Source organism: Phocoena phocoena, chromosome 18, assembly GCF_963924675.1.
Source record: "Phocoena phocoena chromosome 18, mPhoPho1.1, whole genome shotgun sequence".
Taxonomy (NCBI): Eukaryota; Metazoa; Chordata; class Mammalia; order Artiodactyla; family Phocoenidae; genus Phocoena; species Phocoena phocoena.
The window spans coordinates 54289127-54433305 of record NC_089236.1 but is presented as its reverse complement, the minus strand read 5'-3'; the positions used below and the strand labels follow the sequence as shown (position 1 = coordinate 54433305).

The 144179-nt window shown below is 39.0% G+C and overlaps 1 protein-coding gene across 3 annotated transcripts; it reads right to left on the bottom strand.

Annotated features, from left to right (window-relative positions):
* Nucleotides 1-76521: 76521 nt before the first annotated feature.
* On the bottom strand, nt 76522-140130 carry NDFIP2 (Nedd4 family interacting protein 2). 3 transcript variants are annotated; one of them, XM_065896007.1, is made up of 8 exons: nt 139793-140130; nt 104441-104606; nt 100337-100470; nt 94157-94250; nt 86117-86241; nt 81116-81182; nt 78342-78447; nt 76522-76931 (listed from the first exon to the last, which is right to left on the bottom strand). In XM_065896007.1, the coding sequence occupies exons 1-7, from the start codon at nt 140111-140113 to the stop codon at nt 78344-78346; spliced, it is 1011 nt and encodes a 336-aa protein (XP_065752079.1). In that variant the 5' UTR covers nt 140114-140130; the 3' UTR covers nt 76522-76931; nt 78342-78343. The 3 variants fall into 3 exon arrangements, with proteins under 3 accessions (XP_065752079.1, XP_065752081.1, XP_065752080.1); XM_065896009.1 differs by lacking the exon at nt 76522-76931 and having other exon boundaries at nt 78344-78447; nt 86117-86181; nt 139793-140113; XM_065896008.1 differs by lacking the exon at nt 76522-76931 and having other exon boundaries at nt 78344-78447; nt 139796-140113.
* Between the last annotated feature and the right edge of the window lie 4049 nt (nt 140131-144179).

Here is a 144179-nt window from a genome sequence, read left to right as displayed (position 1 = left end):
ATATACAGATTTCACCCTGGTAACACTTTTTTTTTTAATTTCTTTCATTTATTTATTTTTGGCTGCGCTGGGTCTTCATTACTGCGCGCAGGCTTTCTCTAGTTGCAGCGAGTGGGGGCCACTCCTTGCTGCGGTGTGTGGGCTTCTCACTGCGGTGGCTTCATTTGTTGCAGAGCACTGGCTCTAGGCACACGGGTTTCAGTAGTTGTGGCTCGCAGGCCCAGTAGTTGTGGCACACAAGCTCTAGAGCGCAGGCTCAGTAGTTGTGGCGCACGGGCTTAGTTGCTCCGTGGCATGTGGGATCTTCCCAGACCAGGACTCGAACCTGTGTCCCTGCATTGGCAGGTGGACTCCCAACCACTGCACCACCAGGGAAGCACCCAGGTAACACTTTAACAAGCTGCATGATTTCTGTGTGCCACCAAGAAGACTCCCTGTTTCGCCCTGCCGTTATTAGTGTAGCTTCCAAGGGAAAAAGCCAGTTTCTTGCCAGGGGCCTCAGTAACATGTAGATTTCTCAGAAACACTGAATTCTAATGCCAGTGTTAATCCTCGGCGATCTTTTTGAAACTCTGCATGGTTTAGCTTCACCTACAAAAGCCCTAACAGAGATTTTCTACAGAACAAACATCAGCATAGAGAATAATTATAAGGCCTTTTACAAAAACAAATGTTAAGACTATTTAGAGACAGCCAGCAACGTACAAACCTGTCCCCACTTGCTGAGAAACCCAGAAGCTGTTCTGCTGAACCAGCCTAACTCACCCAGTAGACAAGCCTCCCAGCCTAGCTCATGACGGGTCTTGTCATAATTCAGCTGGAGCCACTGGTAAATATCCACCTGTCTATTACTCATTAATAGAGACAGGATGTCAGCTGTTTCCATGACTTGGAGAAACATAGGCTTTTACCACCTTCTGGCTTACTCTCAAAGTAATATTAGAAACAATAAGGCAGACAAAGAAAAGAAGGACAGGAAGATGCAATGTCAAAAATTAAAATAAATCATCATTGTCTGATGGATACAAAGATTACAAAGCAAGCCTTTAACTTGCTTTACAGGTTTTCGTAATTCAACTTCGGCAGTTTGGTCACCTTCTTAGGAGATGGAGAAAAATAAAAGTCTCCAAACTGATTTATGTATTAGCACATTTTATTCTGCTAAGGCTGATAGGTATTTTGATCTTGGGAAGTTACTAACCCCCATCGGTGATCTTTCGATTACATAACTGGTGCTGACATCTGTTTGGGCAGTAAATAATTTGTCACACAATGTTTACTTATGATATGATTAGAGATCTTCTAATCTGAATATTAAACAGAATTGCTTCCTGTCTTCAATTTTAATCTCAGGATGTACTTTCTGTGTCAGGTACCACACCGGTGGTTGTAACAAATAAGTGTACATATTCAATGGTTCAACCAAACACAAGTTTATCTCTCACTCATCTAGCAGTCCAGGGTGTGTGTTCTGGGACAGCAATGAGCTTTCCATCACACGAGGAGTCAAGGACCCAGGCTCTGCCCGGGCCATGGCTCTCCCCTTCTCCCATTCCTTAGAAACATGTCATCATCGGCATTCAGCAGTGGGAAGGGACAAGAAGCATGAAGAAGGTACAGCCCTGATCAGATGCCTTGGCGTTGAAGCAACACACATCACACGTGGGCAAGGGAACTAGAATCAAGGGGACTCTCACGTGCAGTCCCTACTGGGAAGCCACTTCCATGGCGTCTACACCTTGGAAGGAGGAACACAAATTCTAAGAGACAAGTGAGCGCCCCCTCTGCCGCAAGCACAAACCTATAGGGAAGAGACACACAAAGCAAATTATGCCCAAATGCCTTCCAATTCATTGGGCAATGCCTGAAATTTTACAAAGTCTTTTATTTAGGTCCAGACTGTGACCACCTGTTACAAGGTAAACGTGCTTCCAGCTGTTCAGTTATTTACATCGTGAACGACTCTCTACTCCTTTCTTTAGAGAAGATATTGGTAGCGTGAAAGAGGCATGAGAAGAGGAGAGCCTGAGTACATGGAGGGGAGTAAAAGGACCAGGAGGATGGCTGTGGAATTCCTTCCTCTGAGGTCTTCTCAAACCTATAGCCAGAGCCCTGGGACCCACAGAGATACCTTCATCCTCAGCGAAACTGCAGACAAATTCTGACCTTAACAATGAAAACTAAGGATCCTGAATTAAGTAGTTCTGGAAACTCAAGATCAGTCACACCTGCAGCCACTCAGGCTCTGGTCCTATAACCAAGACTTGTGTTTGGCCTTCGGTCAGCTGCCGTGACAAAGTCCCCGCCTTAAACAATTCCTATAACTGGCTCTTTGCCTCCATATCAGAGTAATGACTTAACTTTGAGTGGCAAGTTCATGGGCATCAGTCTTATATAATCTTTGCAATAATTAATGCATAGAGGAGACATTAGTATTCCCTTCATAAAAATGAAGTAGCAGAATCATAAGCAGGTTAAGTACTCATTCAATTAATGCAGCTATTACATGGCAGAGCCAAGAGCTGAAATCAGACCTCTCATTCTCCATCCAGTATTCCTTCCACTAGGAAATACTGTCTTACTGAATATGCTTCTTCCTCTAGGCCTCAGGTTTTGGGCCTATTTGCTGGCACAGTCCCCTAGCCCTCTCTGTGTCTAGAGTTCTGTTTCTTTGATGCCTTTATCCCATAGATAATTAATTATGGATCATTACTATCTGCCAAGCACTTCCAAACCAAACAGGCTGCTTCTCCTTACAGAGGTTAGTCTATTCACCAACAAATAAGTGTATACTTTCAGATAATAAGTGCTACAAAGGAAACAAATGGTAAAATATAAGAAATGCAAGTGGCAGATGTAGAGACATGGGAGGAGGAAACCTACTTGGACAGGGCTGTCAGGAAAGCCTCTCTATGGTGTCATTTAAGCCAAGACCTGAGAGATGCTGGGTCAGCAGTGAGAAAAAAGTGGTGGTATTTGTGGGTGGGAGTCTCTGGACCAAGAAAGAGACAGACAGGAACAAGGAAGGGAAAGGGAATCCATGGAACTGAAGCAGGGTGGGGGAGAGGAGCAAAGATGTGTTTGGAGAAGTAGCAAGGTCCAATCATGGAGGAGTTTGGATTCTATCTGGTTTACAGTTGGGATCCACTGAAAGGTTTTTTAAACAGGAAAGTGATGTGATCACATGTATTAAAAGATTAGTCTCCCTGTGCTAAGGAGAACAGAGGGGGAGAGGGAACAGATGAAGGCACAGAGGCATTCAGTGGCTCAAGGATGAGAGGATGGTATCTTGGAATATGATCGTGGCAGACAGATGGAGCTCAGAGCAGAGCTGAGATGTACTTTGGAGGGAGATTGACAGGACTTGCTGATGGAATGGCTTTGAGCACCAAGAGAAAGGGAAGAATTTTCTCTTTTCCAGCCTTTGGCTTGTGCAACAAGTTTCTAAAGGTAGTATCTTTCTTTTTTGATATAACTTTATTTTTAAAATTTTTATTGGAGTATAGTTGATTTACAACATTGTGTTAGTTTCAGGTGTACAGCAAAGTGAATCAGTTATACATATACATATATCCACTTTTTTTTTTAGGCCATATAGGCCATTACAGATTATTGAGTAGACTTCCCTGTGCTATACAGCAGGTTCTTATTAGTTATCTATTTTATATACAGTAGTGTGTATATATCAATCCCAGTCTCTCAATTTATCCCTTCCCCCCATGCCCTGGTAACCGTAAGTTTTCTTCTACATCTGTGACTCTACTTCTGTTTTGTAGATAAGTTCATCTGTACACTTTTTTTAAGATTCCACGTATAAGCAATATCATATGATATTTGTCTTTCTGTGTCTGACTTACTTCACTCAGTATGACAACCTCTAGGTTCATCCATGTTGCTGCAAATGGAATTTTTTTGTGTGTGTGTGGTATGCGGGCCTCTCACTGTTGTGGCCTCTCCCATTGCAGAGCACAGGCTCCGGACGTGCAGGCTCAGCGGCCATGGCTCACGGGCCCAGCTGCTCCGCGGCATGTGGGATCCTCCCGGACCGGGGCACAAACCTGCGTCCCCTGCATCGGCAGGCGGGCTCTCAACCACTGCACCATCAGGGAAGCCCCAAATGGAATCATTTTGTTCTTTTTTATGGCTGAGTAATATTCCATTGTATATATGTACCACATCTTCTTTATCTATTCCTCTGTTGATGGACATTTAGGTTGCTTTGATGCGCTGGCTATTGTAAATAGTGCTGCAATGAACATTGGGGTGCATGTATCTTTTTGAATCATGGTTTTCTCTAGGCATATGTCCAGGAGTGGGATTGCTGGGTCATATGATAGCTCTATTTTTAGTTTTTTAAGGAACCTCCATACTGTTCTCCATAGCGACTGTACCAATTTACATTCCCACCAACACTGTAGGAGGGTTCCCTTTTCTCCACACCCTCTCCAGTATCTATTGTTTGTAGATTTTTTGATGACGGCCATTCTGACCTGTGTGAGGGGATACCTCATTGTAGTTTTTATTTGGATTTGCATTTCTCTAATAATTAGTGATGTTGAACATCACTTTTATGTGCTTTTTGGCCATCTGTATGTCTTCTTTGGAGAAATGTCTATTTAGATCTTCAGGCAGTATCTTCTTCAAGTGCTCACTCACCCTGATAGTAAACCTTGGTTACACTTTTGGATTGGGGAGGGATGGGACTTGGCTCATTTTACAGTGACTGTATTTCTCAATTCTAAGATGCATTTTTTCCATATTTTTATGCGTCTTAACGTTGATATCAAAGGAAAGCTCCAGAGCAGTAAGCTGTAACAATACTGTCATCGCTTGTAAATATGTGAACTTAGCCTAGAGTAGAAGCTATCTGCTCAGACTGTCAAGTCACCTAGGTTATTCACACTAATTGCACAACAAATGGTGCGTTTTAACGTCTTATTTAACATGTTTGCATAGAGATTACACTATAAAGCTGTCTTGAAACAATAAGGTATTGTGCAGAAGAATAAGAAATAAATAAAATAAAGCTGGAAGACACAAATTTACCATAAGTGAACCACATATTTGACTCTGGAAAACTGTTTGTTTTAACATCAAACAATGAGCTAGTGTTTTCCAGGCTCTAAAACAAAAAAAGAGCCCAAGAAGATAAACTGGGGCTGAGAGGGTGGGGAGTGGCTGGAAGAGCTGTCATTGAGAAATGTATAAATGTATTGTCTGTCATATGGCAGGTAATGTATTAAAGACAGTATAAGTTGCTCAATCCATCCATTTTGTGATTTCATCATAGAATTTTCAACGCTAGTAAAGGTTAATTTGAGCCATTCAAGTACTGAACATCTATCTGACTAAAACATTCAGCTGACTTTCAAAGAAGCTACTTGAACTCCAGTGAGATGAAATTCAATTAATTGTAGGAAGATGATATGCCAGACATTTTACTTGTACAGTAAGCCCCCTACATACGAACCTTCAAGTTGCAAACTTTCAAAGATGCGACCGTGCAGTCGCCTGTCCAGTCACGTAAGTTAGCTCACATGTCTGGGGTACGTTGTCACGTGCGTGCATCCTCTACAAGTGGTTGTGCTTTTGTGTACTTTACTGTACAGTAGTACAGTATCTTATTTTTGAGGCACAGGACCTAAACGTAGAACGGTACACAAAGGTTGTAACAGCCGTTCAGAATGCAATCCAGTGCTACTGTGTCATCTATGATGAGAAAAAAAGAGCTACTACCCAGACATCATTAGATCGTTTTTTAAAGAAGGTCGATAGAATTGAATCCAGCAAGGAGCCAGAACCTGTGCCATCCACGTCAGGCGTGAGTGAAATTGCAGCTTGCCCTCCGTCTCCTGTTGCTGACGATCCTTCAGCTCTGCCACCTCCCACCTCCTCTCCCTCCTCCAGTCAGTAACTCTTCTTGCCTGTTCCCTCGATGCCAGCCCCCGTATGCCTGCTGTTGTACTGGACTCCTGTGCTTTTCAAGGTACTGTGCTGTGAGACTAAAAATGTTTTCTTTATTTTTTGTGTTTGTTTTTTATGTATTATTTGTGTGAAAAGTATTATAAACCTATTACAGTACAGTACTGTATAGACAACTGTTAGTTGGGTACCTAGGCTAACTTTGTTGGACTTACGAACGCGCTCTCAGAACAGGACTCGTTCATGTGTAGGGAACTTACTGTACTTTGATTTTCTCTGCTTTAGCAAGTAAGAAATGATTTTGATTGTCTTGTTGTGGGGAGGAACATCTTCACCCAGGAAAGCTAAACAGACATTGGGTGTCTAATGTCTAAACCCTACCCAGTATGCTATCACGCATGACAATAAGAGAAAGAACCAACTATCTGTATTCAGAGGGTTAATGCAACCTGATCTCTAGGTGGGTGACCAGAGAGGATAAGGGGCAACCAACCTGCATACAGTAGCTCTGGGCTGAGGGGGCAACACCTCAGCACTGATGCAAGGACCAGCCTTGACAAACCATGCTGACCCATGCCAGGAACTAGGTATGAAAATAAACAAATATCAATGATGGCCTCACATGCAGTGTTCTTGGACACACCCATGGTTCTTAATTCAGGTAGCATGGAATTATATACAGGCTTCACTGTTAGAAAAGCAATTACAAAAATCCCAATTCAGGGAATAAAAATGGCATCAATTTTATGATATTAATGTAAAGTACCAATAAGCATCAGATATGCAGATAATGCTAATGGGATTAAGGATTTCCTTGAGGAAGGATCTATTCCTCTTTAACAATGTTTTAGTTGAGGACCACATCAATGAAAAATAATTTTGTTGACCCTTTTTTTTTTGCGGTACGCAGGCTTCTCACCATCGTGGCCCCTCCCACTGCAGAGCAACAGGCTCCAGACGCGCAGGCCAGCGGCCATGGCTCACGGGCCCAGCCACTCTGTGGCATGTGGGATCTTCCCAGACCGGGGCACGAACCTGCGTCCCCTGCATCGGCAGGTGGACTCTCAACCACTGTGCCACCAGGGAAGCCCTGTTAACCCATTTTTGATAATTATTTGAAGATGCCCAGTAATTGGTCTGGGTTGACATCACAGGTACCAATACTGCATTCATTGTTTGCCTATTCTGAGCAAGACACGGTCAGTGTCATTCATTCTTCCTTAAATATCATAATTCTGTTACGACCCACTGTGTTAGCTCAGGAAATGTTTTCTAATAAATGTCAGACCACCCCCACACAAAAGATTCTATTCCCATTTTACTGGTATGGAAACTGAGGCTTAGAGAGGCTTTGAGACTAAAGTCACCCAACTAATAAGCACGAGAGCCAAACTCAAACAGTTTTTTCTCCTTCTTCAAAACTCTTCCTATTCTTGTTTCCATGTGGCAATCTTCCTGAGAGGTGGAAATATTTGAATGGGATTCTTATCAGATATACCAGAACATATGGTTATTGTGCTTCAAAGTATACTTCAGGGGGCTAGTTAGCCCCTAACCACCAGTTTCAACTTAGAACTCTTTCCTGGAAACTGCCTTCAGAGCCTGTTTACAAACTGCAGAAGATAACGAGTCTGAAGTTTATAATCATCTCTCAGAAAGAGAATAAGTAGCTGCCTCCTCTGTGTGAGTTTAGGGACATGAAAAATGCCTCAATATCTTCCCCAGATAACTCTCTCACCCACTGGGTGAAGCCTGAAATCCCCCCAATAAGAGCTTAATCCCTTTAATTTAAAAGTTTGATCCCATGTTAAAATGGAAAACCCTGCAAGAAGAGTAACAAAGGATCTAAAAGCAAAGTGCCAAGCTGGCTCATTCTCACTGCAATTATTCTAATTCTCTCTTATCCTATTGTGAATGCTCACTTATTCACGTTTTTTTTTTTTTCTCACTTTTGCTCCTGAGTTTGAGAAACAAACTCATGCTGGAACGCTAATATCTATGTTTGTAATTAATGTCTTATTTGCCCTAAGTCATTTGCATATTTTAATAGCAGTTTTCTGGAAATACCTTTTTTTTTTTTGGAAATACATTCTGATTGGTAAAATTTTCAAGCCAATAGAAACTATTCTTGCTGATGTATCATCCCATGCTGATCATCATTTTTCAATCTCTTAAATTCCATTTCTTCTAATTAGAATATGATTTTGGAGAATCAATCAGGTTTCGTATGGAAACTTGTTTTGCAGTCAAAAATTCCTAGGAAATTTCAATCTATCCCAATTGTTTTCTACAAGAAGAAAAGCAGAATTACTGTGACTCTTTGTTTGGCATGAGTAGAGGTCTTTTAAAAAATAATTGATACAATGCATTTGCTATTCCTTTTAGCAACCATGCAGAACTATTTATTTTACTACCTATAACTGAAATACCGTAAAAAATCTTATTTCCAAACCACAGAATGACATTTTAGAATTTAGAACATGGATGTTTTTATCCTCTTGCACGACCAAACAGAAAGTAGTAAGTCCAAGCATTCAAATTAGTAGTGCATAAAATATCCTAAATACTCATCAAATATCGCCTTCACTTTGTGCTGCACAGACATGCACGCAGATATGAACAGAAGAAACACAGCCACGTCTGTGTTTGTGAGAACAGGACCTCATACATCAAAAAAGACCATATTACATTCCCATTTTCTTGTTTCCTCAAGTTCTGTCACTCATTTAACATTGACTTAATACTTACAAAAGATAATTGACAGAAAGTCTTTCTATCGGAAAGCCACAATTTAGGTCACATACTTTGCTTATTCTGTTTCTAAGTCTTGAAGCAAGGGGCAGTGAAAAAAGTTATTCTCACACCCAGCCTGCGGTGATCAGTATTTGAAACAAAAGGGAAAAACAAATCTATAACCACCCCACTTAATCTTTAACCTTGACTTTGTCCCTATCCAATTCTTATAACTAAGAATATTCAGAGGAATTATTTTAGATTGGAAGGAATAAAGCAAAGACAGAGAAAGAGAAAGAGGAAAGAAAATAAAATCAGTGTTCTGGACAGAGTTACACCTACTTACAGTAAAGCAAAATAATTAAAGACAGACCCTCTTTGCTTTCCCCCCCTCAAGCACACGGTTAAATAATTTGCAAAATGGTGGGGCAAAGAATCTTTGCTTTCTTCTTGCATTCTCCGCTTTCAATGTCTCAATACCTTCAGCAAGTTTTTTGGTTCATCAAATCCCCTCCTCGTATTCTATTTAAATGACATTAACATTTGCCCACTGGGAATAGGACTGATATTATCAACTTACTTGTAACAAAAGCTATGAAATTTGAAACAGACTGTGGGAAAATGTTGGCTCAATGGACAGTACTATATTTCTGTTTCTCTTTTCTGGGCCAGAATGTCAAAGAGATAAGTCTCTGAATTCACACAAGTTACTTTCCCTGCCCTGGTTGAACATTGCATGGCAGATGGCCGAGTGTGGACTAATGTTCTTTAGTAACTTAAGTGTGGGATGGAACCAAAGCCAAGTTATTATCTTCACTTTTTTTTTTTCTCTTGATCAGAGAAACAGCTTCAAAACTCATGACCCCATTCTTAAACAGTGAAATGTCTTCTTTTAAAAAATCCTGGGTCATTTTAAGTAACAAACCAGGGAGAGACTATAGTCTATGCTTTTGTCACAAAGCTACAAGAGCAAGAGGTTTTTAATAAATAGCTATTTTCCAGGCAATATTTTTCTTTCATTGAAAAATGTTTTTATAATCTACCTACCAAATAGTATGTAAAACATTCTTTTGTATACATTTTATATAGAATGTATATAGAGAAATAGATGTTACCAATATAGCACACGACTCCTGGGTGCCCCTCCTTGAACACCTCTCCCTTCCCTCCAAGGACAATCACCATCCTGAATTTATTAATCATTCCTTCCCTTTTATAGTTTTATTTTGTATATGTGGTCCTTTCCTTTTATAGTTTTACTTTGTATATGTGGATCACTAAACAATTTGTTAGTTTTGTCAGCTTTGAGCTTTACATAAATAAAATCATGGAGTATGCATGCTTACATGATTTGCTTCTTCCACTTAATATATTTTAAGATTCATCTATGTTGACATTGTAGCTTTCATTCATTTATATATACTGCTATATAGTATAAATACACCAGAATTTATTTATACATTCTATAGTTGGTGAACATTTAGGGGTTTTTTTCTGGTTCTTAACTCCTCAGAATCACGCTACTATGAACATTCTTGTACATGTCTGATAATGTTGCCGTGCAGGAATTCTTCCAGGAGTTTTATCAAAGGGTCCTAAACACAAATTCTACCTTTACTGGATAGAGGTAAACTCTTTTGCAAAGAGACTCTACCAGTTAACACTCCCACCAGCAGTGGATGAGGTTTCCATTGATCCACATCCTTTCCAACACTTGGTACTATCTAACTTTTCATTTTTGCCAGTTTAATAAGTATTATATGGTATTTCATTGGAGTTTTATGCTTCATTTTAGTGATTACTAATAAAAGTAAACATTTTCATATGTGTGTCAGCCAGTCAAGTATCCTTTTCTATAAAAGACAAGTTTGTTCATGTCTTACCTACTTTACTATTGAAGAAATTTGTGTATGTCTCTCTTCTTTATTAGTAGGAACTCTTTATATATTTACAGTACCAATCCTTTGTAGCTGTAGATGTTCATAATATCTTCTCCCAGCTTTTTGCTCATCTTTTCATTTTCTTTGTAGTTATCAAAAGTTGTTCACTTTAATGTGGTAATTCATCAATTATTCTATGTATGGTTTGAATGTTTAACGTCTTAAAAAATCCTTTCTTGCACAAAGACTATAAAATCATATGAAATAAGTGATGTGCTTGTTTCCTTTACAGTTCTTTTCCTCCCTTCCTCTTCTGTCTGCCACCTAGCCCATGCTAGGACCACTTTCTTGATTATAGCCCAGTCTAGTCCTACTCCCTGGGAACAATTCTCTATAACTCCTGGCTCTGTGCTCTTGGTTCTACCCTCTGAGTCATCCTTCCTTTTCCATAAAAATAGCCCAAGGTTATAGCAGAGTAGAATTCTAAGCTTGTTCCTGTTAGCAGTAATTTGGAAATCCAAAGTCCTCTTTTCACTTTGTGCTGGCTCTGTGCTCTTCGTTCCAAGTTAGTATGAACAGATATTTAACTTACCAGTATAAAATGCTAAGACAGATAGCAATAAATTAAAAGTATACTCAATACTTATATAAAGAGATAATTAAGAAAATATGCAGTTTTAATCTCCAATGCCAGGCAGACTTTAGTCAAACACAATCAACCACTTGCTAGCTCTGTAAACACGGGCTCCTGTTAAGTTCTCTTTATTTCAGTTCTATTATCCTAAAATGTGGATAAGGAATGTAAATGAGTCAACATTTAAAATACTTTCAGGACCTGCTAAGTGGTGAAAACGAAATACATTTTGGTTATTGAACAATGACTCTTATTCCTTCCCACATAGCATTTATGTTCAGATTAACAAGAAAAAGTTGACAGTAAGCAAAGAAGAATCACAAGCTATTTAGCCATTTTAACCAAGATTTAAAAAAATATAATAAGTAGTGGTAGAATTGTTTTTGCAGTTTTATATTGTTTCATTTTATTTATTTATTCGGGGGGGTAAAAGCAGTACTGTTTAATGAAAAAAAGCACTGAACAGAGTTAGAAGTCTTGGCTTTTCATACTAGTTCCTCCTCTGACCAATAACTATTTGATGTGAGTAACTCACAACCCTCTTGAGGCTTAGTTTTTATATCTGCAGAATAGGAATTCTACCCCTGCTCTGTTTTCTCTCCGTGGTTATTGTCACTATCAAATGATACAAAGAGGCTGTCCAAAGGAGACAGAACCATCACTGAGTTCTGTGATGTGTGGTCTCCCTTTTAGACCTCTCAAATACCCTGATTTTGAGCAACTCACATATAATGAAACAGACTCAGAAAGTTTAAGTAACTTGTTTCGGCTTACTTGCTAAATAGTGGAGCTGGATTTGAATCGAGATGTGTCTCCAGCCCACACACTTTCTCATGACACTGCACTTGAAAAACGATCATCCTTTTGGCATTACGTCCTGGATCGTGTTAACCAGGATGAATGAGGCGGACTCGGGAAGACACACCTGGAAGCAGGTGTGCTCACAGAGGTGAGGGTGGGGAGTGAGTGGGGCAAAGCCAGTGCTGGAATGAGAGTCAGAGAGCCAGAGCCTAGGTGGGTAGCAGCAGAACAGTCGGATAGATGTAGGAAATCTAAAAGAAGGGAGTCAAACACCTGGATGGAATGGCAGCCATGAGGAACCCACAGGTGAAGAGGCTTGCAATCAAGACAGATCAATTAGCTTCAGCATAAGGACACCAGCAGCAGACAGGTGAACCCCTGAGTTAGAGATCACAGGGAGGGAGAGATTTTTATCTGTTTTGCTCACTGCTGTACTCCCTATGCCTGGTAGATAGTAGGTGCTCAATAAGTAATTGTTGGATAAATTTGGGGGCTCTAAGAAGAAGACAACAGAGTTCCAGAAAGTTACTGAGACAGTGAAGCTCAGTTATCAGAACTAAAAGATCACTGCCCCCTAATCAGCAGGAATGACCTACAGCCAAGTCAAGAAACCCTGTCCTACAGGGACCTCTGATTTAAAGTCAAAAATAAACCTTGGAATTCAGGTAAGGTTAGACCAGCAGGTGGGAGTCAAATGACTTGACTACAGGGTGGGAGAAAGGACTAGGGGAGAAAAATCAAGCCCATCCCCTTCTCAATCTTACCTCACGTTGCTTCATTCAAGTCCTACCTGTCCTAACCCCATTCCAGCTGCCACCTCCTCGCTGGATCAGTGAGCACGGGCATCCCGGTACATTTGTAACTGGGCTCTGAAAACATTATCTTCAGGTAGCCAGATCCTAGTCCTTGCTCAAAGCTCTCTTTGGAGGAAGAACCCTAGCTCTCAATTCCAGCTGGTTCCTGCAGAATTCAGTCTGTGTTTCTGTGGCCTCAATTCTCTGGTGGCCCTTTCGTTGATACGAAACGCAAATTCATAATGCGATTGTCTTTTGATACAGAGCGTTGCCATCACTGAAAAGGAACTATCAGAATGTACCTTTAACTCTCCCTGGCAGAGAAGAATGTCCATACTGACCCCTCCCTAGAGCCGGACCCAAGTCTGTCCTTGATGTGTGAACTTATGGGAAAGGACTGTGCTTCACACAGGCCCATCCTCAGTTTTCACTTTCTCCCCTCCATCCCCTCCGTGTCAGTGATCTCTCTCTCCTCACTCCATCCCTAGAGCTTAGCAGGAATTGCCATCTTGTTTCATGGCCAGAACGGACTTTACGATGTGCAGATGGTATCCTTATCCTGCTAACTGTTCCCAAATATGAGTTCTGGAAAGCTGCTTTATTTTCAGAACCTCTTAACTCAGGATAAGGTATGGGTCCTACAAACTGCTAGAAAGCTTTGGACTTTGGTTTAAGGGAACTACTCATAATCTGCTCCAGTTATTGAAAATAGCAAAATAAAGGTCCCTGTGGTCTTTTAGTATGTCGGTCTCCAAATACCGAGAAAATAATGTATCAGCTGAGTTGGACAAATGAGTTGGTTAACAATGCTCTGAAAGGAGATAACACTTAACCAACATCACCCTCTGTGCAGTAGAAAAAGAAGGGCCATAATTAGCACAGAGGATTCATATTTATTTTTCCGTTATGACCTGAGCTTAATCAAAATATACACTGGTCTTATTTATGTCTATCCAACACAAAATAATTGAGTAAAAGCAATCATTATCTATCTTTATTTTAACACCTGATGTAGATGCAAATACTCCTAGAATGTCTACTGAAGCTTAACGATCAAATTAACCATAGCAATTCCCCACAGCAGAATATTTAATTATATTCTAAAATGTGGATAAAGGGAAACAGTAAAAACATTGATTTGGAGACAGCATAAAAGGCAGATGTCATCAGTAAGATTACACTTTGAATTTTATTTAATGTAGGGCAAAAAAGAAAAAAATGCTTTTCTCCCAACTGTATTTTTTCATAGAGGACATTGGCACTTTTTGTCCCTCAGAAAATTACTGAATGGAGGAATACAAATGCTAATAAAAACCTTTTGGCTTCTTTTCAGTTCCTAACACATACTCTAGAGTTCATGCTACGGTTATCAGGAGAAATCTATGGAAAATAAAGCTGAACAGAACTGCAGATCATCACCTGGCTTAACCTTGTCAAGCAGGGATGAGACCGGAAGTGCCAGGTGACACTGACTGACAGAAATGAAAACCCGTGAAGAAAACACACTGAGGAAAGGATAGTGAAAAACTTAATGAGATCTGTACCCTACCATGGCCAAGATCAGAGAAAAGTGATATACGCATTATGTGTTCCAGCAAACAGATAAGTTCCAGCAGCATTTTTGAGCCTTTCCACAACCCTCTTTACACAGTCTTGATGATGTGCAGAGGGTCATTTGGAGAGATAATATTTCTAATTGTATAAATTATATTCCTGATGTCCTAATACCAAGGTTATTACAGTTCAAAAATCATTCAGTGGATTATGCAAGGTCATAAATTAAAGAAAAAAGATTTGGAAACCACAGGAATTTTTAATTTCCTAGGATTTTTTATTATATTCTTTTTTTTAAATTGTGGTAAAATATGCAGAATATAAACTGTACATTTTTAAATGTACAGTTCAGTAGTATTAAGTACAGTCACACTGACATACAACCAACCTCCAGAACTCTTTTAATCTTGCAGAAAACTGAAACTCTATTTCTATACCCACTAAACAACAACTCCCTCCCCCCAGCCCCTGACAAACACCATTCTACTCTCTATCTCCATTAATTTGACTTCTCTAGATATTTCATATAAGTAGAATCATACAGTATTTGTCTTTTTGTGTCGGGCTTATTTCACTTAGCATTATGTCCTCAGTGTTCATCCATGTTGCATATGTGTCAGAATTTCCTTCCTTTTTAAGGCTGAATAATATTCAGTTGTAGCATGTATCACATTTAACCATTCATCTATCGTTGGACACTTGGGCTGCTTCCACCGTTTGGCTGTTGTGAACAACACTGCTACAAACTAGTCTTTCCACTTAAATCCTATGTTTGTGCCTCAGACCTGCAATCATGAAAAACTGCCATATCAAGTCCCTCACATTCCTGCTGAATGGGAAGACTGACCACAAAAATGTGATGCATCTCCTACTAAGATACTGAATTCTATTAAAGAACCCTGCCCCATCCCTCCTCCCTTCTGTTGTTTTAATGTGTACCTATAAGACACTTACAAAAACCTTAGGGAAGAGGCATAACATATGAACTTTGAAAAATTATATCCCACCTGGGGAGAAGGAGGTGTGTCAGAATCTGGGGCAAGGGGCCAATGTGTATGACTTGAAAAATCCTGTACTTTATCCTGACACACATAACGTCTTGAGACCTATACCAATGGCTCCCTGGCTTTAAGATTTGACTGCCCAGTTAAATGTAAAAAAAATATTCCTTAAAGAAAAACATTAAAGTAGTTTGGAATTTAAGGAAATTCCTTAACTGTAAAAGATTTAACTCAATGAAAAATTCATTTCTTTGCTAGAACAAATAAAAACTATCTCAAGCACATCCCACAGGAACCATTTCACCCATATGGTCTGTAACGTGAAATTAGCACCTCACTAGTTACAAGTCAAGTTCCTCCCTTCCTGCCACATGACCTTCACCAGACCCAAGAGAAAGAGCAGGAGCTGTTAGATCCGTTTCAGGGGTAAGAAAACTCATGCGCTGGGTGGGTAAATGAGCTGCCATAGGCACCATGATCAGCAAATGGCAAAAATCAAATGTAGAACCCTAGACTTTTCTGTGGAACACAGAACTGAGAGTGTTTAGAAACCTTTATAGCAATTTACAAAGCACATTCTGTCTGTTGAATCTACAAAATAAATTAGGGTTTGTACTTTATGTCCTGGGAGTTTTCTTTTTTTTTTTTTTTTTTTTAGCATCTTTATTGGAGTATAATTGCTTTACAATGGTGTGTTAGTTTCTGCTTCACAACAAAATGAATCAGTTATATATATACAGATGTTCCCATATCTCTTCCCGCTTGCATCTCCCTCCCTCCCACCCTCCCTATCCCACCCCTCCAGGCGGTCACAGAGCACAGAGCTGATCTCTGTCCTGGGAGTTTTCATTTCATTTCTCATAATTAATTTCACTGTATTCTAAAAAGTATATCAGCCCACAAAAATTTGAGAGTTAAAGGAACTAATCCTTCACCACAAAGAGTTTGAGAAGCACGGTTGGACTCAAATTCCTCTCAAAAGCAAATCAACCCCTAATGGGTGTCGGTGAAAATAAGCATGTATCAGGAATTCTATACAGCATCTCAAAATACTTTATAAGTAATAGTTAAGAAATGCAAATATTCACAAAATATGAGAATTTTCTAACCAGCTTATCAAAAACAGCATACAATGCACAAAGAGGTAAAGACTGAACTTCAAAATAGCAGATGTCAAGGACAGAATCTGAAAGTGAAGGTTAAACGTTACCATCAAGGACACAAGATGGTTTGACAAGGCATAGTTCCTTCTTCATGGCACATAGAAGAAACCACAGCCCTGCGCCACCACTGCCCCGTTGCTGACCATTCCAGGGGTCTCTGGTTGTCAACCATTCCTTAGGTCACTGAACCCCCCTGCTGGAGAGAACATCCAGTGTCTTCTCGTCACCTAGGGTCACTCTACAGGTCAGGAATAAATGGCAAAAGGGGCGTCTTTGGCACCCAGCTATTAAATAACCACGTCATCTGCTTAGTGCAATCCTGTAGTGTTTTCTTTTTTTCTTTTAGATAGTAGTTAAATTCAGGTTCAATACAATTTATAGCATTAAAATCAGATTCTTTTTTGAGGTAATAAACTAGGTTCTACAGTTTCTCTCTCTGGTAAATTGGTCCTTTAAAGCCGCAAAGTTTATAACAGATCTGCCATGAACACTCTTGTAAACATGAATTGTTTCATATTCAGGTTTCTTTTCATTGCCTTAATTTTCAGGTAATTATACTCTTTTGTTCCACCCCAAGCAGCACGTTACCTTCCTTGGTATTTATACATCCCAATAATTGCAGATGGTTATCAAAGCCTATCTTTGCTGTCGCTAAGCCCAGATGAACCTATTTAATTCCCTTACGTGTCCTCTTAAGTCAGTCCCTCCAGCCCCCTCAATCATCTCCCTGACTCCTTGTCGGAACGTTTTCCAAGAAAACGTCTACATCTCTCCTGGTCTCAGCCTCCCAGAACAAATGTGGTTTTCAGGTGCCATTTCATCAGGATCACTTCCCTACCCCGGGGTAAATCTCTTGAATTCTTCACATCCCTTTGGTCTTTTTCCCCCTTCCTATATCCAGCGTGGTTCCAAGGTATTTTGCTGCCCAAGGCAAAATGAGGCTTCTCTTCTTTTATGCCATGTAATTGGATTTATTTCAGAAAGTTTGACATTCTCTCCTCCACTCTCCCCACTCCTCCTTCTGTTCCTGAATTATAGATACACTGCTAAATTATCTGGCTGCAAAAGACCATCAACAAATCCAAAGTCTTGTAGTATTTGGAAAGGTCAAACGCTCTAGGAAGCAATAAGTGTGGACTCTGATAAGTCATTTCTAAAAGCCTCGGTGTCCTGTCTTTAAAAGCAGGCAATGACAAAAATAAGAAAATGTTTGTAAAAATATGAAAGAATATACAAAGTTATTTGTAACAGGGAAGGAATTCTATAAAGTAAGCTCTTTGTTCTTTTTTATAATAATTCAGGCTTTGTTAGAAATAACAAGGTCACAAAATGACTTAGCAAAAGTAAATACTGCATGTGGAAGAAATGCTACCAGTAATCCAGACTTTAGGCTTCCCCTCTCAAAAGTCTTCAAAATCATGAAAGGTCTGTTGCTTAAATATTATCCTGTATATTTAAGGACTATAAATATAGTCCTATCCGGGAAGGGATTTTGTATAAGGATGAACAGTTGGCCTGCTGGACATAAGGACTGCCTCACTGGGAGAAGGGAGAGCACAGAAAGCCCCTCCCACAGGTAGCAGTTCAATTGTTAAAACTTTCCCAAGTGGAGATCTGGGCCTCCGTACCATGCCAGGGAATGCATGCGCTGATGCCACATACCAGACATTTGGATGCATGTTGCTGGGATCAATAGATGCTTTGGGGAAAGACCATAAACTCCTGAGAGTGACTGTCACCAATTAAAGTATAACTGTTCACGCCAGGGAACTCCTTAAGCTGTACACAAAGAGACTCTCATCTTTTACAACCAGAAGGCAAGAAAAATTTAGGATCCAACCCCAGAATTACTTTAAGAGCAGCAGAGCTCCAGGAGAGGTTGTATTCTCAATCTTGACCCATTCATGACTCCAAGGTCAGGGCTCTGATTCTGAAGTAGTGGGAACGTAAGATATGGGGTGAAGATATCTGAGTGGATACATTAAAAAAAATCTTAAATCCTAAGATTTTCCTGAGCCTTCTGGGCCTGCAGAAGTGGTCCACTCCTCCCTGTTAAAGGCTAGTGTCAATGCAACTAGTCACAAAACAATCTATGATGAGGAATAGAAGAGAGTTTTGTTCGAGCCAAGTTGAGGACTCTAGCCAGGGAGACAGAGATTCGAGAAACATTCGAATTGTGTTCCACTGGACTACAAAGCAGAGGAGGCTTATCTAGGCAAAAACTGCAAAATTGCACAAATTGTTTGTCAGGAATTAGGATTGGAGCTGGCAAGAAGTAAGGGTGCTTGTTAAACAAGGATTGGTCACATAGTGACAAGGGGAGACCTCAAGACCATAAGGTTGCAGCTAGGAGCTGGTAGCAGATAACTGTTTTGAGAACAGCTGGTGGTATCCTTGAATCTGATACAGTTCAGAAAATTCAAGTTCTCAGGGATGCAGAAACACGTCCGAAACCACATCCATAATGGCCACTCGGCTCCATCTTGGATGCCTGAGCCACAGTTACTCCATTTGATTTGTAAACGATTTTAAATATGTCATCACTAGTGACAGACCTCCCTTTCTTAAAAATTATGAAGGAACTTCTGCCTTACAAGATCACACACACACACACACACACACACACAGCATTCTTGATCTACTCCCACTTCCTGGCCACCAGACAATAACTAGGACTAAGTCAAAATAAAATCCTGCTGAAGAAGTATTGGATCTGCTAACAAAGCAAAGAGATTATACCTTAATATTGCCTCAGGGCCCAAAGATGTACGAGCAGAAACTGGAGGAGTACAAGACGGAATTCCAAGTACCACATCAATAGGAGCAGAACATACAACTGGACTAGAAAGAGTTTCTAGGATGGCAGCACTCTTCTGTGATACACAACTTCACATACCGGCAAGGATCCAGGGAGATAATACTCATACATTGCTAGGACGGCTCTGGGAAGCTTGGAGAAAGTGATAGCACTCACTAAATGAGTAGAAAGGCCACAAGTATCATGGTTAATAGTAAAGAAGGGGTCAAAAGACTCAGAGACGTGGGCATGCTAGAGTGGAATATAAATGGTAAAAATGAATGCATAAATATTTTCCCTTACCTTGGAAAGACACATTTATACATTGCTGCCAGAATTTTCTTTCTAAAACTCAAATCTGATCACATGACTCTTCATTCTCACATACCAAACAAAATTTAACTGTTTTAGATTTATTCTTTTTATTTTTATTATCTGTGCCTGGCATGTATTTGCCATATCAAAAAATACTTGTTGAATAAATGAAAGGACCTGCTGAGCTCTCAAGACTCAGTTCCTCCCGCTACCTTCTCTTCTAAATACCTCTCATTTGAAAGGACAGACACGATGTCTTTCTCACCCCTCTCCAAATACTACAACCATTCACAGCCTGGACCTCTATATAAGCTGATCACTCTGCCTCAAATGCTATCTCAACCTTCTTTCATCCATTCACCCAACAAATATTTACTGAGTGCTACACACACCCTCCCTGCCAACTCCAATTCACTCTTTATGACATCCTCTCTGAGAAAGGATTCCTGTCTTCCCCAAGATAAGCGGGCTTCTCTGGGCCATGGCACCTTGAACCTTCCCCTCTAGACACCTCCCCTTTGAACTGCTATTTGTCAGTTTACACGTCTTTCTCTCCACTTCACTGAGTGCACTCAAAGCAGGAAGACCACCCTCTAGCTCGGACCCCAGTGAACAGGAAGATGTGTTGCAGATACCTATTTCTTTCATCTGCCTGGTCTCATTTTCAACGTTTTTGTAGCAACACTCCTGCTTCTTTGAGGAACTATTGCACTCTCCCCCTGCCCCCCACTCTGTGTGGCTCCAACTTCTAATCCCAGTTCATCAGTCATGGGTATCACACATGCCCTTAGTCACAGAGGTGGGCATGTGACCCAAGCAGGGACCTGTGTGGTCCCTGCACAGGAAGGAGCTCCCTCTTCCCAAGGGGTGGGGGGGGTCACTAACTTAAAGCAGCCTGTGGCCATGACCTCCTGCTCTCAACCACGTGAAGGAAGCACATCTGAAATAGGGAGAATGCGGCCAACAGGCAGAGAGAAGTAGAGCGGGGATAGCAGACCTAACATTGTTTTAGTCTCTGAAGTCCCTGAGGCCGGATGCACCCCGAGTCATTCAGGTAAATCATCCCAAAACATTGTTGAATGAACACAAATTAAATTTTTTAATATACTTTCAAAACAGTGTTCATTGTCAAAACTCAAATCGGACATATTAAATTATTCGATAAATTATTATCGAGCCTCTACTGTGGGCTGGGCCTTCTTTTAGATGTTAGGCTGGCACAAGCCACTTACTCTCTTCATAATATAATGCTAATTCGAAATTAGCACTTACCTCCAAAAAAGGAAACAAGCCCTTAGAATTTTGTTAAATATTTGTATTTTAGAGTGATAAGCCCAGTCTTTTTTACTGTATCTATTCTTGGTTATTGGGATAATTTATGTTCTAATGTGAAAGCAGATAATAGCCCTCCAAAATGGTATAGATATTGGATCAGTCATGCAAAAGTCAGCTAAACAGTAAACATAATATATCAAATGAGGTCAGGAATAAAAATGTATATTTTACCCACAATTGTATATATTTACCCACAAGAATTAAGATGGATTTGATTCTCAATAAGGCAAGAATGATAATGTAAGAATCGTATTACTTGTTAATGATCTAACTTGCCACCTAAAGGCGCTGACACATTTCCCCTGAAATAGAGTAGCATGGAGTGGAGGTACCAGATGGCACATTCAAGAGGTCAGTGTTCTCTTGGAAAGCATGCAGCCTGAAACTTAACATCCCTAAAGATGTGATCTATCCCAAACAGAATACAGGATTCCTACCACCTGGTACTGTGAATCCTGACTGTAGAATTTTGGCATTCAAGGATTAAATACATGAGGTATAAACTCTTAGAGAATAACTCAAATCAGTGACATGTATTTTTCCCAAGGCACCAAATAACAAGGCTGGTAATTTCAAGCAAATCTCTTAGCTAGACCTATGTGTGTTTCCCAAATCTGGCTATGTCTCAGAATCACAGCTTTTTAAAACTAAAGCTATCTGGGTTCCTACCTACCAGTCAGATTCTGAATCAATGGATCTAAGATAAAGCCTGAGCACCAGAATTTTTTTTTCAGTTCCCAAGATCAAAGCGATGTAAAGCCAGACTTGAGATCGAGGAAACAGCCCAGCACTCCTATCTGAATAAATCTTTCTTTTCCTCTACCAGTCATCATGCACACTCAACTTTTTTTGATGTCCATTAAGTGAGATATAAAATTTCAGCTAATATTGAAGAGATGGTTAACTTGCGTCATGAAGCTATACTTAGGAAATGTGATGTTTTTCCATATCCAAGAACTGGGGAATTCATGAAGATCTTAGAACACAACCCTCCTGAATATCAAGAGTCTACTACATCTTATAAATTTTAAGATTGCAACGGCAGCTACATTATATTTAAAAATCTTGAATTTTAGAATTCACATAGACTTGGGAACTCATTCAGTCTAACTTCCTCATTTTACAGAAGAGAAATCAGAGCTATTGATGTTAATGTATTAACATGATTAATGGATTTCATTCAGATGGCAGATGAACTCTGAAATGTATCTTTTAGTGTAAATTTTTCAAACTCTGCTTTGGTGAACACAGCAATGTCCTAAATCACAAAAGCCTTCCAAAATACTGAAACTGATCTGTGGAGTCCATTGTGCCATTGGGTCAGTAAATAAATTGGGAGCTGATTCCATCTGTAAAAGCCTCTCAGTTGGCAACCATGACTACCTTCCACCTATTAAAATGGTCAGTTGACCTGATCATTTATAAAGGCTCTAATTTGAAAAACAAGGAAATTTCTATAAATCAAGTTGAAAAAAATGTTGACAGAGTATTGTGTTCTAAGATGGAGCATATTCTAAAATGGGGTGGATCATAACATAGGTTTGTGGCTCAGGGTTACCTCCAGGAAACACTCAAGGCTTCTGAAGTTTGATTAGTGAATCTAAGCAGAACATGTAACTTTCTAATCATAACAAACATAATGTTCAAAAAGAATACTACTTATTGGTTTTCAAGAGAATTCTACATCAAGTGAAACTGATACAACATTTCTTGTAGACATGCACAAATTAGTTCATTTGTATACAGTGCCAGCTTTTATAACATTGAGAATAAATACACTACAAAGTTCTCAAAAGTTATCTTCAGATGTTTAATACCTGTATAATTGAGGAGACGTGTGGCTCTAGGTGACTTATAGTATGTCACCATTTTATATAGCAACACTCCAAAGAAATCTGTCAAGTTTAGACTAAGTTTGTACAAGGCAAGACTCAGTGTGAAACCTATCTCAGATCACTTCAGACATTTTTAGCATACATATGAAGCTGGCCAGAGATAATGCCCACACCAGATCTATAGCACCTACCATCTGTAGCATATGTCATTGGTCAACTGTGCTTCAGACCGTGGGGGAAATATTCCTGAGATGTCGGTGATTTTCTAATTTGTAACAAACAGAGACATAGAACCAGGCCCAAAAGGGTCAGAACTTGAAGGGGGATTATTTCTTTTGTTCATTAATTTGTTTATGCAATAATCCCATATTAAGCACATTCATTACAAATACAAACTAGCAACTTAGATCTGGAACTTTCCATTGATAAGTTAACAGGTTATATAGTATAACCTTGTCTGTTTGAGATTTACTGAACTGGAAAAAGAAAATTTATTATTTCAGTGTAAAAATTGACTTAGAGAAAGAAAAATACATATTCTCAACGAGTTATTCATACTGTAGAAATTATTGAAACTGTTATTTAGGAACTATCACAAGACTGTGCTCTAAGATTTTCCCAATAAGGAAAATAAATCCTCCCCTGAGTCTCAAATCAAAACCAATAAGTTCAAGTACAAAGTCAACAAGTAAGGTCATCCCATCTGAGAAGATTTCTTTAAATAGTGACATAACACAAGGTGGATCCCTCCTATTACTTATTTAGTAATTTCATCTTAGCACATCCGAAATTTTAAGAAATAGTAACTTTTTTCTATGCCATCAAGTTTACTGGTTATTCATTCATGAATAATATCAGAGGTAACAGATGCTACATTTAGGAAAAACAATGTCACATGCTATACCAGGAAGTTTTTAAAAGAAAAGAATGGTTTGGAAAAAAAAGAACTCAACATCACATTAAAGAAATTTTTATTCTAAATATATTAGAGGAAGTATTTGGAGGGCATGGGCTCATATTTCTAGTTCAGAACTTCCTTTCAACTCTTTCTACTCAGTCAACAAGTTTCTCATTCCAAAAACACGTCTAACCTCACCTAGGCTGTATAATTTTTCTAAAAGCACTCAGTTCTCAAAATGGCCAGTGTCCCAAACCTTTCTATTTGAAAAAAAAGGGCAAAAGACAAAGAAGAACTCAATCTAATCATTTGAATTTCTCTTTTTTCCTATTCAAGAATGAAAAGTATTTCAAAGTAAAAGGTTAGTGACATGTAGAAAAATCCTTGTGCCATAATGCACAGTACAGAAAATACTTAGGACACTTATAATATAATATTGTGTTACCATAAAATGTTTTATTTAAGTCCCTCATCTTTCTCAAAAATAAAAAAGCTTGGAAGAACCCAACAGAAAAAGACATCTTAACATCTTAACAATGATTAAGAAATGAAATTATAAAATAAAAACTTAAGCATTGAGGAGAAAGCAAATATTCTAAAAACATAATTGAGAGTGACATTTATCTGTGATCATCCTGAGAGGTAGGGATAAAATAAGAAACACAATCACCTATGTTGATCCTTTGAATGTAGAAGTGGAAGCACATCAATTTCTTGACTAAAATAGTATTATTAATATCATCTAGGATTTTATACTGTGTGGCTCAATAGCTAATGTTCTTGACAATGGTTTTCCAACAAATACAGAAGTCCTCTTTAAATGACTCTTACTTATATAACCCCCAGCTTTCCAGAGAACACATCCTGGAGATAAAAATAGGGTCATGAGAAGAGTATTCTCCAATTCGATGCCAACTGAGAAAGTGCAACCCATGGTAAATTCCTCAACAAATGAAAAGTCCCCAAGAAGGGCCTTCTTGGCTACAATTTGCCATCCACAATTTTCTTTCTCTCCTGTTCTATAGTGACAGCTCTGTCACTGCTGAGGCCAAAAATGGTGGCTACATCACTGTAGCTCACAGAAGTGGCCATCACCAATGGTTAGCTAGGACATTAACGTTGTTGCTAAGAGCTGATGTCTGTCCTGAGACTGCCACCTTCCATTTCAATACACTAAGCTTGACTTTACCTTAGGGGCTTGCCCTAGCTATTCCTCTGCCTGGGAAGCTTTTTCCTCATGTCTTCATATGGCTAACTCCCTCAGGAGCCCGTCTCTCTGCTCAGAGAGCCTATGTTTCCCTGAACATGCTACCTAAAGTTATCATTATCCCCCAGTCCCTCTCTATCCCATAACCCTGTTTTATTTTGGACTTGGACCAAGTCACCAAAACAATCAATCACTCCTTCTTTCTGATTCTTCCTAGAGGACCAAAACACAAAACCAATCAAATCAAAACAAACAAACAAGAAAAACACTTAAAGTTGGCCAAGTTAATGGGCAGATAGTGGGATGAGTTCCTCAAAGTTGTGCAGCATCAAATAAATAAAAAGCAGTCAGTGTCCTCCTTCTATCTGGTTTTGAAATTCAGGTTTACTTCCGATGGGTCCTGATTGGACCTTGTGCAGCAATATAGCAAAATGTTAAAAGGTAGCAAATATATTTCAGGAGGTTTTTCCCAAATTAAATATCTGCACAAGGGGCTTCCCTGGTGGTCCAGTGGTAAAGAATCTGCCTTGCAATGCAAGGGATGCAGGTTCGATCCCTGGTCAGGGAACTAAGACCCCACACATCATGGGGTAACTAAGCCTGCAGTGCCTCAACTACTGAGCTCACGCACCTCAACTAGAGAGCCCACGTGCCGCAAACTACAGAGCCCACAAGCTCTGGAACCCGCGCACCACAACTAGAGAGAAGCCCACGCACCGCAATGAAGAGCCCACGCGCCCCAACGAAAGATCCCACAGGCCTCAATGAAGATCCCACGTGCCGCAACTAAGAGCCAACGCAGCCCAAAATAAATAAATAATTAAAACAAATAAATAATAAATCTTACCCAAAAAATCTGCGCAAATTAATAAGGTTAATGTACTACTAACCTCAAATTTTCCATTTGTCCCCAAAGTACGATCAATTAAACATACTTTTTTAAAAGAAAAAGTGCTGATCTCTAGAACAGAGGTGTCGGCACATGTGGTACAAATAGGAAGAATTTTGACTGAAACAAGTACATCTCTGAGAAACAGGCACTCTAAAACTCAGAGCAGTGAGGAATCCAGAAAGTTTGGTTAGGTGTGAGAGGAAGTTCTTTACTTAATGGCAAGCCAGAGCATGTGAAGATGGCAGAACTATTTCATAAGATTACACAGTGGCTCCTTACAAACTGAAAGGATTATTTAGCCATAATCTCCTTACTTTCCAAAACAATGACACTGTGATTACAGCGCATGCCCAACACTGATAAGAATATTTTTATTACTCACCAAGCTGACCTCAAAAAGGTTCAGGATTCGTTTGCAGAATTTAAGACAAGATTTAAACAAGTAAATAAGTATTTGTTTAGGTTGTCCTTTTTGAATGTTGGCATGAAATTGAGGCTGGTTATGAAATGTTAATATGCTGACTGCCATGGTGTTACCTGAACTGGATGACCTGGCATTGCTATTGAAGTCTCAAGGCCACAACAAGGTATATTAAACTTTGGGAAATACAGCCACAGGACACACCAGCAGAACTTGCAAAACTCTGCTGTGATATCGCAAGGACTGTTTAGTTAGTATTTATAGTTGATGTTTCCCAGCCAAGTCTCTTAGTACAAAAAAGTAGACTTGGCATTGCAAGGACTCATCTACCCTCTCAGACTTCCAGGACCAAGTATTCACGAGACTTCATGAGAGTAAACTTAATTTTTTTCCATTAATGTCTGTTACAAAATTGGTGAGTGACTTGAGGAAAATATTTTGACCAAATCTAAAGATCATAAACAAAAAAGAGTTGGTGGGGGGGGATTCAAATTACACTTTTTCCTATTTCCTAAATACAAATTTGTCCTGAGAAGTAGAATCAAACATCTTTAGTTTAAAAATAAAAACTATGTTTAAAAAAAAAAAAGAAAGATATACCATGCTCTTTGATAGAAATGCAAAAGTATCAACTTGGATTTTTCCTAAATTAGTATGTAAATTTAGCTTAATTCTAATAATCATGCACATGGATTTTTTTAAATTAGATAAACTAAATGAAAAAGAAAATAAAAAATTAGAAATAAAACAAAAATTACCACAAAATTTGATGAAATAACAATAGAATATTTCTATATAGTAAAAAAATATGTGTATATATATATTAAATCAAGTCAAAATGCTAAAAACAAACTGGAAATATTATTTGCAATTCATGTACACAATGGGGAAAGGACAGTCTCTTTAACAAATTGTGTTGGGGATACTGGACAGCCACATGCAAAGGAATGTAACTGGACCACTATCTTACATTATACACAAAAATTAACTGAAAATGGATTAAAACCTTGAACCTAAGACCTGTATCCATAAAACTTGTAAAAGAAAACATAGTCGGTAAGCTCCTTGACACAGGTTTGGATGATGATTTTCTGAATCTGACACCAAAGGCTAAAGCAACAAAAGCAGAAACAAACAAGGGGGACTACATCAAGCTAAAGAGCTTTGGCACGGCAAAGGAAACCACCAACAAAATGAAAAGGCAACGTACTGAACAAATGAATGTATTTGCAATTCATATATCCGATAACGGGTTAATATCCAAAATATATAAAGAACTCATACAACTTTATAGGAAAAACAATTTTTTAAAGAGCAGAAGATGTGAAAAGACATTTTTCCAAAGAAGACATACAGATGGCCAACAGGCACATGAAAACATGTTCATCATTAATCATCAGGGAGATGCAAATCAAAACCACAATGCGATATCACCTCACACCTGTTAGAATGGATGTTATATCAAAGAGACAATAAATAACATGTTGGTGAGAATGTGGAGAAAAAGGGACTCTTGTGCACTACTGATGGGAAAGTAAATTGGTGCAGCTGCAGTGGAAAACTGTATGAAGTTTCCTTAAAAAATTAAAAATAGATCTACTGTATGATCCAGCAATTCCACTTCTGGGTATTTATCTGAAGAAAATGAAAAGACTAACTCAAAAAGATATATGTACCCTTGTGTTTATTGCAGCATTACTTACAATAGCCAAGATAACCCAAGTGTCCATCAAATGGATAACTGGATAAATAAAATGTGAGATATAAAATATATACACACACAGACACACACACGTGCACACAATGGAATATTACTCAGCCATAAAAAAGAAGGAAATCTTGCCATTTGCAACAACATGTATGAACCTTGAGGGCATTATACTAAATGAAAGAAGTCATTCAGAAAATAGAAATACCATATGATTTCTTGTATATGTGTAATCCAAAAACAAAACAAACAAACAAAAAAACCCCACAAAAAACAAACTCATAAATGCAAAGAACAGATTGGTGGTTGCAAGAGCAGGAACAGGGGATGGGGAATGGGTGAAATGAGTGAAGGGGTCATTAAGTAATTTTTTTATAAAAAGAAAAGTGGCATTCTTAGAATAGGCTGCATACTCACAAGAAGTAGAGAGATAAAAACACTAGATATACTTATTTATTATGTGATGTGATACAAAATGGTTTGTGGAAAATGCTTTTGAGACACCATATCTATGGTGGTAAGGAACTAATTTTGGATCTAATCATCATTCTTTAGAAAAGATTGTAATCCAAGTTAGAGTTAAATAAATAAGTAACCTTAAAACAAAACTTTTAAAAACTCAGTATGGAAACTTACGTTATAACACAACACAACTGAGATTTTATGGACGTGGGTGGTTAAACATGTGGGCCACTGAAAATTTAGTTAATCTGAAAACTTTCGGAATATATTTCCTTATACGTATTTGTCTATAGTAGGGTTAAAGTTTTTAATCTGTAGTCTGTCTAGTGATCAGAGAGGTAATAGTTAAGGAAAAAAAAGAAAGAAAGAAAATGCCCAAAACAAATTGAGAATAATATTTGCAATTCATGTCAAAAAAAAGTCTAATTTCTCTAATACCAGGAGCTTCTAACTATCAATAAGAAAAGACCAACAAAAAGCAAGCAAAGTTTAAAAGCAGATTAGTCACTGAACAATAAATACACATCTCCTAAAAATATGAAAAGATCTTCAATAAAGAGTAATTTTAAAATGCTAAACTCTACTGAAATTCCATTTTTCACCCACCAGATTAGCAAAGTTCAAAAAGTTTGATGAGGTACAGTGATGGCAAGTATATAGTGAACCAGGAATTAAATTGCTGCTGGTGTGTAAATGAGTCCAAACTTCATGGAAAGCGATTGGCAATATCTATCAAAATTTACATGCACATACTTATGGAAATTCCGCCTCTAGGAATTCATCCAGTGGAAATACTTGCATATGTGCAAAACAATATTTACATAAAGATCTTCACTGTAACATAGTTTGTATTAGCAAAAGTTCGGAAATTGCCATCAGTAGGGCATTGCTTAAATAAGTGACAAGTCATCTAAACCATGGCAGCACTCTTGCTTTTCTATATGATGATCATTCTCCAACATCTGTTTTGCTAACAGGCCTTACTTCGCTAATCCTCTCCCCAGCCCTAGGAGATTAGTCTTGAAGTGTGCAAATCGATCATGGTCATTCCATTCTCCCTGTTGGAATACAATAAAACCTCCAGACCACTGTCTCTGGAGGAAACCAGTGGCTGGGGGATAGGAACTGAAAGGAGATTTACTTTTCTCTAAATGCCTCTTTGAACTTTCTGAATTTTTCAACAAGGACAAGTATGTATGAAAAAAAATACATAAAATTTGTAAATAACGTCATCTTCCATTTCTAATTAAGAAAACTGAGGCCTAAAAATTATATTTTTGAAGGTTTTGAAAGTAGCAGCAGAAATGAAACCTAAGTCTATGTACTCTAGCTGTAAAGTGAGTCCCAGCAAGGCCCAGCCTATCTGGATATAAGGTCTGTTGTTATTTGCTTTAATATCATCTCTTTTCCCTGGTAAATATGCAGAATGGTTTAAAAACTGATAACCGTAAATTCAGGCAAAAGAGTTCAAATTCTGTCTCTGCCACTCCTTGAGAGCTATATGAGTTTAAACAGGTAATGTACTTATTTGCACCTCAGCTTATTCATCATCAAACAAGATAACAATGAAACCTCAGGGCTGCGAGTATTCAGTTACAGTTGACCCTTGAGCAACACAGGTTTGAACTGCAGGGGTCCATTTGTACGCGGATTTTTTTCAATAAACACAACAGTACTACTTACCCCTCCTTGGCTGAGTCTGCCCACGCAGAATCGTGGATGCGCCCACCTTGGGACTTAAGTAGCAGTGGCTTTTGATATCCATCGCGGGTCCTGGAACCAATCCCCCAAGATACCAAGGAAGGACTGTGGTTTAAATGAGATAAATTAGAAAAAGCTGTTAGCCTTGTGCTGGGCTTTAATGAGTGCTCTAGTGGACATTGGTTGTTGTAATGTGCTCACTTAGTGAAAGTAGATTCAAATGAAGTTTTGGTTCAATATTTTGGGAATTTCTCAGCACTTCTTAAAATAATCTGAAATACCGCATCAGGGATCGTAAAACGAAGATTGCGATAACTCCTTTTAAATCAGCTAAAAGAGTATTCTGAGCAGTATTTCTCACACTTAAGCTTTGCCTGAACATTGGAATTACCTGAAGAGTTTTTTAAACTACTGATGCGTGAGTCCCACCTTCAGCGACTCTGATTTAATTGGTTTGGGCTGCAGTCTGGGCAGCAGAATTTTTAAAGAATTTTAAAGGTCTAATGTGCAGCCACGGTTGAGAACCACTGGCACAGACTCTTCATAAATCATCTGCTCTTATGTTATAGCTATTCTCATGGTGTTGGTAGAGGTTTTGAGGGCTTATATATTTCCCTCAAAGATTACAAGTTTCATCAGGACAAGAATTATCTCTTTCTTTTTCTTTTCAACCTCTGCTTTCTATTTTTCCTTTCATCTTATTAAGTGCCCAGGTGAATCTTTATCTTCTTCTGTTGATTGATTGGCTATTAAAGATTGCAAACTCTGACAGCAGCTGAAAGCCTCCTCCTTAAGAGTTTTCCTCAGGCTCTTTTCTGGGGCTAATGGCGGACTCCGGGAGGACTTATGCCAAGGAGTACTTCCCAGAACTTCTACTGCCAGTGTCCTTGTTCCTGCGGTGAGCTACAACCACCCTCCGCCTCTGCAGCAGACCCTCCAACACTAGCAGGAGAGGCCCTTTAATCATCAGCACAATGTATGGCACATGCAGAAATCGTTTAGACAAAAAAGTGTTTCAAGAGAGATTCCAGGAGAGGGGGAAGATAGTGGAGGAGTAAGACGCGGAGATCACCTTCCTCCCCACAGATACATTAGAAATAAATCTACACGTGGAACAACTCCTACAGAACACCTACTGAACGCTGGCAAAAGACCTCAGACTTCCCAAAAGGCAAGAAACTCCCCACACACCTGGGTAGGGCAAAAGAAAAAAGAATAAACAGAGACAAAAGAATAGGGACGGGACCTGCACCAGTGTGAGGGAGCTGTGAAGGAGGAAAGCTTTCCACACACTAGGAAGCCCCTTCAGGGGCGGAGACTGCCGTTGGCGGAGGGGGAAAGCTTCGGAGCCACGGAGGAGAGCGCAGCAACAGGGGTGCAGAGGGCAAAACGGAGAGATTCCCACACAGAGGATCTGTGCCACCAGCACTCACCTGCCCGAGAGGCTTGTCTGCTCACCCGCCGGGGCGGGCGGGGCTGGGAGCTGAGGCTCGGGCTTCGGTCGGAGCGCAGAGAGAGGACTGGGGTTGGCGGCGTGAACACAGCCTGAAGGGGGCTAGTGTGCCACAGCTAGCCGGGAGGGAGTCCGGGAAAAGTCTGGAGCTGCCGAAGAGGCAAGAGACTTTTTCTTCCCTCTTTGTTTCCTGGTGCGCGAGGAGAGGGGATTAAGAGCTCTGCTTAAAGGAGCTCCAGAGACGGGCGCGAGCCGCGGCTAAAAGCACGGACCCCAGAGACGGGCAGGAGACGCTGAGCCTGCTGCTGCCACCGCCAAGAAGCCTGTGTGCGAGCACAGGTTATTATCCAAACCTCCCTTCCGGGGTGCCTGTGCAGCCCGCCGCTGCCAGGGCTCCGGGATCCAGGGCCAACTTCCCCGGAAGAACGCACGGCGCGCCTCAGTCTGGTGAAACGTCACGCCGGCCTCTGCCGCCGCAGGCCCGCCCCGCACTGCGTACCCATCACGCCCCGCGGCCTGAGTGAGCCAGAGCCCCCGAATCAGCGGCTCCTTTAACCCCGTCCTGTCTGACCGAAGAACAGACGCCCTCCGGCGACCTACACGCAGAGGCGGGGCCAAATCCAAAGCTGAGTACCGGGAGCTGTACGAACAAAGAAGAGAAAGTGAAATCTCTCCCAGCAGCCTCAGGAGCAGCGGATTAAATCTCCACAATCAACTTGATGTACCCTGCATCTGTGGAATACCTGAAGAGACAACGAATCATCCCAAATTGAGGAGTCTGAGCCGTGTGGATGAAAGGCTCTTGGTGCTGCAGCCAGGAGTCAGTGCTGTGCCTCTGAGGTGGGAGAGCCAACTTCAGGACACTGGTCCACAAGAGACCTCCCAGCTCCACGTAGTATCAAATGGCGAAAATCTCCCAGAGATCTCCATCTCAACACCAACACCCAGCTTCGCTCAACGACCAGCAAGCTACAGTGCTGAACACCCTATGCCAAACAACTAGCAAGACAGGAACACAACCCCACCCATTAGCAGAGAGGCTGCCTAAAATCATAATAAGGCCACAGACACCCCAAAACACACCACCAGATGTGGACCTGCCCACCAGAAAGACAAGATCCAGCCTCATCCACCAGAACACAGGCACTAGTCCCCTCCACCAGGAAGCCTACAAAACCCACTGAACCAACCTTAGCCACTGGCATCAGACACCAAAAACAATGGGAACTACGAACCTGCAGCCTGCAAAAAGGAGACCCCAAACACAGTAAGATAAGCAAAATGAGAAGACAGAAAAACACACAGCAGATGAAGGAGCAAGATAAAAACCCACCAGACCTAACAAATGAACAGAAAATAGGCAGTCTACCTGAAAAAGAATTCAGAATAATGATAGTAAAGATGATCCAAAATCTTGGAAATAGAACAGACAAAATGCAAGAAACATTTAACAAGAACCTAGAAGAACTAAAGATGAAACAAACAATGATGAACAACACAATAAATGAAATGCAAAATACTCTAGATGGGATCAATGGCAGAATAACTGAGGCAGAAGAATGGATAAGTGACCTGGAAGATAAAATAGTGGAAATAACTACTGCAGAACAGAATAAAGAAAAAAGAATGAAAAGAACTGAGGACAGTCTCAGAGACCTCTGGGACAACATTAAACGCACCAACATTCGAAATATAGGGGTTCCAGAAGAAGAAGAGAAAAAAAAAAGGGACTGAGAAAATATTTGAAGAGATTATAGTTGAAAACTTCCCTAATATGAGAAAGAAAATAGTTAATCAAGTCCAGGAAGCACAGAGAGTCCCATACAGGATAAATGCAAGGAGAAACACGCCAAGACACATATTAATCAAACTGTCAAAAATTAAATACAAAGAAAACATATTAAAAGCAGCAAGGGAAAAACAACGAATAACACACAAGGGAATCCCCATGAGGTTAACAGCTGATCTTTCAGCAGAAACTCTACAAGCCAGAAGGGACTGGCAGGACATATTTAAAGTAATGAAGGAGAACAACCTACAACCAAGATTACTCTACCCAGCAAGGATCTCATTCAGATTTGATGGAGAAATTAAAACCTTTACAGACAAGCAAAAGCTGACAGAGTTCAGCACCACCAAACCAGCTTTACAACAAATGCTAAAGGATCTTCTCTAGGCAAGAAACACAAGAGAAGGAAAAGACCTATAATAATAAACCCAAAACAATTAAGAAAATGGGAATAGGAACATACATATCAATAATTACCTTAAATGTAAATGGATTAAATGCTCCCACCAAAAGACACAGACTGGCTGAATGGATAGAAAAACAAGACCCATAAATATGCTGTCTACAAGAGACCCACTTCAGGCCTAGAGACACATACAGACTGAAAGTGAGGGGATGGAAAATGATATTCCATGCAAATGGAAACCAAAAGAAAGCTGGAGCAGCAATTCTCATATCAGACAAAATAGACTTTAAAATAAAGACTATTAGAAGGGACAAAGAAGGACACTACATAATGATCAAGAGATCGATCCAACAAGAAGACATAACAGTTGTAAATATTTATGCACCCAACATAGGAGCACCTCAATACATAAGGCAAATACTAACAGCCATAAAAGGGGAAATCCACATTAACACATTCATAGTAGGGGACTTTAACACCCCACTTTCACCAATGGACAGATCATCCAAAATGAAAATAAATAAGGAAACACAAGCTTTAAATGATACAGTAAACAAGATGGACTTAATTGATATTTATAGGACATTCCATCCAAAAACAACAGAATACACATTTTTCTCAAGTGCTCATGGAACATTCTCCAGGATAGATCATATCTTGGGTCACAAATCAAGCCTTGGTAAATTTAAGAAAATTGAAATTGTATCAAGTATCTTTTCCGACCACAACATTATGAGACTAGATATTAATTACAGGAAAAGATCTGTAAAAAATAGAAACACATGGAGGCTAAACAATACACTACTTAATAACGAAGTGATCAGTGAAGAAATCAAAGAGGAAATAAAAAAATACCTAGAAACAAATGACAATGGAGACACGACAACCCAAGACCTATGGGATGCAGCAAAAGCAGTTCTAAGACGGAATTTTCTAGCAATACAATCCTACCTTAAGAAACAGGAAACATTCGAATAAACAACCTAACCTTGCACCTAAAGCAATTAGAGAAAGAAGAACAAAAAAAACCCAAAGTTAGCAGAAGGAAAGAAATCATAAAGATCAGATCAGGAATAAATGAAAAAGAAATGAAGGAAACGATAGCAAAGATCAATAAAACTAAAAGCTGGTTCTTTGAGAAGATAAACAAAATTGATAAACCATTAGCCAGACTCATCAAGAAAAAAAGGGAGAAGACTCAAATCAATAGAATTAGAAATGAAAACAGAGAACTAACAACTGACACTGCAGAAATACAAAAGATCATGAGAGATTATTACAAGCAACTCTTTGCCAATAAAATGGACAACCTGGAAGAAATGGACAAATTCTTAGAAATGCACAACCTGCCGAGACTGAATCAGGAAGAAATAGAAAATATAAACAGCCCAATCACAAGCACTGAAATTGAAACTGTGATTAAAAATCTTCCAACAAACAAAAGCCCAGGACCAGATGGCTTCACAGGCGAATTCTATCAAACATTTAGAGAAGAGCTAACACCTATCCTTCTCAAACTCTTCCAAAATATAGCAGAGGAAGGAACACTCCCAAACTCATTCTACGAGGCCACCATCACCCTGATACCAAAACCAGACAAGGATGTCACAAAGAAAGAAAACTACAGGCCAATATCACTGATGAACATAGATGCAAAACTCCTCAACAAAATACTAGCAAACAGAATCCAACAGCACATTAAAAGGATCATACACCATGATCAAGTGGGGTTTATTCCAGGAATACAAGGATTCTTCAATATACGCAAATCAATCAATGTGATACACCATATTAACAAATTGAAGGAGAAAAACCATATGGTCATCTCAATAGATGCAGAGAAATCTTTCAACAAAATTCAACACCCATTTATGATAAAAACCCTCCAGAAAGTAGGCGTAGAGGGAACTTTCCTCAACATAATAAAGGCCATATATGACAAACCCACATCCAACATCGTCCTCAATGGTGAAAAGCTGAAAGCATTTCCACTAAGATCAGGAACAAGACAAGGTTGCCCACTTTCACCACTCTTATTCAACATAGTTTTGGGTTTTAGCCACAGCAATCAGAGAATAAAAGGAAATAAAAGGAATCCAAATCAGAAAAGAAGTAAAGCTGTTACTGTTTGCAGATGACATGATACTATACATAGAGAATCCTAAAGATGCTACCAGAAAACTACTACAGCTAATCAATGAATTTGGTAAAGTAGCAGGATACAAAATTAATGCACAGAAATCTCTGGCATTCCCATACACTAATGATGAAAAATCTGAAAGTGAAATCAAGAAAACACTCCCATTTACCACTGCAACAAATAGAATAAAATATCTAGGAATAAACCTACCTAAGGAGACAAAAGACCTGTATGCAGAAAACTATAAGACACTGATGAAAGAAATTAAAGATGATACAAATAGATGGAGAGATATACCATGTTCTTGGATTGGAGGAATCAACATTGTGAAAATGACTCTACTACCCAAAGCAATCTATAGATTCAATGCAATCCCTATCAAACTACCACTGGTATTTTTCACAGAACTAGAACAAAACCTTTCACAATTTGTATTAAACACAAAAGACCTCAAATAGCCAAAGCAATCTTGAGAACGAAGAATGGAGCTGGAGGAATCAGGCTCCCTGACTTCAGACTATACTACAAAGCTACAGTAATCAAGACAGTATGGCACTGGCACAAAAACAGAAAGATAGATCAATGGAACAGGATAGAAAGCCCAGAGATAAACCCATGCACATATGGTCACTTTATCTTTGATAAAGGAGGCAGGAATGTACAGTGGAGAAAGGACAGCCTCTTCAATAAGTGGTGCTGGAAGAAAACTGGACAGGTACATGTAAAAGTATGAGATTAGGTCACTCCCTAACACCATACACAGAAATAAGCTCAAAATGGATTAAAGACCTAAATGTAAGGCCAGAAATTATCAAACTCTTAGAGGAAAACATAGGCAGAACACTGTATGACATAAATCACAGCAAGATCCTTTTTGACCCACCTCCTAGAGAAATGGAAATAAAAACAAAAATAAACAAATGGGACCTAATGAAACTTCAAAGCTTTTGCACAGCAAAGGAAACCATAAACAAGATGAAAAGACAACCCTCAGAATGGGAGAAAATATTTGCAAATGAGGCAACTGACAAAGAATTAATCTCCAAAATTTACAAGCAGCTCATGCAGCTCAATAACAAAAAAACAAACAACCCAATCCAAAAGTGGGCAGAAGACCTAAATAAACATTCCTCCAAAGAAGATATACAGACTGCCAACAAACACATGAAAGAATGCTCAACATCATTAATCATTAGAGAAATGCAAATCAAAACTACAATGAGATATCATCTCACACCAGTCAGAATGGCCATCCTCAAAAAATCTAGGAACAATAAATGCTGGAGAGGGTGTGGAGAAAAGGGAACACTCTTGCACTGCTGGTGGGAATGTGAATTGGTACAGCCACTATGGAGAACAGTATGGAGGTTCCTTAAAAAACTACAAATAGAACTACCATACGACCCAGCAATCCCACTACTGGGCATATACCCTGAGAAAACCATAATTCAAAAAGAGTCATGTACCAAAATGTTCATTGCAGCTCTATTTACAATAGCCAGGAGATGGAACCTAAGTGTCCATCATCAGATGAATGGATAAAGATGTGGTGGGCTTCCCTGGTGGCACAGTGGTTGGGAGTCCGCCTGCCAATACGGGGGATGCGGGTTCGTGCCCCGGTCTGGGAGGATCCCACGTGCCACGGAGCTACTGGGCCCGGGAGCCATGGCCGCTGAGTCTGCGCATCCGGAGCCTGTGCTCCGCAACGGGAGAGGCCACAGCAGTGAGGGGCCCGCATACTGCCAAAAAAAGAAAGAAAAAGAAAGATGTGGCACATATATACAATGGAATATTACTCAGCCATTAAAATAAACGAAATTGCGTTATTTGTAGTGAGGTGGATGGACCTAGAGTCTGTCATACAGAGTGAAGTAAGTCAGAAAGAGAAAGACAAATACCGTATGCTAACACATATATATGGAATCTAAGAAAAAAACAATGTCATGAAGAACCTAGGGGTAAGACAGGAATAAAGACACAGACGTACTAGAGAATGGACTTGAGGATATGGGGAGGGGGAATGGTAAGCTGTGACAAAGGGAGAGAGAGGCATGGACATATATACACTACCAAACGTAAAACAGATAGCTAGTGGGAAGCAGCCGCATAGCACAGGGAGATCAGCTCGGTGCTTTGTGACCACCAGGAGGGGTGGGATAGGGAGGATGGGAGGGAGGGAGACGCAAGAGGGTAGAGATATGGGAACATATGTATATGTATAACTGATTCACTTTGTTATAAAGCAGAAACTAACACACCATTGTAAAGCAATTATACTCCAATAAAGATGTAAAAAGAAAAAATTTTTAATTAAAAAAATAAAGAGTTTTCCTCCTCAGGTGGTTACCTGCTTAGTGAGAATCACATCAGGTGGGGCACATCTGCCACACTGCTAGGGCTCCTTCTACAGGCAAATATTTCAGAGATGCATGTGGTTCTCAGCCAAAGCAGTCAAGTTCCTTGTTGTTTTTCCTTTCCTCCCATTTGTTTTCAACTTTTACTGAATTAAATAATGATGCACATGAAACTGTGCCCGGAAGTAACTATCTTGGTTCTTGCCTTCAGGCGTTTAGGGAAGGAGTGTGATACAGCAGAAGAGCACTGGATTTGAAGTCAGGGTGTGGGTTCAAGTCCTGGTCTAGCACTTACGCTGAACAATCACTTTGCATCATTGCTAGGTCTCAAATTCCTAATGCATGAGATGGGTAATAATAATATAGGGCTGTTAGGATAATGAGATTAGGTGTCTGGAAAGCACTTTATAAAATATAAAACATGTTTCAAATAATAATTATTATGATTGTGAAAGGAATAAGTGAAAACCTTAGGCAAAGGATTAAATCGGTTCCATATAACAATCATTTAGCATCCCTCATTTAGAAGAGAAATAATTTCCCTTAAGTCTTTCCTTGTTTGCCAAATCTATCAGATCCTACATCCCTGTCTAGAATTTAACGTGGTTACCCTTATTCCCAACCCTGTAAAATTTGTCAACTAAACACAAAGCAAGTATGTCATTGTTGAGATATTCCTTTTCCCAGTGAACTCTTAGAAGGAAGATATGATGTAAAAAGCAAAAGGAAGGCAGCTAGTAGGCATTCGCTCATTTATTCATTCCGCAGGTGTGTACTGAGAACCTGCCATGTGTCTTGAGAGCCTGCCGGGTGGCCAGGGCTATGTGAGGAACTGTGGTGAAGTACCAACCAGGACGAGCGGGGGAAAAGTGATAAATGTTACAACTAGGAAAGATGGCGATCATGAGCAGGAAACCTCACGGAGTCAAAAACTATAGAAGTGGGCTTCCCTGGTGGCGCAGTGGTTGAGAGTCCGCCTGCCGATGCAGGGGACACAGGTTCGTGCCCCGGTCCGGGAAGATTCCACATGCCGCGGAGCAGCTGGGCCAGTGCGCTGAGCCTGCGCGTCCGGAGCCTGTGCTCCGCAACAGGAGAGGCCACAACAGTGAGAGGCCCGCGCACCGCAAAAAAAAAAAAAAAAAAAAAAAAAACTATAGAAGTGAAGCTTGAATTCACCGTCCAAATGGGGCTGGGCAGGATTGGTGCCCAGGCATGGAGAACAGGAAGGTCTGGGTGAGAGAGAGTACGGTTCGTTAGAATAGCTTAAAGAAATTGAGCATACCTGGAGTGTGTGAGAGGGAAAGTGGTGAGAGAAGAGGCTGGAAGGGTAAACAGGAACCCTAAACCTTGGAACTCCTGTCAAGGGATTTGGATGGTATCCTAGGGGCATTGGGAAATCATTAGAAGATTTGAAACAAGAGTGGGAACCTCAGATTTCTAGGAGTTTTTTTTTTTGTGGGTTTTGCTCTGTTTGGTTGCAGTTTGGAGCATGCTTTTGAAAGGAGAAGGAACGAGGCAAGGAAACTAGTTGTAATACTCCAGGGGGAAAATGCTTGTGATCTAGTCTTGTGACAAATGGAATCAGAGAAAGGAAGGGAGCATTCTTCCTAAAACTCAAATCTGATGATGTCACTCCCACACTTGAAACTCTTCAAACTTTACCCATTGTGCTTGGGATAAAATTTCAAAAACTCTTAAGACAGCTTAAAGGGCCCTTCACGTTCTGGAACCCCCTTCCTCCCCGCTTACACACCGACCCTCTCTGCTCCTTGTATGCACTAAGCTCTTTGGACCTTGAGGTCTATTACACATAAGCCACCTAGAAACTTCATAAACTGTTTGGTTTACTGAGGAATAAATGAATGAAGTGAATGATTTAAGAGATATGTATCAGTTAGGCTTGTAATTGATAAAACTCGGAGGTGAGAAGGACATCAAGGATGAAACAGATGTTTCTGGCTTGAGCAACTGGTTGGTTTAGGGATCCTCTGAAGAAGAGGCAGAGAAGATCGTTCAGTTTGGCTTATATTGAGCTTGAGATGGCTGCAAGTTATCCAAGAGGCGATCCTAAACAGGCTATTGGACCTCAGTACTTAACATACACCTGATTCTGTGCCAGGCACTTTCACACCTATTATCTCCTGTAATTAACTAAAGCCAAATATAGGTGAAAAACAATTAACTATATGATCTAATTTTAAAACAGGCGCTGCACTAATTATGTTAATCCAGACTATGAGTAGCCCACATCTATTCATCTGGGGAAATGAGAAATTTATCCCTGGAGGAGTTTTAAACTATTGATTTCAATCGCTTCATTTCCAAAGTATCCCTATGGCACAATTATGGGAAGACTTAAAAAACAAAAACAAGCGTAGATGGGTTGGCGAATAATTTTATTCCCATGGAGCCATTTTAGCCTGTCCCAGTCTTTTGCATGAGTAATCATGGGGCCCAGCTCATTTTAAATAAGCCCAACAGAGGTAAAGAGGAAAATGCCCTACCACCTTCAGCTCAGCCAACATTCTGCATTCCATATCACCGTCAACACCAGTCCCTGCAAGGGTTCTCCCTTCCTACTTTTGACAAAGTATTAAAATCCAGACCTGTGAAATATTTCTTCTACCTCGTTTATATATTTTATGTATCTTTGTTTCATCTCCAGGTGCAACATTAGCATTCCAGAATCCATTTCCATTGCATCCTTCAAACCTGCGGACTCTAAGTTCCCCAGCAATAGAACCAAGCTCCTTGCTCCATAATATTTTAAAACAATGTTTCTCAAAATATGATCTATAGCTCAGCACACTGGAATCAACAGGGCTGATTTCTTAAAACACAGACTTGGGTCCTTACCCCCAGATCTACTAAATCATCATTTCTCAAGACAGAACCCAGGAATCTGCATTTGTAAAAAGCTACCCAGGTGCCATATATTCACACTAAAGTTTAAGAATTCGGATAATTTTTCTTAAGTAAGGTAGACAATTCTCACTACACATCTTGCTATCAGAAATAGTTATGCCTTCTCACAGAGAAGTAACATACCAGAACAATAAATACGTTCAATAAGTTAATAAAAATTTGAATCCACAAGTAAAAACAAGAGACTGTTTTAACACTCTGAATTGGACTCCTTGAAAGAGAATTTTAGAAGATTTTACCCACCTACTGCTGCCACTAGAATAATTGCTGGAGAACAAATATTTTACACATAACTACTAAATACCAGGTAAGTGTTCACTGATTACAAAAAAGTAAGCTAATTAAAGGGGGTACTTTATTTATTTTTTAAATTTTATTTCATTTTTTTTATACAGCACGTTCTTATTAGCTATCTATTTTATACGTATTGGTGTATATATGTCAATCCCAATCTCCCAATTCATCCCACTAAAGCGGGTACTTTATAATTAAGGTATCTTATTGAGAGTAGGGAAGATTCACGTTACAGAGTAATTCCTGTGTTATGAGGGTTTTGTTTTTAGATTCTGTTTTGTTTTGTGCGTATTTGTTTGGTTTTTGGTAAGTGCTTTTCACATACATTTTCTAAAAGGAATGGCAGAATTGACTCACTGAATTAAACCCTCAACTATTGCCCACAAACCTTCATTCAATGTCTGTATCTTTCCCATAGAAAGATTGTGTGCGTGTGTGTTTATATATATATTTAATACTCAACCTAAATACAGATATTTCAGTGTGTTTAAAACTCTTGTTTTCCGAGACAAATAAATACTGTTATTTGAGAGATGCTGGACAAACAGAGATATGTGAGACTTAATCTCTGCGTTCCCCTGCATTTTTTAAATTTGAAAAAGAGAAGACAAAATCACTTTTGTGAACATTTTCATTCACAAAGCTGCAGTCTTTCTTTTATTATTCAGATACTGAAAGGTTAATTTTTAAGTACTTTTCGTTTGCGAAATAAATAGAAAATTCTATTATCCATCAATTAAACATAGGTAAGAAGTAACAGACTTTGAACAGAGGAGAGATACATATTATGCATGCAAGGAAAATTAAAACTCGAGATGCTGCCGGGGTGCGGGGCACGTGCTTTGATGTACAAAAGAACCATTGTTCGTGTGGGACAAAACCTCCCCAGTATGGAACAGAGATAAAAAGGCGGGAGTTTCTAGCAGATCAAGGTCAACTGAGATCTATGAATAACATAAATGCTATTAATCTAGTACCGAATGAATCACGGGAGTTCAGCAGGGTATGGTTATGTGGCAGAGTTCGTGGCAGGAGTGTTTTATGTCACTTTTGTATTAGATAATGAGCATATTCATCCAGATTCCTAAATACCATCCAAACTGGCACAGAAGAAGCCTTAAGGAGCTTGAGAGAACAAATCAAAGAACTAGATCTGAAGCTCAGAAAGGTAATAGGGATGTTCAAACAGTGCGGCAAGTTATGTTTGCAGGCATCCGTACAATCTCACCCTGCAGGAAATAGCGTGAGAAAGGATTTCTTAGTTGGATGGCTAGCAGCTTATTATGTATAATGTTGCCTCCCTCATTATGTCCTAGTTTAATACTTAGAAACGATGCAGACAGTAATACCTTAAAAGACTGGATGCTGGAAAACATGGAATTCTTTTCCTCTGATGACTAATTTAAAATACAAAATGAGCTACTTCTTTCTTCGGGGAAACATTATAAACTCAGTAAGTATCATTCTGTTTTTTTCAGATTAGAATCTACCTAAACGCTTGGGATTCCTTTCATCTAAGTCTTATTGAAATATATATTTATTTTATATATATATATGTTTATTTATTTACATTCCACATCCATTTATATTTTTTAGTCTTTATTGGAACATAGTTGATTTACAATGTTGTGTTAGTTTCTGCTGTACAGCAAAGTGAATCAGCCATACATATACATACATCCACTCTTACTTAGACTCTCTTCCCATATAGGTCATCACAGAGTATTGAGTAGAGTTCCCTGTGCTCTACAGTAGGTCCTCATTAGTTACCTATTTACATATAGTAGTGTGCATATGTCATATATATGTGTATACATATACATATATAGTAGTTTGTATATGTCAGTGTGTATGCGTATATTTTAAAAGCACAATTAAAGGAGTTGAAAAAAAGGAAAAAAAGAGTTGAAAAGGAAGGAGAACTGGGCAGAAAACAGAGGACTTGTAACTGGTGCTAGTAAACAAATCCAACAGAAAATAGGAAGGAAACAAAAGAAAGAGAAATAAGAATAAAAGAAAGTAAAAGTAAGGAAATAATATAAAGATGAATTTTTTTAAAGTAGACTGCAAAGTAGTACACCTTTCACTAAGGGACTGCATTTCCATCTACCCAATGGAGCATAAAACCTTATAGAAATACATTAAAAACTCACAAAAAGCAAGCACCATAGAAGATTGGCCCATGATGACATCTTAATTTGAACACAGCTGGCCACATGTACTGAGCTCCTACCACTTAGACCCTGTTTCCACTTTATTCATTCTTTTATTCAATAAATATTAAATGCCCTGAATTGGGCATTGAGGATACTGCGGTGAACAAGACATACATAATTCCTACCTCATAAAGCTTGTTGCTTTAAGACTGATTTTGGTGGTTAAAGAGGGTTGAATAGTGTTCTCCAAAAATTTACATCTATCCAGAATCTCAGAATGTGACCAACTGGAAATAGGGTCTTTGTTAGGATTTTGAGATTAAGTCAACCTGGATTCAGAGTGGGCCCTAAGTCCAAGGACTGGTGTCCTTACAAGAGGAGCAGATGTAGAGACACAGAGAAGGTGGCAGAGGGAAGGTGGGGGCAGAGATTGAGGTGATGCATCCACAAGGCAGGGAAAGTCGAGAACTGCCAGCCGCCCCCAGGAGCTAAGAGGGCAGCACGGGATGGTTCTCCCTCTGCTTGCAGAAGGAACCAGCCCTGCTGACTCCTTGATTTCAGACTTCCTGGCCTCTAGAACTGTGAGAGAATGAATTTTTGTTGTTTTAAGCCACCCAATCTGTGGTCATTTGTGATGGTAGCCCTAAGAAACTCAGATAGTGATGCACAGAATTAATGCAGACGTCAAAACCCAGACTACAGCACCACTGAACATGTGAGCAGCCAGAGGAAACAAAAATGCAGACATCAACAAAATCCTTAATAAAGGAACCAAAGAATGAAGGTGGGCTCGCCAACAGAAGGGACTTTAAGATCATCTAGCATCATCCTATTCATTTTAAAGCTGAAGAAACTGAAGGGATCTGTCCTTTGGCTTCCTTTCTCCTTCGTCTCAAGTGAGATGTAGATGGTCTCTTCTGTGTCAGGCAGGAAAACTCTGGCTGGCTGACACCCCGAATGATTCAGCTGGATTCCCAGGGACTGGGAAGTTCTCACCAGTAAGATGGTAACTATAAAATGCTTTTATTCTAGAGCACTTAACCTGTAGGTCACAATGGGAGAAGCAAGAAATATGGACTCCCTGTCCTTTAGAAACACATCCACAATCCCAAATATGAGACCTGTTATGTTTAAGCTATAAGTCAAACAAGTATATTTTTGGTTCCTTGGGTTAAAACTAAAGGCTTAAAACAAGGCAGAAGGAAGGGAAAGTGTAGAATATTTCCACCAGTGGCATTTAAAACGAGGGCAGGATGTTGCTATCTGGCTGATAGCAGACCAGTTCTATCAAACCAGAAAAGCCGGACAACACACACACACACACACACACACACACACAGAGTATTTATGTTGAAGGACTACGAAAGTAGCCAAAAGCTTGAGGGGGTCAAGATCCTTGGCAGAAGGAAAGTTAATTGAGAAGCCGGAGAGAAAGTGGCTGCTGAGATGCAAAGAAACTGAGCACAACCGTGAACGGTCTCATGGGACAGGAGAGTCAACAACGGGAGCTCAAGACCATCAGGAGACCCAAGGTGTGAGGAACCAAGATCCTAGAGAGAAGGGAAACACAGGAAAATAAGCCGCTTTTGCTCTTGAGACACTCATCCGTTCGTCTGTGGTGCAGTCCAAGAGATGAGGAAGTAGATCCAAAAGGTGCTTTGCTAAGCGGCTGAAACACTGAGCAGAGCTATTGGCAGCCTTACTGCACTGGGAGATCAAAAAAATTAAAAAAAAAGAGTATGGGGGCTGCCAACGTGGAGGTGCCCAGGCAAACATTTCAGGGTTTCAAGTGAGATTTCCTACACCTTCGAGTAAGGGCAAACCCCAAGTAGAGACGCCTTAAAGATTGGAACTCGGCCCCAAGTCAGCTTGTTCCCTAATTGGTTTAAGGTGATCTGCCTGTCTACTACCTGCCTTCCAGAATCTAAAGAAATCCTCTCTGAAGAAAGAGAACATCTTCGAGCCTTTCTACAGTTTTTCACATGTGAGGTCCAGCCTTCCCTGGAAGGTGAGCAGACACACTCGAGAGAGAGAACTAGAAGGAAAGAAACCATCATGGAACCAGACCCAGTTATGATTCGCATATGGAAAGGATCAGACCCAAACTTTAAAACCAGAGCAGATTTGCACATCCCTTTACCACAGACAGTCCACAAAGCATCACAGACAACCTTGTAGTGCATGAAACTAGAATGGGACCTAGCTAAGCATCTTGGTGACTCAGAAACTTCTCTTCTGAAGGCTGTTGTCCTGAGGGAGAAGAGGGAACTCTGAACCATTGGGAACCATTGCCCCAGAGGCTCAGTCCTGTACCCCCTTAGTGGCTGAAGCCAGTATTTCCCCAAATACTGCCAACCTGACAGTCTGCATAAGGGATATGCAGACCAAGTCCTGGAACAGGGATATCCTTGAGGTAACAGCTTCTGGGACCAAGATAAGCAGGCAGAAAGGAAAGTGAGGGGGCCCCTGGCTTTCCCCACTGGCAGCATCAGAAAGGCTCCGAACGGAGAGAGGAGCTCTGATGCTGACAGGTGCCAACCTGGGAGGGAACCACTGGCTCCACGGTACCAGGACAGGCGACGGGCTTTGCTCTGGTCACTCACGTCTGTGCTCTGGGTGTCTTTGCATGCTAAAAACCAAGGACAGGGCTTTCGCCCTCTCTCTCCCTTCCCCTAATGACTTTTAGTGGTGAAGCAGTTAAGGCAGTATTCCTCCTCTTGGCTGGGACTTTGCATTTTTTACTGGCACCGTCTTATCCCCAGAGACAATAGCAGATTGTGTGCCGTGTTCGCAGAGGGATCTTGTCCTGGCAGGCAGGCTTCCAGTCAACACGCTTAACATCCTCTGCAGAGACCGTGCCGCGTGCCTTGTTCCAACCTGACTTTCAAGTGTCTTTTATAAAGACAATCATCCTAATCACAACGGGCAACTGCGTGAGGAACTTGCACAGATCTGAAACCAAAAATATTCCTAAGGAAGTCTGAGGGAGAAGCAGAGAGAGAGAGAGAGGATGCCCCAAAGGGTAGTAGGGAAGGTGGCCTCGACTGAAATCCTGGGACCAAAATGCTCCTGACCTCCTGCCTGTTCCCCGATTAGAAAAAGCCCTTCTCTTCCTCATACCTCTGACCTGGTTAACAGCCCTAAACAGCTTTCTGTTGGGTAATTTTAACCACAGCCATCACCCAGGTGAGGAGCTTTCCTGGCAGAAAGGTAAGAAATTTCAAGATACGCAGAACTGCCAACCAGGGCCCGAGGGTCTGTGTCCCCGACCGGCAGCCACGCCCTGAAACCACAGTTCCTCCCCAACAGCCAGGGGGAAAGCACCCCACAGGTCACCCCCAGGAAAGGCTCTCTCGGGCGACAAGAAATATGAACTAAGAGAAACAATGACTAAAGCCCTCGTATAGTCACAGTTCATAAAGCACAAAGCATTCTGGACTTCCATATTTCAAAAACTTATGTGAAGAAGACAGATTTTAAACATAAGGAGACAAATTCATCAAGGTAAAGCAGCTTGCCAGAGGTCACGTGGCTGGAAGATGACAAAGCTGGTTATTCAAATAAACTTTCTGGGGGAGAAAAGACAAATCCATCACACAGAAAAATTCCCAAATAATTTACGGAGATGCTCTGCCCTCAAGGAGGTGGTACATAACTGCCCACTCCGTACGTGTGGGCTGAGCACCGTGACGACCTTCCAGGAGGACGGCGTGGGATCGTGAGGGTAAGTTCACCGTGGAGAAACCTGACACAACCTCCGCCATCAGGTGGTCAATGGCAACATCAACACTGATAAGTCACAAGGATTGGATGTGATGAGAATGGCACTTTACCTCTGTGGTCTGCCTCCCAAAAAGCCATCAACGCAGTCCAATCGTGAGAAAAACAGCAGGCAAATTCCAACTGAGGGACATTCTACAAACACCTGACCATTCTACAAACACCTGACCAAACACCTGACCAGCACCTTCTCAAAACTGTCGAGGTCAGCAAAGACATGGAACGTCTAAGAAAGTGTCTCAGCCTAGAGGAGCCTAAGGAGACGTGATGATTAAGTGTACTGTGGTATTCTAGACAAAATCTAGATGGGAAAAGGTCATGAGGTGAAAACTAAGGAAATCTGAATAAATTATGGACTTCAGTTAATGATAATGTATCAATAGTGGTGCATGAATGGTAACAAATATACCATGCTAATGTAAGATGTTAACAATAGGAGAAACTGTGTGCCAGGTAGATAAGAAAGCTCAGTAGTATCGTCTCAATTTTTCTATAAATCTAAAACTGTTCAAAAATTAAAATTTCACTTGACTAAAATGCCCGAATATCTCTGCCTAACATCTTTCTATAACAGCACACAGTTCTGTCGCTTATTAAGCAAGCATTTTCTTGGTATGTAACTCAGTTAATTAAGTCTAGCTCCCTGACCAGACACTAGATTCTGAGAAAGCAGGGACCACGCCTGGTTTTGCTGAGCATTTGACCCCTACCACTTTGCACAGTGGCTGGCCCCTAGTAGGTGCTCAATAATGCTGAATGAATGAAACTAGTTCCAAGGGTGTTTAGAACAGCTTTCTCTAAACACATTAAATTCAAACATTCAAAGCTAGGGCAGAAAGGATGCTAAAATATTTAAAGTAGCAAAACAAGAAAACAGGATCCCAGCACTGATTTTAATTAAGGTATTAATTCTGATGGTGGGGATTAACATGGACATTTAAGAACAAAGCACAAAAATATCAAAACACTTACACACACACACACACACAAAGAGCAAAGCACAAACCATATGATCCAGCAATCCCATTCCGGGCATACATCCTGAATAGATGAAAACTCTAATTCAAAAAGATACGTGCACCCCAACGTTCATAGCTGCACTGTTCACCACAGCCAAGACACAGAGACAGCCCAAGTGCCTATTGATAGATGACTGGTTTAGGATGTGGTGTGTATATATATATATATATATATATATATATATATATATATATGTGGAATATTACTCAGTCATAAAAAAGCATGAAATATTGCCATTTGCAGCAACATAGATGGACCTAGAGAATATCATACTAAGTGAAGTCAGACAGAGAAAGACAAATATCATATGATATCACTTATATGTGGAATCTAAAAAATAATACAAACAAATCTATATACAAAACAGAAGTAGATTCACAGAAATAGAAAACAAACTTATGGCTACCAAAGGAAAAAGGGAGGGGGAGAGGGATAAACCAGGAGTATTGGATTACCAAATTCAAACTACTGTACACAAAATAGATAAGCAACAAGGATTTATACCGGGAACTATATTCAATACCTTATAATAACCTATAATGGAAAATAATCTGAAAAAAAATATATATGTATAACTGAATCACTTTGCTGTATACCTGAAATGAATACAATATTGTCAATCAATGATATTTCAATAAAAAATAAAAAATTTTAAAAAGAGCAAAGCACAAACTAGAGCAAGGTTACAAGCATGAGTTGGAACCCACATTACAAAGAAGAGGAATCAAAGAGTCAATGAACTTCAAGATACATACAAACAATCTGGTATCACATTAAAAGTCAGTGGGATCCATGTGTACTCACAGAAATACAGCATTTCTAGGCCTGAAAGTTATCCTTTCACTTTCTTGGCTTCTTGGCTTTATTCAAAATTCTTTGTACAGTCTGAGTTTCCCTACAGAAAGAAGACAAAATATTTAAATGGTTACAGAATAGATAATCACCCCATGAAGAAAAGTTAAGAAGTTGAGAAAGGTTATCCAGAAAAGGAAAAAGCTAATAAGTGATCCATAAAAACTACTTAATATGTAACAAGTGTCTGTAAGGAGAGACCTGACTACTTTTGTGGCTTCACAGAAACCACATAAGAGAAAAATTAGCTTAAATTGCCATGAGGCTTTTTCATCAGAAACTTCCTCTCATATCTTGGATAGCTTTAAAATTAGAATGGCCAGCCATCTGGTTGACATGGCCCTACCAAGAAAGAAGGGTGGTCTTCAGGAAAGTCTTTTAGATCCTTATCAATCTATGATTCTATTATTTGACTGTGTCTTGACTCTGCACATATATAAAATGATGGCCACAAGGCCTTCATCCATCACCAGCCAGACCACAGTCTTCACGTGGGCAGAAACCATTTCTGTTTTGTTCACCTCTCTCCTCAGCACCCAACCTTAGTGCCTGGCTTTTTGGTGTTCAATCAACACTTGTTGAACACGCACATTAATAAGTAAATCAACATTGAATCATGAAGAAGATGGCCAGTTATTTTCTGCTTTTTTAGACTTATGAGAACTCAAACTAGAAGAACAAGAGCAAACGAATGTTGGTATCATTAAGTTCTATTCAATCATCTAAAAGAACTTAAGTAGATATTCTAAAGAAAAGCCTAGGAAAAGGCATTAACACAGGGCCTGACCCACTATAGTCACTATGGTAAATGTAATTTACAAAGATGGCCACGTTTAATGTATAACCCATCCCACTCTTCTTACAAAGTGACACTGACACACCTCCATTAGGGTCCACATTCCCTTTCCTTGAACCCAGGCACACCTTGTAACTGTCCTAAATGTTACAAAAATGAGGCAATGTTATTTCTGAGTCTAAGTTATACAAGGCAATATATGGCTTTCTCTTTCCTTTAGAATGTTTACCCTTGTAACCCAGCTACCATGTTGGGGAGAGGCCTAGGCCACATGGAAAGGCCACAGGTGGTGACCCAACATCAAGCACTAGACATGTGAGTGAATGAGACTTCAGAAGATTCCAGCCCCCAGCCTTCAAGCCTTCCCACTGGGGCCCCAGTCACCATGGAGCCATCTCTCCTGTGCTATGCCTGAATTTTGGACACACCAAAATCATAAAAGTTAATATATGATTATTTTTATCTTAAACAACTGAGTTTCAGGTAATTTGTTACACAGCAAGATACATAATATAGGGATTACTCGATGTTAGTTCAATTAGTTCAACTGGCTTGAATATCCCCAGGTCAGCTGAACAAATCTGCTGAACGCCTACTCTTATATGTCTGGCACAGTTTTAGGCGCTAGGAATACACACACTTGAGTCAGGCCCCTCCCTTCTACTAGCTTCCTGTAAGGGGAATAAACACAAAGTAAAAAGTTAATCTCAGCATAATATGATCTTTCTATTACTAGTGGATCCTTCCAGGCTCAAACTTGGATCCTGAAATGGGGAGCTGGTGACCCCTGTGAGCACCTCTTAAACTGATTGGCATGTGATCTCCTGGCTTTTCTTGTGATGGCGGAGACCAGAAAAGTAGCTAAAGAAGGAGGTGGAGGTTATATTTACAGTGGGCTGGGGCTCCTGAGGAGAGGGAGAGGTACAGAACAAGGACAGGCATCGTTTACACAACCCAGGCCTGATTCTGAGTCTCTTTGAGAGGGGAGTCAATTGAGAAGTGAAGAGAGTTAAGCTTTTGAAAGATCTTGTGACACCCTCAGTGCAGTCAGGGCTGTTTCAGGGGCCCAAGTGGTAAAGGCAGAGTCTGCAAGACGTCAATACTGTGTTACCGCGTTGGTTATTTCTTGTTAAGTTAATACATTCATGGTCTGGGTTTTTTAACTGTGATAAAATATATATGCCATAAAATGTACCATTTTGGCCATTTTGAAAAGTACAGTTCAATGGCATTAAGTATATTCACAGTGTTGTGCGACCATCCCCACCATTTGTCTCCAGAACTTCTTCACCATCCCAAACTCAAACTGAAGCTCCACATCCATGATAACTCCCCGCGCTCCCTCCTGCCAGCCCCTGGTAGCTTCCTTTCTACCTTCTGGCTCTACAAACTTGACCATCCTAGGTACTGGTTCACAAACTCAGGAGCATCCCAGTGAAATCTGAGACCGGCGCCTTACATGGAGGTGCACGGAGGGACCGAGAAAGAGGCAGCTCACTCCAGGGTGGTAGGTGGCAGTTTTCACAAGCAGGGGAACTTACTTATGAGGCTTGTCTTTAGGGGCCGCACGATGAGTGTCTGTCTGCCCTGCCCGCCAGCATCTTAACTGTTTATACAGACGCCTTAAGGGGGTTCAGTCACGTATGCATCCAGATGGTCTCAGCAACACACTGCTCCCTCCAGCCTGCGTCCTTGAAAATGTCTCCTAGTGTGGGAATGGTGAGTGAAATATACATTCACAGAACAGGGGTGGCGGGGGGGGTAAGGAGCCTCCCATTGCCCGGGTCCAGTTCACGGGTGAACCAGTGGTCACATTCTCGCGATGACCTCCTCCAACCCGCTACCCCTCACAACCTGCTCTTACAATTTTACAGGCCCCTCGTTTTTTGCAATGTGCCCTGAGCGGTCAGCAAGGGGTGTCACTAGCATGGAGGTAGTTCATTCGGTGGCCCTCTGGCTGCACTGGAGGCCAATAGCACAGCAATGATATAGGCACGTGCAAGAGAAAAGACAGATTAAGAAAATGATTCCCAAAATAAGTAAGAATTTTTCCGTTCAGAGTTCCATCATCCAAACTTTTGATTTTTGAAGTCCCCTAGGCCAGGGGTCAGATCATTCAGAGTGTTCACTAGTGTCCTCGTGTGATTTAATAAAGATGACACATGAGCAGACGCATCAGGTATGAACACACAACAATCTGTTTGGATAATGACACAGGTGCCTCCTGCGAGGCAGTAATAATGTGTCCAAGGCCATCTTGTTTTGGAGGACAGCTTTTCTCATTAGAGATTTCAGTATTCAGTAATGACAGGCTTTGCCAGGTATTACTTAAGCCTTGTTCCAGGCCAATGGAAGGGACAAAGATGGTGGCCAAATGATTGTACCAGTGGAAAAGGGAACATGTGCACCTGGCCTTGAGGAGAGGGAGGTTGGCAATGTCTGTTACTATGGGGTGGATTCTCTCCTGCACCCAGGGAAAACCCAGGGCACAGCTGCCCAATCTCCCAGGTGGCAGCCGCAGCCACAGATGTGTACCATGTAACCACTGGGTCCCACTGGGGGTGACCCAATTAATACATGGGCGTGAGCGGTGCAACAAGTCAATGCCACACCAGTCACTATCCTTTAATGTGACAGAATGACTGCACAGTTCCAGTGATATCCATCCCTTATTCCTGGTACAATCTTGTTGGCTCTATTTAAAGTGATTTTTCTATTCCCAACATAGGAGTGCCCACGTGCTCAAATGTCTATTACCTGAGTGAGTGACATGAACCCACCTCAAGTCTGAGTATAGTTACCCATCGGTCTGGTGATGGAATTTTTAGGGCCCTGTCGGTCAGTAGGTTGATGCTTGCCTGTGTAGTTTAACTGACAGAAAAAGAACACTCATGCATATTGATAGCGTGTGTCATAGGCCAGGTGTCCGGATCAGTATGGGTGATATCAGACGAATTAAGAGCGCTAGTCCTAGCTTGTTCTTCCTTAATGTACTGCTTTAGGGCCTTCCAATCCCCTTCCTGGAGTGGCGATGCCCACCATGGCAATCCTGACAAGCTAGAGAGGGGCAGGTGCTCACATACCCAATAGCTGGATTGATTCCTTTGCCAGGCATTCAAGTGGGCCCGCTGAAGAAAAATATTTCCATCAGGTGCCCATTCTGTGACCAAACACCATAAGGGCAGCAGAAGTCAAATGTTGAAAAGACAGATATTTAGTAAGAACTTGCATGGGAAGGTCTTCCCCTTCTACAAGAATTACGCTTGTGGCCTGACCCTTAGATGTTAATGGGGCTGCAGCGTTAGAAGTCTGACCCAGTTGTGCAGACCCTCCATGTTGGCCTGAGGAGGCAAAACTGGGAGGAGATGCCAGACAAGGACCCGCACCTTCTCCATCTCTCAGTGCTGCACGTGCCATTCCAGGTAGAGTGCATTTCAGCAGGTCCGGTGTGCAGCAAGACAACAGGATGCCAGTAAAAACTGAGGGCTTCCCCCTCGGCCAGGGTGCAAAGTAACCCATCCATCCCCGTGGGACATCACATTGCAAATTCCAGTGGATAACGCCTTTCCCAGGCACGATGGGACCTGGTGTTCTCCGCAGCTTAGCACGTTGATCCACAGTAAGAATCGGGACAGTGGTTGTTTCCCGTGACTTCCATAACTTTATAGTGTTGGGTGTTTCAGCAGGGGTCCCCAACGCTGTACTGGCTGCTCATGCGAATGTATAAAGGCTGGGATAGTACTTTAGTCCACTAGGCCAAGGTGGCTTTACCTGTTAGCCATTTAAGCTGCTGCTTTAATATTCCTTTCTTCCTTTTCTACCAACCTTGCTGCTTGCAGGTCATAGGGGAGATGGAACCTCCCTTCAACGTCATGTTCTCTTACTCAGTCTTGCACATCGTGACCTTTGAAATGTGACCCTCGATCACTATCAGTTTGATGAGGTTATCTGTACGTGGTATTCAGCTTCTCTAATCCCCTAATGGTGGCAGTCTGGTTTCCATGGCAGCAGGGGAAAGCTTGGGTTAGGCCACATGCACTGTCCACACAAAACAGGGCATATTTAGAGCCCTCGCTCAGAGAGGGAGGGGGCCAATATTATCAATTTGCTAATCTGTCCCTGGTTGGAAACTCCAGTGAACGGCTTCAGACTCCTTTGGCAGTTGCCATGGGTGTTGTTTAGAATACACAGAACGTGCTGTTACCAAATTAACCAAATCACTGTCTATCAAGGGCAAGCTGGCATCCTTGGCAATATGCCATCCCGCCCAGGTGCTATGGTTGCCACTTTTTCTAAGTCCCTAATCTGCTGTGTCTACTGAAGGATCAGTTGCTAGGGTTCATACCCAGGCTAGAGCAGCAGCTTCCCGATTGCCAGGGGGTGTCAGCACCTTATGAGCCAGGACGAGGAAGACAGTGAGGGTGTCTTTCCACACATCCTGACCCCACAAGGACTTATTCATGATCATCCACCCCTCGGCTTCCCACTGTCCAAGCCACAGGGTTAACCCCTTTAAAACAGCCCAACGATTAGTGCAAAGGGTTAACGGCCAGGGCTTCTGAGCGACCACCAGCCAGACTGCCCCGTTCAGCCCACTGGCTGCTGCAGTTCGTTCCTGTTTCCATCCAGATGGTGTCAGTGTTGGGCTAATAGAGACTGCAGTCTGTGTGGACAGATGGCCCCAACTAGACCATCTGCAAGCCAGACATCAGTGGGAGTTCCCCCCTCCGTCTCTAAGGGTTGCAGGGGCCGCCACAGCTATTGGGGGGGAGGGGCATCTGGAGGATCCACCTACTCCACAGGGCCTGGAAGCACCCACGTTTCTAGAGACTGGGCTGGCGGGCAGGGTGCTCCTGTGTGACAAACGGGTGTGTCATTTAATCAACGTGGGAGTTTAAGCCATGACAGAGGTAGGTCAACAGGACATATTTTTAACCCACCGCTTGATAGGAAGGGAAGTTCTTGCCAAGATATATTGTTCCTTCATGGGAGGCTGTACCTGGAGGGGCTCTTTGTACACAGCAAGGAGCTAGTGCTCTCTGGGGGTATCAGGTTTCTGCCCTCTTCCAGAACTGAGACCAAAATCCTAGGGGTGCTCTCTCCTTCTGTTGTCTCTGCCACACGGCCCAACCCATACCTTCCAGAGTCACACATGCCTCTAACTCAAATGGTAGCCTGCTTGGGAGATGCCCAGAGCTTTCATCTGCTTCACTAGTTCATTCCTGCCTGCTTGAAGGGAGCTTGCTGCTCTGATTCCCAGGCCCACATGTGCCCTTTCTTTACCAGGAGGTATAAGGGACAGAGGCACTGTGCCAGGTGGGAATAAAAGTCCTCCCAAACCCCAGAATTCCTACAAAGGCTTGCACTTCTTTCACCTTCTTAGGGGTTAGACAGGCTTGCACCTTATCAATCATAGCTTATGGGATGCTCTGGGTCTTGCCCAACGAAACGACTCCCAAGAACTTTACAGTGGTGCCTGGGCCTTGAGTTTTCTGTGGGTTTGCCGCCCATCCTCTCCCTCACAGATGTTCCAGTAGAGTCTGCAGAAGGTCCTGCAGCAGAGACAAGACTTCATATGTTAACACTATATCATCAATGTAACAGGCCATTTTTCTGAAGTGGGGAAGACGAACAGGGCCAGATCTTGGGCTACCATCCCGTGACATACATGGGATGTCAGGTAGCCCTGGGGAAGCAATTGTTGCCCCTCCCACGTGAAAGCAAATGGATCTTATGACTAGGTGGCCAGCAGTGTACTGAAAAAAGCATTTGCTAAGTCTAGTACAGCATGGTACATTCCTAGGACAGTAGCCAAGATATCTCAGATGGTGGCAATGTTGAGCACAGCCCCTTGGGTGGGAGCAGTACCTTGTTCAGTGCTCTGTGGTCCACAATCATCTGCCATGAGCCATCTGGCTTTTTCACCAGCCATACTGGGCTGTTGAGAGCACTAAGGGCAGGACATAAGATACCCAGTTCTTGGATGGTTTCTTTTATTTCCTTACGCCCCCAGGCAGTTAACATTGTTTGACAATTACCACTCTTCCCCAGGGGCAGTAGATTTACTGGTTCCCAGTTGGCATACCCCTCAGCACTGGTTTGATTACCCTAGCCTGGAGGCAGAATTCACTGACAGAGGTTTGCAGAGTTTGATTTTGTAGAATATCAGTGCCCAATCTGTTCTCTGGTATTGGAGAGATAAAAACCTCGTATTCTCGAGGGGGAGAACACGCAACTTGCAGTGTCAAAGGGACCTTCACCCTCCATAACCACTGATGGCACTAAAGGGACCAGAAAACTTCAGAGGGTGACCATGTATTAGAGTACATTTGGCTCCAGTCAACCAGAACTGTCACCTCTTGTTTACTTCTGGGGGAGTCAGTGAGACTGTATCCCTGAGGTCTCTGCTGGAGCAGGCAGGGCATCGGGGATGGTAGGGGCAGATGGGCAGGTCTGCACTGTTCAGGTTTTAAGGGTTTCCACAGGAGACCAACACTGTGTTTCAAGTGGGTCCTGGCAGCAATGAGGTCAAACCACATTCGCTTCCGCATTACTTTTACAAGATTCTTTACAGCCATTTGGTATAGCCTTTCGGGTTTTTGAGCTCCCTTTCTATCTTGGGTCTCTCCCATAGCCCGTACCCGTTCCAAGGATTTGTCATTTCCCCCCCAGATCAACAGTAGATTGCCTAGCATCACAGATATCTTGCCCACCAAGGGGCTCAGCATGGATATCAGTGTCCAAGCTGGGTGCTGGTGGCAGATTGGAGTATTTTAGCCTTCATTCCTGCAGTGAATGTGGCCTGATCGGGGCTTTCAAAAACAAGGGTGTGATTGGTCTGTCTCATTCCAGCTCCCTAAGAACTCATCGCACCTCCTCCATAAATTTCCAGGGTCCCACATGCCTAGTGAGGGCCCCCTCATTGGGCCAAGCCTCCCCACAGGCTAGACTAATCCGACCTGTAACAGAGTGAGGACATACTGTGACCCCACCCAGGGGAACACGCAGGCACCACTGAAGGGCAGGGTGTGTGGCTATGTTGCTCATTTTCTCTGCCTCTTACCCAGTCATAAAAATGCCACTGTTCCCACAGCTACACTAACTTTGCCTGTTTACTTTCCCTCCCTTTCGCTTGAACTTAGCAGCTGTACCAATAAGCTCAGTGGGAGAAACTTTTCTCATCATGAACGTGTCCTGACTTAGGGGCTGCCCTGTCGACTGGGGTTGTCGCTGTGCTTTTGCTTTCCTTTCTATTAGGGTCCTATGGCACCTATGTCTTAGGGGGCATTTCATCCGTTTCACTGTCAGTCACAGCATCCTCCCCTTCACTCTCCTCACTTTCCCAGGGATTCCAGCTCGTAGCCTCCCGATCAGCCTCTGTCACCAGCCCTCGGACCTTCAGCCGTGGCAGGTTGCACCCTCCTAGGGTTTTAAAACCACACCTAAGGTCTCCAGCCTCGCGTCCTGCTCTCCACCATGACTGCCTGCCCTGAGCTAGTCCTCCTGTAACCTCAGCTCTTCTTCCCGCTTTCTAACTCCAGCTTCAGCCTCTAGCTGGGCATCGGTGGCCACCCAGCAGTCCAGCAGAAGCCGCCCACCGTGCAGCCATTCGCTTCCTTCCAGCCCGCGGCGCGTCCTGCGCAGCTCCTCAAACCAGCGCGGGAAGCCAGCCGGCGCTCTCGGCTTCTCCAGACGCGCGCGGTGGTCCACGGGCATCTAAATCCAGGCCACCCCTCCCCACACGGAGGCCAACAGCCAACCTGGGGTTTTCCCTACGGATGCCTCTTTCCCAAGATCCATTTCTTCGGTCTCCTGGCTGGTTCACCAACTGTGGAATGGCAAACTCTGGAGCTTCCCGGATGAAATCTAAAACTAGCCCCCATACCCAGAGGGCAAGGAGAAGCCGAAGAAAGAGGCAGCCCACTCCGGATTGGTAGGTGGCAGTTTTAACAAGCAAGGGAATTTACTTACCAGGCTTGCCTTGGCGGCCGCAAGACAAGTAGCTGTCCGCCCCTGCCCACCAGCATCTTAAGTGTGTATAGAATCCTTAACGGGGTTTAGTCAGGTATGCATCTGAACAAGCTCAACACCACGTTGTTCTCAAGCCTGCATCCTTGAAAACTGCTCCCACTGTGTGAACAGTGGGTGAAACATACACTCAAAGGACAGGGGAGGATGTGAAGAGCCTCCAACTGCCCTGGTCCAGTTACTGGGTCAACCAGTGGTCACATCCTCTCAATGACCTCCTCCAACGCCAGATACATCATGTAAGTGAATGATACAGTATTTGTTTTGTGTGTGTCTGGCTGACTTCACTTAACATAATGTTTTCAACTTTCATCCATGCTGTAGCATATGTTAGAATTTCATTCATTTTTAAAGCTGAATAATATTCTATTGTATGTATATACCACATTTTGTTTGTCCACTCATCCGTGGATGGACACTGGATTCCTTCCACCTTTGGCTGTTATGAAGAATGCAGCTATGCACGTGGGTGTCCCTGCTTTCAGGTCTTTGGGGTATATCCCCAGAAATGGAATTGCACTACATGCTGGATCACTGGGCTCCCTTTCTCAGTTTATCTCAATTCCCCTGCGTCTTCAATCTTTGCTCAAAGCCAAGCAAAACCCCATCCTGGGAGCCATGCCGTCTTTACTGTCCTTGCTGCAGGTGGCTGGGCTGCTGGAACAACTCGTACAGCCACATAGATTGGCTGGAGTACGGGGCCCACAACACTGCCCATCAATTCTTCCATTGCTCTAGAACTCCATAGCCCACTCCCACAGTGGCTATTCCCAGCCTTTACTGCACTCCTCCAGCCCCACACCTTCCTGGATTCTCTCCACTTAACACCTTACTTCACCTCTTAAAGTGAGGTTTCCCAATCTCCTTCATTCACATTGCACCTTCATGATTTTTGCTCTAATCATTTACCCTGGAACTATCATTTAGTATGTCTCTTTAAATCGTTTAATTTTTAATTATTTATTTATTGGCAATAACATCTGGAAGGGTCCCAGTTGTGCTATACAAGATTTTTTTTTTTTTTGGCTGCGTTGGGTCTTTGTTGCCGTGCAGTCTTTTCTCTACTTGCGGTGAGCGAGGGCTACTCTTCGTTGCGGTGCGCAGGCTTCTCATTGCGGTGGCTTCTCTTGTTGCGGAGCATGGGCTCTAGGCGTGCAGGCTTCAGTAGTTATAGTATGCGGGCTGAATATCTGTAGCTCGTGGGCTCCAGAGCACAGGCTCAGTAGTTGTGGCACACGGGCTTGGTTGCTCTGCGGCATGTGGGATCTTCCCGGACCAGGGCTCGAACCCGTGTCCCCTGCATTGGCAGGCGGATTCTTAACCACTATGCCACCAGGGAAGTCCCCAAGATATTTTTTCTATAACACAGCTATTCAAAATGTTCATTCAGACACCACTTACAATTATTACCATCAGTAAGTATACCATAATTTGGAAAACTGTCTTCTGTGAATGAGATGAATGGCATTGAGAGCGTACCTGTTCATCCTCTACAAGCTCTCCTACATCCACACACAGGAGATCCCACCATCTGGAATCTTAACTCCATCACCCATTGTCCTATTAGGAAACTTGATCCATCAGGAGCCTCCTCTCTCCTTCCACATTTTGACCTCTTTCAGCTCTTCTGGTTCCCATCTCTTGTGCTAGGACTTTGTCACCTGTCCCACTTAAGTCTCCACGCTCTTCTTTCATCACACCCTACTTCTTGCACAGAAACACTAAACTGCTTGAGTTTTTAGCACTTATTGTTTTCTCTCGCCTTCTTACCGTTGCCCAGGGTCTTTTCTCGGTCTATAATTCCTTTCTCTACCTCCCCACCTCATCTGAAAAAAAAAAGATAAGAATCTATGGACTGAAAGAGGATAAGAGGTTTGATTTCTTTCTTTTTATGATCTCTAATTTTAAATGGACACAACATATGGACAAGTTATATACATTTGCTCAGTTTTACCACCATCCCTCATTCCCAGCCACCATTCTTTTATAAAACTCTATTATAAAATTTTTAATATTTTTTCCATTCTTTACTCTGGCATCAAAAGACCTTGTGGATGTATAATACTGACAATAACACTACCAAGTCCACAAGTTCAGCTCTGAGTACAAAGTAAAAGAAATGTGTCCAAAATGTCTTTTGCCACAATATAAAGTCGCTCTCAGCAGATATAACATATTTTTCTATGTAACATAAATTAAATCTTTAAACCATATCTTGTTGCTAAAATAAAAGTGCTCTCTAATTTTATCTAGATATCCGACAATATAAATATTTAGAAAGTTTGTTATACTTAATATAATGATCTTTCTATTACCAATTAATAATTATAGAATTACTATATATAATGCTTTTGATTTGCTCAAATTATCTGACCAAGGTAATCTTTCCTAGAAGACTTCAAATGGATGGATGGATTTCTTCCTAAGTTTTATTTTTCCAAGGTCACAGGAGGAACAGAAATTTTAGTTTGCCACCTCAGTTTCCAAGTCTAATACCTGCAACTTTTTATTGCAACAGTAAAGCAGCAGAAATTACAAGAACTTTCTTTCTTGCTACAGACTGCCCATAAATCCTACATTCCACTGGATTCTGGACAGTGGGTACTGGATGATGCACATTTCAAGTGCCAGTTTTTTATAGAACATGTCTACAAAAAGATTAATCATTTTAATGTTGTTCATAGTTATCCTTGAAACCTGGTCGCTAGTAGTTAGAAAATATCCTATATTTTACGCTTCAAAGCTCTCAACCTATAAGAACATTTTTTGTTCTTTCACATATCTCACATCATTTCATCACAACCATAATCTTGGTTGTGTGGCAAGTGCCCTCTTTTCTTATTCCACTTCCTTCTGAGAGAGAATTGCCTTAGTCTGCATTTGGGGAAGCCACATGCTTCAGGGGAAGCTGGGTAATTCTGCCTCTGCTGTGATAATGAGATTGCCTTTGTCAGTGACTGGTTTGTGAATGACAAAGAAATGTGAGGGCAAATCTCTGAGGGACCTCTAGGGAGGTTTTAAAGCACACTAGGGGAACCCCTCTCGTTTCCTGTCTCTGGAAGCTGAAGCCACAGAGGAAGAAAGTGAGCCCATAAGAGGCTGTAGGCCGAAGGCCCAGGCATTAAAGGGAGTGGATGGAAGGGAGGAGACAGAGGACAAGATACTTATAAACAATAGACAATATATATAAACGTAAAATAAGTATATAGAAAACATACAGAAAAGTGTACAGTGACACACTGACATAGATCCTTAATGCAACCAAAACTCCAAAGCAGTAGCACACCTCAACAAAAGAGAGACTGATGCAAAAAACATCAAGGAATGAACTACAACTACATGTATTCCCTCACCATGTATCCTCTCTTATCGACTCTCTTCACCTCCCCCAACTGTAGCAACTTTATCTAGTATTGGGGCTGGGGCGTTACCTGGATCTGTCCAATATTCTTCTATGCCTCGTTTGTGTCACAGGGTTATTATACTTGGGTCCTTCAGAGTTCTGACTTTTGACACTGATTTTCTTACAACTCAAAATCTTTTTATCTTCAACTACTGTCCCTGCCATGAATGTCATATGTGCATTTGAGAACATGAAACTAAAATTGACTTTTTTTTATTACTCAAGACCCTTACTTGATAGTCCTGACGCTGAGAACACTTAGTACTACCTTCCCTGCTGCCTGGCTAGAGAACGCATGGTATGACTCACAGGCAGATCAAGGAAAGAAGTATAGATTAATATTTTAGGTTATCATCTCGTTACACTAAAGAGAAGTTTGCAATTATTTTGATATCTTATTTCAAAATAAGTATGGGAAAATGTAAGACATTTTCCTTTAACTTATCTTAAATAAGTGAAATAGAACGTTTACTGATGATGTATTGATGAACAGCAAACCTATTCATGAAAACCCTGATTCATTTTTATTTTCAGTTTAATTTTGACATATTGTGAGGGTTCTTTGTTAAAGATATGATGTTAAGTTAAAACATTTCTTAAGTGTATTTCCAATGGGACAACCTTATCCAACAAAAACCCAAAGTTCCAATTTGCCCGGCCAATTTGACGTAGTCCTGATGTGGATGTAGATCAGGACTGCAACTGTAACATGGGCATTAGTCACAACCTTGCCTCTTTCTGTTGAAGAACATTTCCAGTTTGCACTGGGAGCTGAATATTTTGCCCTATATGGGAACAGCCCTACCCAGGCTGCCTGCATCCAGGGTTTCAATGCAGTTTAATCCAGTCCCTCCACAGTGTCTTTTCCTATCAGGTTATTTTCTCCTATCCTGGATTTCAGAGCCAGGTGACCTAGGTCAGCTCACCACAATAGTGCTTCCTTATATAAGAGCTTGATGGGAAACAATAAAGTCTACAACTTGTCAACTCATTTCTGCTTGTAGCACTGCCAAATTTGGGGGCAAATTTCGCTTCTCTTTTGCTCTACATGTCAATGAATGGTTGGGCCATCCTTGGGGCTCCCTTATTCGTCACTCTTCTCCTCCCATTCTGTCTGTCAAGTGAAGTTCTTTGTTCGAGACATAACACACAAGGCACTGCCGTAAGATTACTCGGCCTGCTGTGACAGTCAGCTTGACCATTAAGGTCCCTGGAGCTGACCAAAGAACCATGATCAGAATCTTCATCCTTTGGCTACTGTTGAAAAAAGCACTGATGTCATATCCCATACAGTTTATAGGCTGTGATTTACCGCTGCTGGACAATTATTGTATTCATTGTTTAATTATTACATATAAAGCTGTCATGAACGTCTGTATAAAGAGTCTTTTCTTCAGTTGAATTGTTTCCACGTGATAAATTCCCATAAATGAGATTATTAAAACTACTACAAATGACAATTATGACAATTGTATAGAAATAAAATTTAGGGTAAAACCTATTTTAGAAAAAAAGAGAACACAACTTGCCTGAAAATTTGTGGCAACCCTGCGTGGGGTCAAGACCTGGGAGGAAAGTGTCAAAATGAAAATTGTATTAAGGTAATGAGATTAGGAGTGATTTTATTTTTCAAAAATTTAAAAAATGATGTTAAATTTTGCTGCAATTTTTTAAAAGAGCACTGAAGTTTTCTAATTATAGGGGACATGAGTTTCTCATTGAAAAAGTATTTATTCTTATTCTCTAAAGAGTATGTGGAAAAAGAGTGGTTTTCTTCAGAACATTAGAGCTTTTAATGACATAGTCAAACTATACTGGTATTGTTTGCAGGGGTTTCAATAGTTGAAAAGTATCTAAAGAAAAATAACAACAACAAAAAGAATCTCAAAGTACCCTGTTTTTATTGTGCTGCTCTTTGTCATAAATGTGCACATTTGGGGAGTTGTAATAATGACTGATCTACTAATTCAACATAATTGAATAATCATTTTTTCATATTTTAGTCTTCATTCGCTCAGATTTGAATTTAGTTTACATCTTGTATGTAGATTCCAGAGGAAAGACAAAGCAAGAAAAAACACTGAGGGTTGGGTGGATTTGCTTTGTGTGAACAAGTAATAAAACATTTCCTCTATTTGTAAAATTGTCTTAAAGGATGGAGAATAGCATTAATGCGTTCTAGTAGCTTACTTTAAATCAACATTTAAACTTTAAGTCTTTATTCCTTTTGCTTCTAAGTATCATTATGTATCACTTTGTCCTTACTTCGACAATTAGGTAATCTCTAGCATTTAACAGGAAGCTTTTGCTTTATGTCTAGAATGCCCACGTTCGCTAACGTAGATACTATTTTTAAAAATTAATGTGCCTCATTAATTTCATTCTGAAATCACAGTACAAAAGTGCTGTAGACTGCTGCTGTGAATGCTGGGTGTTTTTTTTCTTTTTTTGGAGGGGGGAGGTTGTGTGTTTTGGTTTTGGTTTGGCTTTTTTTTTTTTTTGTGGTACGCGGGCCTTTCACCGCTGTGGCCTCTCCCATTGCAGAGCACAGGCTCCGGATGCGCAGGCTCAGCGGCCATGGCTCACGGGCCCAGCCGCTCCGCGGCATGTGGGATCTTCCCAGACCGGGGCACGAACCCGTGTCCCCCGCATCGGCAGGCGGACTCTCAACCACTGCGCCACCAGGGAAGCCCTTGATTTGGCTTTTTACTTAAGGTTTTATGCTGTATGGGGTCTGTGTGTGCGTGTGTGTGTGTGTGTGTGTGTGTGTGAGAGAGAGAGAGAGAGAGAGAGAGAGAGAGAGAGAGAGAGAGAGAGAGAGAGAGAGAGAGAGAGAGAGGGAGAATTTGGTAAGGTTCAGCAGGGGAAATACAAGGAAAAAGAAGTTACAAGAAGAAAGTTTCAAGTTTTGCAAATAGGTCACTCATTAAAAGTTTATATGGTAAATGCAGGAAGGCTCATCCCGGGGTTTTATAGAGCATTCTGGGTGGGCAGAAGCGTCGGCAGAACCCAAAGCTTACGTAAACCATTGCTCTTTCAAATACCCCTCTAACTGCTCAATGAACATTCAGCTTCTCCTTACCCTTAAGTAAACACACTCAAGAATCAAAGGAAGACGAACTCGGTTACACAACTCAACAAACTATTCATTTCTCATGCACCTTTTACAGATATGTGAATGCTAAAGAATGCTGGACCTGGAGGAGAAGAGGGATGTACAATAAATTACTTAAGGAATTAGCAGTACTTTTTATTTTCTTTACTTAAGAATGTCATCTTTTCCATTTTTAAAGATTTTCAAAAGTCACCCCCAAATCTGTGGCATGATCAACAACAATATACACTAGAGATGGAAACATCTAAGATTTTTTAAAGCATTTTTAATTTTTATGGACATGGGTAACTAAATAGATGATCTGCTTCCTTAGGAAAGCATAAAACACTTCTCCAGTAAAAGCTAAAAATGATTCCTACCTCCAAGAATCTTGCTAGCTTTATTTCCCAGGTATTTTTAGAAAAATTTCAGTTTATGGGCTCCACTGTATCTCTGGACTCTTTAGTCTCATAATTCAAGGTCACTACTTCATAGTTCTCTGGATAACCTTGTTCCTAGAATTCCCCTTCCAAGCTCCCATCACCAGGGCTCTGGCTCTTATACTTTCCACACTGCATCAAGTTCAGGGCTTAATAATCATAAGGCTTTACCTGCTTCTATTAGCATTCTTGAGATACATTAAAATAAATAGCCAATGACTAAAATTGCTTGGATTTTTCTCCACTCTAAATGACTTATAAGATTACATACTTACTTGAACAGTCACATGAGAATTTCTTGACATTATTTTTCCTGGTTTAAATTTTTAGTTAACTACACAATTGAAATCCCTGTTATATGACAAGAAATTTTTGAATGAAACCTGGAAGTTTCACATTATGTTTTGAGACTGGATCTTAATGAATACCTTCTGTTTTAGAGGGCTTTCTCTGGCCAGGAAAAGGAGTTGCTGCCTTGTTATTGCAGGCAGAGTGGAAGCCCAGGTCTCCCGCTCGGCCTGCACTGACACCCAAGGAGGGGGCCCCCTCATTACTGCTGAGGAGGGAAGGGTATTCCAGCTCCTCACATGGTGTCCACTAACCCTAAGGAGGCGTGGCCTTGTTATCACTGGATGGCGAAAGTCCTAACTCCCCTCTAGGCCTCTTCTGACACCCAAGTGCAAGCTCCCTACTTGGCCTTCTCAGCCCAGTGGAGGGAGGGTGCCTCGTTACAGCCTGGCAAGCATGGTAGTCTAGACTCCTCACTTCGTTGGTGAAGGTAGCAATGAAACCATGTTTATTTTCTGTGTGTTTGGCTGCAGCAGAGTGGCTATTGTCTAACAGTTTTCTGTCTTGTTAGGTTGGCCCTTTCCTGGTCCTTTGTAGAGAGATCAGAGTTTTGCTGGGGGCTGTTTGTGTCTGTGGCCTTTAGTGTTTCCGGGATGCTGGCTTCTTTGGCTCCATGTCTGGGATATACAAAACAAGGAAAACTCAGGGAACTCACCCCCATGTTGTCTCCTTGGTCCCAAGGTTCCTGGCTGGTCTGCCTTCTTCCCTCCACCTTTTCTTAGTTAGCTATGTTCTATGTAATGTTCAGATACAAGCCCAGCAAAATATGTGCAAGATCTATATGTGAAAAATTACAAAACTCTGACTAATGAAATCAGAGAAGAACTGAATAAATGGAGAGAGTTTCCATGTTCATGGATGGGTAGACTCAATATTATCAAGATGTCAGTTCCTCCCAACTAGATCTATATAGATTTAATGCAATCCTACCTAGGATGGACTTTCACATTTTGGTCAGAACTGTTTTGAGAGCAAAATATTTGGGCTTTGAAGTTAAATGGAATTTGAGTGTAAATTGTAGTCATCTCATAAATGGTAGTTTCTTCAGATTTTGTTCTAGATAAAATAAAACTGCCTAAAAGATTTCAGCTGAGGACTCCAGCTTCTAGGAAGACGGAGTAAACATACTTTCCCTATTCCTCCCACTAAATACAACTAAAATTCCTGCTTTCACTACATCTGCATCAGAATTTTGCTACAAATTTTGATAACTTGTGTTTTCATTTTCATTTAATTCAAAATATTTTTAAATTTCTCCTGAGATTTCTTCTTTGACCCCCATGTGTTATTTAGACGTGTGTTGTTTAATCTCTACATATTTTAGGATTTTCCTGTTATCTTTCTGTTATTGATTTCTGGTTTAATCCCACCATGGTATGAGAACAAACATGGTATGATTTTTATCCTTTTAGATTTTTGAGGTGTGCTTTGTGGTCCAGAATGTGGTCTATCTTGGTGAATGTTCCATGTGAACTTGAGAAGAATGTGTGTATTGTGCTGTTGTGGATGAAGTAGTCTATGACATCAATCATATCCAGTTGATTGGTGGTGGTGCTGAGTTCAGCTCTGTTCTTACTGATTTTCTGCCTGCTGGATCTGTCCAAAAATCCTGCCCTAAAAGACTTCAAATATAAGAATTCAGATAGTCTTGCGTTTGAGGTATGTGTATTGAAGACAGCTAATGGGACATCTAGTCAACAGCAGACCTAATGGGATGTATATTGTGAGTTTCTGAGGAACCCCAGATTTGGGCAGAATTGGGCAGATGTACTCTCCCCAGGTAGTACTGGACCGTGGCTGGCTTCCCTGGGCAGGGGTGGAACAGAGCATCCCTGGAGAACAGAGCACAACTGGAATTCCTGTGAGCCACTAGCTGCAGAGAGGAAGAAGACAAGTTGAGCAGAGCATACCCAGGTATTTACATTTCAAATTTACCCATGAAATAAATTATTCCCCTGGGGAAGAGCTAATAAAGAGGTGGACGAGGTCAGGAGTTATACCAATTACATTCCTTCCACACAGATGAAACATCAAAAGTGGTGACCTCCCACCCCTTCCAAGAGTACACATTAAATCTTAAAAAAAAAAAACAAAAAAACCCCTCACAAACATGTAAGATATTAGCATTATTGGAAACATTTTCCCAGAATTTGAGGACCCAGAGATTTGTCAACTGTAGATGAATGGCTGAAGTTAATACACAGGATGAAGCTCACATTACAAGTAATTTCTCTTGCAGAATATTTTATATTCAGCCTTTACTCTTGCCTTCAGACAATGATAAACTAGGTTTGTGTTAGCCAAGGAATAAACTAGGTTTGTGTTAGCCAAGAAATGGTAAGAGAGGAGGGGGAAAGGAAGAAAGGTCAGGAAGTCAGGGAGGTAAGAACAAAGAAGAGACAGGGGGAGAGAAAGGCAGGGAAGAGGTCATCACTGTTAATAAGGAAGTGTGAACAGTCCCAGGGTTTTTCTACCCAGAGTTGAGAGTGTGGTCAGTTTCAGAATCTGAACCCTGAGCAGGCAAGAGGTATTTATCTCTGCAGGGCTTCTTTATATCTTATTGCTTTAACTTTTCTCTGGTAAAAATTATTTTTGTCTGGGGGAAGAGAATTTGGGGTGGGGAAAAATGTATTTCTGATTAGTATTAAGGGGGAAGGGCTTCCCTGGTGGTGCAGTGGTTGAGAGTCCGCCTGCCGACGCAGGGAACACGGGTTCGTGCCCCGGTCCAGGAAGATCCCACGTGCCACGGAGCGGCTGGGCCCGTGAGCCATGGCCGCTGGGCCTGCATGTCCGGAGCCTGTGCTCCGCAGCGGGAGAGGCCATGGCAGTGAGAGGCCCGCGTACCACAAAAAAAAAAAAAAAAAAAAATTAAGGGGGAGCATGAGGCAGCACTCAAAGCCGCAGTAATCACTGCAAACCCACTATGGGGAGGCATCTGTGCAAGGCTTTCCTGGCGTGGACAAACCGTGAAGCTCAGCGTCCTTCACCTCGCACTAGACCGGAGGGCAGAACCAGGGCAGGTGAGAGTGGAGACTGTGGGTTTTCTTTAGGCCCGTATGAGCAGCAGGGTCTTTACCTAGAACCCCCCTGACTCAAAAGAAGAATCAGACTTATAGTTTCATTTCTAAAAATAAAAACCAAGATCACGCATTTGGGAGCTGGATCACTGTAGAGGGAGTGCCTATTTCAGCTGGCCATTTCCGTTTGTTGTTTTACCAAGCAGAGGTTTGGAAATGGCACCTGCTTCCCCTGGCAAGGTTTTGTTGATGGCCAGTGTGGGTAGCACTGAATGATCTTTGAGACAGTGGTTAAATTGTTGCTGCTGACATTTCCACTAAGCCCAGCTCTAGAAGCAATTGTTGAGAAGTTCGTCACTCTGTGGGGCTCCCAACTGGAAAATGAAGAGAATGAAGGGGCAGAGTAAAGCAGATGTAAACCCACTGCTTTCACACTGCTGTTGCAATGACTTGACTGACAATCAATAAACCAGGTGCAATGAGCTTGGATGGTCAGTAACCCTGTGGGCATGCAAGACTCCTAACTTCTTTTTCATGTTGGTGGCTTCTGATGGCCTGAGCAGTTCTCCTGTCAATTTTGGGGAAACAGATAGTTATGCCTGTGTATCAGTTTGAATTGTTCTTAAGTATCAGTAGTAAAAAACTTGACTAATAACAACCAAGCAAATAATTTATTTTTCTCATTGAGCAAAAAGTTGGAAGATAGGTGGGTCCAGGGCTGGTGCAATGCTCGATGATGTCAGGGAACCTCACGGCTCCTCCTTCTTTACCACTCTACATACTTAGCCTACCAACTGTTGCCTCAATGGCACAAGATAGCTGCTTAAGCTCCAGATGTCACACTTGAGCCCAAGGCAGGAAAAATTTGGGAAAAGGAAAGGAGGGGCTTTAAATATCTGTTGCTTTAGTCAGAGAACCCTGGGACACAATTTTGGTAATGAAGCAAGGAAAATTAACTTTAAACCCAGAATCATTTTGTTCTTCTCTAAACCTACCCAGGCTGGTTATCCTCATCAACCCCAACCCCTTTCCACCTAATAACCTGGTTCCAGAGAACTTCTCACCAAAACAGCTGTAAGAGATCATAAGACAGGACATTTAAATGCTGCAAATACCTGATCCTGGAGCAGCCCAGCTCCCAAAGGCCTTGAAGCCACAAGTCACCCTTCATCTAGAGACTAAGGGACCACGGAAATAAGCCTTGGTTTCTCAGGAATAAACTACATTCGCAGCAAGAAATAATACTCTCCCCTGAGAGCTACCTCCGGGAATATAGAGAAAAAGGCACATTCTCTCCAACATCGTGCCTGGGAACATCTCACCTTGATGAAATTAGAAGTCATGCTGACCTCACAGAACACAGGGCCATTCTAGTAAAATAATGTATGTGGAAAACATCTGTGAGAGTATATGATAGTTAACAGTGGTTACTTCTGGAGAGGGAGAGGGAGTTGGGAGATATGTGAAAAGGAGATATCACAATTGATTCCATATATTTCTTGTACCCGTATATTTGGATAAGAGGGTGCTTATACTATTGCTGGCTTCTGAAGTTAGTAATATGTCAAGCGGTAAAGTGAATGGCTCCAACGACAGGTGCAGAATCTCGGACTTATCTTTTTAAAGGTGTAACCGTGTGCTGGGCACACTGGACTATGAAGTTACACTGGGCCTGGATCCTACCCTCAGCGGAAGTGACTAGGCGTGAATGCAAATTACTCCAACCCAGAGTAGAAGGTGAAGAGGTTCAGGTGCAGTATCACGGGAACTGAAAAGAGAATTAGTTCCTTCTGAGGAGGAGCAAAGGGATGGTAAAATATGAAATGTTTAAACATACTTGCACACTTCCATCTTTTCAAGATCTAGTTCCAGTGTCATCTCTGCAGTGAAGGGTGCCCTAGTTCTCTCAGAGATCAATTACTCAGACCCATGATGTTTGTTCCCATCTATCTCACGTTAGCACCTTTTTCTGTTTATAAATCTGCTCCCACTAGCCTCTGAGCTAAAGGGCAAAAGCATCTTACATATCCAGGGACACACACAGATCCCGGCCCTAGCAGCTATGCCACCCACCCCATCCATCCATTCATTCAATTTGTCAAGATCTGTGCTAGGTGCTGGGGAGGCAAGCAAAGCTGAATAAGAGAAAATATCCACCACTGGGGACAGAAACACAAAAATCAACAGTGATGGCGCAGTGTCATAAATGCCTTGACGGGAATAATAGAGGGGTCTAAGAACCAAGAGGACCAGAGTCAGGGCAGGAGGATGAGAAAGGCTTCCCCAAAGAGAGAGAATTCAAGCTCTTTTTGAAGAAGATGGGAAGAGGAATAAGGTGGAGATGGATTTGATGTGGCGGCAACAGCATGATCCCTTCAAGAACTATGAACTGACACTCAAAAACATCTCACCCCAACTACGATCATGGTAGAGTCCAAGGGACTTAGCTCCAATCTATGTGTTTCCCTTTCAAAGTCACAGACATTAAAAAAATAAATAAATCCAAGACTAGGAACCCATCATTCATAAGAGAAAGCTGGTGAAGTAATTTATCCTAGAATCAGAAACCACCTGCCCACCAACCTATTTTCTGTTCACTTGCCAACCAGGATTTCAGTGCACTGGCTCCCTGAGCAAAAGCAGTGAGTCACCAATGATAGAGTGACAGCATCTCATCAACTCACAGCGGAACTCTGAAGGGACTGGCCTGTAGGCTTCCGAGCTTCAGCCCAGAGACGTGTGTGCGCTTCCTCTGCCCCACCAGCTGGCGCGCTTCCACTCTTTACATAACTGGGCCCCTTAAAATCAATGGTCATCTAGGCAACTGTTGCTTTAATTCCACTTGCCACAGAGGAGATACAGGGAGCCAGCACTCGATCAACGTGATGCTACTATAATCACCCTTTCCAAAGGGACTGGCAGATAAAATGCCCACATCAGGCAAGGGCTTACTTCAGGTCCTGGAGGCATTTCCTAACACTAACTGGCGGCCCAGTCAGCAAACACACTGAGCCGAAAGATGTAGTGTCTACCTTTTTCTTTGGCATAAATCTCACCTAATCCTCAGGTACATATTGTGCTTCCCAACAAACAGATGGGGAAACTGAGGTGTGTCGGTTAAGCAAATTGCCTGAGCTTGCATGAGAGCTATTTGAGTCCGGGGGTAATCTAGCTCAGTCTTTCTGTTACACAAAAGCTCCCTCTCTTAATCATCCACAGGCTCCTCAAGGATAGAGAAGGGAAGATACTAGTGGAAAAACATTATATTTTTTTGAGGCGAGAAAAATCAACTATATGGTAATTAATCCAATTCTGCTCACTTTACAGGATTACGGAGAAAGTAACTGCCTTCTCAGCACAAACAGTTCTATTCTGTCCCAACGCTCCCACACTGCCCTGCAGATACAGCCCTGCGGAGAGCCACGCTGTGTGTTTAAAGGCAGGAAAACCAGAAGGCTCTGAGTGAGAGAGGTCATGAAGCAAGAACTCCAGAAATGCTCATTAACCGTTTGAGATCTGAATTATGTGCCTTTTCCTTGCCCTGCAAAGTCTGACTTATGTGTTGATCCTAACACTTCTAACTTCCTATCACTTGTACACAAGGAGATAGCTATAGAGAGAAACACATGATAAGAGAGGCATCAGCAGGACTACTAGACCAAAATCCACAACTTCAAACTATGGGAAGGAAATGTGCTGTCACAGGGCAGATGTATTGCATTGGAACTTCTGGAAATTGAGGCTGGGATGTTAATTTCCCCCCAATTCCCAGTTGACTATAATGCACCATATTGAATAACAATCACAGCTCTAGAGAGATATTCAAAGAATCATTCAATCAAAAATTCACCTCTGGAGATCCTGTAGAATTAGGGATATGTACGACCCAGCTGTCTCTTAAAAGTTCGTAACTCTCAGCTGAAAATGGTATTTAAGGTGAGGGTTTCAGCCATTTTGGCGAGTTACTCAGTTTTTCTGGGTCTTTCCCACGTATACATGTTATTAAACTTTTGTCTGATTTTATCCTGTTTGAAAAAAGAAGGTTCATAAATCTCAGTGAACTGACACTTTCCATAGTCTCATCATTTTAAAAATCTGGATTTAGGAAGTGATATTTCACACTTTATTATATTAGCATGAGTGGTCACCAATGCTTGCTAGCAATTAAGGGTCTTTAGGTCTTCTCTCTGAATGAATAAAATGGGAATTAAAGGTTTACAGCCCAAATGCCATAGTTAGTCAAACCAAATCACTATGCAGGAATTTACATGGCTGCGAAAACTCAGTTTGATGGAAACGAAATAACATATTTCCACACTAGGGATTTATGCACAAGTACAGTTCTTATACCTCTGAAGAGTTCATCTTTCCAACAAGGTTATTTGTTACTTTTCACATTCTGAGTCCTCCAGATTGCTTCTGAGCTTTGGGCAAACTTTTGTTGTACTTGCTGATCTCACTATGCTTCTGGTAAAGCTAAAAGAAGAAAAGAAACTGCTTTAAGGAAGGATAGTCTGTGGCCCTTCTCGCTGTCACTAAAGGTAAAGCACTGGTTTAATTAAAACAAACACGAAGGAGTAGAAAAGTAATAAAGTGGGTTTGTTTGTTCTTTTTGTTTTGCAAGCTTGAGAGGAAAATGACCTCCAAGATTATGTGAACCAGTGTGTGATCTGGGCTTGCTATAACCTCAGCTGTTAAAGGGGCAATAACCCTATCTCTTCCCTATTTAGCTGCTGAATTTTTTTTTTAATGGTTTCCATGAAAACTAAGTGGGATTTTTAGAAGCAGGTAGCTTAATCTCTCAAAACAAAAACAAACAAAAAAAGAAAGCTAAGTTGAAAACATCAAGAAAGAAAAGTGAAAACAAGCAAACATGTTGAGTTCAAAATAAACATTTTCTTTCTAACTGCTTAACTTTTACGAAGTATGGAATGAGCTTTTTCTGTTTTTCTAAATAACTTTAGGGAAGGTTGTATTTTAGGTCATATGTCCCAAATAAGAACACACACCCATAAGCAGGTCTGATCTACGGTGACGACTAACCTTTTGCAAAGTAGAAAGAAACATAAATTATCTTCATAAAGCTGATGCTTTTGCATTTATTAAAATTAAACTGCAATCTATCTCCCAACATACAAATTACTGTGACAAGTTAAATGATGTTCCCACACTCCAACCTAATTCCATGCCAGTTGTTTTCTTGTAACATAAGTTTGATCATATAAACATTTCGTGAGGCCAAGGTGGTGATAATATATTGTGAATCAAACTGATTTTGAAAAACATGCATGACAGGTTCACATTTCCACATTTACTGAACTTTATTAACACATATAAAACATGTTTTATATATGGGCAAGGACATTCAATACTAAATGGCACATTATCATCTAACAGTTGAACTTTATCAAGAATGAGGTTTTAGAATATAATACACTAATATTTCATGACTATTTGAAGAATTAAATAGCAAACAATTAAAATAACAATTAACAGCAGTTTAAACATACAAAAAGCTCACTGTTTACTATTTACCATAAGTGGAATCATTCCGATACAACTTCTATTTAAAAAAAAAAAAAAAAAGGAAAAAAAAAATAGTACCATGTGTGTTATACAGGCCAAAAAAACGGGTGTCTAGGCAGGGCTGACTAGGTGACTCCTGCCCTAATACTGCAGTTACTTCTCTCAAAGGGCAGTGGGTTTAGGCAGTCACTTCTCAGCACAGTGTAGAGTTATATACAGGGTGATCATATATATAATTTCTCCTCCAAATTAGGACACTTATGAGAGAGGAGGCACTATATAAGGTGAGGAAATAGGAATAACCAGATCTGTTATGAGCAAACTCAGGATATATATGTCACTCTAGTTAAATACAGTATCAGATGCACTATCATCACCTTTGTGCTTTGGGGGACAGTATAGACCAGTTGAAAAAATTATATTAAATTAAGAAACCCTGAATTTTTCTCCAACTGGACTTTCTGAACTCTACTTTTCCTGTCATCAGAGGTTTTGCTGGAAATATTAGTGATTATTATCTTAACAGGTTAAAATTTATGAACTTCAAAGGCATGGGATATAGCTTATAGACTCAAAAGGCTAGAGATTAGTATTTTTTTCTATTAAAAAGAGATTTTCATTTTAACCAACTATAATAGAATTTGTCTTTTAATTTCTAAGATGTATCCTGAACATACTATATAGAAAATGTATTTTTACCTTAAATTCAGTTTACTTCATAAAAACATAAAAATGGATTTTTCTGGCCATAACTAGCTTATTCAAATATAATAGAAATAATGTAATATATTTTTTGTATTAACTTCCGAGCTCCAGTTCACACTCATTCAAAAATTGTTTATAGATACCCTAACAAGGATTTTGATTTTCAGTCTTTAAGGCAGGGTGCAAAGGCAATTAAGTATCTCCAAAACACAACAGCAGCTATTCTGTCCAAGCTCACAGGAAATGAAGGGAAGTACGTAGGATCTGATAAATCCAGAAGAGAATGTTGTTTTTTAAAATAATATTCTGATTCTCCTGATTGGATGATGAGATTTAAGACTACCAATGAATTGTACCAATTAAAGAGGATCAGGTAACATCACACTTGAATCTTACAGATTTGGGGGGAAAAAAAAATCAAAACAAAAAGTGAAGTTTTGACATTGGGTCAACATCCACATGCAGAAACTAAGTATTAACGCCACAGAAACAAAAATAAAATTTTAATAAATTGATGTATGATAGATGATCTAGATATTTTAACTTACTATGTATCATAGCTTAATTTCATTAAAAACTATTACAAAGAACAAAGTACAGGTCTACAGGAAAATTAACGTGCAATAAAGAGACCTAGCACGAGTTCACATTTCTTCTAAGTAAATTTTAACTTTAATTAATTTCCAAATCAGGCAACTAAATCAAATATTTTGTTTCTTTACCCCAGGCTATTGTTTTACTTCAATGGGTGTAACAAACAATAAAAATTCTAGCAGGGGAGGAGAATAAATGAGGGAAAACAAGAAAATAGGAGGCTCAATTAGCAAAACAAAACATGTTTTATTTATCAAAGACAATGAAATAAATCAGAAAATACAGAGAAATACAAAAAAAGTTATAAAGCGTAATAAATTTTATTTTTTCAGAAATGGAAAAATGACCCTGAATAGTTTTAGATGTATCTTTTAGTAGTCAGTGTCTAATAATAAACAAGCAATATATTTTATATGTTCTATATAGCTGTATCAACTGATTTTTAAGTTTAAAAGATAATTCCCATCATTTTTAATGTTGCATTTCAAAAGCAAAGATATAACTGAAGAGAAAACAGATGAGACATAAAATGATTTGTAAAATGTAGTAGCTTATGAATGTAAAATAGATTCCAGTTGTAATAATATTCACACACACTCTCGCAACACACTCACACCCCTATATTCCACAGACACATTTCCATAACTTGAAAACAGATATTTCACATATCTCAATTCAGGAAATGATTTTTACAAGTTAATCCTACAATCAGAAAGCAAGAAGCTATTAAAAGCACAAGTTTTTATTTGCTAAATTAAACTAAACATCTAAAGGAAAAAAATATTACAATGATATTTAAAGGTACTTTTTATTGGCTTTTTAAAAGACAAAATGAATGAGAGTATCTTATTCAGAAAATTAATTTTCAAAAATGTCTTAAATGAAATAAATATAATATCTAATACAATCTCTTCCTGCAAGAATCTCTAAGATGAACAATGCTAAAAACCAAACTTCTCATTTGAGAAACCCTAAAACTGTCATGTCCCTTTAAAAAAAAAAAAAAAATTTTCTTATAAAGGACATGTGGCATACCCACATTTTCTTAAAATTTGTCCTAAAACTATCTTTAACACCCAAATTTTCTATACATATTAAGTTCACTTAATTTAAAATTAATGAAGAGATATCTATCTAGACACAATTTCTAAGAAAAAGATGCAGAAAGTAATTTATGCATGGTTATTTACAGAAAGTTTTGCTAAATAATGATGTAAATATTGGTTCAAGAATCTGACAAAGCCTAATAATCAGCACTGCAGGTTTCAAAAAACTTTATATATAACAAAGGATGTTTCATGTGTAGAGTTACTAGATAAATCTAAGAGCCAGAAACTAAAGTATTTGACATGGTTAATAGTTTCATTTTTATTGTTAAATGTCAGGTCAGAAGTCAATGGCATTTACATGCTGGAAGACTGTTTATCACTCAACTCTTTCAATTATATCAAACACTGATTAATCAAATGTGACTGCACTTTACTGCTACCACTTTATGGTTTCTTTCAAGTATACCCAAATCTTTTAAATGGGCACATATGCAACTGTGCAAAACAAATGAAATATAAATATTTAAGAGAATGAACAGAAATGGCTTTTACGCATAAACCACTCTGCCATTCAGTTATGAAGCTCTATCTTTTCCTCACTAATTTGTCTTCTGCTTTTAGTAGTCTTCTATCTTATTAAAGTTGCAGGTTTACAGACGATCTGGAAATTTCACATTGATACAAGAAAGGAATGTCTGGTCGATGCAGTCTAGGGACAAAAAGAATTAGCCTTAAAATGTATTAAGTTGCAATTATCTAAACGACAGCATAATGAAAACCGACCTTATAAGCAGTATTACATCAAGTATATAATATCCTTTTGGTAAGAATGACATAAGGTAGCATATATCAAAATATATTTTAAAGTTTAGGCTTCTAACCATCTAGAAAATATTTACATTAGAGTTTAAACTCTTGAAAATGCAAACAAGGTAATCACACTGAATATTCACAGAATATCATTTAAATTAGTAAAATTACTTTGCCTTTTATCTTACAGGTAATACCGACAAACTCTTAAGGTCACTGCTTGTAAAGACATTTTACCAGTTAAAGAGAAAATGTGACATCTTCTAGGGGGAGGAAGAAACCTTAGTGGAACATTTAAAGTGATATTTAAATATAATCCAGAAATGCAATTGTAATCATTGTTCTCTTTAGCAGAAATAAGTAAATCATGTCAGCTTATGTAAAACTCATATAAGCATAAAATTTAAGCAACCAAATCACAAACCATACAATTTATTTATACTTAAGTCATAGCAACTTGAAGCATTTTGTACTTAAAGATACATCCAGAAGTTAAGTGTTTTAGTAGACATTTTGCTTATGCGGTTCAACTACTTTAAAAGTTCAAATCAATGAAGTGTATGGTACTTGCTTTAAAAGTATCAATAGTATAGCGAGTAGAGATATGAGGTCTCTTCATGTGAAGATCTACTAGCTGCATAATAAATAAATGCCTTTACTATAGACACAGCCTCCAGAAACTCACTGGATAACCAGTAAGACAACCTCTGCTCATTTCTTTATATTCCCATTTATACAAGTTGCAGCCTTGGTTGTTGATACAAACTGGCACACATTAAGAAAATAGTAACAAAGCTCCTATTTTCTTCACACAACTTTTATTCATTGATCCAGTTTGTTAAGATCAGTGCATGGCAAGTTGCTTTTCAATCAGACTTGTTTTTTTGTTTGTTTTATCCACCAGATATCTATGTGAATTTCACACTGTTTTATGCAAAATGCCCATTCTCTCTGTGTAAGTGCTTTGTCATATTTTGTTTTTCAAGCTTTCAAATGCTGTGCTGGTGGTTACTTCGTATACATCCTGTGGTCAAGCTTTAAAAAGAAATTTAAAAGTCTGATTTAAAGTTTCAGTTTACTCATAATACATTTTTAAAAATTAAAATGTATGAAATTCAATTTTTAAAATGGAAGTTATCTTAAAAGTTCACAACTTCTTAAATTTCAGTAAGTGACTGTTAACAGTATAAAAATCTATTAAATATGCTGAATTTGAGTAAACAACATGAGTACACATTAAGCATTTAATATGCATCTGGTGAATTTGAATACAAAAGGAATAAACAATTAATATATTAATATTTCTTACCTCTATAATAAGAAGAAATATCTTGTTCTATGAGCAGCTGCCATGCTTTCAGACATGTTTCTGACTTTTAGATAATTAACAAATCCTCTGAAGAAAAGAAGCAGGCCTGAGAAGGTTGAAATAATACAGATATGTTATGTTCTTACACAGAAAGGGGACACAATACATTTTAGATAGACAATTATAAACAAGATCCTCTTGGTCTAAGGAATTTAACGTGTAGGATTACAGTCATTCCATAATATATTTTACATTATAATGACAAATCTATTTTAAGGAAATATAATAAAATTTTACTGCCACCCCCAAATTCTTTCAATTTGTTACACCTAGATGTATCTAAAGTAAAGTAAATCCAGCCACGAAAATCCAAAATTACACAAAAATACACTTACTAAATTATTTCTTAAAAAGCAAAGCTACCTAATGCATTTAAACTGATTCAACTCATAGAAGTCCCATTTTATACCAAACTTTTTAATTACTATAACTACTAAGCAAACTAAGACATATTTATTGATAGAAAGTATTCAAGAGAGAACATATGCATGTAATTGCTAACAATTGTGGGATAAAACCAATAACAAGCCTGTCTAGCAAGATCAGGTGCCTGTCATCTGCAAGATTTGTATTTAGAGATATGTGCATTATGTAAATAATTTACTTATTAGTTATTATTTTCAAGTAATAAAAGACTAATTTATAATAAAAATTAAGTTGAGAAAAATCAAGAAAGAAGACTTTGGAAGCAGCCACTAGTGATTTCTTAAATGATTTGAGATGTATCTTCTATCTATCTCAGTGTTCTCCTCTGTAAAACAGTATTTTTAAATAATAATCATTTACATTAATAATCATTTATAATAATCACAGGTATCTTTAGTAATCAATTAAACAAAGCCTGTGAAATGCTTCAAAGTTTCAGGTGAAAAATATTAGCTAAGTATAAAAAGCATTACCATTATTAGCAGAGCTAAGTCTTTGATATACTTAAGCATACAATTCTAAGGGCAACATTTATCGACTCCAGTAAATTTTTAACTAGGTAATGGTGGGCGGGAGGGCAGGAACCAAAAGATATGTACCCATGCAACTTTCCTCGCCAGGAGGAAGAGTCTGTCAATTTAAAATGTAAAGTCTCAACTGAAATTTGTAACCCAATTCTAAGACAATAATCAAAGCACTAAAATAAGAAGCATGGTTATAATAAATTAGAGAGGAAAGATAGAAGAGATATACAAATAATGACTTAAACAAGTGGTATAAGTTTCACCTAAATCTGATCCCATCTGCTTCCCATATCCTCTTTCCACTTGTGACCCCCACTCTGAATTCTCCCCTCATGCCCTTCCAGATGCTGTTCAAAGATAATGATATTGTGAAAAATGTACACCAAAATTATTTGTGAAATCCTTTCTTTTGTCTATGAAGCTGCTGATTCTAAGACATATTTTGTTCTGCTCAGGCATTTTCCAAAATAAGCCAATTCACATCTAGAAACCGATCACTCAGCAGCTATTGTTTCTCAGCATTCTATGATGTGCTCAACACTCTTCTGAGTATTATGTGAGAGGAACATTTTGATCATGAATTAAGTTTTCACATTCCCCTAAATGCTAGATTATGGCTCTGATATGGAACTGGGGTTGCCCTCTGCATTCTACTCTGTCTCACAGTTGCCTTCCGAAGGCTCCTCAATCCGCTAATAATATTTATAAGCAAGTATCTCATTCAATATGCTTAAATACCTAAAAGACTATCAATTTTTTCACTTTTAAGGAAGAAACTCAATAATGAGCACAGAATCAGTCAGAAAACAATTAACAATACAAAAAACTGGCTAAACTTTTGTACAAGTCTGACTCCCCAACAAAACCACATTAGAATAATTTCATTATAATTATTAGAGAAACAATCTAGGATTTTTAGTGACCTTAACCGACCACTAAGATTTTGTTTCCCCAAAGATCCAAAAGATGCAACAGCAGGACTAAATATAAACTCAAGGAGAACACTGCCACCTACTGAAATGCTATTTTCTGGTATAATTATGTTACTAGAGAAATGTGGGCTCTTAAACCTAAAAAGAAACAAAATGTATTCTTCATGTCGGTAAATAAATTTGAAATGTGGATTAAAGGTATCACGTGATTTTAAGATTAACTTAATTATCATATATCTAAAGAGGAAAACACAAGGGATTGGAAATCGGAAATCCATAAAATTCATCAATATTAATAAAAGACATGCCTTGTAAGAAGAAAACTCAACAGAAGTACTGTGATCGCTAGGCATGAAGCCTTTCCTTATGCCTGACTGATTAATGATTAATGCAGGGTACACTTCCAAAGTGTAAAGAATGTTTCAATGATCCAAAAATAAAAGAATGGACAGAATATCCAACTATCCTCCTCTCAACACTTCCTACGATCATTAAAAGAAAATTATGCATGTATATTTTCCAAAATACATGCTGAAGGTAACTATTTTTTAATCATTTTAGGATTTTCAAGTTTTGTAGGACTGACTTATCATTCAACCACTGATTCTTTAAATTGACAGGCTCTGAATTTTAAATCAGAAATCCAGAATGCTACATAGAATTATCTGAATAGCCAAGATGATATGTGTTTGGATATGAGAATTTTACAACAGAAAAACTTTTTTCCACATAAATTATAAAACAGTATATTTACATCTCACATTTTTAGGAAACATCAAAGTTAAACTAAATACAAATTAGTCATACTGAAATGCATTAAGAATTAACTTACCAAGTACAAGAAATATCCACCAAAGCCAATACTGTCCATTGAAATATCCAGTAAAATAATCAGAAAACTGTGGAGTGAACATAAATATATTAACCGTATTTGTGTACCTAAATTTGAAAATCATAAGTCTTAGTTTCAGAATGATTTACCTCAAATAATCTTTAGCACTTAAAACAGCACAAAAAGAAAAACAGAAAAGAAAAAAATACTTAATGACATACACATATAATTATTTGAGAAAAAATAACAGCAAACACACTTATGCAAAATATTTTAGAAACAAAAAATAGTTTCAAACTGCTTGTAAAGAAGAAAGGTAAGTGCTATATATCTGAATCCAACATTTTCTCATTAAAGAGTTCACATGTCAGTTCTTTTTTCATAATCTCTCAAAGCCACAACTACCATCCCAAACACACTACAGCAACCTGCTGCTTTAGATATTAACACCAAAAGCCACATTAGTTTAATCTTATCAGATGGGGATGTTCTGCTGACCTCTAAAAAGAAGAGCTTTTGACCTTCTATACACCCCCTACTGTTAATCACTGCCAAGAATACTAGGCACATAAAGACCCCCAACTCATTAGAGTCTTTTTATTTTCAAACTAGATGCTCCAGCATTCATTTCCCAACAGTGAGCTGAGAACAGCGAAATGAACCTTGAAGCGGCATTTCAACAGTTCCTATTAGTGGCCGTGGTAGGCGGTTTATATTCTCTGTGAAGTGAGGATATGAACAGGCAGACGGAAGGCAGGGTTTGATGATATTGGACACAGGTATCTTTTCCTTGATTAGACTAGGGACATGATGATTTATTATCTTCGAAAAGTTTTCTTTTTAAATCAGTCTAATATTCCTGCTTATTTAATCTACTCTGTTTCCATTGGTCTCTGAACCGAATCTGATTTAACTAAAAATGAGTTTGTTAAATGCAGATTTGTCCTCAGATGTATCTATCTCCAACTTTATAGGTAATTATTTCCAACTATTCATTGGTAATTTCCATAAAAGCTTAAAAATCTGATAGGTGTGGTTATAACAAAAATGCTTACAAATTGTAATGTTACTAGTGAGGAAGTATATCCACTAAAGGTTATCTAAATCTGTTTTTAAAAGCTTTCAAATTATTCTCACAGGAAGTATTTACAATATATGAACCATGATCTAAGTTCTCAGTTTAGAGTTTTAGAAATTACAAAGATTAGAGATTTCAGAGTACCATCATAGATGCAAATCCCACATACTCCTACACCTTAAAAATATGTACAATAAAGGGAGAACTAGAAAATTGTGGAAATATAGCTTGTAAAGTAGGAAAGCACTACACTACTTTTTAATCAAATGATTAATAATTAGAAATAAAAGGTATTCATACAGGTTTTAGAGATTATAAGAACAAAAGGAATAAAGAACCTAAGCAATACACTTTTAACTTTCTAATTTTTAAATATATTTAAAAATATATATTTCTAATATTTAAAATATATTTAATATATAATATTACCCGACAAGAGGCAATCAGAAAAGAACAATGTCATTCTTCACCAAAAATACGAACCTGCAGCTATTCTTTATTTACTCCCAAGTGAAGAATAGAATTACCTTCATTTTGAAGTCAAAGAGAAAAACTCACCATGTAAAAAGGATAAACTAATAAGCTTTTGGGCTCATTACTAAGTTGTCAAGTGTTTCAAAATACTAAAAGTCATAGGGCTGAGCCAAGCTGTGTTTTTGTTTTTTTTAAAATAACTAAATAAATCATGTTGACTGGTCAACCGCAGGCTGCAGAAATCAAATTTTGGAAAATAAATTAACAAACAATAAGAATTTATCTGATTTAAATTTGAAAAAAAAGAATTCATCTGATTTTATTTTATTAATATGACACCAGTATTTTATTGTTTACATCCTGTCTACTTTCTAAAAGACTTGTCAGTTTTTAATAAAATATATATGCCTTTTAAAACAAATAATAGAAACATCAAAAGCCTTAAAAATAATATCAGTACCTGGGCTAAAGATATTTATACTAAATAAGAGGTTCGCAGCAGCTCAGAAACAAAAAGAAAAGCAGCAGTTAATTTATAAATTGCCTATTATCTAATAAAAGGAAACACCAGGCTTTCAGGAGAAAACCTTTCTCTCAGCATTGAACTACAAGGGAAACTTAATGCCTTAAGCATTATAATAAAAGTCAAAGTACAGTGTTACAGAGGCAGTAGAGAATTAGGAGAACAGGCACTGAACTGAAATCAAGCTAGATTCAAATCCACATACAAACTGTGGGACACTGAGCAAGTTATTAGACTTTTTATTCTTAGTTTCATCATCAATAAAATGGCTGGCTTGTCTCCAGCATCACTGATACAGACAGGGTTAAAGAATTTAGTGCCTGTAATGAATTATGCCTGGAACATAGTAAGTACTCACTGAATGGTGGCTACTGTTATTTTATAACAAAAGATTTTTTTTTTTGGGTACACGGGCCTCTCACTGTTGTGGCCTCTCCCACTGCGGAGCACAGGCTCCAGACGCGCAGGCTCAGCGGCCATGGCTCACGGGCCCAGCCACTCCACGGCATGTGGGATCCTCCCGGACCGGGGCATGAACCCGTGTCCCCTGCATTGGCAGGCGGACTCTCAACCACTGCGCCACCAGGGAATCCCTATAACAAAAGATTTTTTTAAATCCTTCTCTTATATCAATTCTCAATATACACTACAGGTATAATATTAACCTTAACTCAGTAAAGGTATTTTAAAAGGAAACTCAACAGTCCCAGTGATTAAACTTGATGCTCTTATATACCTTACAAAACGTTGAGAAACTCCAGTCTTTGAATTTAAGGTCCCCATCTTATCACACTGACTGGAGTTGATTACTAGACAATCTAACCCCTTCTCAACCTGGGATTCTAAGAGAGAATTAGGCCCTAATATCCTAGAGGCAAAGGTTGCATATAATGCACTAATTTCTTTTTTATGAATGTAGAATGATACTAGCAATTCAATAACTTTAGGAGAATTGAGAAAATCAAATCATTTTCTGTGTTCTGTGACTTAGACAAGAAATCTCATTTGAAAAATTGTAATTAATTCTATTACTAACATAACCAAGGTTGGACATTACCTAGTTCCAACTCTTTCGAGATTTTCTAGTAATAACTTCTGCAAAGGCAGGGGCTGTCTCTTTATCTCTGCATGCCCCATAACACCTAACAGATTTATGCTAATGGTGGGAACCCACTCTACATTTTTTAAATGAAATTGAAACAAGAAATTGCCAGGGGGGCAGTTCTTACAATGGCTCAGGTTTTAATCACCTTAGAAGAAGTCAGTCCACAGGTCCCACCAAGAATCAACTGTTTAATAACCAAATCCTATAACCTAGTCTGAACAGAGACAGGGTATGAGAAGATTACTGAAACCCTGGGAAGTAATAAAATAAGTTTAAAAATAATGAAGAAACACATAAAATTCAAAGTTTTCATATTTTTATAATGGGTAATTTTTTAAATCTATTTGACAAGGTAGGTGCATAACTGAAGTGTGTGAAGCACTTAATAAAAGCCAACATATTAGTATATGATTCTACTGAAAATTTCAGGAGGATTTGACTCATCCAACTAGAAATCAATGTTTAAATATATATGATTTGTAGAAAGTATATATTTTATTAGTTGTATATAGCATTTAAATGTGTGGGTAACTTTTAAGAAGAGTTATTAATTAACAAAGCCACTTTCCTAGCCTTACCTAAAGAAATCAGGAGAAAAGCTTTGTAAAAAGGAGCCAAAAGGGGCCTTCAAGAGGCAAAGGAAAAGAGCTGGGGGAAGATTATGTTAACAATACTACTGCCTGTACAACGGGTACAAAAAATTATTCGGGGGCTAGAAAAGCTGTTGAGATAGGAGAAAGAAAAGGACTTCTTGTTATCTCCCTACACACTACCTCGTAAATGATACAAGATAGACAGAGGTTGATTTCCAGGAACAACAGGAAAATGAGAAGAAAGGCTTAGAAGGAATGTAAAGGAAAAAAAGATGAGTTCTCATAACCACCTCAAAGGCCTGTACTGTACTTTTTTAGCTCTTAATGTTACCAAAAAAGAAAAAATAAAAATAAAAAAGAAACAGTGAGAAGATATTTAAGTCCATGATAATTTCACTAACCAATGGAAATTTTTATGTTTTAAAACTGATTTTAGGCAGACCTACACTATATCACAATAGTGGCAGCCATGATTTACTGAGCACATATACTTGTGCAGCAACTGAGCAAGGTACTCTCAGTATGTCATATTCATGCCTCACAAAAATACTGAATGGCAGCTATTATCAGCTTACCATGAAGAAACTAACGCTCAGAACAATTTAAAAACTTAAAGTTAGAACACTGATATACAAAAAGATGAAATTCAAACTCAGATTTATCTGATTTCAAAGTCCTTTCCACTTACTGAGGCTTCCCTGGTGGCGCAGTGGTTAAGAATCCGCCTGCCAATGCAGGGGACACGGGTTCGAGCCCTGGTCCGGGATGATCCCACATGCCGCGGAGCAACTAAGCCCGTGCACCACAACTACTGAGCCTGTGCTCTAGAGCCAGCGAGCCACAACTACGCGTCTAAAGCCCACGCTCCGCAACAAGAGAAGCCACCGCAAGGAGAAGCCCACGCACTGCAACAAAGAGTAGCCCCTGCTCACCACAACTAGAGAAAGCCGTCAGGCAGCAACAAAGACCCAACGCAGCCAAAAATAAATAAATAAATTAATTAAAAACAAACAAAAATTTCTTTCCACATACTAACAAGCTCTCATATAATACAGTCATAAAATGTCCACACCACAGAGATCACTATGATAGTTAAGGACAGAAGTTAAGAATAAGTCTCAAAATAATTGAGCTCATATACACAAAATGAACATTTGTGAACCACAAAGGAAATTTTATGTATTTTAATTTTAGAAACAAAAGTGATAGAGGCTATCAAGACACTCACCCTGACAATAAGGATCCATTTGATCAATGAAAGGCCAAATCCACAGATGGCACCATACCTTCCAGCTATGGTATTGGTGATACAGAAGGATAAACAAAATCCAAGCCAGTTGAAAATAAATGCCACTGAAAGCAAGAGAAATAATTCTTTTAAAGACCACACTTTGGAAACAAATTAACAGAGACATAATATAAACATCAATAATACTTCATAACTCAATGGAAACAGCAGTTCTTTCTCTTAATTCTGTACTAATTAAGTCTTGTTTATAGACTATAGTTTACCTTTTGCAAATGTATTATTTACTAACTATACATTAACAAGTGGGTAAGCTTGGTTTCTTGTCAGTTTGGTCAACAAGAATCAATACCTTAGGACAGCTTATCACCAAAAGGTGAAACTGCATTTTTTTTTCTTTTATACATACATTTGTTATTGAAGCTGCATTTTTAAACCAGTTAAAAATTAGGTCACAATGTAGCTCCCATGTGATCCTACCCAAAAAGTCTAGTCTAAGCCATCATCAGCCAGCCAAATTAAAAAGCAATATTAAAGATGAGCCGAATAAATTATAAACTATTGTTCCCTACGCAGATACTGTTCATTGCCTTCTTTTTTACCTAACAAAACCTGTTGTTCCCCTTCCCAGAAACCCACCGACCTCTAGAGCCTGTATTTTTAGGAAAGGTTGGACCCCATACTTAGCCCCCAAAGGTGAGTCCTGTCTGGGAAAATCACAGAAGGCCCAAATCCCTTGCCAGTGAATTTTTTTTTAATAGGACTTCTGAAAAACATTCTTAAAAACACAGCAAGGAGAGGGAAGATGGAATATAGGTAAAACAACAGTGGTTTTGAATTGATCATTGTTGAAGCTGGGAGATGGATACACAGATGTTTATTACACTCTTGTCTAGTTTGAGAATTTCTACAATGAAAGTTTTTTAAAAAGAATAGAAGAAAAGGCCCTTCTTCCACTGGGTATCACGTTTAACTGTAATGCCTGGAACTGCTGCAGGGAGCTTGCTATCAGCCTGAGGATTAAACCATCAATCCAAATAGTGGGGGAGTGAAGAAAACCGAAGTAAAGCAAAGCAGAGCCACAGCACTGATATGGTCTGTGCCTGAGGTCTGCTCATCCAGGGACTTCTTATTTTGTGAGATAATCTCCTAACTATTTAAAACAGTTGAGTAAGGGTTTTCTATTTCTCATAGCAGAAACCATTCTGACATAGGTCCTTGAGATATAATCAGAGTACCTTATTTACGTCCAAGACAGCAACATCATCAAAATAATAATAGTAATAATAATAAAACTAAAGATCAATTTGAACCTAAATCTTGTTCAGTGCTCAGCCTCTTACCCTAAATATCTCCAACCAAGCCTCAGGGAGAATAAAGTAAATTACCTAGAGAAATTCTAGTTTTTCAGAATTCTAAAGACAAAGAGGAAACATTTTAGGATAAGTTTAAATGAAATGGCTATTTCTTCGAAGTAATGCCCCTACTCCTGTTAATTTCTTCCTTCCTAATACTTTCTAGTCGCAGCTTTTTTGATCATTTATGGGAAACTGTACTATATGGTGTGATAGTCAGAAAAATCAATTTTGAAATAAGAGACTCGTGTTTGAGTCACATCGTACTCACTCACTAGATATATGACCTTGGACTCACTGCTGACTTCTGTTGAGCCACAGTCCTCTGATCTTTAAGTACCTACTTCACAAGATTGATAAGAGGATTAAGTGAGAATGTAAAGAGTTTAAGCATAGTACAGAAGCTGGCACACGGTGACTGCTAAAAAAATGCTAGCCATCATCACTACCCATACAAAATGATCTCTTCACATTACAGACTAGGTCCCATCTTTCCTGCAAAACAATTTCAAGAGACACTACTATAAATAAAGCTTGTTTACTCTCTACCGTACTGTACAACAGAGATAGGATATTTCCATCATTGTAGAATAATCTATTGCACATAGCCACTCTGTATCAAACTGGCTAATATTTGTGTTAGGTTAGGGAAAGCACATAACAAAAAATAATTTTATATCTATTTAAACTAAAGAATTTTTATTACCAAACAGCAGTAGAGATTCCCAACTGGTTGCTACCTATGTGTTAATGACAGGCTGAGATATGTCTCTCCTCAGCCCTTAGGGCAGGCAGGTGAGGTCTGGGGCAGAGGACAGACTGCCACCAGTCCTGAGCACCTTACTCTTTTATCTCAGTGTGCTATAAACATTCTATCATTTTGCAAGCATGTCGTGTTGCTGAAACATAGGAGGCACTGATGGAGAAAACCCAAAACGGTAAAACATTCCAAAAGTGTATTTTCACCTGAGTATGTGTATGTTTAGCTTTGGGGAAAAAATAACTTTAACACTGTCCAATTTCTTCAAAATCAGATTTACCGATATCTATTATATGTATCATTATAGCCAAAAGAGAAATAAGATTCAAAAGAACAAAAAAAGTAGTTAATGAGCCACCATGTTTTCTTTATGCTCTCCGCCAGCAGTATGAATTCCTATAAATTGTGCTCATGTGATATAATTTGTTATAGACTGAACTCTGTCCCCTCAAAATTCGTAGATTAAAGCCCTGACCTCCAGTGTGACTGTATTTAGAGATAGTGCCTTTAGGGAGGTGGCTAAAATTAAATAAGGTTATATGGGTGAAGCCCTAATACAATAGGATTGGTGTCCTTATAGGAAGAGGAATAGACACGAGAAAGCTCTCTCTCTCTGCCCACATGTAGAGAAGAGGTCATGTGAGGACACCACAAGAAGACAGCCAACTGCAGGCCCAAAGAGAACCCTCACCAGAAACCAAATTTTCTGGCACCTTAATCTTGGACTTCTACCCTCCAGAACTGTGAGAAAATAAATTTTCATTGTTTAAGCCACCCAGACTGTGCTTTTTCGTTATGGCAGTCTGAATAGACAAATGCACAACTTAATCATCTTTAATTGGTTTAAGCACTAGGAAAACAGAGAAGTTGTGACTACTGAAGCATAAATAGATTCACTTTTTATGCCCCTTGGCCTATAAAATAGAAGTAAAGCTGAAGAGGTCTTTACAGTACAGAAAGAGCAAAGCATTCAATTCTGGATCCTCTAGGACATGTCTGTCTCAGTTGTCAAAAAAGAGAATTTAATAAATTGTACACTAAACCTTAAGTATGTAAAATCCATGAAAGAAATAATGTGTAGTAGAGGCAGGTGAACATATACATGCCTAAGAAAGAAGACAAGAACAGAAGGACAAGTTAAGACTGAGAACAGGTAGGCTCCACACAATGTCACAAGCCAAGTAAGAAGCATAGCTGGGACTGGAGCATCCACGTCTTTTATGCTTATATCCAGTGATCTTTTCATTATATACACCTCCCACCTACCCAAAGAGGTTAGCAGAATAATCTAGAAAGCAATATTGTACACTGTAGTTTATCCATTAACTAGTAAGGCTACACTTTAAAATTTTCAATAGCCACAAGATACTTATTAATAATAAAGGGGAAAAGAGTAACTTCATAGTTAAGAAAGCTGGCGGACACTACCTTAACCTGACAAGAGTTAACATCACTAGTAATAAGACATATCTAGACCATTGCTTCTGATTTGATGTACTGAAAAGAACACATCATTTCTGTGGTATTCTTGAGGGGGAAAAAAGAAAAAAAAGGAAAGAAATGCAAAACCTGAATCTAATCATGAGGAAACATGAGCTAAATCCTAACTGAAAGACATGCTACAAAATAACTGACCAGTATTCTTCAGAAGAATCAAAGTTGTTATGAAACAAAGAAAGACTAAGAAACTGTTCCAGGTTGAGGCAGACTAAGGAAACACAGAAACTAATATAATGTGTAATCCTGAAATAGATCCTAGATCAAGAAAAGGACATCAGTGGGACAACTGGCAAAATGTGAATAAGGTCTACAAACTAGTTAGTAGTATTTTGTAATGTTAATTTCCTAATGTTGATCATTGGACTGAAGTTACATATGTTAACACTTGGAAAATGAAAGTTATATGGCAATTGTACTATTTTTGCAATTTTTTCCTAAATTTAAAATTATTTCAAAATGAAAAGTTTAAAAAGTTTTAAATTAAATTTTGATACTTGCTTTGAAAATAAACAAATGAGTATCATAAATGAATGAATACCAATATACTAACATTAAGCACTTATTAAATTTTTTATCACAGAAAAATCCTCATTATATATAAATGCACCAGGTTTCAAACACAGTAAGTTCCCAAAGAATAATCAGTTTCACTATACTTGATTCTGAACTGCATAAAGGCAAATTCCTATCTTATCCTCATGCAATTCTCTGTTTAAACTATCAGCCATTGAGAAAAACATGAAGCTAACAATTTATTAATTTTAAGACATTTCCACTAAATTATAAGCAATGAAATGACAAGATTATTTTTCTTATAAACAGAACAAATTCAATAAAATGTTCACAAATATTATGAGTTTCTTAAGGTGTAGTTATAATTCTTAGATGTCCCCCCTTTCTGGATTCACTTACAGTATGTGACCTCATCTAAAAACATAGCTTTACATGAACAGAATAAGTCATCAATGCATTGTTTTTCAATGTGTAGTGCCCAGATAACCCCTCTAAGAACTGTCACTTTTATGACTCATCCATGGTAGGTACTTGAAAGAATTTACTGAATAAAGATGCTCAAGATCACTAATCGTTGGGGAAATGCAAATTAAATCCCAAAGAGATACTATCCCACAACTATTAGATTTCTAAAATTTTTTTTTTTTCTGTGGTACCCGGGACTCTCACTGTTGTGGCCTCTCCCGTTGCGGAGCACAGGCTCCAGACACGCGGCAATGGCTCAGCGGCACAGGCTCAGCGGCAATGGCTCACGGGCCCAGCCGCTCCGCGACACGTACCCGTGTCCCCTGCATCGGCAGGCGGACTCTCAACCACTGCGCCGCCAGGGAAGCCCTAGATTTCTAAAATTTTTTAAACTGTTAATATTAAATGCTGACGAGGATCAGACCAATAGGAACTTTCATTCACTGCTGGTAGGAATGCAGAACAGAACTGAAAGACAGTTCGGCAATTTCTTACAAATCAGAATTCACGTTTCAAAACACCTTTCTAATTCTTTTTAAAGTTACGTACAAGTAACTTAATATCTTTTAAATTATGTTTCCCTCAAGTCTAAAATGGGAATAATGCCGGTGATTAATTATTACTATAGCATGCTGACGTGAAGATTCACACACAGTACAAAAGGCTAAACCTTAGAAAAGTTTTCTAAACAGAATCCATTACATTTTTAAGCATTAGAGTTCAAGGTCATTTCCACAGAACGTCAATTATCGAACGAACCAAACCTTAATTTCTAGCTTTTAACTAACATATAACTGATTCTTTTAGAGACAAAATCTCTTAAAAGTATGCTCAGATACAAGCACATAAGGCACACATAAGGCATTTTTCAGTGACACTTCAAGGGATTAGGAGAAGTAAAACATTATCAGGGGATACACACATTTCGTTCTTTACATTTTCTGAACATGGACAAGCAATTATCTCACCAAATTTACGCGTAGACTTTTTTTTAGGGTTACATGTGGTAAGAGACTGAATTGTAGACATTGAAAACAGAGAAGGAAAGAATTAAACCAAGAAAAGGTTTTAACTGAAATATTCTTATTGATAATCACTGTAGTTTTATTTGCACAACTTGTATAACCTGAAATGCTTAAATTATAAACCACGCTAAAGAAAATCTATTTCCAGACCTTAGAAATAGACAATAGAACAGAACATAGACAATAGCTACTGGATAGTTTACACTTTAGAAAATATAGCAAGTTGCAATTTGTAGAACAGCCACTAGATGGTAGTGACTACAAATAAATCTACGCTCATTAAAGCAAATAAACTGAAGTACTGGCCTACACCCTACCCAAAGAAATGTATCAGGAAATGAAGGTGAAAAATAATTTATAATCTTACTCTTATAATACTGGTGCAGTATTTGTAGAATAGGAAGCATAAAGATATAAACTGTAGAAACGTAATTTAGTAAAAATGTAACAAAAGGCAGGTAATTTACATTAATATATTAAATGTAAATATTTATATTCATATTAATTAATGTAGCACCAGTGGCCAAAAATAAGGTCAACCTTATTTTTGTGCCTAGGTTACTGTGCATTTACAACACTGGTGTATCAGTGAAAAAAAATAAAGATCTAAAAAATAAAGATTGATAAGAAGATAGCATGGTTAAGTGAAATATAGAAATGGAGAGATAATAACTAAGCTCTGAGTCAAATAATTAGATGGTGTCAAATAACATGTTTTTATTCCTAAGAAACAGGTATTTATACTAACTACAAATAACTACAATAAATTTAAATTCTTTCTTTTTCCAATGAAGATTTCTTAAAAGACAACCATGAAAGGAATTAATGTTTACGCTACTTTCTGTAAAGAAAATATGTGGGAAGCCTGTTATTAATATAAAGGTTACCAGGTTGAACTTAAACTAAGAAAAAAATTAAAGTTCACTAGACTAACAGTACAAAACAGAGTTATTTGTAGCCAAAGTGTTCATTTCCTTTTCATCATACTTAACATCATATCTAACTACAAATTATAACTAAAACCACAAGACATAAATATTGCATATACAGGGAGCTTCCCTGGTGGCGCAGTGGTTGAGAGTCCACCTGCCGATGCAGGGGACACAGGTTCGTGCCCTGGTCCGGGAAGATCCTGCATGCCGTGGAGCGGCTGGGCCCGTGGGCCATGGCCACTGGGCCTGCACGTCTGGAGCCTGTGCTCCGCAACGGGAGAGGCCACAACGGTGAGAGGCCCACGTACAACATAAAAAAAAAAAAAAAAAATTGCATATACATTAGCTGATTGCCAACCTGAATATAATTTAGTAAATCTGAAGAGAAAAATGTAACTGCCTGCTCATCCACACACACATTTCTGCGCGGTTCAACTACTATTCTTCAGTAGATGAAATGAAATAAGGAAAGGAAGCAAGAAACCATTTGAAAATGGAGGAAAAGGTAAGGGAATTTTCAGACTCAAAAGTAACTCAACTTAGGAAGTATGTATTTTCTATTTTGTCTATTTTTTTTGTCTGTTATTAAAGTTGAATGTGGTACTTTACATAGGTAAAACATTCCTCAGTTCTAGCTTCAAAATTAACTCTACAGCTGAAATAAATTAAATCAGCATTCTATCAAAGAAGGTATGAAAGCGTGGTCATTTAACCAGGTTGAGGGCAGAAATTAACCCTACCATAATCTAATAAATGTACTTAGTTGAATACTGGGTTTCCAAACATTATTTTATCAATTTACACAGTTTGAGTGTCATAATATTATGTACTGAGTGTACTATGTGCCATTCCTGAGATAGCAACTGAAATAATGAAGACTCTAATGAAGTCTTTCCACAAGTAGCTTAAGTCTACTTTATAAAGTCAAATGTTAATTTAAGAATGTTGCAAAAAGTTAAAATTTTACAGTTTCCGGTCTTCTAATTACTTGCCATTCCGCACAAATAAGACAGACCTTCATACTCCTGTGTCTCAAATCACATTGTTCCAGTTCCCCAGAATATCTCCTTTTCCAACCCTTCCTCCTGTTTAAAGACACTCAAGTGGAAGTCCTCTGCTCCAAAAGCAGAATTTATCATTTCATTATACATGCTCCTATAGCCCCAAATGGACATGCAGCATTTCACATACAAAAACATATTTAGCTTTAAATATGCTTATATATATCTCTATACAGTCAGCATCTAGCATAATAACTGCAATACAAAGTTACCTGATAAGCGTTTAACAAATTCTAGGATTTGTACCGTATGATCACAGCTAGTTAAATGTCAAGATCAATTTACATTTTAAACAAGGTAAGATACACACTGACAGTATCTGCCTTCCCTCACTGTCGATGTTACTTTAAATACATACACAACCAATAAATGCAAAAAAATAGTTTGGAAATAGTTTCAGTTTTCACTTACTGAAAAACGCCAGCATGAAAATCCCATCATTACCCACTCTGAGCTGGTCTGCATCACTGAAGTCATCTCTTGTTGGACACTCTTCCTCTTGAATCTGTAAAACATAAACTATTAGAATAGCTCACTAAACTATTGATAATTACAACTTTATTATCTTAAGTGTAAAGATAAAAATTTAAATAAAACCTAATGTCCTCAATGTATTGTATAGGCAAAATGAGATAATGAGTACAGTATCTGATACATAGTAAGTACTCAAAAAACATTAGCAAGTATTAATTTTTCACGGACACCCCTGAAAAGAGTAACTTTAAAAGTAAACACAAAAAAGATAAAAATTGAATAACATCGAATTAATGAAAATGACATCACAAAAGATCGATGTGACACTGCTGCATCAGTGTCAAATGGAAAGAGGATTTTTCATAATCAGTGGTGAACTCTAAATTGGTACAAACTCTATGGTTGGCAATTTGGCGATATTTATCAAAAATTAAAACGTACACATCTTCCAACACAGTAATTCCAGCTCATGAAATATAAAAAATGATGTATTACAGATAATTCACTGCAGCAATGTTAATAAGAGCAAAAACTTAGACACAATCTAAATGCCCATCAATAGTGGGCAACTGTCAGGAGATAATTCTCTGTGAGTCTTTCATGTTTCTACATGTCTCCCAGGTAGAGGCATTGGCTACCTTTTTTATGTATTATCTTTTCAAGGATGTTTATATAGTAGATGGCTTTGGGAGAGAGAAATAGTATCTCTCTCCAGAGCAGAGATGTAGGCATGCTTATCAGCCATTAGAAAATATTGGGTTCCCCTGAACTCAGAGTTCCACACTGTGAGCAGAGGCATCGCTTCGCCCTCTCTGAGTTGCCCTGCAGGACCTGAGGCTCAGGAAACTGCCATGAGAAAATGCTAATACCCTGGCTACTACTACTGCTGTGAAAAATAAAGTTTCTGTCTCTGACCCAGCAGTCCTGTGTCTTCTGTGAGCATCCACAAAACTGTGACAAGCTAATCTGTTACCTTGCAAGTAGGCTAAAATCTCAGACCGTTTATAATTCTTGAGATCAATGAAATAAATTATTGTATATCTAAAACAATGAAATTCAAAAAGCAATGTAAAGATTTAAAAATAAATTACAATCTCCAAAATATATTAAGTGAAAATCATTTATATAGTACAATACTTTTGTGTACAAAAATAATATACAAACACATTACTGTAGTTGCTTATAAATGTCAAGAAACTTCTCTGGAAGCACGTACAAAGTCTGTTATCACTAATTGCCTCCAATATTCAACAAATATATATATATATATTTTTTAACAAATATTGATAGAATACCCATTCTACATAAGACTTTGCTTCCTGGTACTTGGGATATATGAATGTATGTAAAACAAAGATGCTTGCCTTTCTGAAGCCTATATCCCAGTGAGGGGAGCTGGACAATAAATAAAGACATAATAAATAAGTTACTTATACAAAAGGTATATAAATGCTCTGCAAAAAAAAAAAGTAAGGAAAGGATGTTTAGGGGAAAAAAATGTAAGGAAAGGATGTTTAGAATGTTTAGTAAGGGCTACAGTTTTTAATATGGTGGTCGCATAAGCCTCATTAAGGTGACACTGAGCAAAGAATTAAAGGAGAGGTAAGAGAGTCAGCCATGCAGATATCTCATAGAGGAGTGTTTTAGGCAGAGGGATAAGCCAGTTCCAAGTTCCTAAGAGAGAATCAGACCTGGCATGTTACAAAAATAGTAAGGAGGCTAACAAGGTTGAAACCACAGTGAATAAGAGAGAAAACAGGAAGAAATAAAGCCAGAGTCCACTAAAGGACCCTGGATTTTACTGAGTGAACTGGGAGGTCTTACAGAGTTTTGATCAAATGATTGACATGACCTGATTTACAAACTCACTATCTCCATGTTACATATACATAACCTCAGTTGGGTGTTAATTTTCAATTTTGTGTTAGTACACACAGAGGCTCAGAGAAGCTCAGTGCCTTGCCCAAAATCACATAATTAGTTAGGTCAAGGCAGGACTTAAATCCAGGATACCAATGTTCTTTCCATGCAATCATGGTAGTCTCACTACATATATTGCTTTTCTGAAAGAAAAAGACTTTCAGGGACTTCCCTGGTGGCGCAGTGGTTAAGAATCCGCCTGCCAATGCAGGGGACATGGGTTCGAGCCCTGGTCCAGGAAGATCCCACATGCCGCGGAGCAACTAAGCCTGTGCGCCACAACTACTGAAGCCCCTTGCGCGCCTAGAACCTGTGCTCCGCAGCAAGAGAAACCAGCGCAGTGAGAAGCCCGCGTACTCCAACGAAGAGCAGCCCCTGCTCGCTGCAACTAGAGAAAGCCTGCGTGAAGTGATGAAGACCCAACGCAGGCAAAAATAAATAAATAATTATATTAAAAAAAAAAAAAAAAGACTTTCAAAACCATATTGCTCCTTATTTAGGCAAAAAGATCCCTTCAACTCTGCAATCATATATCCTTATGGTCTTATGGTCAATTTAATAACTGGCAATGATTAAATACATATTAATGAATTTTTATATCATTTCAAGCTAATTTAAGAAATAAACATTAAAGCACAGAAGGCCAAAAACACTGTCAATATGATGGCAAGAATATAAAATTTCATACTCTTTTTGAAACACCAGTCCAAGAGATTTTATCATAGGACATCATTTTTTTTCTTTTTTTAAAATTTATTTATTTCTACTTTTATTTTTGGCTGCGTTGGGTCTTTGTTGCTGTATGCGGGCTTTTCTCTAGTTGCGGCGAGCAGGGCTACTCTTTGTTGCGGTGCGCGGGCTTATCATTGGGTGGCTTCTCTTGTTGCAGAGCACAGGCTCTAGGTGCGCGGGCTTCAGTAGTTGTGGCACTCGGGCTCAGTAGTTGTGGCTTGTGGGCTCTAGAGAGCAGGCTCAGTAGTTGTGGTGCACAGGCTTAGTTGCTCCACGGCATGTGGGATCTTCCTGGACCAGGGCTTGAACCCATGTCTGCTGCATTGGCAGGTGGACTCCCAACCACTGCGCCACCAGGGAAGCCCAGGACATCATTTTTAAAAAGATAGAAGACATGTGCACAAAGATGTCCTTTACAGCATTAACACGAAAACACAAACACTCTTGAAAAGAATCTAATTGTTCACTAGAGAGGAATGGCCACTATATTATAGTATATTGATTCCATGGAATTTCACTCAACCATTAACAGAAAAATATTTACATAAAATACTTAAAAAATAAAAGATAGCAGCTATGCAATAATTTCAATTACATTAAACACTGACTTATAAACCCTAAAATTGGTAAAAAAAAAAAAAATTAAAACAAAGAGCTGTAATAGGACAACAGTCGTATTTTTCTTTCTAATTTCCCACAGTGGCGAATTTAAAGAAAGCATTCATTAACTTCATTAACTGTTATTTATTAAACACCAAGGATGTGCCAGATAATAGCAAGGTGCTAGAAATGTAAACACAAGGTCGTCTTGGAGTTGTTCACAATTTATCAAGTGCTAGCTTTTACATCAAAAGACAAGTTACTGACACAATTTTAAACAAGGTACCAAAAAATGAACACTATCCACTATATATGGTCATAATATGAGATTAAGTGACAAGCCATGTTCTAAAAGTTTTATAAAGTGAATCATGTGAAACAAATATTTTTCAGAGAAATATTAAAAATGGGCAATACACTTCAGTAGATCAATGAGTCATCACATAATCATACCTGCAACCCTACTCATGAGAAATACGAAATAGTAGAAAACAGTATTGTTTCCAAGTCTCCAGGCTACCTACATTCCCCCAATGAGACTGGATTTAAGAAATAAACTTTCAGCTCATCCAGCTGAGATTCATTTACAACTGAATGTACTCAAGTGCTAATCAGACCAGTTTTTTATCTGAATCAGGTATAGAAATTCATATTGAATGACACTTTGCAGAAAGAGGGTGCTGGAGCACTGGGATAGAAAGGGACGAATTTGAAAGATTTTTTTACAAGGACCTAAGTTATAAGTTAGTCTCTTCATACAACTCTGTTTTTGCTTTCCATAAAATGTTCCACAATTCTCACAAGCTAGAGTTACAACGGTATCGGAAATGGGTAAAAACAGAAAACTTTTCTTTATGGACATATTCCAGCTCAGGCTTGGAATCACATTACTTTCTAAAAACAAGACACTGGAAATGAAGAGTTTTTAATAGTAACACTTCAGAGTTTTCTTTCCAAAAGGTAAAAAATCACCTTTATGCTTACCTCAAAGCACAGAGAACAAGACTTAATGCTTCCTACTTTCTCTTTAGAGTTCTATCCAACTGTGTAGAAGTTAGGGCAATAGAGGACCCAAGGTCCTAAACATCCTTTAAGGACCTTTACCATTTCCAAAGTCCCTAGAAAAACACTCCCTGAGAAAAGGAGTTACTGTCCTACTTCACTGAGAGTGTGCGCATGTAAATATAATGCATGTACAAACACACATGCACTAATAAAAACTCCACACCTTAATAGATCTATCCTCCTTCTCCATAATTCTCCCCTCCCAACATCAAAAATCCTTATTGACTGAGCTATATTTATGCCACTGGCTTAACAGAAACTTACTTCCCCCTCAGAAGGAAAAGAAATCAATAATAGGGGCTTCCCTGGTGCAGGGGTGCAGTGGTTAAGAATCCGCCTGCCAATGGAGGAGACACGGGTTCGAGCTCTGGTCCGGGAAGATCCCACATGCCGCGAAGCAACTAAGCCTGCGTGCCACAACTACTGAGCCCGTGTGCCACAACTACTGAAATCCACACGTCTAGAACACATGCTCCACAACAAGAGAAGCCGGTGCACTGCACTGAAGAGAGGCCCCTGCTCGCCACAACTAGGGAGAAGCCCACAAGCAGCAACAAAGACCCAACAGAGCCAAAAATAAAACAATTAATTAATTAATTTTTAAAAAATCAATAATAAATTTGAGGTTTACTACCTTTACTTATGTGCTCAAAACTATTTATGATGACGTTTAACTCTGTGTGTGTTGGAGGATGTGAGTGGGAGCAGGTCTGAAGAGGGTTGTGGCTGATGAAAGAAACCTGTCCAAGAAAAACGCTTACCCATCAAATAATCTACATGCTGGGCTCTGGCCTGATGGCAGCAGGACAAGAATGTTATACATACAAGCACCTGCTTCTCCCTTTTCCCCTCACCTAATTCTAGCTTTCCTGTGTCACATGATATTTCTGTGTCTTTTTCCTGAACAAAATGGGGTTAACCCAGAATCTGACATCTCTAAAGACTAAAGCAAGAAATAAAGGTAACAAACTCTAGTCCTGCTTGCAGTCACATTAAAATGTAAATAATTTCTACCTTTTACCTGACTGAAGAATAGCATACATACATCTCATTGATTCTCCATTACTGAGACAGCCACTCCTTTTACCAGAACAGGAAATAACACACATAGTGTATCACTGACTCTATTACTAAGACAGTGAGATGAGGGAGAAAAAAGGGCGGTGGAATCTTTGACCATCATTCCCAAATTCTAGGGTGGCATGTGTTCAAAGGACCAAAAAAAAAAAAGTGAATTGACAAACATAATTTTGTAGGCCTGGTAACTTCCTTCTTTGTGTCTTTAACCTACCTTGAGTTCATTCATAGAGTCATGAAACTGGCTATGCTAATATATAAAAAATGAATAGAAAAAAATGATCTATAATTATAGTTATGGACCACAGAATCTAAACTATATAAGAAGGGAAATAAGGACATTGAAGACATTTCATTGACAGTGAAGAGGTCAACGGGGTGGGGGTAACTTGAATGAGGGAGTCAGAAGTAGGGGGGGTGTAGGTTAGTGCATGATATGCCTGAAATCAAGACTTAGGAAATGATAAATTATTGGTAAAGATTCCACCTAGGATGACCAGGGTGGGTGCAGGAGAAGACCAATAGAAATCGAAATCGAATGAGAAGGTCAAGGAATGCAGAAGGTAAATTTAAAGAGGAGAGTGCCAAAAAATGATGACACAAATAAGGAGTAGTAAATACTAAAAAAACTACAAGCACAAAGAACTACTTTTGATATTACTGAATATACATATCAATTAACACAAATAATATTCTCAGAAGGAAATGATAACATTGTCTTACTCTTTGAGATGTTTCTGCTGCTGCAGCTGCCATTGCAGCAGCTTTGGCCTTCTCAGCTTCATCATACGTAGGAAGAGAGGTAGCAACACTGTAAGGAGGTGGCACAGGATAAAACTCACTGTAAACTTCTGTATCTGAAGAAAAGGATTTTTAAAAAAGATAACCATTAAAACAAACTAATATTATGTTTATAGCCGAACATAATTTAATAAGTTACAGAACGCCACTAAAGACTATCACTATTTGTAGTCCTATGTTATAAGCTATATAACATATAAATTACTACTACATCGTATATATTATTTTAGTCCTATAGTTATTATCAAGAGAAAGAACTGACAAATGTCATCTAATGGCTGATATACCAAACAAGAACATCAAGAATGAGACTCTGAAAATGTGGGCAACACAAAGGAGGTAAACTCACCTCACCATATATGAGCATCCTCTATGTTCCTACTGCTATGCTCAAAGACTTTATTTGCCCATAATCTCACAGACAAAAAGTAAAAATATCAGGAAAAATGGTAACAAACACGGAAACAGCACTAGCCATTTACTATAACACTGCTAAATACATTAACCTTAGCAACTCTGAGGTTCACCTAAGTGATCTGCCCAGTATCACACAATCAAGAAGTGGCAGAAGCCAGGGATTTCCTGACTCCAAATACTTTATTATTTATTTATTCTCATATTTACTTGATAATATATAAGACGTTAATTTTTCTACACAGGTCAATTTTAACAACTCCTAAGAAAACTCAGTATTTCTCTTTGCTAAAAGATTGATGATTTTTAACTTTTTTTTACTCTTGTCCCTTCTTCCATTTTCCCCCCATCTACCTAGTTCTTTAGGTTTTCTTTTTTAGAAGAATTTCTCCCTCCCCAATTTTTAAGCTATTTTTGAAATATGATCTCCAGAAGTATATTGCAGTATTAAATATAGACTGCTAATTTTTTAAAAAACTGCATCATTTATTGCCAACTTTGGTATAAGTAAAATCATACACACAGGTCAATCAATTGATTAGACTTATGCTAGAATCACCGACATAAAAAACAGGCAGATTCTAAAAGTAGTACACACCACAACGTTTGACATCACCTCTGTGGTTTCCTCTATCATAACTACAGCATTTTTACGTCTTCCACATTGTTTACAATTTTACCTATCTTTATCAGATTTTCTTGCATTTTCCACATGAAAAAACACTGCACTCCAGCAATACTTTTCCTGTTGTGTTTTAATATACATAGGTTTTTTTTTGTACATAGGTTTTAAAATAAGTATTTTTAATGCTATCAATAAGAGCTAAGGATCTGAAGTTAGGCAATTTTCAATCTAATAACAGGAAGTGGTTAGTGGGAGTATAATACTGAATGTTATCCACCAAAAGTCACAAGAGTCATAAATTCTTAGAAAAGATTTATTATTAGGATGTAAAAACACCATATACCGTCAAGTAAATAGATTTCTTTAATTCTGAAGATGGGAGTAGAAGCAAAATTTAAGTAAAAATCATGATTATGAATTTAAGCAATAACATTAAAACTATACATTTTTAAAACTGGAACAATGGCATATATATATATGCAAGGAGATGAGATCCTTACATTAAAAATAGATGTGTAAGTTTCTGAAAAATTTTAAGACCCAAGATAGAAAAAATATCTCCACCAATAACAGGTGAAAGTTGGGAAGGAGCACCTTTAATTTTCACTTGTTAATTTTACTTACTTTTCTTCTACCCTTTGAGGCAGTGGTTGGTTCTCAACCACAGAATTTAAAGTCTGGGGAGCTCCAATCCCAGCTCCTCTTCTTAGAAGTTATGTGACCTCAAGCAAATCACTTAAGCACTGTGAAGTTCCACTTTCTCATCCATAAAACTGACCCAGAGAGGCTATTACTTGCTATTATGGGACGAAATAGAAGAGTATTCAAGAGTACTCTGTGAACTGTGCAACACTATGCAAATGTCACCTTTTATAACTGACGTTGCTCAGATCTATAAAAGCAGCCATAAGGTGACCTACTGAAGAACATAATCTCCACAGAAAACGGGCACTGCCCATGCCTAAAATATAACAACACTGACTAAGAAGCTGAAGAAAAATAATATCAACAGTTTTCATTAAACAGAAACCCCAAATTCTAGAATTACTCAGTTCTTGTGCTCAATTATAGTCAGGAATGGCCTTTTAGCACAGGTGAAAAAATTAAAAAGACCAGAAATCACAGAGGAGACTGTGAGAATAACTAAACTTCTAGGTACCAGGCTCCACTTGTTTCACAGCTGAAATTTATCTAACCTTTAAAAATGTCATGCTACATTATCAAAACTATTCCAGATCACAGAAAAATGAGAAGCTTCTCAATTCACTTTATGTTGCTTCCATAATATTAATACCCAAACCAAAAAGACAGCACATAAAGTCATAGATCACACTAATAAAGCCACAAAAACTCTAAATAAAATATTAACAAATTTAAATCCAGGAAAGACTAGAACATGATGACAAAAAGAATTTATTCTAAGAATATAGGGATGGATTAGCTTAAAGAAGAAATCTGTTAATAATACATTTCATTACAACAAAAATTGAAGGAGAAAAACCATGTAATTTTACAATAAGGTACCAAAAAGATGACTCCCAGGTTTCTGGCCTGCTGGAGCCATTTATTGACATGGGGAAGACTGTCAAAGGAGAAGCTCTAGAGGGCGGTAGAGGGAAGAGGCTGTATACAGTTGTGGTGGTGATACTCTCTGAAACTCTTCCCATGAAGAGGTGGAGACTAATTCCTCAATAATCTTGAATAGAGACTAAGTGACTCACTTCTAACAGCCTGAATGTGACAGATGTGACACTGTGACTTTTGAGGCAATGTCACAGATTCCATTTGGCTTTCTCTCAGAATGCTTGTTCTTAGAAGCCAGCCTCCATTCAGTGAAGAGCCCAGGCCACAAGAGGTCACATATAGTTGTTCTCACCAACAGCCTCAGCTGAGGCCCTAGCATCAGCCAGCAAACGTGTGAATAAGGAAGCCTGCAATTACCTCCAGTCCCAGAGTCACCATCAGACAACAATCACATGAGGCCCTAGCAGAGAACTTCATAAAGAAGCCCAGTTCCCCCCAAACCATGAGAATTAACAAGCATAAATGATTGTTATTTTACTCCATTAGGTTTGAGGTAGTCTGTTAAACAGCAATAGCAACAGTAGCCACAACAAGGGGATTGCAATTTCACTCTCAGCATCTTCCATCATAGAATGATTAACTTAGCATTACTGGGAAAATACAAATTGTGACCAGAGAAATAGATGAGGGTAGTTCTTGAGAATGACCTGCAAGGATGAGATGAACAGTAGCAAGCAGTAATCACTGCCTTGTATCCAGGAAAATACCATGAGTAGGGGGGACATTATGTGTATGCTTCACCTCCATTCACGTGTACTTACCACTTCTCACATTCATCATTAATAATACCTTGTTTATGACTATATAAGTAAACACACACACACACACACACACACGGGTATGTTTATATATTCATGTGTGCATGCATTATATGTGTGCATGAATATATATGTATATATGGTTATTTCTTCCAAAAGTTATATGGCTAATCCACTGGGAAGGGATTCTAGTAAGCATAAGAAAGTTTAACAAGCTACACTTTTAAATTAATTTTTAAAACAATGAGACAGGTAATCTATGAAATATTTTATAAACTATCTTTAGAAAAACTTTTTAAAAAATAATCATAAAACCGAAGAAGCCCATTAACAGACTTGATAATTACACAAAACCATACTGGTAAAAACAAAACAAAAAATCGAGCTTTTAAAAACATTACTAGGGCTTCCCTGGTGGTGCAGTGGTTGAGAGTCCACCCGCCGATGCAGGGCACATGGGTTCGTGCCCCGGTCCGGGAGGATCCCACCTGCCGCGGAGCGGCTGGGCCTGTGAGCCGTGGCCGCTGGGCCTGCGCGTCCGAAGACTGTGCTCCGCAACGGGAGAGGCCACAGCAGTGGGAGGCCCGCGTACCACAAAAAAAAAAAAAAACATTACTAGTTGTTTCACACTAAAAACAACAATACCTGAAGTTGTAGGTACTTCCACAGTAATACTGCTATAAGGTGGAGGAGAAGAGTCAGTCTCAAGTCCAGATGCTGAAGGAGCAGCCTGCACATTTTGTGGTGCTGCGTTTGAAGTTGACGGCTGCTCTACAGCAGATGATTCTGAATTATCCTCTTCATTGTGAAGCTAAGAGAACAAAGGAAAATGAAAACATTAATGTGAATCAAATTTTAAAAAAAATTTTAAAGATCATTTCAGGCAAAGAATCATTTTTTAGCTAAAAACAAGGTAAAATAGCATTTAAAAAGATGAACAAAATTTTTAAGAGACATAATCAGTCATTAAGAAGTTTAGAATTTTTATAGTTTCTTTACAATAAGGATGAAGTTCAAATTGTTAGGATTTATGGAGGAAAAACGTCATGATTACAAATAGATTCAAGTTCTTTCAATCCTACAATAAATATTGTCTACCACGCATCAATCACTGTGTACTGCAAAGAAAACTTCTAATACAACCACAATACCATATCTATTACACTAGTATCTAAAATAACTAGAAATGTAAAAGGAATTAATGAAATAGAATAACAATATATATACATTCCAAAAACGTGGAATACTCTGAGGAGGTTTTCCCAAGTACCAAAAGAATTACTAATAAAGCAAAATAAGTCAGTGTGCACATAAAATTCTGAAAAACGTCATTACAACAAATGTATTCAAAGTTCAAGAAATGCTAGATACTATATTGAGATCTTTATCACTTAACTCATTCAATCCTCACAACAAACCTGTAAGATAGAGACTATTAAACTGTTATCCCCATTTGACAGATTAAAAGAAAAAAAGAAGAAAAAAAACCAAGCCAAAACCACCCTGGACGTGTAGAGACTTAGAGTAACTTGCCAAACATCACAACAGCTAGGAAGGGTAAAGCCACGAATCACACCCAAGCAGCGTGGCTGCACACCTCTTACTTCATTTATATGGAAGGGAGGAAGGAAGGAAGGAAGGAAGGAAGGGAGGGAGGGAGGGAGGGAGGGAGGGAGGGAGGGAGGGAGGGAGGGAAAGAAATTTTGTCACAGAGCAAATCTGTGTGTTGTGATATAATGCATTTTTGGATTTTAGAAAGAATAGGCGAATTATTACTCCACTTTCTACGAGCTTCGATAAACTTATTTTCTCTGTACTTCAGTGTCTCCATATGTAAGTTCTGAATGCAACCAAAATCCTCACAGAATTGTAAAATAATATTTGAAAATCATCCAGCATAATGCCTAACACACAGAAGGCATTTAACAAATACTAGTTCCACCCTTCTTCCCTTTTATTTAATATACTTTATTTTATAAACTCAAAAGCAGAAATTATGTGGTACTCTGTCAGTCCAATAAGTAGTCACTCACTTGCCTCTAAAGAATTTTTTTAAATATGCCAAGTAAAACAGGAGGTCAATTTATTTCACTGCTGTCTGCATGTGTCTTGGTAAGCGATTACACTAGCAAAACACTTTTGGGAGTTCATAAAGGTATTATAACTTTTAACAAAACAGTATAAACAAACCTAAAATCATCTCAAGTTTAAGAAGACAACTTTTCCCATAACACTATGGACAAAAAATGTTGCCTGCCATTCCAGTAAACAATGAATGTTGCCCACCATCAAACCATCAGCCACTGCAGCCAACCCCACACAGTGCACCCTGAGGGGAACTCAGGATGGAGAGAAACAGGATACTGGCCCTAGATAGTTAAGAAGCATATCTAAAGAACAATTTCAGTAAGCCCAGACTCTTGCATCTCCGCATACACAGAAAAGCCCTGAAATCATTAACTTAAGATGTCTGTTTCATGTGATCAGCGGTAATCTTCTCATGCCCTACTCTCCCCCACCACCCCAGCAAGAACTCCAGTGCACCCCGGCTCCTCGCTGTCCTCTTTGCAACAGCACCTCAGAGCTGAGAGGCTGTCTCTGGGGCTATAATCCTCAGTACGGTCCTCAAATAAAACATAATTCGCAATTTTTAGGTTATGCGTTTTTCTTCAGTCAACAGCACCAAAGTTTATACAACAGCATCCACTCACAGAAACTGAATTCTAAGGTCAAATAAGCATAAAGTCAACTCTGTATGAGCTTTTACATTTATTTACTTGCAGCACTTTTCCAAGTAGGCACTAAATGAGCACCGTCTTAACTAGCAACACTCTGCCCTGGTGTCATAAAGCATCTTCTGTTTCCCATTACAAGGCACCCAGGAGAATTCCCAATGTAGTCATCTTTGACAACACTTTTAAGAGCAAAAATGTCAGATGAACAAGTTAAGGCAAATAAAGTACAGATAAATACTTAGTAATTTAGAATATATTAGTATATTTAGTAAATATAGTAATTAATATTACTAAACAAATAATAATGAAGGTATCAAAAAAGAGGAAGCCACTTTTCCATATCTACTATTAATACTGCAAATGTAGATGAAATGTACTAAAGAGAAAATCCTACATGACAAACAACTCTCCTCTAGTTCCTCACAAGAAACACCCCCACCACATCAAATATACAAATATGCTCCCCAGAATGACCAACTCTCTTCTTGAACCTGTCAAAATATATTCAAATAACTATAATAAAAAGAATAACTACAGATACTTTTACATATGATCTCAGAAGTAAAGCTTTGGAACTTATAAAACACACCAATTTATTTCAACTGCCTTACCTAATACCTCCAGTTTTATTTTTACAAAATTATAATATAGGGGACTTCCCTGACAGCCCAGTGGTTAAGACTCCGCACTCCCAATGCAGGGGTACAGGTTCGATCCCTGATCGGGGAACTAAGATCCGGGCATGCCACACAGCACAGCCAAAAAAAAAAACCATCTATATCTATATCTATATCTATATCTATATATATATATATCTATATCTATCTATCTATCTATATATATATATATAGTACAGTGAACAGTTGCTCTGTGTTAACCATAAAACCCAATAACTCAGTCAACAATCTCTACCCACTGTAGCATAGAACTTCCAATTTACTTTAAATGCAACACTGTATTTTGATATCTTTGGTGTCTCCATAAATTAACCTACTGTGTGATGAGACAAAATTACTTTTAAGGAAGGACAAGAAAAATTTTAACATAAAAATTTTTCTGCCATTTGAGGCACTACCCCCTCCCCTTTAGTGTGCATTGTACATCTGCACTATACATTAATTAGATCCCCTTAGAAGACACAGGAATGCCTCCTCACTCAAAAAAATTAATTTCCATCTGGTGCCAGCAAGGTAACTCCTTAGGAGATAACATTCCTTTCTCAATTCTGTAAAGAGTCACAATGACCCCACTACTCACCTTGTTGCACTATGTAAACTGTCAATATGTTACTTTGTCTCAAAAACTTATATAACTAACTGTGCTTTGACCTCTAACCAGCAGAACAGCCCTAGGAGCTCTCTGAAAGACTGTCTCCCAGTTTATAATCCTTAGACTGGCTCGAATAAAAATTTCCATTTTGGGCTTCCCTGGTGGTGCAGTGGTTGAGAGTCCACCTGCCGATGCAGGGGAAAAAAATTTCCATTTTCTTAGATTAATTTTTTCGACATTTGATTGCCTTTTAACTAAGTTCTTACAAGGGTTCATATTAAGTTACATGTTTATCAAATTAGACAATGCCAATTTGTAGAAATTTTTCCTTAATCATGCTGCTATGTTGTTAAATGGTTCTATTTTACATTCTATAACAATTACCTAAACAGCAAGAAAAAAGGGTGGGGGAGGAGTGGGGTGGGACCTACATATATTCAGTAATGAACCAGGCTCTGTGTCCCATCCACACATCACCTCAAAAGTTATCTTCCCAGGGAATTCCCTGGCGGTTTCACTGCAGAGGGAGCAGGGTTCGATCCCTGGTTGGGGAACTAGGATCCCGCAAGCCAAAAAAAAAAAAAAAAAGAAAGTTATCCTCCCAGCTTGTCCTATTTATGAGCCTCCTGGAAAAAAATGTGGGCAATAGCACGTGAAAATTAAAATATCTTTAATCTAGTGACCAGGGTGATGAAAAGTTGCACACTAAACCACAGTGTTTTAGTCCGAAGGGTAAAAGGATGACAAGAGGGCTTTGTTAAACGTATCTATCTATCGCTAGTTTTTATAGATGTATATTAAGTATTTTTAATGATAAGGAAACTGTAATCATTATGATTAGCTAGCTGGAGGTCTAGCCTTCCTTCTTTTACTTTAATTGGCGTGTCTCCTATACATATCCCTTTATTCTAAGGTGATAAAATACTAATGTAATAACTAGTAACTTTATTTCTGAGAAGCTAGAGATCTCACTGAATGTTTTCTAAACATACCAAGATGAGAATTATGGAAGTGCAATCAAGTGTTGTTTAGTGAACAGTGCCCTGTACCAGGGCCTGGTAGGTTAGCCAGTTGTATGGTCTTTTTTTCACCTTTCTTCTCATTTCTTTTCTCTTCTTTTGTTTCAGTTTGGGCACAGAAATTGAACTACAGGGCAGAACTGTAAGATTTTTGGGAAGTAAAAAAACGAGCTATCTCTAAAGTTGTTTATTTTAAAAAGTTTCTAAAGAACTAATATATGTTGTATACTGCCATATTCTGACTACATTTATTACCAAAGGGCAAAACTGGGAAGAAGAGTTAGTAGTTGCAAGGAGATAAATTTTAGCTCAATTAAAAAAATTTTTAATTTTTAGTTAGAACTTTTTAATTTTTAGAGTACTAGGTTTTCTGTGGGGCAACAAATCCTTTCAGATTTTGGATGACTGACTATCTGGCAAGACTGTTTTATAACTAGGATGACCATACAGCTGTTTTCCCCAGGACTGTCCCACTTTACACCTGTTGTGTCACAGCCCCATTCAATTTAGCGTTTTCTCCACCCCGTTCATTCTCAAAAAAATTGCACGGTCGGTCAACTGACATATAATGGGATTCTTGGCCTTTGTACAAAATTAGTAGATGACAAAGGTTCCTTCTGACTCTAAGATAACATGATTCTAGAAAAAAACCTCTGGTAGCCTCTATCATTCAATGTTGCCTTATCTAACACCTGATTTAGAGAAGCAAACAGGTATGTGTTGCAGTAAAATCAATCTGTAGAGTCAAGCTACTCATTTTAGTCACCCAAGAAGAAAGTGAGCTACCTTATCTATGCTCCTAGGGATAAGGTGCTAAGAAATTTCTACAAACAGCCCAAGTGTTAAAACCAATAGCTCAGAGGATAGAGTCCCACCAAACAGTGCTGCTTAGCAAAGGGAGCTAGATTTTCTACCAATAACACTACATTACAGCAGTCGTCCTCACGCACACACATACCATTAAGCAAATGAACAGAATCTTCTTAATTTGAGGTTTACTCCCCACCAAATTTTTTCCACTAAACTTTTGCTGTCTCTGGATACCTTTCTTCTGAGAACTAGCCTATGATAAAGCAATGATTAGCAAATGATTCGAAAATGATACAAATGATTAGGAAAGAGCGCATAAGCAACAAGTAAACATCAAAGGAAAAATATTTGCCGTGCCTAATTTTCAGCTTCTTCTTTTGGAAGTACAGAAGTTTGGTTACAGTTTTATATTTCATAATATAATACAGGCATATTTCTGCTCGTAAAAACCTTTCTTGTTAGTATGAGAGAATACCGTTATTTCATGGTGTTCTACAAAGAACACAGTGGGCTTCAGATGCTCTGTCACCTGAACAAGTCTGCAAAACAACTGTTAAAAACCAAGTATCATCAGATATTTTATCAAGACATAACAAAGTGTCTTTTAAACAAAAAGGATTCTTACTTCATTTTTAAACTGTTACTGTCTGCTCACGATATGTCAACTGAAAGAAAGATGCAAAAGAATATATACAGTATAACTGAGTCTTTTTAAATAACGAGAGAGATAAACACAACATGGTAGATCAACTATACTTCAGTAAAACTTTCTTTTAAAAAGCTATTTCCTACAAATTCCAAAATAAATAAATAAATAAATAAGAGATTGTTTGTGTAGTACATATAGGCAATCAAAATTTCTGGAAGGACACACAAGAAACAGCAAAGACCTGCAGGTGGGGAACAGATTTCATCATTCTCTACTATTTGATTTTTCACCCTAAGCATAAATTACTTTGAATTTTTAAATTTTTAATAAATAAAACCAAAATGCAAAAGTCCTCTAATTTCTGGTTTGGCATGTCTCACAGGCAACAATGTTAAGGTAAACACTATATCCTATGATAAAAAAGCTTTTTCCACAGACAATGTAATATCACTATAATAGCTTCCCTGGGTTTATGTATATACAACTTTCTATTAAAAATGACACAATCTGAAACTGTAACCACAGGAAAAATATATGTGAAGAATGCAAATGAGGAACTGTATCTGTTTTTTTAAAGGAAAAATTGAGAGGGATAATTAATGGGGCAACCGTGATTAAAGAACATAAGACCAAATTTATATTGCCACACTAGACAGTTCTGAGCTTCTGACCTAGATACCCACTCATTAATTCATTTCTTAAAACAACATTAAACATAATCACATACTAAAAAGGGGCTCTAGGCTCTTTATGTACAATTCTTTTCCTCCCATACTGCACTGCCTAGTTGACTTCTACACACAGTTCAGGTCTTAGCTTAAAATCAAGTTCTCAGACTTCCCTGGTGGCGCAGTGATTAAGAATCCGCCTGTCAACGCAGGGGACATGGGTTCGAGCCCTGGTCCAGGAAGATCCCACATGTCGCGGAGCAACTAAGCCTGTGCGCCACCACTACTGAGCCTGCGCTCTAGAGCCCGCGAGCCACAACTACTGAAGCCTGCATGCCTTAGAGCCTGTGCTCCACAACAAGAGAAGCCCCCGCTTGCCGCGACTAGAGAAAGCCCGCTCAGCAACGAAGACCCAACGCAGCCATAAATACATAAATAAATTTTTTTTAAAAATCAAGTTCTCAAGAAAATCTTTCCTATCTCTCAAAAGTAGATTAGGACACAATCTTAAAGCACCCTGTTCTTTAGCACACTTACTACAATAGCAATTATTTATGTGCTCATTCATTTACAATCTGTTTTTCCAGCTAAAGTAAGAGCTCTACAAAACTGGAGGTTATGTCTGTCTTGTTGAACACTACAAAAATAAGCTCCAAAGTATTTGGAATCAACTTTGGTTAAAATTAAAAGGAAATGCAATATAGGTCACCAGTCACAACAGTATAAAATGGAAAGACTGGAGAAATAACCTTGCTATAACCCAAGTACTGTGAAGTCTGTAACAGCTAGTTATTACCTTAGTAAGTTAAAGGAGAAAGAGTTAGAGTATATTTACATCCCAATGACCTCCAAGAAACAAAGAAACCAAACATATGGGATAAAGATCTTATATAAATTGCTATTTTCAGAAGAATTCAGCTTCCAGTTAAATTCCTTTTTATATGCTAAAACTGCAATGTAAATCGGCTAGATCCTAAGATTCTCTCTTTGAATACAAAGTCCTCTATATGGTACACTCATTAGTTGTGTTCATAGTCCTTTAATTAAATGACAAATACTTGACCTTATTCTTAAATGTTTATATCAACAAAGATACACTTTTCAAAATTCTATTTAGCTTACTCAGATCTTACCTAAGAAAATACATATTTACAAATCTGCCCTATAATTATGCCTCTTTAGCAATAGGTCAATATGATCTTAACACAGATTATCATAGTCCAAGGGAAAAAAAGAGAGAAAAGAAAAAAAAGAAAGGAGAAAAAATATTTGAGTGGCGGGGCTGGCAATTTCTCATACTTTCATCTAAGGTTGTCTGTCTACGGGGCACTGCTCTCTGCCATCCCCCACTTACCTTCTCGGTCTCCTGCTAATTTCTCAATCTTGCACACATGAATTGAGCATGAAAAGACCATAATGTATGCCATAACTGTCTATATATTTTATCATAGGAAGATGTTCAGCTTCAGCCTCATCTTTCGTGGTTTTATACCAAAATATGTGTTACATAATGTATTTTAAGTTTACTTTTAAAAGACTGCATTTTTCAAATCTGGCCAGTACTTGGGTTTTTGTCCTCTACAACTCAAGCAGCTTTTTGAGATATATTTGTTGATGACTACGCTGTGGTCTTAAGCAATTAAGTTATCTGTGGCAGACATGTGATTGTCTCCCTCAAATCCCTTCCATCCCTCTTTCATTACAGATTCACAGTAATGTGGGTGGGACTGAGCCCACTCTACTATCTATGTTGGTCAGGATAATTTTCTCCTTTGGCACTGCAACTGCTTCCCAACCAGCCTGGCCCTCCTCCTGGGCAGGATGCCTGTGTCAAAGGTGGGCAATAAAATAAGCTAAGATTATCTACTTAGAGGATATAGAAAACTGCTGTGGAAATAATGATACAGAGCAATTCCAGGGTTTAAGATTTCCTTAATTGGTTTGGGGACCATAATTTACAAACACCGATGGAGAAGGTGCCCCTACGCATTTTTTATAAGCAGAAGAAAATTTTAATGATAATGTTTGAATTTACAAAACTATTCAAACCCTGAGTTTTCAAAATAGCTCAATGTTCTGATTTTTATAAGCTAACATACTGGTATTTGTAAAGAAATAAATGTTCCCTGCCATTCCAGTTCTACAAGGATAAAGCCATTAGCTACTGCCATGGCCCAGGGACAGCGCACCCTGAGGGGGATTCAGGATGGTGAAAAACAGGAAACATTCTGTGCTTTGGATATACTGGCCCTTAGATAGTTAAGATACATATCTAAGAACATTTCAAATGACCTCAGATTCTTGCATCTTCCCATACACAGAAAAGCACCAAAATCATTCACTTCAGATGTCCTCTTTGTGCTTAGCAGTAATCTTTTTATCTTGACTACCTGGTTTTCCCAGCAAATAAAGTTCATAGGCATCCTGGCTCCTCCCTTACCTCTCGGGAGCAGTTCCTCGGAGCTGAGAGGCTATCTCTCAGGCTATAGTCCTCAGTAAGGTCCCTGAATAAAACTGAACTCACAACGTTTATGTCGTGCATGTTTATTTCAGTCAACATATCCTATCCAACATAAGCAATGATAAACATAATGACAATGGCAACTTGTAATGAAAGGTTCTCTTCTGTTTCCATAATCAAATTAAATAAGAACCTTTTGACAGATTCTCCAGAAAGTTTTTTACCTGCATGCACCAAAATAAGTCAGGAAATGTCATAACTGGTAAAGTTTAAAAAGCAAAATTGGCTAAAGAGTATACTTCATAATAGAGAAGTGAATCTCAGATATTAAAGTATAGTAATAATATTAAAATAAGCCCCCTTCTAGCAATCAAAATCTGAACATTCAAGAGGTTTTAAAAGCAAAACTATTCAGGCATGAGAATAAAAAACAAGAGCTAGTAAACTCTAACTGCAACCATTTCCTTCCAGGAAACGATCAGTTCCAAGTTTGTGCTGTACTTCATGAGTCCCTAGAAGCTTAGAGACCCTTTAATTAGATCTGGGAATATTATTACCTTCCTAGTCAGATCATAAGCATGTGAAATTTAGGAAGTATGCTTTATTCATCGTGGTATCCCCTAAAACAGGTAGCAGAGTTTAGGACACAGAATTAAGCTTCACATTAAATATGCAGTCCCCTAAGCCTCCCAGAGTTTTTCTTCTACCAAAAGGCAAGAGAGAGCTTGGTCAAGTAATGGATGCACTGAACATCTCAAGATCAATAATCACAACTCATATATTCTATGATTCCCATGGTGTTTTTACACATAGTAGAAACCTGAAATATTTAATCATGCAACTTTTGCGGGCAATCACCATAACTTAATAAGTAAATATTTGTCCTCCAAAGCTTACTGAATTAAACTAACAGTGTTATCCAAAAACCACAGATAACTGAATTAATACATGCTAAAGAAGGATATAAATTCCATCCCCACATCACCCAAGTTTTTAGAGTAACTACTCTAGAGACATTCTTACCACAGCTAGACAAGACAGTCAATAGTAAAGAAAGTCACAAAAATCACAAAGAGCTGCCCCCTCCCAACACAAAATCAAAGAGCTGGCAAGGCTAGGTCAATGCATAAACTACCTGAGACTCTTCACACAATGAAGAAAGAAGCATCAGTGACTTTGAGCACAGAACAGTAATAACTGTTCATACATAGGACTTTTATCCATCAAAGAGTAGTTTACTATTAAAGAATAGAGATACAAAAACCAAAAACAGGTCACAACAGGGGTGACCTTTTGATATAAGTTAACAAAAATGAAGACTCTAGGAAAAACAGATTTTATTAGACAAAAGAAATGAAACAACAGCACACAGGAAGAACATAAATTATTAATTTAAAAAGTAAATATTTCTAATAATTAAAGACGCAAAAACGGTGTGTTAGAATAGAGTAGAAGTCGAACTACTGCTAGTAAGAATATAAATTCATTCAACCACCTTGCAGATCAATTTGGCAATTCCTAGTAAGGCTGAAGGTGTGTAGGACCCAATAATTCCACTTGTAAACGTCAATACTAGAAAACTCTCACACTTGCACATAAAGAGGCACATACGAGAATGCTCATGGTAGTACTATTTGTAATAGTGAGACACAGATAACAACTGTCTGGTCAGCACAAAATGAATAAATATTATTCCACTATTTGTATAACAATTCATTTTAAACTTATTAATTAGACCTACATGAGTCATCATAGATAAATCTTTAAAACACGGTAAGTGAATAAAGCAAGCTGAAAAAGTATAAAATAGTAAAATACTGTAACAAACACATGCTAACATCTGTTATCTCCACAGTGGATATAGAAATATCTTTTACATCATTTTCTATACTTTCCTTTATGCTTGAAATGTTTCATAGTTTTAATATTTACATTAAAACAAACCAAAAAAAGCCAGCTAGCCAAGTTGTCTTCCATGTATAAAGTATATATACCATCCATGAGTCCTTGGGAAAAACTACTCCATGATGAAAACCAGGCAATCATAAAATTAAGCAAATAAAAAGTAAATAAGGAGAAAAGCAATGAGAAAAGATATGGTGGTTAGCACTGAGTCCTTTCAAAGACAGAACTAATGCTAAACATTGAGCTAAAGACTAAATAAATAGCCGCTGGCAAAGACAGCAAACCTGAAAAAGTAAAAATATAAGCAACATAAAAATCAGGAACTGGGGAAAGAAAACATGAGAGAAAGTATTAATACCACTCACCTCATCTTTCACAGCAGGGATTTAATCTCTAATATCTAAAATCAAAACATGAGGTTTTAAAAATTACTCCAATTTCTTACTGATTTTTATACTCTTAATTTTAGTGAAATCCTACAGAACCTAACAACTCTGTGGTAAAGAAACCTTTATCTAGAATTCAGCAGTTCTTTAAGGATTTTTTCCTTGCTGTTAAATCCAAACAAAATCGTATTTTGTATTCTCATTTTAAAAAAATAGAATAGTGGGACTTCCCTGGCAGTCCAGCAGTTAAGATTCCACGCTTCCACTGCAGGGGGCATGGGCTTGATCCCTGGTCTGGGATCTGATCCCGTATGCCATGTAGTGCAGACAAAAAAAAAAAATAAAGAGAGAGAGAGAGAGAAAAAAAAAAGAATAGTGTCCCATTCTTATTACATTATTCCTGTCCATAAGCACAAATGGAAATGTGTTCACCAAATGTCAACATAATTTATTTCTGGTTGGTAAGATTTGGGTGCCTAGATTGCTTCTTTTGTACTTACGCTGCTTGTATTTAAAAAAATAAGTATAGATCACTTTTTATAAAAATATACTTTAGCCTAGTAATTCTCATTTTAAGAGAATTCTTAAATTCAACATCCAAAGAAACGAATCAGAAACTTAAAACAGGATTTCTTTGTAAAGCTGTTCATCATAGTGTTATAAAAATGGAAAACTGAAAACAATCTATTCATCCAAAATAAAATAAACACACTGTATCAATATAATAGAATCCTATACAGCCATTTAAGGTGGTGTTTCCAAAGGATACTTAATGAAATAGGAAATGCTCATGATACAGTGTTAAAGAAGTAACAAAATCGTGTGTGTGTAAATCATATATTATTCATATTATTTTAAATAAGATGAACTGTTAGCAGTTTCAAAATGATTGTTAACAGACAAATGGGTAGCATGGGTGCTTGAAAACTGTATTTTGTTGGGTTTTTATTTTAACTTTTCTGTATTTTTTCTAAGTTCTCTAGAACCGAGATGAAAGAAAGTACGAAACAATCTTTTTTTGTTCTTAATGTAGGACATATGTGATAAAGAGATTTCCATCTATGCTTATAGGAATAAGTTTCTACACGTTAGAAAACTGACATTTATAAAATTGCTCAATGACACTAAAACTGAAAGAAAATCACCACACACTTTATATCCATTCAATAACCTTTCATAATATTCTTGTCTTTACAAGAAAAGAAAGGTACATAAACCCAGATAGATGATGCTTGTTATTTTCCATCAACCAGTTAACAGTACTAATACATAAAGTAATACCAGCATGTAACCATTTGAGTGTGATGATATTCTAGTGAAACTCATTTGGAGGTCAAAATGATTCATAAAGGCTTTTTCTTTGTCTCTTTCCCACCTATAACAAGAGTTTTCTTCATGGTGCCCTTCTGTCTTAACTAGTTGTTAATCACATTATATATTTGTCTACATAATCTATTTTCACAGTCAGTAATATTATCTATTCCTTAGAACTTCAATGAGGATGGCACACCAACACTGTGAGCAACACACCACCAATGTTCCAACTGCTTTATTCTATGCCCAGCTGATAAAAAACCTCCACAAACTTTCCACAAACAACTCTGAGAAAATGCTCATTAAGCACTCAGCATAGCAGCAGTAAGCTACTGTGGCAATAACTGTTGTATCGGTCACCATTTTTCCACTGCAGCCCTACATATAAAGCATAGACAGTGCTTCCTCCATCCAAACTAAACTTTAGAAAGCAGATACATTCACATTATCTAACTGCTCTATGGTAGGAAAGTGCAAAAATGATAGGGACTTGTCACAAGGACATACAAGCAGATAGTCAAATCTGGGATGATCTGAGCCTCAAAATGGTGATAGTATGAGACTGTAATCAATAGAATAAAATTAAAATCCATGAATTCATACTAATATAAATGAATAAATAAACTGGAGGCTACAGGAGTTCTTCCTTATAGAATCCTACATAATAAATGCAGAAGAAATGACAGAATTAGGAAATCACCATTTGACAACCATCGTTATAACTCTTTCAGGTAATCATAAACGATGAGTTCTAAAACCAATGGATGAAAGTATAATTTTTTAAAGGAACTTTGTGAGGTATACTATAAAATAACTGATATGAATCTTTCTAAAACATTAATGTAATCCATGACAAATAAGATTAATGAATTGTTCCAGCTTAAGGGAGACAAAAAGACACTAACTAAGCACAATAGCTAATCACGGACTAGATCCTAATCTAAAAATAAGTTTTTTCTTTTGCTATAAAAGACACTAGTAGGGAAACTGGTAAAATATGTTTATAGATTACAGTATTGCATAAATGTCATTGATTTTGATAACTGCACAATAGTTTGTAAAAGTATGTCGTTTTTAGAAAATATACACTGAAATATTTAGATGTAAAGGGATAACATGTCTGCCACTCATTTTCAAATGCTTCAGAAAAAAATATAGCGTATGTGTATATATACACATATATACAAAGAAAATATCACAAAGCATATGTGATAAAACGTCAACTTTTGAGGAAACTGGGTGAGTGGTGTACGGGAAATCTGTGTACTATTTTTTCCACACTTTACTGTAAGTCTAAAATTAAAATTATTTTAAAATAAAGTTAAAAAAACAAAATGCTATATGGCAAGAAAATAGAAAAAAAATATGTTGTATTAACAAACAGATTAATTTAAAACTCTACAATCCCAGCTTCTAACTTCCACTCTATCACTAGAGACCTATATGATCATTAAAAACCTCTACACCTTCAGTCAGTTTACAAAATGATTTCTCTACATTTAATCAAAATCCTAGTTTCCCTGGATGGCACTATGTCCCTCAAAAGCCTCTCAAACGCGAAATGTTAATCCTCACACCACCACCCCTTATCTGGAAACAAGAAGACAAAGAAAATGTTCTTGGATACAGCCAATGCCAGATCAAGAGCCTTTCTCGAAATTCACACTGTCTATACAACCTGCCAGACTTTCTCTCATCCTGTTCTTAGTATTTACAAGGGTCTAAATCATTCCCCAATCAGTAAAACTTACAAGCCAGCCCCCTACCTCCAATATCATCTCCTCTACCTTTATTCCTACTATAATACAAGACAGCTAAACCAACTTAACACTTCAGCTATGAAACAGGAAGCAATAATATGCAAAGTTGAATGGTCTAGTAACTCCCCCCATCAGTTCTCTACTTCTCTGACCTGAGAGTCATCTAGAACTGCTTCTACTAGAAACTATTATATTTCTACCTCTTAATTCCTGGTCACAACCTCCTGGCCTTTTTCACTCCCTTACTTCCACTTAGTCTATTCCTTGGGCCTTCCATTTGCTGCCACCTGGTTTACTTTCCATCCTACGTAGCCTGGATTATAAAGTGAAAAACCTGCATGACACTCACCCTCAATTTCCTAGTTCCCATATCCTCTGCCACAGCTACCCCACCAACACCCAATTTGGGGTGAGTCTGTCTACTATCTCCTGGTAGAAGGAGAGAAGCAAATCCCGTAACTGTATAGACGGGCGCCAAGTACAAATTTAGTTTCCAATTCCAGCAGGGCCATCAGAACTAGTCATCACCATGGCAGGCGTTTCAGCTCCGCCACTCTTCTAGCCCCCGCTTCCAACCATGGAACTCTCAGTCCAAATCTTTGCCTCCTACTTCTCAGAGGAAAACAGGATTTCAGGCAAAAACTCCTTCAGTTTCTCTCCCCTGAAGCTCTAAATTTAGCGTACGGCTTCCATTTATATTCTTTACTCCTAAATGCCAAATAACTGTAAAGAGAAGATCCTGCCTCCCAAAGGATTGTTTGTTTGTTTTTTCTTTATGATATGTCTCTCCTTTCTTTTCTCCACTAACTTCTTTCTCTCTGCCCACATGTATATTTTATTCACACCATACTTAGAAAAAACCTGCCCACAGCTAAAATTTAAATTTTTATCTTGTGCTTTTTGAACTATTTCCATCTCATCTCGTCCTTCTTTTCCTTCAATGACAAACATCCTAGAAGAAGAAGAAAAAAAATCTGTGCACTTCTAATTCCCATTTCCTACCCAATCCATTACCAGCTGGCTTTCACTCAAACAGCTCTTACTAAGAACAAAGACCTTCTTTCTAATTGTTAGATCCAAGAACCTACTCATCCTATCAAAAATCTTGAATACAGTCGTCCCTGGATATCCTGGTATTTATTCCAGGACCCTCCACTCCCACCCTGCAGATACTGAAGGCCCACAGGTGCTCAGATCCCTATATAAAATGGCATAGTACAGTCTGTCCTCCATATCCGCAGATTTCAGAACCCAAGAATACGGAGAGTATGGTGTACATTCAACACAGTTGAATGTAGTTCTAATTGGTTTTTCTTTAGCTGCCAGTGAAGTATTCCCTCTGGTTTTCCTCCTACCTTTTTTTTTTTAAGATTTATTTTATTATTTAATTTACTTTTGGCTGCGTCAGGTTGTAGTTGCGGCACACGGGATCTTCGTTGCAAAACGCAGGCTTCTCTCTAGTTGTGGCATGTGGGCTCCAGAGCACGTGGGCTCTGTAATTTGTGGCACGCAGGCTCTCTAGTTGAGGCACGCAAGCTCAGTAGTTGTGGCGCGTGGGCTTAGTTGTCCCGCGGCATGGGGGATCTTAGTTCCCTGACCAGGAATCAAAACCGCGTCCCCTACATTATAAGAAGGATTCTTTACCACTGGACCACCAAGGAAGTCCCTGGTTTTCCTCCTACCTTTGACTATTCATTGTTTCTTTTGTAGGGGTCCTTACTTTCCTCTGCCAACTTTAAAGAGTCTTAGCAAAAACTGAATCCAGAGCTGTGGATACTGCCTCTTACACAGAGAGTACACTGAAGCTCCAGTCTACGTCATTAATTAGTTTGATTTAGTTTCATTTGCAAAGGCATAAGGCAACTAATTCCATGTAATACTGTTAAAGTTACTATCACAAGCATTCATTTGTCATTTAAAAAATTACTACAGTGTACTGTCTAGTTTGATTTCACATTCTTTAAGATAATCAAGTAGTTGCTAAATGAATAGAAGATAGTTTGATGCCAAAAAATCTAAATTTGAGTTCTAGATATACCACCTCCTGTATAACTCTGACTGAGTCTTCGAGCCTCATCTTCTTTCTGCAATTCATTCATTTTCATTCAGTCAGCCAGTTATCAGTCGCTCAACCAATGGTTACTAAATGCCTAATACAGTATGGGCACAGGAAATAGGTGCAAATCCCAACCCATCAGTCCCTAGAACTTCGAGATTCTAACAACTAGGAGTTCTGAGGCAAGGGCATAATACAGTATGACTACAGTGGCAACAGGGGGAATAAAGAAAATTAAAGTTTGCATACTGTATCACAGGTAAACCAGGGAGCCAACACCAGCAAGGACCAGGCCTGCAATACGAACCTTCTTCAGGGTTAGTTTTGTTCTTTCCTCAGCAAACACAGAGAAGCTAAGAACAGAATCCTCAAGCAAAACTAAATACAGTAAAATCAATTACCAAGACATGCTGTTGTTGTTTAGTCACCCAGGAAGCACAGAAAATGCCAAGATGCCATTGGCAGCAATAGTTAAAGGGTTCATCCATCAAAGTGTTACATGCCAAAGCAAACCCTCAAAAACTGGCTGATAAAAGTAAATACATAATCTGAAAAATTTCATAATATCAAAACCTAAATACAAATACACACACACTCTCTCTCTCTCTCAAAAAGTCGACATTTATGTGTCCCTAAACTGATTTCTTTATTTCTGTATACTTATTCTCATGTTACAATGATCACTATAATGCCATATTTCTAAAGGTATTTATCAATAAAAAAAGAAAAAAAACACTGTTACACCAAGATTTTCCACAACACTTGACATGACTTTTTCTAGTAAAAATTTACACACATGAGAATTCATTACTGCATGGATTTGCACTAGGAGCAAAGATGCACAAGACAAAAATATGTTATAACTTGTGCCTTTGAAGAAACCAGAGCGAAAATACTATCTAGAGAGAAACTGCATAGGTGGTTCTTTATGGTACTCAAATTCCAACTGTCAGCAAACCCATCTCAGCACACATAATAAAACGAATTTACCAAATAGTTGTGGAGGGGTAGAAACTCTGGTAAACTAAGTTTTTAACTTTATCTTTTGACAGACTGGATTCTCCTTTAAAGAGAAGCCTTACATGTTTTAGCCCACTAAAACATTGATAAATGTTAGTATGCTTAATGTTTTAGCATGCTAAACATTGATAAAAGAGGACTTAAAAATATTTCATTACATACTACAGTAATTTTTGCTTTTAATTAATAACTCAATGAAAACACTACGTAGGAATATATCATGTACCAATAAGCAAACTAACAAAATACTGGCACGAACAGTTCTGAGACTATCCTCAACCACCTACGTTGGACTAAGGATATGAAGCATACTGGTTAAGTACAAAGGCTTCGGAATCAACTTTTTAAGACTCAAATCTAGACTCCAGCACTTACCAACTCTGTGACCTGCTTGGACCTCGTTTTTATCATCTACAAAATGGAGTCTATTTTCTTACAGGGCTTTCACAAGGATTACAAAAAATAACACCTGTAAATACTTAGAATAATGCCTGACATAGTAAAGGCCCAATAAATGTTACTTAAAAAAAACTAAACAAAGACACTTTATGTATAGCATCTACTCTAGTTCCTACAACAATCCTCTGAGGTGAGTATGGCGGAACAAACTTTAAATAACTGAACTGACACACCTAGTTAGGGGCAAAGACAGGATTCAATTTCAGATTTTACTGTCTCTAAATTCAGACTCTTTCTATGTCAAGATGCCTCCAAAAAAAATTCACAGGTAGTAATCTACCCTTCCACAGGATTACCCTTACGAGTATTTCTGATGCTGATTCAAGTACACACACACACATACACTACACACACCTTTGAATTCACCCATCTACTTCTCTTTAATGCCACTAATTATCTAATTATCTAATCCAAGCCACCATTATTGCTTACCGAACTACTGCCATAGCTTCCTAACTAAATGGCAGACCCTGACATTTGGGAGGTCCCCAATGAAAAGGCTGGCTCACCAAGAAATGACACAAGCCTTGATTAACAAGTCAAAAACACACAAACACAGCTTATAGAATATAAATAAGCAAAGAAAGAACACCCAAATTTAAAGAAAACCTCCAACATGAAAGAAAAGCAAAACAAAAATATTAGAAGGAAAGTTAATACAGGGAGTAGAAAAACAAAAACCTCAAAAATCTTTAGTTGGCTCAAGTTCCAGCATGGCAGTATAAGCCCCCAACAGTCCAACCCTCCCACTGACAGCCACTATAAACTTGAACAAAATATGAAAAACAACTATCTGAGCATTCTGAACATTAAGGAAAATAGGGATTTGGAGGGAATTTAAACCTTGGAGAAGCAACCTGCACAAAGAGTTTCCCCTTTTTGTTCTTTTTGCAGCTTTGCTGCAAGGCAGAACCATAGTTGTGGAGAGGCACCTTGTCTTGGGCTACTAAAACCTCAGTAGAACCCTTGCTATTTCTAGCCAGAGGAAGCATGCAACAAATGGAGCCCAGGCAGGCCAGAAAGTGAGGGGAAATCACTACCCCTTGAACCATGCATGTGTAGGACTGAACTAAAACAGATGAGTAAAGGCCTAAGGAATTAAGCTTAGATCTGAACCACTGCAAACAGAATGGGAGACAGTATTTACATTTTCCAGAGTACCATAGCAAAACACTCAGAAGATCCAGTATAAATCCAAAATTACCAGAAATACAAAATACTAGGAAATATAAATCACTCCACAGGGAAAAGGCAATCAAGAGATGCCAATTCTAGGATGATTCAGATTACTGTTACCATACAAAGATTTTAAAGCTGCTATTACATCTATGTTCTGGGAAGTAAAGCAATATTACCTTGAAATCAATGAAATGGCAGGGAATCTCAGCAGGTAAATAGAAAACAAAAATTGAACCAAATAAAAACTTTAGACTGGAAAAATAAAATATATGAAATAAAAAATTCACTGGGTGGGATCCATAGCACAATGAAGATAGAGGAAAGAGATAGTGAATTTAAATTGACAGAATTTATCCATTCTAAAGAAGAGAAAAGAAAAAGTATTGAAAAAATAAATAAGCTAACAAACAAATAGAGCCACAGGAACTCTAAACCTTTAAAAGGTCTAGAAAACATGTCATTTGAGACTCAAAGGAAATAACAGACTGCAGCAGGAAAAAAAAAAAAACTGAAGAAATAATGTCCATAACTCCTCAAAGTAGTGAAAGGAGTAAATTTACAAATTCAACCTCAGTGAGGCTAAAACAGAACAAATTCAAAGAAAACTACTCCTAGACACATCATAATAATAGAACTTCTAAAAATCAAGATAAAGAAAAGTTATTGGAGCAGCCTGAGAAAACAATATATTACATACAGAGAAACAATGATTCAAATAACTACAGATTCCTCATCAGAAACCATGGTCACCATAAGAAAATGGAACAAAACCTTAGAGGGCTGAAAGAAAAAAAAACTCGGCCAAGAATTCTACACCCAAAATATGTATCTATAGGGGAGATCCCTGGTGGCCTAATGGTTAGGATTCCACGCTTTCACTGCCGTGGCCTGGGTTCAATCCCTGGTAGGGGAACTGAGATCCCAAAGCTACGGAGCACAGTACTGCCCCACAAAACAAAAAATCTAATACTTCAGGAATGAAGGTAAAATAGACATTTCGAATAAAAGAAAGAAAATTGATTAGAGTTGATCTGCACTTTAAGGAATGATAAAGGAAGTTCTTTAGACTGAAAAAAAATTGATAGTAAAGAAAAACTTGTTTCTTCAGGAATGAAGAGAGAGCATAGGGAATGGTAAAAGTCTAAGTACATATAAAAGATTCTTTTTTCCTCATAAGTTTTATAAAATATGTGTTACAGGCTTCCCTGGTGGCATAGTGGTTGAGAATCTGCCTGCTAATGCAGGGGACACGGGTTCGAGTCATGGTCTGGGAAGATCCCACATGCCGCGGAGCAACTAGGCCCGTGAGCCACAACTACTGGAGCCTGTGCTCCGCAACAAGAGAGGCCACGACAGTGAGAGGCCCACGCACCACGATGAAGAGTGGCCCCTGCTTGCCACAACTAGAGAAAGCCCTCGCACAGAAACGAAGACCCAACACAGCCAAAAATAAAAATAAATAAATTAAAAGAAGGCTCAACATTAAAAAAAAAAAATGTGTTATTATTTAAAACAAAAATGATAATGCTTGTTGGGGATGTCAGTGAATGTACAGGTAATACATATGACAACTATAGCATCAAGTTTGGCAAGGGGAAGGGAGTACACAGTATATAGTCACAAAGTTCTACTTTTTACATGAAGTCATATGACATTAATGTTAAACATATATATATATATACACCTAACTTTTCACTGGTTATTATAATCTTAGAGCAAGCACGAAAATAATAAAAATAATAAAATTAACATTAATAATTGATAAATAATATTATTAATATTAATAATAATATAAAGAGGAATAGCTTAAAAAAGCAATAGAAATTTTGAAAAGGAAACTAAAACAATTATTTTGATCAAATGATCCAAAAGGCAGCAGAAAAGGATGAAAAGAGGAAAAAAAAAGAGGACAAACAGAAGGCAAATAATACAACAGTAGAAGTAAACCAACCATACCAATAATTACATTAAATACAAACACTCCAGTTAAAAGGCAGAAGCTGTCAGAGTGAATAAAAAAGCAAAATCCAACTATATGCCACCAACAAAAGGCACACATTAAGAACTCAGGTTGAAAGTAAACAGAAAAAGATATGCCATGCAAAACATAATAAGGGAAATAAAAAAAAATAAGACAGGAATGGCTATATTAATATCAAATAAAACAAACTTGAAGACAAAGAGCACTGCCAGAGATAAAGAGGGGCATTTCACAACAATCTCAGAACATAGGAAGCAAGAAATTGAGATAATTAAATGAAGATAGACAACTCCATAACCACAGCAGATTTTAACACCCCCTTGCTTAGCAACTAGTAGAATAACACAAAAACAAAAATCAGCAAGGAATTCCCTGGCAGTCCAGTGGTTAGGACTCAGCACTGTCACTGGCGGGCCCTGGGTTCAATCCCTGATCAGGGAACTAAGATCCTGCAAGCCGTGTGATGTGGCCAAAAACAACAACAAAAACAAACAAACAGAAACAAAAACAAAAATCAGTAAAGACACAGAAGATCAGAACAATACTATGAACCAACTTGATCTGACATTTATATAACACTATAACCAACAACTCAAGAATATACATTCTTTTCAAGTACACATAACACAGCACCAAGATAATATACTGGTCCATAAAACAAGTCTCAATAAATTTAAAAGGAATGAGACCATACTGAGTGCGGCCTCTTACCACTAAAAAAATTAAATTAGAAATTTTTTAAAAGATATACAATCCCAAATAAATGGAAATCAAATGGAATTCAAGAAATAGCCGATCCAACATAGTAAAGTGATGAAGGGAAGTCTCAGTATGACAGCTGGGTACTAGGCCTAGAGAACAAATACTACAGATAGAAACAGGAGGATGGAGGGCTCTAGGAAGAATGTCTTCAAAGAACAAAATAAAGGAACTAATACTTATCCAGTGCATGTGACCATGCAAAAAAAAAAAAAATGTAGCTGGAAAGCAAATTCTGAAAAATGACCAGAGGATCTGCAAAGAATTAACAACAGATACACAAGGGGGGTGGGGGAGGGATAAATTAGGAGTTTGGGATTTACACACACTACTATATGTAAAATAGGTAAACAACAAGGACCTACTGTATAGCACACGGAACTATACTCAATATCCTGATATATATATCAATATATATTTGCTATACACTTGAAACTAACACAACATGGTAAATTAACTATGCCTCAATAAAAATTTAAAAATTTAAAATCAATAAAGAAATAAAAGTCATAAAATGTGAACACTAATTAATGATTTTACCAAATATTAGGAGCTTTTCATACACTTAATCCTCACAATAATTCTATGAGTGAAGTACCTATACTATTCTTACTTTATGGATGAGGAAGCTATGGCAGAGAGAGGTTAAGTAATCAGCCCAAGGTTACAAGTGCTTGTAAGTGAGAAGCCAAGATTGGAAACTACCAGGCCCATCCTATACCATCAGTGCTCCTCATGTCTGGCATCGCTGTCAATTAAAGAAAGTTAACTATAATGAAAGTTCTGTTTCCCAGGATCTTTTAACTCAGCTGACATGTTTACAAGTAATAGAATAAAATTTGTCCTCCAAGCTTTGCTGCATAACCTTAAGCAGAACCTCCCTCAGGCAGTCTTCTGTAAAATGAGACGGCTGAAGAAAATGATCACTAACCACTTCCACAATATCTGGAAACAATTTATTTTCCTTTTTCCATAAGTAAACCAAATAACCTACCCATGGTTAATTATCTGGCAAATGCAAGTCACCAGGCAGATGAGGAATTATGTAAAACTACCAGAATTCATCTAAACAGGTTTCTCGGTACTATTCTAAAAGCAAAGTACATACCCTAATTATGGATATTCAGAATATCAACACTGTATGGGCTGGGCAACATACTACTGTTACTTTTACATAAGAGAACTCTGGAAAACTGTTCACTTTATAAATATATCAGTAACCTCATGGATACACTTGAAATCATTCAGAAACGGCATTCATTTATTTCTTCAGTAAGTATTTACAAGGCACTATATAATGGGCCCAGAACTACACTGTATACTATTATAAACAAGACAGACCTAAGCCCTACTTCCCACTGAGCCTACAAAATACATACCATGGAATAAGGACTATGATAGGGATAAGTCCACAGGGTTAAAAGAATACACTGAACTTGGTAAAAAAAAAAGGGAGGAAATGGAGACAGTGAGGGAAGGTTTTCTGGTGAAAAGAACATCTGAACAGATTTGAATAAAGAATAGAAATTCATCCTGGAGGAAGCAGAACGAAAAGAAAAAAGGGCAATCACATGTTCAAAAGGCAGAAGAGTCCGAAGGCAGGGGAGATCATGGTCGGGAGTGGTGCCTGGAGAGGAGCAGGGCAAGAGAACAAAAGTATTACAGTTTACAGTTCAAGACACGGCACGCGTGCAGGGCAGTAACAAAGTAAGCAAGGTGAGGTTAGCGGAGGCTCATGTTGTTCTCTAAGGTTACAAACAAAAACTTAAAAGGGTCTCAAGTGTTATTTCCAGTGTTAATCCTTCCCCTTGTGGGGAAATCACACAAAAAGTCATGCTGATATAAATGAATGCTCTACCCAAACGAGAACGAATGTTCTCTAAAAACTATTGGATTTCTTCAGTCTAACATCCAAGAGGCTACAAGTCCTACGAGCCTCAAAATTAGTAAAGAAGTAAAACTATCCAGTTTATTTCCTTATTCTCAAAGCCTCTGCCAAATAGCACAATTTCTTTACATAATGTAACGGGTAAGTCTGGAGAAACATCATAGACAAACTAAACCACAGCACATTTCTAAACTTTTAAAATACTAAATCGCTGATATTCAAATCTTAAAAGTCAAAACCTTGAAATAATCTAATAGTAAATCTTAGACTACTTGCAGTATTTCCCAACTTGCACTTGGCATGTCTTAAACAAGAATTTTACCTACACCTTAATTCCAACTTAAGTGATCAAACTTTTGGAAGAAACCATAACAACAACATGGCATGAAAACATAGAGGATGATTTATATAACCAAATGGTAGATAGGCTAGCCTTAATCACAAGGATTTTTTGAGTAAATTTACATTTAATAAGGTCAGCAGAATGTATTCCATAGTTATTTAAATTTAAGTCAGGCCTACACATGTAGAATATGTATAAAATTCTAAAATAATATATTACTAATACACATATAATCAGACAGTGTTTTAGCACGTAGGTGTGACATTAAGGAAAGAATAAAAAGAAAATAGTCTCTAAGTAGTCAATATAAAGCAGATGAGAAAAATCAAAGCAGTACCCACAACTCCATAGTCAATGAAGGTACTAAGCAGGACCACTGCACATGGCTTCATGGGTTCCTTACTGAACAACCCTATGGGGCCCATCATATATCACAAACAACCTGAGAGAGCCCAAGTCTCAGTAGCAAAAAAAAAAGAATTCTTATAAAAATAAGTGTGTGTGTGTGTGTGTGTGTGGAGAGAGAGAGAGAGAGAGAGGGAGAGAGAGAGAGAGGGAGGGAGAAGGGGAGAAGGAAGGAGGAGAGAGACACAGACACTAAGCGACATACTGTTAAGCTGTAAGGTAATGCAAAACATGCACACAACACACACACAATCTGAGAGAGCCCAAGTCTCAGTAGCAAAAAAAAAAAAAAAAAAAAAAAAAAGAATTCTTATAAAAATAAGAGAATAAAATAACATAAGCAAGGTTTTGAGTCTATGGAATTGCTCTTGAGCTAGCACCACTCATTTAGTCATTCTTATCAATTACTTCCTAAGTGCCTACCATATGCCAGATACTGGAACATACAGCAGTGAACAAAACATACCTGTCCTCATGAAGCTTACACTCAGGGGAAAGAAGGAGGTAGGAATTAAACATGTAAAAGATTTGAAATTATCAGGTTGTGATAAGTACTATGGGAAAAATGAAGCAGGTAACGGGGCTAGGGAGTACTGTGAAGGGGGTATTGTGATTTTAAATGGCCTCAATGAGGTGACCACTCCAACAGAATGAAGATTCCATCAGACATGAGAAACTTGTCTTTGCTGTTCTCATAGGAAATTTTATACTCTAACTGGGGTCTCCACACCAATTCTAGTGATAGACCAAGTGCCTGCCTGATTACCAGGTACTTTAAAAAGTAAGTGATGCAAAACAACCTTTACCACCTTCCTAAGGGTTTATTTCAAGACTCAGTGAAATAAAAATTTGTCAGAAGCATCCTGCAACAGGCCCAAACTTAAGGCCTTTATGAGGTGCATTCCTCTTTCATCTACACCAGGGGTGGGCAAATTACAGCTAGCAGGCCAAATCCAGCCCACCATCTGTTTCTGTAAATGAAGTTTTATTAGAACACAGCCATGTTAACTTGTTTACATATTAAGTATGGATACTTTTGCACTAAAGCAGCAGATCTGGCACACAGCTGTGACACAGACCACATGACCTGGAAAGCCTAAAATATTTACTATCTGGTCCTTTACCGGCAAGTTTGCTGACCCCTGGTTCTAGATCATCACCACCACCACTACCACCGTCATAGTGAGATTCCTTTCAGGGTCCTCTTCACGAACACATGGCCAGTGCAGTCACGTGGAACCTTGCCTCAGGAGGGCCTCATGCTTGGGGTTTAAGGCTCTATGGTCACCTTTAAATTCTTAATAATTTTATCTTTGAATCCAAGTTTTATAAGTGAACTCCAATGGGACAAAAAAGCATGTGCCAGGGACCTGGTGCCTCGGCTCACAGGCAGCCTGCCTCCCCAGGAAAGATTCTCAGGCAGCTGAACGCCCTGGCTCAGCTCAACTCACCACCTCATGACTAGGAGTACGGCAAGGTGGTAGCTATGCCCATCCCAGGCTGGCGTCACCATGATACATTCCCAAGCAAAGCAGTATCTAGCAAGTCCTGGCATGGAGGCTGCAATCCCTTGGGGGTGCTGTGGGCTAAGACAGCAGGCCTCTCGGAAGTGGAGACTGGCTTTCCTACCCAAGGCCGGGACCCCACGTTTTCATCTGGCAATGCACCTTGCAAGGTATGTAACCGGACTTGACTGCTTTCACGAAACAAAAATTACAAATGAGAGTTCCATTCTTCTATCAAATCTATCATAAAATTGATTTGTTTGTTTTGTCCCATTCCACTGAGCCATCCCCCTTCACCTTGCTCTAGGCACACAGCTCTCTTCTTATTTCTTAAACCAACAAGCTCATTTGCACCACAGGCCCTTATCACACCTGAAATACTCATCAGCTAGAACATTTCAATCAAGTCTTGGCCTGAGTGTCACACCTGCAGAGTGGACAGAGTTTCCTAATAATCCTGATTCCAAGCCACTGAGGAGTCAAACCCACTGGTGAGGCATACCATCTCCAAAGATGCCACCATCAATTTTTTGCCTCCATGTATGTGCACTGCCTCTCCCTCATTGGGAAATGGAGTTTATTTCCCCTCCTTATGAACCTGGGCTGGATTTATGGCTGCTTTAACCAACAGAATGCAGCAGAAATGACATTCTGGAGCTCTAAGCTGAAGCCTTAAGAGGAATGACAGCCTCCTCTTCCTTCTGTGATGTGAAAGGCCAAGGTCACACTGACAGGGCACATGAAGAGGACACACAGAGGAGAACTGAAATGATCAACATTCAACAGTGCCAGCTGAGCTTCCAGTCAACAGTCATCAACAACTGCTAGCAAAGGGAATGAGTCATCTTGGAGGTTCCAACCCAATCAAGCCCCCAAATGGTTGGAGTCCCAGCTAACATCACATGGAACAGAAGAACTGCTTTGCTGATTAGAGCCAAACCAAGGGATCTTGAAACATAATAAAATGCTTGTGTTTTGAGTAGTTTGTTACAAAGCAATATAAAACTAAAACACCAAGATTTGAATACCAGATCCATCACACCTAGATCCACACACTAGATCCTGTATATATGTAACCTCTTTATGTCTCATTTTTTTATCTGCAAAATGAAGATCATAACATTATCTATTTCACAGAATTACTCTATGGAATAAATGTGCTCATGTGTGTAAAGCACATAGCAGAGTTCTCAGCATATTCCTGACATAATGCAAAAAGATATTATTATTCTATTATTGCTATTTTATTATTGATAAAATGTATTATTTATACCATCATCCTGCTTTACCTTCTTTAAACCATCTATTACTATCTGAAATTATGCTCACTTATTTATCTGCCTCCCCTCCACCAAAGTATGAGCCATGAGACATGAACTTAACTGTCTTGTTCACCAGCACCTAAAACAGAATTTGACTGACAGAGATACTTTATAAATTAATATCGAATAAATGAGTTATAGGACCTCAGTTTCACAGTTAATCAATAATGATATCTAAAAACTGCTCCCATACCTTATCTTAAGTATAAATCTGACAAGAGGCACTCAAAACACAAGATACACACATAAACTATCTATAATATGTTATTTTCAGGATATAATTCCAATGCATTTACTTGTTACTGCACAAATACTACACCATTACTGGATCATGTACTGTTCAAATATGCCTAAGTGATGGCTAGCATCTGACTCAGCACCGTTCAGGTGTTCTAAAGTAGCTTACTCGTTTGTATAATTTTTTAAAAATGAACTGTACTCAGTTACTATTGCTACATGCACAGAAACAGCCAGAGAAACTTCCATGTGGGGTCCATTCAAAACCAAATTACCCTGGCAACACAAATTAACATAATACTAATCTTCAAGCTATGGAAACTTGGTTTTAAACACATCTGAGAGTGAATTTCCTCAGTTACAGTATTTTAAAAGTTTAAAATCTATATTAAAGATGAAATAAAAATCAGACATTCACAGAGCCCTGAAGCACCTCTGAGGAAAAGCAGCAGTCTACAAGGTACACAAAGATACACAAAAACACAATTCAGTGTAACAAGTTCTCTAATACTGTGATTCTCAACTTTTCCTCTAACGTGATGTAGAGATGACAGATGCAAGAAACTCACCCTGCCTCCCTCTTCCAATTATAATTTCGTAGGAGTTTTTACATCTAGGAACAGGATTTTATAAGGCAAACAAACCACAGGGGTGTGGTACAGAACGTTAGGTGAGAAATAAACACATGTAAAGTCAGGGGAGTAAGTAAGAGAGAAGACATTATGGTTGAAGCTAATAATAAGTATACCCTGCTGAACTCCAGCAGTTAATGCATAACAATTAAGGCAGGCAGGGGGGCGGGGAGGAGGGGGGCGGGATTGCTAAGATGTGGCATTGTATAGGTATGGAAAGGTCCATTGAAGGAACTTGTAAGTTAAGAACAGAAATTTATACTTCAAAATCCAATAAGCCTGGGCTTCCCTGGTGGCGCAGTGGTTAAGAATCCGCCTGCCAATGCAGGGGACACGGGTTTGAGCCCTGCTACGGGAAGATCCCACATGCCACGGAGCAACTAAGCCCGTGAGCCACAACTACTGAGCCCATGTGCCACAACTACTGAAGCCCGTGCACCTAGAGCCTGTGCTCTGCAACAAAAGAAGCCACTGCAATGAGAGGCCTGCACACAGCAACAAAGAGTAGCCTGCGCTCGCTGCAACTAGAGAAAGCCCACGCGCAGCAACAAAGACAACACAGCCAAAAATAAATAAATGTATATAAAAAAAAAATCCAATAAGCCCACCAGAATGGCTAAAATTAAAAAGTCTGAAACACCAAACTTTTGGCAAGGTGGTGAAGCAGCCAAAGCTTCCATACATTGTTGGTCTAAGTGTAAAATGGTACACTTGGAAATGGTACACAGACTTGGAAAAAAGTCTAGTGGTTTCTCATAAAATTAAGCTTACGCCTACCCTATTACCCAGTAATTCCACCAAAGAGAAATGAAAACGTACGCCCACAAAATGATTTGCACAAGAATATTCCTAACCACTCTGTCCGTAAGAGCTAAAAACCGGAAACAACCCAAATGTCTATCAACAGAGCAATGGATAAACAAACTGCCCTATATTCGTACAAGTTATACAATGAAATACTATTCAACAATAAAAAGGGATGCACTACTGATACACACAATAACAGGATCAATCTCCTAAACTTCTTGCAGAGTGAAAGAAGCTTTGTAGACTATATGCTGTATGATTCTAGAATAGGCAAAGCTCATTCGAAGTGAAAAACAAAAACGAAACAGTATAGCGATCACCTGGTGGGTAGGAATCAACAGGGAAGGGTCGTGAGTGAACTTTCTAGGGTGACAGTAATGCTCTTTCCCAGTGGTCAGGAAACTTTCTCTGTAAAGGGCAGAATAGCAAATATTTCAGGCTTTCTGGGCTCTGCCTCAAATACCCAATTCTGCCACTGTAAATGAACGGCATGGCTGTGCTACCACAAGACTTTATTTACAAAACAAGAGTTAGAATGTAGTTTGTTGATCCCTGCTCTATATTTCAAAAGTGGTTTGGGTTACATAGATGTATGTGCTTGTCAAAACTCATCTAATTGGCCATGGAAGATTTGTGCATTTCACTATATGTCAATTTTATCCTAAAGGAAAAAAACCATAAAGAAATATTGAACTCTAGGCTGCTGATAAGCATGTGGTTGGCAGTGAGGTACACTGATATCTGCAACTTATTTTGAAAGCTCAGAAAATAAGATGGAGGGGCTTCCCTGGTGGCGCAGTGGTTGAGAGTCTGCCTGCCAATGCAGGGGACACGGGTTCGAGCCCTGGTCTGGGAGGATCCCACGTGCCGCGGAGCAACTGGGCCCGTGAGCCACGACTACTAAGCCTGCGCGTCTGGAGCCTGTGCTCTGCAACAAGAGAGGCCGTGACAGTGAGAGGCCCGCGCACTGCAATGAAGAGTGGCCCCGGCTCGCCGCAACTAGAGAAAGCCCTCGCATAGAAACAAAGACCCAACACAGCCAAAAATAAATAAATAAATAAACTCAAAAAATAAGAAGAAGAATTGACAGATATACGATAACACAGATGCAACAAAATGTTGGGAATTGTAGACCCTACAACTGGTATATGGTATATGGAAGTTAACCGTGCAATTCTTTCAACTTCTGTATATATTTGAAAGTTTTTTGTTTTGTTTTGTTTTTGGCTGTGTTGTGCGGCTTGTGGGATATTAGTTCCCAGACCAGGGATCGAACCCGTGCCCCCTGCGGTGGAAGTGCAGAGTCCTAACCACTGGACCACAAGTGAATTCCCTGAAAGTTTTAATGTTAAAGTGGCGGGGGAGGATATTCAGTAAGAGGCCACTGAAGATATTTAAGCAAAGAAATGAAAATCAAATTTATATTCTACAAATACAATTTATGCAGCGCAAACAATACACAGAAGGATGGTCAGATGAAGGAAGAAAGCACTAAGCAAGCTATTACAATAGTCCATGCCATAGAAAGTATCAACATTTGAGGAGTAAGTACAAAGTGAGTTCATGCAGAGAAGGAAAGTCAGGGGAGTAAAGAGTAGAAAGCTCCTTTATTTCAGGAATGAGGAAGGAGTTTCAAGGAGAACGTTCACAATGTCAACGTAAAAGAACTTAAGCAAGAAGAGAACTGAAAAGTACCTATTAGATTAAGCAATGGAACTTGATGATGTAAAAGAGGTGTGGTAAGAATGTAAGGCAGATAAAGGATATTGATAAGTTCAAAGGAAACAAACAAGTGATGATCAAAGGAATCTAGCTGGGCCAAGAGAGGAAGGCAAAACTAGGGAGCATGGTAAAGTAAAAGACTGAAATACTTCTTTAAAATGGAAAACAAAAGTAAACAACTGCACCTAAAAATCACCATATATTATCTCATCCATAAAATGTACTCTTGGGTAAGGCAGACTGCTATGGGCCTGAGTGTCCCTGCACATTCTTGCTGAGTGTGAAAGAAGGTCAAGGTTACCACAGCATTTACTGCCTCTCAGAGAGAGGTGAACTAGCTTGTTTATTATTTGCTACAATGTTTGCAGCTTGCTAAAAAAAAAAAAAAAGTGCTAGACCCTTGGTCCTGAGTTCCTTAGCTGTGATCCACTCTGTTCTTCCATTAGACCCATCACCCTCATGGGACCTGGTTACAAGGAAAACCAGCACAAATATGCTGATGTTCGTGAGTCTGCAGGGCTGTGAGTCATAATGTCATTTGTTTCTGACCTGGGAGTCTCCTGTTTTTCTGCCAGCAACCATGAAAAATTAACAGACTATCAGCTTGTAAACACGATAAAATCAGATCTTAAGACTTTTCACTGCTCTTGACATGGACAACAAAGAACTACTTGATATTCATGTTGCTAAATAAAACAAGAGAAAAAAACATAGTCACTAGCAAAAACTGAAATATAGACAATATTTTATAGTTTATTTACCTTACATTATTCATAATATTTATCATGTACCAGTCTCTACACTATATTTTTTACTTGCACTACATTATATATTTCTCATAATAATCCTAATGAGGTAGGTACTAATATGAGGAAACTGAGGCTTCAAAATGCTATGTAACTAAGCCAAGGGCTCACAAATTGTAATCAGCACAACCTAAATATAAGCCCAGATAACTTTAAAAGATGTGAGGGTTTTTGTTAACTATTAATAGTCAACCTCCTTCCCAGCTGATTTATCAAGGGCAACTCTAATTCATATATAACAGCAAAGTATCTATATCATCACAGTATGGATAGTTCATTATTTTTATAGAAAACTAACACTTTGGACATGTTAATATAATCAAAGTTTTCTCTAAAAATCTGTGGTCAAGGTTTAGGAAGAGCTAAGTTAAACAAATCCAAATCACTGTCTTTATGGCAGAAGCTCTCATGGTTTTAAATGTGCAAATGTATGTCTTTATATGCTAATATATATTATAAATCTTCTAAGACCATCTATTATCATCATTCTGAATGACACAGTTTGGGAAACTACTGCTACAATCCACAGGGACAATTTAACTTATACACAGAATACCTCTGAAAGCTTAGTAGTCAGCTTGGTGGTTCACATACACAAAACCTTTAAAAGGGAGAACATCAAAGTTAGAATGTGGCATAACAGCTCCAAGCCAAGTCACCTACGTCATAGTTTGGCAACACTGCCCATTTCCTACCAGACAAAATTGAATTTCCCATAACACAATGGAACTACGTGGCTTTTTCTGAAATTAGAAGGGTAACAAGTCAAGGCTTTTTGTATTTGTAGCTCTGTACATTGTTATCACTTAACAAAATTTGGACGCTTTTAACAATGGAGGAGAGATCACAGAAAAAGTAGTTTCCACATAAAGCTTGTGAATTGGTTAATGGTAGTAAGTCATTCTGATGGTCCTAGGCATCACCATTAACTTACCAATACGGAAAGTTAAAATTTAACTCTATGAATAAGTGGAAAATTAATATTGTATACCATTTCAACACCAAGCATGTTTTCCTGTCTCCTACTTAGTCAGCTCTAAACATTCAACAACTGAACCTGTTTATTGCTCCATTGTTATTAATCATTCCAGAGTTTTTTTAAAAAAAACAAAATTGAGCTAAAGTCAGCCACACAACAGTTGTGTTCATTATACAAGCCAGAGCTGTAAGTTGGTCCCTAGCTTGCTGCAAACCAACTCAGATGCTTTTTTTTTTCCTTTGCCCTCTGCTCTGAAGGAATGCCTCCACCCATTCAAAGTCTATGTAGGACACATCTCCAGTAGTTTGGGGTGGGGGGCATATACCTAGGTAAAGTTACTAATCAGGCCATTCTCAACAAAACTAAGAGTTATTCTAGACAGATGAAATTACCATGTAATTACACAGGAATTGGAATCAAAATCTGAATGTAAACTGTACTAAGATTTTCAAACACTTCACATTACAAGGAAAACAAATTGATGTCCTACCTACTTGAAGCAAGAAGTATCTTTAGAAGGGCAGATTTTTGCCTTCTGCTCTGAAGGAATGCCTCCACCCAACCAAGGTCTCTGTGGGACACATCTCCAGTTTGGAGGGGAAAAAAAGGCAATAAAATATGATATGGTCGGGACGTCCCTGGTGGCGCAGTGGTTAAGAATCCGCCTGCCAATGCCGGGGACACAGGTTCGAGTCCTGGTCCGGGAAGATCCCACATTCTGCGGAGCAACTAAGCCCGTGCATCATAGTTACTGAGCCCGCGCTTTAGAGCCCCGGTGAGTCGCAACTACGGAACCCCGCGCACCTAGAGCCCGTGCTCTGCAACAAGAGCACTGCAATGAGAAGTCCGCACACAACAAACAGTCCCGCTCGCCGCAACTAGAGAAAGCCTGCATGAAGGAACGAAGACCTAATGCAGCCAAAAATAAATAAATAAAATAAATAAATTTATTAAAAAAAGAAAAAAATGATACTGTCCACTTATTTTGAAAGGAGTTGTAGAGAAAAAGAAAATATCTTAAAGCTGACAGCAATTTCCAACATTTTGGTGTTAGGAATTCTTAAAAATAATAATCATAACTACTGAAAGCAAATGTGACACTATAATAAATTACTTTAAGGCACAAATACATCAATTAAAAATGTTTTGAGGGCTTCCCTGGTGGCACAGTGGTTGAGAATTCACCTGCCGATGCAGGGGACACGGGTTCGTGCCCCGGTACGGGAAGATCCCACATGCCGCAGAGCGGCTGGGTCTGTGAGCCAGGGCGGCTGAGCCTTCGCGTCCGGAGCCTGTGCTCCGCAACGGGAGAGGCCACAACAGTGAGAGGCCCGCGTACCGAAAAAAAATAAAATGTTTTGAGCAGTGACTTTCATATGTGAACATGGTGGATTCTGATAAGCAAAACCCCCAAAGAGAAAGAATTCGAATCAGTTAACACCATTAAGGGAAACAAATAGCAACAGGAGAGAAAAGAGATTAGAGAAAAGAAATCCCACTGGTAAATGCAATAGGTATTCAATATTTACCTATTGCATTTTATTTTTACTAACATCTGCAAAAATAGGAATGCCTTAAAAAATAAAATGTGTATACACTAACAACCTGAAAAATGCCTTCCCAAACTGGCAACATTTTCCAAACCATTGCAAAAATACTGATAAATTTTCACAGAATTCAGAATATACATCATTTGGAGGTTTTACCGGATGTAAACCAGATGAAGTGGAAGCCTCCTGAGCTTTTATCTTAAAAAAAAATGCAAAATTACATACATTGGGATTTCATCTTTCAGTAGCCTTTGCATATGTCAAAATACACTTATTAATAGAAATTCTTTACTTCACAACTAAGTGTCTCCTGTGCAAATAGATCTGAAACATGAAATCTGCACTAACATATGTATATTTGTAAATTTCACAAACAGTACTATTAAATTGCATCGTCAGTGCTCCATATTAATGTTTTTCTCCTCTCCCTCAGTAAATAGGTTTAACTAAATTTCCACCTCAAAGTTTACAGAATAACATGCTACCTAGCTGCGACGAAGCAGTCAACTATTGCTGGGTCCATTTTTAAAATAAGGTTTACGTAGGAATCTCCAATGACACCACCGGAATTAGTATCAGAGAAAAAAAACATTAGAAAATTTGACACGGAAAACATAGAGGGGCACTTTTCACTCATTTCAACATACAAAGGTTTATACGGTTAAGCTGGAAAACCTTGTATTTCAAGAAAAATTTTCAAACAAGATTAGCATTTTTTAAGTAAAACTTCCTGTTTCCCCTCCTACCAAAAAAAAAAGTGATAGAAAACAGAATGCAATCACTTTTAATTCTAACAAAACAGAAAAGGACAAAATGACAAGGTTAACTAGAACTGAGAAACAAGTTCAGCCCCACGACTATTCTCTACAGTTGCACGATTTTTAAGCCCACATTTTTTTTTTTTTTTACCAAATCCACTTCCCACCCTACGTAGGGCTTACACCTGCCTCCTCCCCACCGACTCCATCTATGACGGCGACACCTTCCCAGCAGGTATGTGAACTCATTTCCACTATACAATCCGCAGGAATATCTCTGAAGTGTCTGGGTCAGGGCATAACTTAATGATCGAGAAAGTGAGACATAAAACAGATACAAGTTTTAAAGGGAGGCGTAGGGGTGTCTAACAGCGGAGGGATGGGGACCTCGAAGGAGACTGGGGTCTGGAAAGAAAGGTCTCAAAGGAGCCACAGGCAGGCTCCATCCGAGAGGTGTGAAGGAAGCAAGGTCCTGCCAAAAGAGCCAAAAATAAATTAGCCAGCACGTCCATTCCGCGAATAACCCGAGGAAAGGGACTCTGGGGGCCACGGCGGGGGGCAATCCCGGGGTCGTCGGCGGCGCAGGAGGCCCGGGCTGGGGCCAGAAACTCACCACCTGGTAGCGGCCAGTCCCCGGCTGGTGATGATCCATCCTGCCCGGCTCGGGATCCGGCTTCCGAGCGGGCGAGTGCCCTCGGCGCTCAGCCCCCTCGGTCACCCGGGTCGACGACGTCGTCGCCGCAGCGACCCTTCCGCCTCTGTTTCCGCCGCCGCGGTCGCCCAGCCGGACCACCTCACTTCCCGTCACGGCCGCAGAAGCCGCCGAAACCTCCGCGTCGGCCGGAGCTCTGGGCCGAAGGTCCGAGGCACTGCAAGCGCTACTGAGCATGCTCGGGATGGTCGCGCATGCTCGCTGGGTCCTCCGCCGTCCCATCCGCGTCGCGAGTTGGCGGGGGGTAGGGGGTGGGGGCGGTGTTTAGCTGGGTGGGTGGAGGTGGAAAAGTCAGGCAAGTCCCAGGGAGCAATCTAGGTTGTCAGCCTGTCCGGAGTGGGCGGTGGCAAAAGGATCAGGGGAAAAAACATCACCGTCCTTGATTGGTCTTTTTGTTTGGACGGGTTTCGCGCAGGCACAGTCACAGCGCACAGATACAGATGTCGAGGAGAGCGGGAACGCATTCCTAGAACACCTGAGGACAGGTCACCCTGTTTCCCAACACTCCCTCGTATTACTCACCCAGCCTAGGACAAGGCACAGAGATCCGTCTCTATGACCTTCCTAAAACTCTTATTCAGAATCATCAGTGAGCTAAGGGATGTCTTGTCAGCTTGTTTTGTTTGTCCCCTTCCTAGTAGTAACAGATTTAAGAATCCAACAGGGACTCTTCAACCATACTCATGTATCTCGCCAAGGAAAGAGGCCTCTAGCCTCTAGAGCACTAGGTTGCTGGAAAGATACAAGAAAATAATGAAACAATATAGGACTCTTGTGGTCATATTCATATCAATAATTCCAAAGGGTTTAACAGTAAGGAATTACTCCGTGTGCAACATTGTCAGTCGATCTCAGTATCCGGTTAACCACACATGACCTACTATGTGTGAGTATCTCCCACGGGGTGCAAAGCATAGCAAGTAGAAGAGTATGATGGGGCAGCGTACTCTTTAACCCAAAGACCTGCTTTCTATACCCTGAAAACTATGATCCCACGTGACCTGGCTCAGCTATCTTTTTTACTTAACTTCCCTCCTGAATCGCCAAAGGAGATTCCTGGAATGAGGAAGGCTACTGGGTGGGCCTGATCACCTAATTAAAATAGCAAAAATACAATAAAGAGAGAAACTCATTGAGAGATCAGCTGAAAAAATATAAGCCTTCCTCTGATTGCTTTATTCAAAGAGATGAGCAGTTCTTCGTATTTTTGCCGTCTTGACACATTTGGTGGTTAGAGAGTGTTAATTAATAGGCTAACAATAAGAGGCAATGATATTGTCATACTTAAATGTCCTTAAACTTTCTTTAGGTCTAACTTAATGTGTTTTAGACTCTAAGATAATAAGCATGACATTTCATTGTGTTACTGTACAAGAGCTCACTCTCACAATTTCACCCCAAATGGTATCACCTTTCAATGATCAAAACAACCCCCAGTTCAGCAAAATGAAATTAGATTCCTACACCATTTATGGTCTGTACGGTTCATTTAGAACTTAATTTTATATGCAGTTGCACTTTCATTAATCATTTATATGTCCATTTGTTTTTCAAATAGACTGCTGCTCAGGACAGAGGCCATTCTTTACACCTAGCACACCCGAACAGTAATGGGAACATACTGGTGAAAACCAACGTCCTGACAAAAAGCAAACATCCTAAATCTTGTTAGAGTAACAAATTCTTTCAATTTTACCCTCCTCCCAAGTTTTGTAAATGTTTTGCTAATCTAGAGAGGTGACAAAATTCAACAGGAAAGGGGGTCTTCAGTGAAGAGGAGGAAGAGAAAGAGGGGAAAGAGAAGTAGAATAACAGCTGATACGTATTGAGCCCTTCCCAAGCCAGGAACTGCACGTGTTATCTCATTTCATCCTCACAACTGTTCCATGATGTAGGCACGATTGCAATCCCGGCTTAACAAATCAGGAAACTAAGGCACCGAGAGCCACTTGTCCAAAGCCAAATCACTCATAAGTAGTGACAGACTCCAGAGCCTCCACTATATTAGGCACCATGGTATAATACACCCTTAAAACGAACAAAGAAACAAACAAAACAAGTCTTGTCTCTTTCTGTCCACCACTACTGTGAAACTTCTGCAGAAGACCAAAAAAAAAAAAAAGGTGATGCGTCACAAAGAGCCAATCTGACTTCCTTAAATGCCACCTCCTTGATCTGAATGAAATAAGAGATTCTCATTGTTCTCCAAAGAGCTACTCTGAGCTCCTTTTGCCCATTTCTCCACGAAGCCAGTGTGACCTGTAATGGGCCATCACAATCAGAGGCCCTGAGTTGTCCCACTAGGAGCAACTTTTTGGGGAAGATATGGGGGTAATGATATTCTTATCATTCTAGAGGCCTTAAGCAACATTTGAGATGTTGATATTTAATCTTTTGGTGGAGACAATTTGATATTTAATCTTTTGGTGATGACAAGTCTAGTTACCTAAGGAATTGGTGGTGGTCTACCACTATAAACTCAAGTGGGATTTTAGAATTAGAGTATACTTCACTAACACCTCTTGTTCTGGCCTAATCAATATTCATCTCCAAATACACAGCCACCAAAAATTTAACTAGTGCCACACTGCCAGTGTGACAGACATGGAGATAAGATGGCTGGATTCCCTGTCATGAAAGCACACTCTGCCTAGTGCCATCCAGCTGTTAGTTTTGTTGATGTTTCCTTGGCTTGGCTTTCTACCTTGAGGTCATGCTGTCTTCAGGGTTGCACCCTGCTGTTTACTAAACAAGGCAGTAGTCTAGCCCCACTTTTGCCTCACATTGGACCCATTTAAGGGGCAATCTCTGCTTCAGAGTTCCCTGCTGAACTAGCTGAGATTTTGTCAGCTCTGCAGTATGATGTGACAGTTCTCCGCACCCAATCCTTTTTGCTCTCACAGATGTTAACTCTCCAATAAAGCTCCTGCACTCATAACTTCATATCGGCATCTGCTTCCTCGAGAGCCCAACCTAGACAAGTACCAATATTGTCGACTGAAAGAAAAACGCACAACATTGTTGTGAGTTAAGTTTTACTCAGGGAACTTTCTGAGGACTGCAGCTCTGAGACAGCTTCTCAGATAGCTCTGAGGAACTGCTCCGAAGAGGTAAGGGTGGAGCCAGGATATCTATGAACTATTTTTGCTGGGAAAAACATGTAGTCAAGCATAAAAAGATTACTGCTAATCACAAAGAACAGACATCTCAAGTTAAAATGATTTTAGTGCTTATCTACATATGGGAAGATGCAAGAATCTGGGGTCCTTTGAAATTTTTCCTTAGATGTGCATCTTAACTATCTAAGGGCCAGCATATTCAAAGCACAGAATGTTTTCTGGTTTTCTCCATCCTGAATCCCCCTCAGGGCACACTGTCAGAAGACAATTGCTGTGCCTGATGGCTTGATCCTTGTAGTAGAACTGAAATGTTGGCAGGCAACTCTTTTTTTATAAGATATAAAGTGATAGAACGTTATTATCAAAATTATGTTCAATGACTACAACTGCCCTTTCACATAATTGATGTTTCATCTCCAGAATAAACCTCAGTACCCACCATTGTTACCATTTTCTCATGTGGACACAATGTATCTACAGCCTTCCTGTTAAGAATGACTTTGATTTTGTTCTTTAGAGTGATGCTGTCAGGCCAAGTCACAGAGACCCCTTTGCCTGGACATACTTCCCACTGGGAATCCCTCTTACCTTCCCAGAAGCAGAGGCATTCGCTCCAGAAGTAAACCAATTTCTTATCCTCCCTATCCTCCTCTGAACCTCTAACCAGGTATGCTACACTGTGTATACATGTGTAGGATTTTTGTTGAGATTCCCACCAATTAAAGAGCAGCAGAGGACTTCCCTGGTGGTGCAGTGGTTGAGAGTCCACCTGCCGATGCAGGGGACACGAGTTCGTGCCCCGGTCCGGGAAGATCCCACATGCCGCGGAGCGGCTAGGCCCGTGAGCCATGGCCACTGAGCCTGCGTGTCCGGAGCCTGTGCTCCGCAACGGGAGAGGCCACAACAGTGAGAGGCTGGCGTACTGCAAAAAAAAGAGCAGCAGACATGCCATTGCCTGCACATGACCATCTATACTGGCCTAAATCACAGGTAGGCAAATGCTCCAAATTTTCCTTACTTCTTCAGTGATTTTTAATTTTTATATCCCTTCCTCTACAACACAGAACTACTCCTCAAGTAGCTACTGATGGTTAGTGTGACCATAGGTCCTAATAGTTCGTTGCATTTGGAATATGTATGATTTTGTATATTTATCTAGAGAATGATCA

Excerpts from the sequence above, each read along its gene's own strand:
- NDFIP2 (XM_065896007.1), bottom strand. The coding sequence starts at position 140,113 with ATGGGACGGCGGAGGACCCAGCGAGCATGCGCGACCATCCCGAGCATG. Across the intron at positions 86,242-94,156 it reads TTTCATGCTGGCGTTTTTCA|TGGCATTTATTTTCAACTGG; the intron begins GTAAGTGAAAAC and ends TCTTGCTTTCAG. Across the intron at positions 81,183-86,116 it reads AATGGATCCTTATTGTCAGG|TTTTCTGATTATTTTACTGG; the intron begins GTGAGTGTCTTG and ends TTCACTCCACAG.